The 139985-nt window shown below is 49.0% G+C and overlaps 7 protein-coding genes across 10 annotated transcripts; 3 read left to right on the top strand and 4 right to left on the bottom strand.

Annotated features, from left to right (window-relative positions):
* Positions 1-3330: 3330 nt before the first annotated feature.
* Positions 3331-14750, bottom strand: Prodh2 (proline dehydrogenase 2). The gene is made up of 10 exons (XM_041654639.1): positions 14540-14750; positions 14270-14466; positions 14038-14176; positions 13864-13950; positions 9665-9745; positions 9437-9592; positions 9192-9358; positions 5946-6056; positions 4624-4709; positions 3331-3572 (listed from the first exon to the last, which is right to left on the bottom strand). Exons 1-10 carry the CDS (start codon positions 14711-14713, stop codon positions 3400-3402), a joined length of 1371 nt encoding a protein of 456 aa, XP_041510573.1. The 5' UTR covers positions 14714-14750; the 3' UTR covers positions 3331-3399.
* A 9438-nt stretch (positions 14751-24188) lies between these two features.
* Positions 24189-49034, bottom strand: Nphs1 (NPHS1 adhesion molecule, nephrin). The gene is made up of 29 exons (XM_041654212.1): positions 48935-49034; positions 48636-48851; positions 48439-48561; positions 48110-48238; positions 47596-47677; positions 47116-47219; positions 46030-46157; positions 45770-45941; positions 45468-45625; positions 45122-45266; positions 44910-45034; positions 43257-43443; positions 43021-43150; positions 42701-42873; positions 41504-41644; positions 41278-41418; positions 40631-40752; positions 38563-38734; positions 38326-38482; positions 38085-38236; positions 35018-35129; positions 34759-34940; positions 32827-32883; positions 29470-29589; positions 29327-29351; positions 29162-29250; positions 28477-28557; positions 27925-28040; positions 24189-24320 (listed from the first exon to the last, which is right to left on the bottom strand). Exons 1-29 carry the CDS (start codon positions 49032-49034, stop codon positions 24189-24191), a joined length of 3771 nt encoding a protein of 1256 aa, XP_041510146.1.
* Positions 49035-52192: 3158 nt separating this feature from the next.
* On the top strand, positions 52193-60732 carry Kirrel2 (kirre like nephrin family adhesion molecule 2). 3 transcript variants are annotated; one of them, XM_041654416.1, is made up of 15 exons: positions 52193-52317; positions 52527-52676; positions 53892-54041; positions 54221-54381; positions 54856-55006; positions 55122-55227; positions 55315-55463; positions 55698-55825; positions 55917-56049; positions 56286-56386; positions 56528-56747; positions 58066-58164; positions 58401-58501; positions 59128-59193; positions 60397-60732. In XM_041654416.1, exons 1-15 carry the CDS (start codon positions 52266-52268, stop codon positions 60730-60732), a joined length of 2103 nt encoding a protein of 700 aa, XP_041510350.1. In that variant the 5' UTR covers positions 52193-52265. The 3 variants fall into 3 exon arrangements, with proteins under 3 accessions (XP_041510350.1, XP_041510351.1, XP_041510352.1); XM_041654417.1 differs by having other exon boundaries at positions 58066-58168; positions 58393-58501; XM_041654418.1 differs by lacking the exon at positions 58066-58164 and having other exon boundaries at positions 56528-56744; positions 58392-58501.
* Positions 60733-63007: 2275 nt separating this feature from the next.
* On the top strand, positions 63008-73414 carry Aplp1 (amyloid beta precursor like protein 1). Of its 2 annotated transcripts, none has more exons than XM_041655023.1 (17): positions 63008-63294; positions 64139-64282; positions 65215-65347; positions 65519-65631; positions 65813-65946; positions 66031-66224; positions 66588-66718; positions 67363-67437; positions 68062-68220; positions 68298-68426; positions 69731-69830; positions 71196-71303; positions 72179-72202; positions 72353-72423; positions 72561-72623; positions 72749-72892; positions 73005-73414. In XM_041655023.1, exons 1-17 carry the CDS (start codon positions 63142-63144, stop codon positions 73101-73103), a joined length of 1974 nt encoding a protein of 657 aa, XP_041510957.1. In that variant the 5' UTR covers positions 63008-63141; the 3' UTR covers positions 73104-73414. The 2 variants fall into 2 exon arrangements, with proteins under 2 accessions (XP_041510957.1, XP_041510956.1); XM_041655022.1 differs by having other exon boundaries at positions 72176-72202.
* A 7149-nt stretch (positions 73415-80563) lies between these two features.
* Nfkbid (NFKB inhibitor delta) lies at positions 80564-88138 on the bottom strand. The gene is made up of 12 exons (XM_041654725.1): positions 88029-88138; positions 87124-87224; positions 86901-86961; positions 86148-86362; positions 85231-85418; positions 85025-85130; positions 84776-84922; positions 84611-84662; positions 84365-84513; positions 81722-81838; positions 81378-81542; positions 80564-80650 (listed from the first exon to the last, which is right to left on the bottom strand). Exons 1-12 carry the CDS (start codon positions 88072-88074, stop codon positions 80597-80599), a joined length of 1401 nt encoding a protein of 466 aa, XP_041510659.1. The 5' UTR covers positions 88075-88138; the 3' UTR covers positions 80564-80596.
* Positions 88139-90814: 2676 nt separating this feature from the next.
* Hcst (hematopoietic cell signal transducer) lies at positions 90815-92244 on the top strand. Its single transcript, XM_041653263.1, has 4 exons — positions 90815-90943; positions 91283-91306; positions 91753-91884; positions 92116-92244. Exons 1-4 carry the CDS (start codon positions 90898-90900, stop codon positions 92154-92156), a joined length of 243 nt encoding a protein of 80 aa, XP_041509197.1. The 5' UTR covers positions 90815-90897; the 3' UTR covers positions 92157-92244.
* Positions 92245-92369: 125 nt separating this feature from the next.
* On the bottom strand, positions 92370-97176 carry LOC121450015 (transmembrane immune signaling adaptor TYROBP). Its single transcript, XM_041654673.1, has 5 exons — positions 97050-97176; positions 96558-96584; positions 96267-96407; positions 95548-95591; positions 92370-92598 (listed from the first exon to the last, which is right to left on the bottom strand). The coding sequence occupies exons 1-5, from the start codon at positions 97108-97110 to the stop codon at positions 92533-92535; spliced, it is 339 nt and encodes a 112-aa protein (XP_041510607.1). The 5' UTR covers positions 97111-97176; the 3' UTR covers positions 92370-92532.
* Positions 97177-139985: the final 42809 nt, after the last annotated feature.

Here is a 139985-nt window from a genome sequence, read left to right as displayed (position 1 = left end):
TTATAGATTAAAAGAAATAAAGAAAAATAAGCCACGTAAAAATGGAAAATTCACAGAGAGTCTGGATTATGTACATTGTGTTTTCTTTAAAATTTTTGACTGTGAAGGAGCTAAGTACAGACAGACATTTCATTATATGGACTGCCAAATGGAACCAGAACAAATATCATAAGGGTATTACGATTTCAAAATTTGGGTCTAAGGATATGATGCTTTGGAGCGGGTCTTCTTTTGTTTTCACAGAGGACCAGACCCTGTGGATTGCATCTATCCCAATTTGGTATGATAGACCACGACCTCCCAAAAAGTTCCTGTGAACACCCTCAAAAAATTACTTCACTCAACTGCCAACTGAGACCTGGCACACAGGTTATACCCTAAATGATCTGATTAACAGTGCCCCCATTCAGCAGAAAACAGTTTGGAGAGAAAAAACTGCGCCCATGTTCCCAAAATATTGTTTATAAATGTTCTTTTACATTTAAAGGGGGAAATGACATAGGTATGAATAATTTGCATTGGTATGGATTTTAAGGTCAATTTTGTTATATGTATATGTATTTCTGATATTGATTAAGGTATTGTGATTGTGTAGTTCTTTTAAAATGTAATGTATAATAGGAAATATAGGTTACTAATGGATAATCATCGATGATAGTAAAGTTTGTAGTCATGTTAGTTAGATTTTCTAGATATATAGAAATACATTTCAGTTAGATAGACATTCTTCATTTGTTTCAAAGACCGCAGAATATGGCATTCTAAATGTTTTAATAACTTAGAAATTTTCATGACAATGAGACACTCTGCTCTTGGCAGCACCAATCTACTTCAAGAAGAAGATGGGCATTGAAGAGGATCCTTATGGAGTTTGATAGCCATTTGGGCAAGAAACTGTTCTTGCCTGGACTGTTGCATAAACTGGACAAAGAGAACCCACAGAGAGAGGACTGCTGAACTTGTCTAAAGGTGAGATGATCTTTTGGGGTTCCTGACTCATGAAAGAGTCTGTGAGACATTCTACAGGACACAGCAGATAGTGACTGAACTGTCTTTGGAATTTCCTGCTTGATGAAAATGTCTGCTGGATACTATGGGCCTGAAGGCTAAAGATGGATGCCCCAACGGTACAGAGGAACTTTGGGTGACTGTCCAGGCAGTGAGATGTCTCTGTCATTTCTAGAGTTTTGGACTTCTTGTTTACTTAGGTATTATTATATCCTTCTGGAGTCTTTGATGGAGTTGAAGAATGGATAGTTATAGTTTTCCTTAGTTATGATAAAAGATAAAATAGATATAAATATTGTAACTGTAATTCTTGCTTGATAACTGTTTTGTTATATGTAATTTTGCTATGTTAAAGTTAAAGCCTTCCTTTTTTTGTTTAAACAGAAAAAGGGGAAGTGATGTGGGAGTGTCATATATCAATCTGTTGATTTCATTGGTTAAGCAATAAAGAAACTGCTTGGCCCTCATAGCTTAAAACATAGGTGGGAGGAGTAAACAGAGCAGAATGCTGGGAGAAAGAAGCTGAGTCAGGGAGTCGCCATGATTCTCCCACTCCAGGCAGACGCAGGTTAAGATCATTCCTGGTAAGCCAGCTCGTGGGCTACAGCAGATTATTAGAAATGGGCTAGTCCAGGTGCGAGAGCTAGCCTAGAAGAGGCTAGATAGAAATGGGCCAAGTGGTGTTTAAAAGAATACAGTTTCGGTGTAATTATTTCAGGCATAAGCTAGAGCTAGCCATGTGGGCGGCCGGGTGCCGGTTATGCAGGCCTGCCGCTCTTATTACTACAATTCCTGTTGCCTCTGGCTGGAACACAGATCAAATCCTGAGGCTATACCATTTAGTGCCATGCATCCCTCTGCCCTTAGATTCTCACTCCTTAACCTGTACCATTTCTCTGTGTGTTTTCCTCTTTGTTGTTGGTTTTTTGAGATAAGATTTCTCTGTGTAGCCCTGGCTGTCCTGAGACTTGCTCTGTACCTCGAACTCAGAGATCCACCTGCCTCTGCCTCTCAAGTGCAAGGATTAAAGGTGTGCACCACCACTGTCCTGCTCCTTTCCATCTTTGTAACTTTATTATTATTTACAGTGCTGGAGATGAAATTCAAGCTCTTGTATATGTTAAGCATGTACTGTATCTACCATTGAGCCAAGCTCCAGGCTCTCCCCGGGGAATTCTTGGTAAGAGTCCTCAGTTCTTGTTTTGTTTTTGAGATAGAGTCTCACTATGTAGTCCAGGCTAGTCTTGAAACTATAATATTCCTGCCTGTGCTTCTGTGGTAGTTTGAATGTAATTGGCCCTCACAATCTCATAGGGAGTGGCACTATTAGGAGATGTATAGCATTGTTGGAGGAAGTGTGCCATTGTGGGGGTAGGCTTGGAGGTTTCATATGCTCATAATACCGCCTAGTATTCCTGTTGTCTCAAGATGTAGGACTCTCAGTTCCAGCACCATGTCTGCCTGCATGCCACCATGCTCCCCATCTTGATGATAATAGACCGAACCTCTGAAACTTTAAGTGAGTCACCCCAATTAAATGTTTTATTTATGGGAATTGCTGTGGTCATGGTGTCTCTTCACAACAATAGAAAACCCAACAAAGACAGCTTCCTGGTGCTACCCTTTTTTTGAGACAACATCCCTTGCTGGGACTTGTGTCTCACCAATTGGGCCAGGCTGGCCGACCGATATCTGTTTGTATCAGCCTGTACACACATGAGGCTTGGAGTTTTATATGGCGACTGGAGGTTAAACTCAGGTCCTCATGTCTTTGGGCATCAGACATTTTCCTGACAGAGTCATCTCCCCAGCCTGTCCATTGGTGCTTATTGGCTGAAAGAATGGTCTTCCCCTCCTGGGCACATGGCCTTGGCCCAGCCTTTTGTTAGTGCCTGCTCTTCATCTGTGTTATTTATTGCACATCCTCTGAGATGGAAAGAATTCTTGAATAGAACCCTGACCAAGTTCATTACAGGATAGACGGCCTCAAGTCATTATCACCCTGGGTCATCTAAAGACATACACACACACACACACACACACACACACACTCACACACACACACACACACACACACACACACACATTCTCTCTCCCCTCCTCCTCTTCCTCTTCCTCCTTACTATGTAGCTCTAGATGGCTTGGAACTCACTGTGAAGCCCAGGCTGGCTTGGAACTCATGATTCTCCTGCCCCAGCCTTCCAAAGGTCACCACACAGGACCAAAGACCTCTTGAGTTTCAGACATGCCCCATCTATCTGAGCCACCTCTGTTGGCCGAGGCCAGGATCAGCCCTTCCCCAAGGAGGCAGCTTCAGGGAGATACAGGCAAAGGCAGAGTCTCTGGACCTTTATTGAGCACATGGCCCCTACGGTGCTGATGGAGTAACCCTCAGGCCTTCCTTCCCAGCAGCCTCCGCCACAGTTCTTGGCTGAGCAGTGCTTGTTCCCGGCGGGCACCCTGCAGCACACTCCGGTTTTCCTGGGCTCTCCGGATCAGGTAGGGGATCACCTCCTCCAGGCAGCCATAGGGGATAGACTTATACACCAAATATCCAGCCTGTCCTGTTGGGAAGAGTATTGGCAGAGTGTGGGTTGAGAGAGAGAGTGAGATAGAGAGAGAGACAGAGAGAGGTCCCTGGGCATCGGCAGCAATGCTACTTCCTTTGCTCAGAACATGGCAGACTGGGTGAGTTAGACATAATTCACTACTAAAACACTCTACAGCAAACATTTAAGAGAAACAATTTTCCTCTTGTCCATCCTTCCCTTCCTCATTTCCTTCCTTTCTTTCTGATTGGTTGGTATGAGATTGGCTTTTATTATGTAGTCCAGGCTCAATTCTAATCCCAAATCTGCCTCAGCCTCCTGAGTGCTGGAATTACAGGTTTGTACCACCATCTAGCAAAAAAAAAAACCAAACCAAAACAAAAAAACCCCTCAGTTTATTAAGATAATGCTAAGAGCCAGGCGGTAGTGGCACTCACTTTTAATGCCAGTACTCGGGAGGCAGAGGCAGGCGTATCTCTGTGAGTTTGAGGCCAGTCTGGTCTACAGAGTGAGTTCTAGAACAGCTAGAGATACAGAGAAACTCTGCCTCAAAAAACAACAAAAAAAGATACTTCTAAGAGAGCAAGAAGACTAATTCAATAATTATGAAAGTAAAAACTTACATAGATCTAATCTACATGGGAAGTAGAAAAAGACAAGATCTCCTGAGTAAATTGGGAGCATGGGGACCTTGGGGGAGAGTTGAAGCGGGGAGGGGAGAGGCGGGAAGGGGAGCAGAGAAAAATGTAGAGTTCAATAAAAATCAATAGAAGGAATCCAGTCTAAGGCCTTAGGGAGCAGCAGTCAGGACCCTAAAGTGCAGGCAATATGGCACCATAAACGAGAACCAGCACAGGTCAGGAGAGAAGACACAGGGCATATCCCTGTGAGGGTTCCAAATCCCGGAATACTGATGCGTCCGGGAGGAACTGGAGGGTGGGCCAGCTGCAGGTTCTCTGTGAGAGTGGGGCCAGTTCATGACCGGAAACAGCAGGAGGGCTCCAGGTGAGAGGGAATGAGAGGGTGAGGGTGGGGGTGGAAGGTTGAGGGTGAGCCATTCACATACCTAGTGCCAGGGAGACGTGGTCACACATGCCCAGAAGTTGTCCAAAACAGACCGGCCCATCCAGAGGAATGCCCAGCTCCCACATACTGCAGAAGGGGGTCGTGTTATCAGTCCAGACAGTGGCTACATCTAGAGACCAGCCAGCCACCGGAGCATTCAAATATGGAGGAAGAGCAGTTGGCCAGCTGGATCCACATTCCACACCCACACATTCAACCAGGGATCGGATATGAGGGTGGATCAGGTCTGTGTAAACACCGGCACAGGTTTCCCCCTTAGATTGGTGTAACTATGTATGTAGCGTTTACATTCATTGCTCTAGGTGTTGTGAATAAGCATGACGGTTTCAAGCCTACAGGAGGATGTTCGTGGGTCATATGCAAATATTCAAATACTATGTCATCCGATGTGTGTGACTTGAACATCTGAAAATGTTGGTTTCCATGGAAATTGGTCCTAGGACAAATTTGCACAGATTCTGAGAAATGACTCTAGCCCCAAACCTGATGTCAAATACCACTGCAGGGCTGGCGAAATGGCTCTGTGGTCAAAAGCCCTGACTGCTCTCCCAGAGGACACGACTGGACTCGCAGCACCCACATGGTGACTCAACAACTGTCTACAACTCCAGTTCCAGGGAATCTGGTGCCCCCTTCTGGTCTTTGCAGGCACCAGGCAGGCACATGGGCACACATTACACATGCAGGCAAAATGCCCAAATCCATAACATTTTTAAAAAGTCAAATAAAATTTAACAAAGAGCTCTTGCTTTTGCAGAGAAGCCCAGTTCGGTTACCAATACCCAAGTCAGGCAGCTCACAATGCCTGTAACCCCAGCTCCAGGGAGTCTAGCACTCTCTTTTGGCCTCCCCTGGTACTTACATTCATGGGTGTACACATACACACACACACATATATAAGTCAAATCCATTAATCAATAACAATTCTCATGGGCTCTCATGAGACTTCCACCCATTGAGCCTCAGCTGCTCTCTGGAGTCCCCAGTCCTTCCTATGTCTCAGGAAATAAGGAGCAATGCCTTTCACATCTGAGCCTATGGGACATACACAGGCATAAAAGAGGCTAATTAAAAAAAAAACCTTATTACTGTGTAACCCATTTGGCATCAATTTCTTGATCCTCCTGCCTCCGCCTTCTGAGGACAACAGGTGTGTATCATCATGCCAGGTTGGAATTAAAATCCCCCTATGTACCTCCTCATTGTCCCCCCGACACTACTGCCTTCCCATCACTGTCTTGTAGTCACAGAGAGGGATGGGGCTTCTTAGGCATACTGGTTTCCCCTCCTCCAACCTCCTACCGCTTAGTTGCTTGAAGAACGGATTCTTCATTGTGAGAAGCCACCATGAGGTGGCACAGGGGACCATGCTGGGACACGCGGCGCAGCATCAGCTCCAGACAGCGACTGTAACTGAAGGGGGAAGTTCTGTTCAGCTCTCCAGGGAGTGAGGGCCAAGTGCAATGGACGATGGGACCCCTGCCTCCTTTGGTCTTCAGGCAGGAGCTCCTCAGAACCGTTGCCCTCTCATGTAACCTTTATCAAGCTTCCTTAGTAGAAGTCAGGATGGACGTTGGGGTGAAAAGCAGGACTTTGTTTTGTTCTGACACTCAGGCTCATTATGTCCCGCCTTAGCCTCTCATCAACAGGGATGACGAGCATGGGCTTCTGAAGTGGACGGCTTCTGACCCAATGACTGTCTCAGAGCAAAACCATGTCTCCGCCCAAGATGGCACTACCCAGGATTGGTCTCTATAGCATGGGTGGATTTTTTTCTTAAATAATATTTTTTTTCAGTGTGTATGTGTGTGTGTGTGTGTATTCTAGAGCATACACGTGGAGGTCTCTCCACATGGTCTCCCCCTCTACCACAGAGATCCTAGGAATGGAACTCAGGCCATTAGGCTTGGTGGCAAGCACCTTTATTTACCTCACCAGCCCTGTCTTAACTGGTTGTCTTAATTTTCAATATGACATGATGTGGACATTATGTATAAGAGAAAATTCCTGGCATGTCCGTGATGGCATTGGACATTGTCACAGAAGTTTAACTGGGAAAGAAAGAACCCCTACGCCCCTGCGACACACACTGAATGTGGGTGGCACCATTTTATGTATTGTGGCCCTTGGTTAAAAAACAAAAAAGAGAAAGTAAGAGCCAGGCATGGTGGCACAGGCCTTTAATCCCAGCACTCAGGAGGCAGAGACACAGGTGGATCTCTGTGAGTTTGAGGCCAGCCTGGTCTACAAGAGCTAGTTCCAGACGAGCTAGGACTATCACACAGAGAAACCCTATCTCAAAAAACCAACCAACAAAAGCAAACAAAAAAACAACCAAACAAAACAAACAAATCTTAGAGGGGTTGGTGGAATTGGCGGAGCACTGGCATCCAGTCCTCTCTGCTTCCTGGCATGGACGTGATGTGATCAGCTGCCTCTCACTGTCATGCCGCCCTGATACTATGAACTCTGTCCCCTCAAACATGAGTTAAAACAAGCCCTTCTTTCCTTAACTTGCTACTGTCGGGGATTTTGTCAAGCATCAAGAAGAGTGATGAATACATCTACAGAAGATTCATAATAACCCAGGTGTCCACCAATGGGGAGGCAGCCTTAGGAATGATGATGTGCGGAGGAAAGCTGTAAGCTGGGAGGGGGTTGAGGGTTGGGGTTTTGGGGGTGAAGGAGGACATTGCTGTCTAGGTGGGAAACAACAGTGTTCCAAATCCTGGAGAGGAAGTGACGTGAACACACACACAAGATGTTTGGCACAGACCCCCATGGCTGGTGATGAGCAAGTGAGAGATGACATCCATTGTACAGGCCTGGTGGGGCAGGTCTGTCATTCCAGTTACTTTGGACAATGAGGCAGGAGGATTGCAAGTTCAAAGTCTGCCTGTGCTATACAGTGAGTTCAAGGTCACCCTGGGAACTTAGCAAGTCTGTTTCAAAAACAAAAGTAAAGGAGGGCTGGAGTTTAGTGGTTGAATTCTCCAGTGAGGGACTGAGGGCGTGGGTCAGCGGTAGAGCCCCTACCTAGAATCCCCCAGTGAGGGGCTAGAGTGTGGCTCAGTGGTAGAGCCCCTGCCTAGAATCCCCCAGTGAGGAGCTGGGGGTGTGACTCAGTGGTAGAGCCCCTGCCTAGAATCCCCCAGTGAGAGGCTGGGGTTGTGGCTCAGTGGTAGAGCCCCTGCCTAGAATCCCCCAGTGAGGGGCTGGAGTGTGGCTCAGTGGTAGAGCCCCTGCCTAGAATCCCCTAGTGAGGGATGGGGGCGTGGGCCAGCGGTAGAGCCCCTGCCTAGAATCCCCCAGTGAGGGGCTGGGGGCGTGGCTCAGTGGCAGAGTGACTGTCAGGCTTATGCAACCTGCTTTACCCCCAGAAGAAGAGTTACATACTATTTTAAAATTTTAAGTGTGTGTACGTGTGCTTGTGCATGCACACATGTCTGTGTGTTCATGTGCACAAGTGTACGTGTGTGGGTTGTGACCCAAGGTTGACGCTGGGTGTCTTTCTCAATGGATCTTCACTTTATTTACTAAGACAGGTTCTCACTGGACCCAGGCTCATCAGTTCTGTCTAGTCTAGCTAGCAGCTTGTCCCCTGGGACCCCCTGTCTCTGCTTCTCAAGTCTGGAATGACAGGCAGCCACCACACTGGCTCAGCTTTTCCTATGGGTTCTGGGGATCTGACTGTGCTTTTGAGACAAGCACTTTATCCCCTGCGCTGTCACCCTCCACCTTGTGTTTTGAGACAGGGTCTCTCACTGGGACCTGGGGCTTGCTGATTAGGTTGGACTTGTTGGCCAGTGAGCTCCAGGGATCCTCCTGTCTGTTTTCTCAACACAGAACAAGATACCACATGTGGATTCGTGAGTGTGTGTGTGTGTGTGTGCGCGTGCACGTGTGTGTGTGTGCGCGCGTGTGCGCACTTATGCACGTACATGTTTGCTCCCTATGTATGCACATGTAGAAGGCAGAGATCAATGTTGGGTCTCTTCCTCCAACTCTGTGCATCTTACTGTTGGAGTCAGGGTCTCTCACTGAACCTAGAGATGGATGTTTCAGCTGCCTTGACCCCTAGTGAGCCTAGAGCATCTGCTTGTCTCCAATGTCGGAGCATTGGAGTCACAGCTGTGTACCCTGGCACTCGGTCCTCATGCAACAATCACTTTTTCTGTTGTGCTGGCACTAATGGGAGGTGTAGCCTTGTTGGAGGAAGTGTGTCACTGTGGAGGGAGGCTTTGAGGTCTCAGATGCTCAAGTCACACCCAGTGAGTCAGTCTACTTCCTGTTGCCAGTATATCAACATGTAGCAGCTACCTTTCAGGCATCATGTCTGCCTGCTCACTGCCATGTCCTGTCGTGATGATAATGGACTGTGAACTCTGAACTGTAAGCGAGCTACCACAATGAAATGTTTTCTTTATAAGAGTTGCTGTGGTCACAGCGTCTCTTCCCAGCGATAGGAACCCTATCATTGCCTCCTCAGCCTTGTGACATATTATAGTATTTATTATTTTTCCTATAGCCTCTCAGCCTTGTCCCTACCTTCGACTAGTGGCCTCATAGTCAGGCTGAGTGCAATCTTCCTTCCCCTGGAGTTGCATCATGGCTCTCTCCTTGTCCAGATAGGCACCTCGTACCAACTTCACCCCAAACGCCAGGCCAGCCTTGTGTGCAGCATCAGCATCCTGCTCCAGCCGTTCGTGAGTTTTCTGCAGGATGCACAGGCAGACTCAGGAGGGTCAGGGTGCTGGGTCCCCACCCACAGCCCTTTAGAGCACACTGCCCACCTTCAGATAGGCCTGGTAAGTGTTCCACACCCAGGGCCCGCCTTCCTCTGGTCTGTTCCAGCGCAAGGCCAGGGCAGCCACGAGCAGGGAGAGGGCGGGGTTGATGAAAGTGTACTCCGCGTCCACCAGGAGCCTCATGTGCTGGGCCCGGGCATACTGAAGGGGGAGAGAAAGGTGTCAGGGCCAGCAGTGTCCGCGAGGTGGGGAACCAGGGCACCCACGTGTTACCTGGGCCACTTGATGTAAGCGATTGAGAGAGGCCTGCAGGTGCTGATTCTGTTCGGCGTTGAGGTAGGAGACCTGCAGGTTCTAAGGGGCATTAGGGAAGGGGACAGTGCTCAGGACCACTGGCTCCCTCCAGGACCCAAGTCCCCTCTTTCACAGGTAAAGTATGTGTATGTGTGTGTCTGTCTGTCTGTTTGTGAAGAATTTGTGAGAAATCAGAAAGTGACTCGCAGGGTGTAGTGGCCTGTGCTGCAATCTTGCGATTTGAGAGGCTGAAGAAGCCTGGGCTAGTCTATCCAGTGGGAAAGAAGGAGGGCCAGCGAGATGGTTCAGTGGCTGAGCCACCTGCTGCGAAGCCTGATGACCCGAGTTCAAGTCTCAGGACCCACGTGGCAGAAGGAGACAGCTGACTCCTTGAAAGTGTTTTCTGACCCCTCCACTCCATGCTTTGTCATGTGTGTTTACAGGGGTGCACACACACACACACACACACACCAAACAAAGAAACAAACAAACAAATACATGAAAGCAGTAAAATTTTAAAAGATAATAAAAAAGAAAAGAAAGAGAGAGAGTTTAGAAAGTCAGAGTGAGACCCAGTCTCAAAAAAGACATGGAACTATCTCATAAACCAGGCATGGCAGTGCACACCTGTAATCCTATCAGAAGATGGAGGCAGGAGGATCGGGAGCTAAAGACTATCCTGGGCTACAAAATGAGTGAAAGGCCAGCCTGGGCTATATGAGCCCCAACCTAAAAAATAAATAAGTAAAAAAGAAAAGATCAAACAAAACAAAACTCACCGTCAGACTGACGGGGATTCTGCAGTGATGGGAAGTCCCCATGTATGGAAGGGGATCTGTGTGGTCCTACTGTGTGTGTTTGCTGAAGTTCATCAAGGCTTATCTTTGCCCCCGCAGGATCTCATGTATCCCAGGCTCACCTAAATTTACTGTGTAGTCAAGGAAAACCTCCAGCTTCTGCTCCTTCTCCCTCCACTTCCCAAGTGCTGGTTTGGAGGTGTTTATAGCCAAACTCGCTTTGATTTGTAGTTTTCATTCAACAAAAATCTTTTTAACTCTTAAGACAAATCTAGCTTAAACAATTAGGAAGCTTTAACCCGCGTGTTTCACAGCCTGAAGCACTTGGTGCAGAAGTGAACTGACGTCAGCCACTGAGAAGCATCACAAAGTAAGATGGGTCCATGGGCAGCAGGTGCCATTACCTCCCCCGCCCCAACTCTAGATTCTGTTTCCATGGATTCGGCCCATGGCAGGTCAAAAAATTTCAGAAAAGCCTTGCAGAGCTGGAGACACCATGTCCTGCTTTACCAGAATTCAGTTCCCAGCACTAACGGCAGGAGACGGTGTGCCTCTCTAGCTTCTGGAGAGCTACCGCCCTCTTAGGGCCTCTGAGGGCACTGCCCACATGTGGTGCACACACATGCAATAAAAATAAAGTGATTTATTTAAAAAGAAAAAGCCAGCCAGGCAGTGGTGGTGCACACCTTTAATCCCAGCACCTAGTAGGCAGAGGTAGGGGGAAACTCTGCAAGTTAGAGGCCAGCTTGGTCTACAAAGTGGGGTCCAGGACAGCCAGAACTACACAGAGAAACCCTGTCTTGAAAAACAAAACAAAACAAATAAAAAGAAAGAAAAAGGAAAAGAAAAAAGAAAAAGAAAAAGGAAAACCCTGCACCTACACTGAGCGTAGACAGTCGTATGCTGTCGTTATCCTGAGATGGTTAGAACAGTCAAGCTGAGAGACCAGCATTCCGGGCATGCCTGTGGAGGATTGTCTTGTGTTGCCGTGGGGAGATCCACCCGCAGAGGTGGTGCACGTTCCTTGGTGGGGATCCTGGACTGCACGATGGAGGAATGGAGCTAAGCAGCAAGAAACTAGCACCCGTGGCTCCCTGCTTTCTGATCCTAGATTCCGAGGGACCAATTGCTTCAACCTCCTGCCGCCCCATCTCCCGTGATGACGGACTGCACCACACATTATGAAGCCCAGATCAACCCTCCTCCCTGCAGTTACTTTCACCAGAGTGGTTATTACAGCAGCAGGATAGATGCTTAGATACATCCTCCCCGATGCTGCAGGGCGGCCGTTTGTGCAGTATTTGTGCTGCATGCGGTGACAAGTTGCCCAGAGAGGATTAAAGGGCATGGGAGGATATGCACAGCTTATAGGCAAATAATGCCAGGCCATTTCAAGTGTTGGTATCTAAAGGTGGTTTACTGGGATGGCAGTGTGGCTAAATGTTAAAGGTGCAGGTGTGTGGGCGATCACTGCACAATGAACTTTTTACTTTTTAATCATTTTCCCTGCAGTGCTGAGGATAAACCCAGACCTTGTGAAGACTAGGCAAGCTCTCTATTACATATCCACAGCCCAGCCCCTCACTGGGGGATTCTAGGCAGGGGCTCTACCACTGAGCTATACCCCAGCCCCTCACTGGGGGATTCTAGGCAGGGGCTCTACCACTGAGTTATTCCCCCGACCTCTTACTGGTATATTCTAGGGAAATTCTACCCCCAGGCCTCATCTGTAGTTCTTGTTTACTTTTGTTTGCTTGTTTTTGCACAGGACACCACTCTGTATCCCAGGATGGCTTTACACTGGAGATCTCACTTCAACCTCTGAGTGCTGGGCTTCTAGAAGTGTACAGTTATGCCTTGCTTGTTAACATTTTGTTACAAAAAATTCTCAAACTCATAGAACAATAAAAAAGAGGCCCAGTATAGTGGCAAATGCCTATAATCCCAGCACTGAAAAAGCTGAGGCAGGAGAATTGTGTATTCCGAACAGACTGGGCTACTGTAACCCTAGCAGGCTTTCAGGGATGGAGACCCGGGGATCCTGGGGCTCCTGTCAGCCAGTGTAGCCATTACAGTGAGCTCCAGGTTCAGCGAGAGCCTGCCTGTTAAAACATAAAATGGGACAGGCTGGTGTGCTGGCAAATGCCTTCAATCCCAGCACTTGAGAGGCAGAAGCAGGCTGATCTTTGTGAGATCCACCTTAGCCTGGTCTACATGATGAATTCTAGGACAGCCAGGGCTATGTAAAGAGACCTTGTCTCAAAAAACAAAACAAAACAAAACAAAAAATGGAGAGTGAATAAGGAATGTACCTGTTTCCAGCCTCTGATGTCCACAGGTACATGCGCATGGACAGATGCATGCTCTCTCTCTCTCTCTCACACACACACACACACAGAGAGAGAGAGAGAGGGGGGGGGGGGGAGATACTGGAATAATAAGGAATGGAAGAATGAATGAATGAGTGAGTGAATGAATGAATGAATGATGCAAGGACTTCATCAGGGTCAGGCATGACTGCAAACATCAGTCATCCCAGGACTGGGGAGGCCAAGAAGGAGGATTGCAAGTTCCAGGCCAGGCTGGGTTACATTGTAAGATCCTGCTTCATAAAACAAAGCAAGACAAGGGGAAGAGACCAAGGGCTTAGAGCTGGTGCAGCAAGCACACGCCAGTGTGGCCGCTGTTGACTGCAGCAAGCACACACCAGTGTGGCCGCTGATTGACTAAAACATTTTTTTCTTTAAACCAGATACAATGGTACATGTCTGTATCTCTAGCAAGTTGGGAGGTGGGGGCAGGAAGATCAGGAGTTCAAAGTCTTCCTTGACTGTACAGAGAACTCAAGACCAGCCTGAGATACATAAGACCCTGCCTTAAAAACAAAACCACCACCACCAAAAATACATGTGTAGTTTTTAAGTTATGTGCATGGTGTTTTGCCTGCATGTTTGTATGTGCACTATAGGTATGCCTGGTGTCCGTGGCAGTTGGGATTGAGGGCTGCATCCTCTGGAAGTGGGGTTATGTGTGGTTGTGAGCCACCATGTGGGTGCTCGAAACCTGGGTCCTCTGCAAGAGCAACAAGTGTTCTTAATCGCTGAGCCATCTCTCCACCCTGCGTTTTCAAGACAAGTTTCACTACATAGCCCAGGCTGACCTCAGAGACTTGATCCTCCTGCCTCTGCTTCCCAAGTGCTGGCATTAGAAGTATGCCCTGCCATGCTCAGCAGCTGATCTCCTCCTGCCCTGTTCTCTGCGGAGAAAGTGCTGCTGTCCTGAGCCCCCTCTGGTAAGCCTCTCATCCAAGCCCCTCTCCCATGTGATCCATATTTATCCATGTCAACTATACCCTCAGTGACCGCCACCTCTGTTCCTTACCTTGCCTGAGTCCATAGCTTCTGCCAGTCTCTCAGGGCTCAGCTCCGAGGAGCCTGTTGACTTTTGGATCCAAGTCGATAGCTCCTTCTGAAATGGGGTGGTGGCTGAGGTGGGTGAGGGTAGCCTTGGGTAGCCACACCTGTGTCCCCCTCCCCCATCTCACTTGTCACTTACACAAAGCCGAGGGCTGGTTAGCGCCGTCACCTTCAGCTGCATGAGGCTATTTCTGGCTGGGCCAGAGGTGTCCACGAGAGCTCGTGACAAGTCCACACAGCGCAGCATGGTGCTGAGGTTCCCCTCATACCAGGCCTCACTGCCCGGCCAGTGGAAGTCAGTTTCCAGAGCCTAGGGGTCCCCTTCCTACCCTCATCCCATCCTCCTTTGGCCCTGCCCTCTCTCTGCTCACCTGGTCTTGGCAGTGGAGTCCGGTTCTTCCTCCGTGGGTACTGCCAGCAGAGGCAGGAGTCCTAGCGCCTGCAGCTGCTGGACACAGCCCCTCACCTCCTCTGCTGTCTCCCCGGCCACAAACTGCCCATAGATGGATGCCCGGAGAAGTGCGCCCGAGAGACGGGAGCCCAGGAGTCGCTGAGACCAGGCCTGAAACTGGGTGATAGGGAGTGAGGGCTCAGAGCCAGGTCTGGGCAATTTCAGACCAGTCCTTGTGCCGGCTCCTCACCGCGAGTCCATGGGTAACCAACGGGGGCCAGGCGCACAGGCGAAGCACCAGCAAAGCCCGCGCCAGCTCCGCTGTTTTCTTGAGATGGAAGGCCCCACCATCAAAACGCAGGGGCTGCCAGTCAGCTGTAGAGGGTTTGGAGTGGCAGGAGAGCGGCAGACGTGTCCAGAGCATTGTTAAGTCCCTGGTCACACACCACCCCAGGGGCAGACAGCAGATCTACCAAATGCCCCTTGCCCAGCGAGGGGGCAGTGACTGATTAACTGCGCAAATCTTTAGGATAGCAGGCTCTTGGGGAGGGGGGCAGTTAATAATTAATAGTTAGGGACAGAGGTCAGAATAACAGTGTCAGGACAGGTAACCCCCCAGTGACAGACCCCAATAACCTTCAGCCTGACAGGCCGACAGTTCTCAGGCGCCCAACTTGCACTGCTGAATAAGCGGCTGGACCCAAGAGCAGGGGACTCAAGTTCAAGTCAGTTGGGCTTTGCAGTCTCAGCAGAGCAATCTCGCCTCTTTTGTTGCAATCGGTTCGTCTTCTAGGGAGCAGCAGGGTAGAGTTAATGCACACACTTAAAATGCGCATAGCCCACAGCCCTGTTATCCTTGCTAGACATGTAGTCTACAGAACGTGAGCATGGGCATCAGGAAAAAATGTCCATAAGGACCTTAACCCCAAATGAAAGCAATCCAGATGTCCTCCAAATAGGCTGGATGATAACATCGAGGTGTACACAGAGGGACTCTACGGAAATGAAACAAAAAAGAACTCTTCCTATGCCACCAAGTCTTTATTTAATTAAAATTTTATTTGCTTTTTATTTTATGTATTTGTGTATTTTGCCTGCACGAACTTCTGAGTATCAGATGAATGCAGTGTTCATAATGGCCAGAAGAGGGCATCAGATTCACTGGAACTGGAGCTACAGAAGGTTGTGGATGCCATGCGGGTGCTGAGAGCCTAACTTCAGAGCTCTGCGAGAAGCACTTTTAGCTATCAAGCTTCTAACTATCAGCACATCTCTCCAGCCCTTGTTTGTTTTCTAGATGCTTTTATCTGTCGAGTTTTTAGGTTTGCTCTGCAGAACCCTTTCATCCGATAACATGCCTGCCTGTCTGTGTTCCTGAGTGCAGATACCCACAGAGAGGCCTCCGATCCTTCTAGAGCTGGAGTTACAGGCAATTGACATGAGTTTGGGAACTGAGCTTCGGTCCTCTGGAAAAGCAACCAGGGCTCACAACCTCTGAGCCATCTCTCCAGGCCCATTAGAGTATTAAAACAAACAAAATATAACCTCACTGTATAGCCCAGGCTGGCCCTTTGAACTTACAGCAATTCTCTTGTCTCACCACAGTGTCCCAAGTGTTGGGATTACAGCCATGCAACACCGTGCCCAAGATGGCTTTTTTTTCCATATGTGAACCCTGAGGATTCACAGACTAGAGACTCCTCAAATTCCACTGGGTGCAATTCCTGTGGGACCACAGACACATGGAAACAAATAATGGCCTGGAGGAAGAAGTGTCCTGACATCGTGGCAGCAGCAAGCTGGGGCGGTGCCACACCAACTCCAGTGTGGTCTGTGTGACATGACATATGTCATTATGCCGGACGGGAGCTACGTGTCCCATGGGACTAGGCTTCCTGGAGGTCAATGACAGACAGCCCGGTATTAGCCACCGCTGAGGCATAGACAGGTTTCTCGGTTAGCTGACTATGCGGGATATGAGCTTTGCACAATTTCTTTCATAATAATGATAGTCTATATATCTACAAGACAAGGATCATTCTCTTCAGGAACAGCTCTGACTACAGCAGAACCTTTGTCATACACAGGGTGTATGATGAGCAAGGGAATAGATGGGTTAATGTTGATGGACAAAGATTGTTATATTAAACTCTGAACTTTATGGATAGGCTTGCTAGATCCCAACCCCCATAGTGTCTGCTGCATAAGAAGGTACTAAAAAGTATATTTCAGCAGGTGCAGAGAACTGATTAGGTATATTTGGTCACTAGACGAAGTAAAGGGTTAGGAAGAGGAAGGACCATGATAACGATAATGAGACAGAAACTTTCTATTCATAAGATGAAACCACTTGCCTGAGGTTTACATTCCCAAGGACAAGATTTCCTCTTCTAAGGATGTTTTATGTCTAACACCTGTTCCTGATAATGTGACTAAAAGAAGCTTTCATACTGTGCCACCTGTGGACACATGGCCTTCTGATTTGTTCTTTGTTTGATTACTATAAAATGAAAACATAAATTTAGTAAAAGTACAGCAGATTCCAAGCACTCTCTTGCGTGTTGTGTCTGTCTGTCATTCGCCGAACTTGTGCCTTCCTGTTACCAAGACCCTGCTTCTCCCGCGGTCTGAGTGGCTCCCCTGAGCTGGTCCGTGGCAGGGCGGGGGAGGGGGCCATTGAGAATGAGCCAGGTGTGGCGGCTCCCGCCTCCAATCCCAGCACTGAGAAGGGTGAAGCAGGAGTGTCACCTTGGAACCGTGCCTCAAAAAGGCAAATAAAACCAAAGCAGCAAATGAAATAGGCTGGCGCACAGGCTGCTCTTCCAGAGGACCCGGGTTTGGTTCCCAGAACCCACATGGTAGCTCACAACCATCCACTCCAGGAGATCTGACACCGTTGGATGCACATACAAACATGTGAGAAAAACATTCACATATCAAGAAAATAAATAAACACAATAGAGCCAGTAGGACAGCTTGTTGGGTGAAGGCACTTGCTGACCAGCCTGGAGCCCAATCCTTGGGACCCATAAGGTGGACGGGGAGAACTGACTCCCACAGGTTGCCCTCTGATCGGCACATGGACTCCGTGACATGCGTACGCAGGGACACATTCTCATAAAATAAATAAATAAATAAATGTAATAATTTAAAAGCATAGCTAAGATGAGAGGAAGACGGGGAGAGGCTGGGCTGGGAGCACTAGCTGCCGGGCTGGGAATGTTCGGTGCTGGCCTCACGCGCACAGCACAGTGGGCTGCTTGGGGGCTGGAGGGGGAGGTTTTGGGTTGTTTTGAGACCTAAACTCGTCTGTAACTTACTGTCTAGTCCAGGCTGGTCTGGAACTCACGATCCTTCTGCCTCTGTCTCCCAAAGGCTTAGATTACAGGAGTGTGCCACCATGTGAGTCTCCTGGAAAATTCCTGAATAAAATTTTGTGGGGAGATGAGGGAAGGTTTTTACTAATAACACAAAAGCTGTTAAGGGGGAGGAGCCAGAAGGCCTCTCACTGGTGCTGACTGGGTTTCGCAACGGTCTTTATGGCAATCACTGGGGAAGAAGGAAATACTGGTCACCTTGGGCTGTGGTGCCCCCCCCCCGCCCCCCGCCTGAGCTCTCACCTGCTGTTTTCCAAAGCGAGACCATGCCCTCACCTGCAAAGGTGGGCAGGTTTTGAGTGATGAGCTCTGGACCGAGTGGCTGATGGCTCCAGAAACACGATAACAAGAGCCTGGAGGCTCCATGGAGCGCTCTTGCCAAGTGTGTGCAAGGCCAGGGCTTTGTCCCCAGCTCCGCCCATAAACAAATCAACCCCAAACTCAGAATACGGTCAAAGCTGGAATAATTCATAAATGGCCTCATTGTTGCTGCAAAATGGCTTTTCATCGTTGACTAGCCCATGAACCCCGGAACACTACCGACCTTCTTGCTGTTTCTTCTACAGCTAGTCAAGCTCGGCTCCGCCAACCCCAGCCTTGAGCTTCATTTTGCACATTAAGAAGGTTCCTTCAGCTAATGTACCCCTGGAATCCTGCCTCAACACCGGCGTCGGCCCATTGAACCTTAATAGTGGGACCCAGGGACTGTTTACCTATAGGAGACACCCCTTGACCAGGTTTAGTCTCAGCCCAGATTCAACCCTAATCTCCAGAACTCAATACACAAGGCCCAGATAGATTAGGTCTTTTCAAATGCGCTAGTACCGTCCCCTGGTGGAGATTTAGGGAAACTGCATGAACGTCTGCACTTGCCTTCTCCAGACAACCTCACCCGTGCAAAACCCATTTGATCTATTAGCTACTTGGATATCCCACCCCTGAGCCGTTATTTTAATGCCCAGACATGGAGGCACATTCTTATAATTCAGCACTGCGACTGGGAGGCTGCGACAGGAGGATCGAGAGTTCCAGCTCAGCCTGAGCTACGGAGTGAAGTCCTGTCTCAAAAACAGCAAAGGCAAAAAAAAAAAAACAAAAAACAAAAAACAAAACAAAACAAAAAAAACAGCAAAGGCAGGAGATAAAACTCAGTGGCAAATCTTCTACTGAGCATATGCCAGTCTCAGGCACCATCTAGCAACACAATATAGATTTATTACGATAAAAATTCACACAGGGGCTGGAGAGATGGATGGCTCAGTGGTTAAGAGCACTGCCCACTCTACCAAAGGTCCCGAGTTCAATTCCCAGAAACCACACGGCGGTTCACAACCATATGTAATGAAGTCTGATGCCCTCTTTTGGCCTGCAGACATACATGCAGGCAGAACACTATACATACATAAATACATCTTTTAAAAATACACATAAAATAAAACTTCTATCTTAGCCACTTTAAAAAAAATATCTGTGGGCTGGGCAGTGGTGGTGCATTCCTTTAATCCCAGCACTTGGGAGGCAAAGGCAGGTGGATCTCTGAGTTCGAGCCAGCATGGTCTACAGAGTGAGTTTCAGGATAGCCAGGACTACACAGAGAAATCCAATCTTAAAAAAAAAAAAAAAAAAACAAAACAAAAACAAAAACAAAAAAAAACAAAACAGAAAAAGGTGGAGAGTGGTGAAGAAAGATCCCTGAAGTTGATCTCTGGCCTCCATATGTGTGTTGTGAGCACAAGCACACACACCTGGATGTGCACACACACACACACACACACACATGCGCATGCACACACACACACACACGCACGCACACACACACACACGCACGCACGCACACACACACACACGCACGCACACACACGCATACACACACATCACGTTCCATTATTTACCTCTCCCTTTGCTGACACACTTAGACTGTGCTCACACGCCGAGAAACACTAGTTTGAACACAGACGAGTCTATCTCTCTACAAGTCTCTAGTTTTGACTGCTTTGGTATTGACACCTGAAGAAGCATTGCTAGATCACCATGTAATGGTAGATTCGTTTCTGAGAGACTTCCGTACTGTGCTTCACGGCCCCCAAACCATTTTCCATCCCTTCACCAATTTGCATTTTCTCCACCTTCTTGACAGCTGTGGTTGGTTTCAATTTTCTCTGCTGTTTTATTTTTTCAGGGTTTTGTTTTATTTACTTTATGAAATTATTTCTTTTTATCTTTTGATACTATAATATAATGACATCATTTGTGTGTTTAAAATGTACGTGCATTTGTTTGTATGAAATGTGCATTCAGGCACCTGGGGAGGCCAGCAGAGGGCATCTCAGTCCCTGTGTTAAACGTTTGTGAGAAGACACCCAACACTAATTCTCTTACCTCTACCTCCCGAGTGTGGGATTATAGTTTTGAAGTCCAATTTGTCCCTATCTTTCTTTCTTTCTTCTTTCTTTTCTTTTCTTTCTTTCTTTCTTTCTTTCTTTCTTTTCTTTCCCTTCCTTCCTTTCTTCCTTCTTTCCTTCCTTTGTTTTTCAAGACAGGATTTTTCTGTGTAGCCCTGACTTGTTCTGGAACTCACTCTGTTCAAGGCTCACCTTGAACTCACAGAGATCCACCTGCCTTTGAGTGCTGGGATTAAAGATGTGCATCACCTTTTAAATTTCTAATATTTATTTTGCATGGAGAGAACACATGCGCCTCCGTGCGCAAGTAGATGTAAAACAAAACCTTTGGAAATGGGCTTCTCCTTCCACCGCAAGGGTCCTGGGCTCAGCTCAGGCTGTTGGGCTTCACATCTGTCTTCGTACCAAGGAGTCCTCTCGCTGGGCCTTTTTCTTTTATTACCTATATCCAAGAAGCTGTAGCTAAATTAATACATCATATCCTTTGTTTTCTTCTGTGCTCTTAGCTCTTAAGTTTTGGCCTTTGAGCCATTGTAAATTTGATTTCAAGTTACTTTTAGTATTCCATGTAAAGTCCATTTTGACTCTTCCATAAGTGATATCCAGTTTCCCTGGGGTCAACGGTTGAAGAACCTCTCACCCACATCAAATAGTCTTTGTTCCTTTATCAAAAAGCATCTGGCTAGGGCTGAAGAGATGCTCAGTAGTTTGGAGAACTTCCTGCTCTTCCAGAGGACGGTGATGTGATTCTCAGTCACACATGACAACTCATGACTATCCATAACTCCGGTTCCCAGGGAGCCAGCATCCTCTTTGACCTCTTCAGGACCCAAGCGCGCGCACACACACACACACACACACACACACACACACACACACAGTCTAAGCATTTGTACATTTAAATGAAAGTAAATATTTTAAAAAATATCTGGCCATACATAAAAGGGCTTATGTCTTGGATTTTTTTCTATTCTAGTCCATAACATATTCTGGAATAAAATGGAGGAATGAAATATCATATGTTTCTCCTTGTGCCAGCGCCCACATGTTGATTACTGTTGCTTTGTAGCAGGTTTTGAAGAGAGAAAGCATGGGTCCTGGGCCAGCAAGATGGGCTGGGGGTAGAAGCACTTTGCCAAGGCTGATGGCCTAAGGGGAAGAACCGGCTTTCAAAAGTTGTTCTCAGAGGGTTCCAGAGGGCTCTGCAGTGAAGAGTGCTGGCTGCTCTCCCGGAAGACACAAATTCAGTTCTCAGCACCCACATAGTGGCTCACCACTGTCTGTAATTCCAGTTCCAGGGGCTCTCTTGCCCTCTTTGGGGGACATGGTATACAGACACACAGAAATACAGATACTACACGTATTGCCTCTCAGCCTTTGGGCTAAGGTCAACTGCAGATACTATACATAACTTAAAAATAAAAATAATTCTAAAAACGGAATTGTCTTCTGATTACACCACATCCATCTATCTATCTATCTATCTATCTATCTATCTATCTATCTATCTATCATCTATCTATCTATGGAAAGCATGCCAGGAATGGTAGTACATGTCTTTAATTCCAGCATCGAGAAGGCAGAAGAAGCAAGTGGATCTCTGTGAGTACAAGGCCAGCAAATTCTACAAAAAAATGTATCTGCCTTCCACATAGGTGCATGGTGGCAGATACTCTTGAGTACACAAGCTTGCACACAAGTACACACACACACACACACACAAAGTAAGTAAGTAAATAAATAAATAAATGTGTGACATTTTTTTCCCAAGATGGGACACCTAGAACTGCACAGCCCCCGAGGCCCAGCCACACATCCTGTCTTTGCTTCTATGATGTCATCGTTCATCATGACATCAGCTCCTTAGTTTTGACTTTTTTTCTGCATCATCCACATTCCTCCAGTGTCACCATTTAGGTTTGACCTTACTCAGCCTTTTCTGTCTCTATAAATGTGCCTCTTTTTATTTTGAAAATAAATTGAAGCTACCATACCCTCTAATCCTAAATACATATTAGTGCCTGGTCCTAAGCTTTGCCCATGAATGAAACCGTGAGTGGGCATGCTTTCACGTCTATAGTCTTTTGCTGGAGTCTGTTCCTGTTTGCTGGAGTCTGTTCCTGTTTGCATATCAGTTATACGCATTTCACAGACTGTGAAAATAAAACAAAACAGCCAAGATCTGGCAATAATCTATAACTCTAATTATTATTATTAGCTAATTCAGATTAACTGAACTCAAAATGAACTGGGGTTTTTGTTTTGATTTTGTTAAACTAAGGATTGAATTCAGGGCCTTGTGCATGCCAGGCAAAAGCTCTACCCTTGAGCCACACCCCAGCCCCTCACTGGGGGATTCTAGGTAGGGGCTCTACCACTGAGCCACACCCCAGCCCCTCACTGGGGGATTCTAGGTAGGGTCTCTACCACTGAGCCACACCCCAGCCCCTCACTGGGGGATTCTAGGCAGGGGCTCTACCACTGAGCCACACCCCAGCCCCTCACTGGGGGATTCTAGGCAGGGTCTCTACCACTGAGCCACACCCCAGCCCCTCACTGGGTGATTCTAGGTAGGGGCTCTACCACTGAGCCACACCCCAGCCCCTCACTGGGGGATTCTAGGTAGGGGCTCTACCACTGAGTGTTGTCAGAAGCTGTTTGTTCCTGGTCACTCAGACTCCTGAAATAATCACACAGAAACTATATTATTTAAACCACTGCTTGACCAATCACTTAAGCATATTGCTAGCGAGCTCTTATATCTTAAATCAACCCATTTCTATTAATCTATTTCTATTAACCCATTTCTATTAATTTCTGTGTATTGCCACGTGTCTGTGGCTTTTTGGGTAAAGTTCCATCTAGCATCTGTCTCTGGTGGGGCTACTTCTCCTTGCCTCTACCTTCTTTCTCTAAGCATTCAGTTTATTTTTCCCCACCTAGCTTACCCTTCCCTATCACTGGTCAAAGCAGCTTCTTTATTAACTAATGGCAATAAGACATATTCACAGCATACAGAGGGGAATCCCACATCAACTGAGCTACCTCCACAGCACACCTCTTAATTTTGAGGCTTTTAAAAATGTTGTTTTGAGTCAATGTTTTACTTTGTAGCTTGGAGCTCACTATGTAGTAAGTCTCAACCTTAGAGAGATCCACTTGCCTCTACTTCTAAGTGCTAGAATTCAAGGTGTGGGACACCACACAGGTTGGATTTATTTTATTTCTAATTGTGTGCATATGAATGTATCTATGTGTTGGTATATACACATGAGCGCATTTGCCCATGGAGGTCAGAAGAAGACATCAGAGTCTCTAGAGCTGGAATTGTGATTGCGAGTCACCTGATGTGGGTGCTAGGAGCCAGACTCAGGTCCTGCAGTAAGAGCAGTAGCTGCTGGTAGAGCCCTTAACCCCTGAGCCATCTTTTCAGTCCCTGTGCTTTTAGTGTCCCAGGCTAACTTTGAACTAACTTGTGCTTCTCGTGTCTAGGCCTTCTGAAGAGCTGGAATGACAGCGGTGGGCACTATGCCCAGTCTTGTATGTATATGTATATTGCAGCCAGGGCTGGCTGCAATCTGTAGCACAGAACCTCACACATGCTAATGCATAGGCTCACCCGCTGAGCATGTCCTTAGGCTCTGAATGGGATTTTAATAGGCCTTCCCTACTTCTAAAAGTTTTCCTTTTGAAAAGCATAATGATTCTTTAAATGGCTTCTCATTGTTCAGATGTCGTTTCCAAATGGCTCTGTTCCTTTGGAGAAGTTTCATTCCTATAAAAGGAGCCTTGCTTATCCCAGATGTCAACTTGAACCTTCTTGTCACTCACACATTCCCTCATGTCTTCTCCTGAAAAAGAAACCACATGTTAGCATCATGTGGTGTGGTGCTCATTGAAAGATCAGCAAGAAAGGAATGCACAGGGCCAGTGGAGCAAGACACATCCTGGTTGCAGGAAAGGAACACTCAGGGCCCATGGAGCAAGACATACCCTGGCTGCAGGAAAGGAACACGCAGGGCCCGTGGAACAAGACACATCCTGGCTGCAAGAAAGGAACACGCAGGGCCCGTGGAGCAAGACGTACCATGGCTGCAGGAAATGGGTGTCATGAAGGTTCTCAGACCAGATGTCCCCTCAGCTCAAAGGGTAGAGAATCAGGCTCCACAGCAGCCAAGTCTGCTGCCACCTGGTCATAGATTCCCCTTGGATCTTCATACTTGAGACCAGGCCAGGGAAGGTCATAAGGGTCCTAATGGACAAGAAGTGGTGTCAGAGCCACAGAAAGACATCCTGTGGGACATCACTCTAGCTCTGGAGGACACACATCCCTGTCGAGCTTCCTTCTAAGCCTGAGATTTAGCACACTTGCTTGCCATGCACAAGGCCTTCTGTGCAATCCGCGGTGCTGTTGAAACCAAAACAGAACCAGAGCTATTATAAACAGTCATTGTGGCTCATGCTTGTAATTCTAGTGCCCTAGAGGCTCTTCCTTTGGATCTGAGGAAAGCCTGAGCTACAGAGTAACTTCTAGGCTAGCCAGGGCTACATAACAAGGACCCATTCCACCTCAAAAGTTTTCTACTTGTCCGTGTAAAGGTGGAACTTGAGAAAAGTCAAGGTGGGGTGAGGGCGGATTCTGTTGAAGCTAGGAGATAAGTAGACAGGAGTTTGTGAAAACAGCTCACTGTAATCACTTCTGTGTGTGGGGATCTTCTCTATATTTCTAAGGTTTAAAGCTGGATGTGGTAGCACATGCCTATAATCTTAGCACCCAGGAGTCTGAGGCAGGAGGATTTTTAAGAGCTACCCTGGCCTCCACATAGTGAGACAAAAAGGTCAATGGATAGACAGATAAAACACAGGCAAAACACCCATCTCCAACAACAACACAACAACAAACAACAACACCCAACAATAACAACAACACCCAACAACAACAAACAACAACAACAAGGGTAGCTGAGGGCCGGGTGTGGTGACTCAACCCCGTAATTCCAGTATTTTGAAGGCTGAGGCAGGAGAATTGCTGTTAGTTCAAGGTCAACCTGGGCTACAGAATGAGAAAGACCTTGCCACAATAAATAACAAATAAATAGATAAATAATAAATAACTGACAACAAGAACAACTCTCATGATGTCAGCTGTGGCTTCTGCAGTTTGGTTTGTCTCATGGCTCCCAACACATTTCCCCATCAAAATGGAAGACAGCCTGGTGCGGTGACATTCAACTGTGACCTCAGCACTCTCTGAAGCTGAGGCAGGGAGATTGCCAGTCCAAGGCCAGTCTTCACTATATAGAGAGACTTGGGATTTTTAAAGATGTGTGGAACCGTGGGATGGCTTGGAAAGCAAGGACACTTGCCACCACGCCTGGAAGCCTGTGCTCAAGTCTGCGAACTCGTGTGGCAGAAGGAGAGAACTAATCTCTACAAGCTGCCCTCGGGCCTCCACACACACATATGCACATCACACACACGGGGGAGGTCACATAGGTTGGCCCTTCTTGGAAGTGTGCTTTAAGACTCAGAGAAAATGAACGCTGAGTTTAGCAAACTTGGAGCAGCACTGGCCCTTGAGATAAATATAGTCACCTCATCTGCTTTTGGGTTACCCAGGAGCTACAAATAGGTTGATATTTATAAATTGTTAGGAAGCCATGCTGTGGTAGCATGTTAACCCAGCACTCGGGAGGCAGAAACAGTCAGATCTCTGTAAGTTCGAGGCCAGGCTGGTCTACAGAGGGAGTTTCAGGACAGGCTCCATTGCTACAGAGAAACCCTGTCTCTAAAAGTCAAATGAATAAATAAATAGTTAGAAAAAAAATCAGAGAATGATAGTATTTGTGCAGCATAAAAATTAACTGAAAAAATTAACTAGAATTCACTGGGTGATGGTGACGCATGCCCGCACGCCTTTAATCCCAGCACTCTGGAGACAGAGGCAGGTAGCCTGGTGGGTTCGCATATGTATACGCTGAGACTGCTTCTACCCTGTGACAGCGACGAAATTCTTAAAGGAAGGCCATGAGTCCCTCAAAGCCCCAAATACTCCTTCTCCGGACCCACCAGCGCTTCCCAGGGAACATTAGGTCCAGCACCACGGACAGCGCTTCCGCCGCCCTGTCATTGAAACTGGGATCGTCTAATCTGAGACCTGTGCCTGGGATTGACATTGTCACCAAGAGAGATCCTCGGCCCAGAGTGGTCAGGCTCAGGAAAGAGTCAGGCTTTTTGCTTTGTTTTGATGGTTTTTTTTCCCCTAGTCCTTTTGAGTATTGGAAGACAGGCGGGTACCCTGTACTTAGTTTGAACATCAGTGTGTCTCTCATCTCCCTGGGTGTGAGTGGGTGGTGGGAGGTCGAAGTGCTTGCCTGTGATTGGCACCTGCCAAGCCATCATCCTCACTCCATCCTGAGTTCTCTCTCAGCCCAGGGTATGGAATAGTGTGGACCTGTAAGTCTCTAACCCTGTAGATGAACACCTATCCAGGCTTATCCGGGTAGTATAACACACTAGATGTGATGGCTCCCATGGGTAATGCCAGAACTCGGGAGATGGAAACCGGGCAAGTAGGAGTTCAAAGTCACCTTAAGTTACATAGCAAGTTAAGTCTGGTCTGGGCTATATGAAGTCTTGTCTCAAAACAAAATCTCCAAAACCAATTGATATATTCTATCATGTCTTAGTGCTTGGCTCAGCAACATGTGTGTGTGGCCAAAAGCAGACCAGTGTATGCCTGCACCATGCATTGGGAACTACCTGGAAAAGAGTCATTCTCTTTCTTTGAAGATTTCAAATCTAACAGGAAGGAAAGCTGGCTCTACCGGGAGATGTTTAGGGAGAAATTCTGAGTCTAGTTGTGCCCGAAGACAATTCTAGCATGTAGCTTTTCGGCTGAGTGGATCAAAGACATCCTTCCTCAGACCAGCGAGATGGCGCGGTGGGTGAAGGCACATATCATGAAAGTCTGGTGGTTTTTACAGAATTGTCCTCTGACATTGGCATGCCCATCCATATATATACAAAATGCATGCACGCATGACATTAAAAAAAAAACTAGCTCTTTTTTTTGTTGTTGTTTTTCAAGACAGGGTTTCTCTGTAGCTTTTGAGCCTGCCCTGGAACTAGCTTTTGTAGACCAGGCTGGTCTAGAACTCACAGAGATCTGCCTGCCTCTACCTCCCAAGGGCTGGGATTAAAGGCATGCACCACCACTGTCCGATGGAAAAAAAATTCTTAAAAATGCTTTCTTTCTAGCAACTTAACCAGTGTGGTGGAGATGGCTAACGGTCCAAGGAAACACATCCCTTCCTTCTCCCACAGTGTCAGAACTGTAGACAACAGCTCCCAGTCTCTGTGGCTAGACATGGCCATGTGATCATGTTCCCGCCAATCAGAAGAGAGCAGAGGGGAGGGTGACCATTTCTGGGTCTCTCTGGTGTCTTCTTTCTCTGTCTTCCTCTAGCTGGTTGATTCCCCACCTGTGATAAGCTGACCTAAGCCTGCAGACCCAAGCAATGGGTATTTTAGAAAGTGACAGGAACCCAGGGAGAGAACCCTGGGTTCTAAGTCACTGGGTACAGTGGGACTCCACTTGGGCAGCTGCATAAGACCTCAGCCTTTTCCTTGCAGAAGATAGACTCCCACTATGTGGTCAAGGCTGGCCTTATACTCCTCACCCCACCTTCCTCCTCTCTGGCATGCACCATCATTCCTAGGTCAAGGTGTATCACTTTGGCTCCTCCTACCACTGCATTGAGGCTGGGTCTCTTTGTCACAGCTGTGTATCCTAACTGATATGCACAGTAGGAGGTGGGCTTTCAGCCCAGACAACCTGGTGATAATCTCCTCACCATTTGGACTTCATCATAGAGGGGTCCCCAGATCCCAGCAGGGCCATAGGCTCTCTCCACCTCATCGTAGACGTGTCCAGGGAAAGCTGTGTCTTCATCTTCAATACCTGTGAAGGCTGGAGTCGGCAGACATTAGTATTGGGGGGGGGAGTGTCCCCCTCAAAGGCTCACATGCTGGGGGTTTGAGCCACAGTTAGTGGTGCTAGTCTGGGAGGTTCTTGAAACTCCAGTGGAGGGAATGCCTGGCTGGACAAAGCAGGTCATAGGGATGTGTCCTTGGGGGAGGGCTCTCCTGCCTCTGGTCCCCTTCCTGTCTGGCTCACTCTGCTTCCTGTCCGCCATGAAACGAGCAGCTCTCCTGGGCCACACAAACATATAGCCATGGGTAGAACCCTCTGAAGTGAGGCAATAGAAACCTGGCCTCCTCTGAGGTATTTTGGTCTTAGTAATACAGAAGTAGCTAACAGAGCTTGGAAGGAAAAGATATCAGAGGGCCCAGCTCAGATGTCAGGGTACCTGGAAACAGGGAGTCCTGGTGTGGTCATGACTCACCTTGGTGATAAGACACCTCTTCCAGTGTGGGGGGAAGCTGGGGGCTGAAGTCTCTCATGTAGTGGTAATGTGGTTCCACTTCTGTGCTAACCTGTCACACATACAGATGAACACACATGCACGAACACAAACATGCACATGGCATACACATGAACATGCACACACACGAACACACACAAACATATACATGTGCGTGCACAATGCCCCACAAACAAATACATGAGAACACACATGAACACATACAAATACATGCACTACACACCTGAACACATGCACACACATGTATATACATGAACTTGCACATGTGAACATGCAACATGAACATGCAATGCACAAACACATATACGAGCCACACATGAACATGCATGCACACACACAAACACATGCACACACATGCATGCACACACATGAATACAAGCACGAGCATATATGCACACACAGAGACACATATGCACACATGAACATGCGCGCCCATGCATGCACACACATGAACACACACGAGCACACACATGAGCACACATGAACACAAGACGCCTGAAAACACATGTGCACACATTAACACACGCATGAACACACATGAACACACACATGAACACACAAAACCAGTAAACAAGGTCATTTCCCTTGACTTGCTGGTTCCAGGAGATGACAGTGATTAGCTGAGCTGAGCTGGAGGCTGCCGGGCCACCCTCACTCACCATGGAGCTTCTTGTGTCCCGGTCCCCAGTCCACTGACTCTCCTCATACTCATTCCTAATCCGGTCTTCCTCCGACCTTCCAGGACGAAAGTGTAGGTGAAAATGGGCACTGAGTCTGCCACCCGTCCGCACTCCCGAGCTCTCCCGCTTACCCAGCCTCTGTCTTCTCTGAGATCTCTGAAACAGGAAAAGGGGGCCTCAGAGACTCTGCTCGTGCCCACAGACCTGCCTGGGCAGAGCTGTGCTGTTCCACCCATCGGGTCTCCAGATTGGCAATGGGGAGCCCTCTCCTCACCCTCAGCAAGGCGCCTCAATCTCCACCGCCAGAGGAGTCCCCCAGCACAGGAGGCGCTGGACAGCAGTAGAAGACCACCAGCCGCAAACAGCACGGGCAGCAGGGGCAGTGTCAGGGGTCCTGGGAGTGAAAGATGCCCCTGTGAACCCCAACACCTGGATGCAGGGTTCTGAGAAAGCCAATCCCTGACTGAAGGACCATCAGCGTTAACCTCACTGCACCTGAGTCACCCAGAAGATGGGTGCAGCAGAGCACTTTGGGGTGACAGCACTGTGTAATGGGTTAACTGAGGGAGGGAGCCAGGCCTAGGTGTGGGGGGCACCATGACCCTGGGCTGGGAACACAGAGAATCAGTAGAGGAAGGAGGAAGCTGCCCTGAGCATGGACATTGTTTCTCCCTTAGCTTTTTGTCCACCATGGTGTGAACTGAGCTGTGCCCCATGGTGAACTGACACCGCCAAAACCGTGAGCTGAAGCAAATCCTTCCTTCTCCTGAGTCCTCCTGTCAGGTACTCTGTCAAGCGAGGACAGAAGTAACTCACTGACACCAGCAGAGGTCTCCACGGTCAAAGAAGGCAGGTCCAGGACTCCCGCTCTACCCCATCAAAAATGATCTGCTTGTGATGTGTGGGAGCGTATGCATGAGCGCATGTGCACTGTCCACGTGTGGGAGTGGAGGTCCGTGTTGGGTGTTTGCCTCTACTGCCCTCTGCCTTATTTTTAAAAAATATACACATATATGCATACATATATATACATACACACATACGTGCACATATACACACATATACACATATCATATACATATATACACACCTAGCATATGCATACACACATACACATAACATATACACATATGTATACCCATATATACATATATACATAAGCATATATATGTCATATCAATTTATTTATTTCATATGTTTAAAGGTTTTGCCTGCACATGTGTATGTGCATCATGAGTGTGTTCATGTGCCTGAGGTCAGGAGAAGGCATCAGACTCCCTAGAACTGGAGTAATGGATGATAGTGAGCCACCGTGTGAGTGGTTCTGGAAGAATAGCCAGTGTTCTTACCACAGAGACATCTCTTCAGCTCCTAGTTTAGTTTTTTTTCCATTTATTTATTTATTATATATAGTGTTCTGCTTGCAGGTATGCCTGCACGACAGAAGAGGGCACCAGATCTCATTATAGATGGTTGTGAGCCACCATGTGGTTGCTGGGAATTGAACTCAGAACCTCTGGAAGAGCAGCCAGTGCTCTTAACCTCTGAGCCATCTCTCCAGCACCCCCCCAAGTTAGTTTTTAAGATTTATTTATTTTTGTTTTATGTGGATGAGTATTTTGCCTGTGTGTGTGTACACAATGTGTGTGCAGTGCCCACAGGAGGCCAGAAGAGGGCACTGGATCCCATGGAACTGGAACTATGGATGACTGTGAGCCACCTGATGTGGGACCAGGAACTGAACTTGGATTCTCTACTGTCTCCCTGGCTCCTGTCTTGTTTCTCTGGGACAGCGTCTCACTGAGGCTGAGGGCCACTGCTTTAGCTAAGCTGGCTAGCCAGCAAGCCTTTGGGGTCTGCCTGTCTCTGTTCCCCAGGCCCAGGTTACAGCTGTGTGGCCACGTCAGGATTTCACGCAGCTGCTAGCGGTCTGGACTCAGGTCCCCTGGCCTTCATAGCAGGTGCTTTACCCACCGAGCCATCCCCCAGTCCCTGCACCATTCTTTCCATCCAAAGCAGGGGGCTTCTTCCTCAAGTCGAGCTGTTAGCAGTGGGTCCTTGCTCCAGCAGAGCCCTTCTGTGACAGGAATCCCCCTGCACACTGGTTCATGTTAAGGCATGCCATTTGCCAGTGGGGGAGAGTGGCTAAAGGGCCGGAATTCAAAGCATGAGATAGCAGAGCTTGCCTTTCTTGCTGTTCTTGGAGCCCGTGACTATCTCCATGTGAGTGCTCCAAGGAACAATTACCTCCATTGTCCCAACCATGAGGCAGATGACTGCTACACCTATGAGAATGGATCCATCTGAGATCAGTCACAGTCTAGTGGTCAGCTGACCATAGAGATGATTTAAGCGAGCCCAGGCCAGAACTATCCCAGCAGACTCATAGAACCATGGGAAATAATGTATGTTGCCAAGCACCTCCATGTTTGGGGTAGTATGTTACACAGCTGAAGCTAACTGATACAGCCACCTCACAGAGAGAGCATGGATGTAGCCAGTTCTTTTGGTTGTTGCTATTTGCTTTGGGGGGATGGGAGTGTCTCTCTATGCAGCCCAGACTGGCTTCAAGCTTGTGATCCTCCTGTGAGCCTCTGGAGTGCAGGGATATGGGTGAGGACCAGCTAGCTGATGGCTTTAGAACTAAGATAAGGCTGGGAAGATGGTTCAGGAGTAAGAGCACAAGATTCAAACCCAAAAGCTAGCTATGGTGTGTGTGTGTGTGTGTGTGTGTGTTAGAATATGTGCATGTGTGTGAGTGTGCCTTTAATCCTAGTACTCAGGGAGACAAAGGCAGGCAAATCTCTGTGATTTCAAGGCCAGCCTGGTCTACATAGCGAGTTCCAGGACAGCCAGAAATACGCTGAGAAACCCTGTCTCAGAAAAACAAAAACAAAAGAAAAAAGAAAACAGAACTATCTCTAGATTCACAGACCCTGTCTTAGGGGACCAAGGCAGAGAGTGATAGAGAACTTCCAATGTCTTCCCTGGGCGTCTGCCAGAGGACATTCTCTCTCTCTCTCTCTCTCTCTCTCTCTCTCTCTCTCTCTCTCTCACACACACACACACACACACACACCACATGCAAGTATGCACTTGCGAGCCTATGCACAGACAGCATTAAACTAAATTATGCCAGGCACGAGGGTTCATACTTGTAAATCCAGCGTTGGAAGACTGGGGTAAGATTACTACAAATTCATGGGAAGACCCTGTCTCAAAAACAAAAAGAAACTGGGACTGGGGCTACACTGCAATGTGGTTGCAGGTTGTGCGCAGGCATGGCACTAGGTTTGATCTCAGCGTTGCACAAAAAGAGTTAAACCAGCTTACAAAAGAATAGTAGAGGGGCTGGAGAGATGGCTCAGTGGTTAAGAGCATTGTCTGCTCTTCCAAAGGTCCTGAGTTCAATTCCCGGCAACCACATGGTAGCTCTATAATGAGGTCTGGTGCCCTCTTCTGGCCTGCAGACATACACACAGACAGAGTATTGTATACATAACAAATAAATAAAAAAATATTTAAAAAAAAAAAGAATAGTAGAAAGGGACCTGTGGGGACCTGCAGGGGGTCAGCTAAGTCTTTGGCAGTGATGGGCACTAGGGAGGAGGACGGGGGAGGGAGCACTTGCCTGGAGGCTGCTCTGTGGGTAGCTGGTGGTCTGTGTCTTCAGGAGTCTGGTCCAGGCCTGCGGGTGGAGAGAGATTAAATTAATACCGGGAATCGGATAAGCCCAAAGGATCCTCTGCTTCCTAAACTCTTCAGCTGACTTAAAAGATCATGGGAATGGCATGTGACTTCTTAGGGACATTTTATTTTATTGCTTTTTAAAAAGATTTGTTTTTTATGTGTACCAGTGTTGTGCTTACGTGCATGAGTATGTACCATGTGCATGCCTGGTGCTCATACGGTTGTGAGTCACCATGTGGGTGCTGGAACCAAACCCAGAAGCTCCGCAAGAGTAACAGGTGCTATTAGTGATTGAATCAACTCCCCCGCCCTCTCAGTGAGGTTTTAAAGACAATACACTACAGCAGTCCTGTGCCAATAATCACAGTGAATTATTAATTAGTGTTTTATAGTGAGCAAGTTCCTTTAATGTGAATTACCAATTTGTCGAGTTAATAAAAAAGGGTGCTGGGAGAGGGGGAGATGGCTCAGTGGGTAAAGGCATTTTCACTAAGCCTGATGACCTGAGTTCAGTCCCTGGGCCCCACATGGTGGAAGAAGAGAAGTGACTCCTGCACATTGTTCTCTGACTTTCACAGCCATGTGGTGACATGCTTGCCTGTATACAAAACGCGTGCACATAAATACATAAATATAAAAGCATTTAAAATAGTTTGGATATACTTCTGCATTTATATGTAAGTATGTATGTAGGAACAATAAAGAAAAAGAGGCCATGCATTTGGTTGGAGAGGGGAGAGAAAAGGGGGAAATGATGTAATTATTTAAGATATAATTAATTAAATATGGGACAGTGGGGGAGATGGCTCAGCAGGCAAGCACAATGGCTGATCTTCCAGAGGACCCAGGTTCAGTTCCAGCACCCGCATGGTGGCTCACAACCACCTGTAACTCCAGTTCCAGGAGATCTGTCCCTGGCTGGTATCAGCCACACACAGAATGCACATACATACAAGCAGGCAAAACACGCAGGTGAATAAAAATTTTAAGAATAAATAATGTTTAAAAAGAATGTCTTAAAATAGAAAAAAGTAAATTTGAAAACAAATGTTTTAAAGATATTCGTCTCCGTTGGAGTTCCATGGCAGAGCTATAAATCAGAAAACTGGAGTAGGGAGCTGAACATCGTCTGTGTTTTAGTATTCAAGGATGAAGACTGGAATGTAAGGAGCACATGGCGGGGGGCGGGGGACCAGTAGGAGTGCGGACCCCTTAGAGGAAGACAGAATAGGAGGCACTCCCGTCCAGAGCAAGCTGAAGCAGAGCGGGGCATTTCCTTTACATTTAGGTCATAGTTTTTCATTGTCCAAGAAGCACGTGAGATAGTCACTTCCTTTAATCCTCTCAACCATGAGAGGAACCTACTTCCAGAAACCTGGGCGGAGAGCTCTGGGAGGAAAGCCTGTCTAGCTGGGTTGGTGGCGGTGGTGCACACCCGCAATCCCAGCACTCACAGTTGTCTGCTGAGTATGGTGGTGCACACCTTTACTCCCAGCACTCAGGAGGCAGAGGCAGGAGGATCGCTGTGCATTCTAGGCCAGCCTGGTCTGCATAGTGAATTCTGGGTTAGCCAGAGGTACACAGTTAGACCCTGCCTGAAAAACAAAACAAGAATCTCCCTATTTTCCCATTCCCCAGTCGTTAGAGACCAGTGGCTAAAAGTTGGCCCTAGAGCCCTTCCCTGCCTGAGTTCAAGGCTTTTATCTCCAGCTCTTCCTAGCTGTGTGACCTTGGCCAATTTGCTTAACTGCCCTGGGTCTCCGTTCTTTGATTTGTGAGTAGGGGAAATAACAGTTTCTACTTTGTTATACCATCCCCAAAATTGTCCAAAAACCCACAAAACTCTCCCCTGCTCAGGACTGCCTCTTCCCACCTGGGGTAGTGATGGAGACCTGGATCCCTTTGTCAGTCAATCCACTGTCCCCAAGGGCATTGCTGGCCAACAGCCAGATCCTGTATCGCGTAGAAGGCTTCAGTCCAGTCAGCGTGAAGGTGGTGGCCTGGGGTGGCAGGACATCCATGTAGAGGTATCCTGGAGTCTCGAGGGCCTCATACCTGTGTGGGGGAACAGGTCAGCCAAGCGTCTCTCTCCACTGTCTGGCCTGAGTCTCCTGCCTCGGTGGAGGCCCCACCTGATCTGGAACCGCTGAGGCAGACCCCCGTCAAAGCCAGGCTTCCACTCCAACCCTACTGAGTGAGGGGTTGTGCTCACCACCTTCAGTCCCCAAGGAGGGTCAGGGCGGCCTGGGAGAGAAAGGGGAGATTGTTAGGGGATACAAAAGGAGTCTAGAAGCCTCCTTCCAGAGTCTCACAACCACCTGTAACTCTACAGGTGCCTGGCACACAAGTAGTTCAAAATATACATGTATACACAACACTCACACACATAGAATTAAAATAAATGAACTTAAAAAAATCACCTTGAACACTGAATCCAAAAACCCCAAGTTTTGCTTCCAGCTAAGTGTGTGGGGAGGGCAATCCTCCCCACCACATTTTCTTCCCTCTTTGTTTGTTTGTTTGAGAGAGGGTCTCCCTCTGTAGCCGTGGCTGACTGGAACTCACAGAAATCCACCTGCCTTTGTCTCCCCAGTGCTGGGATTAAAGGTGTGTGCCACCACACCCAGATTCAAACAATTTTTTTTATTATATTCTATTTATTTCTCTCTCTCTCTCTCTCTCTCTCTCTCTCTCTCTCTCTCTCTGTGTGTGTGTGTGTGTGTGTGTGTGTGTGTGTTGTGGAGATCAGAGGACTATTTGTGGGAGTAAGTTCTCTTCTGTCACCATGAGGGCTCCAGGGGTGGAACTTGGGTCACCAGCCTTGATAATAAAAAGCTTTTTCTACTGAGCCATCTCACTGGCCCAGGTGATTTTTAAAATTTTTAAATTTATTTGTGTACTTTTTATGAGTGTTCTGTTTGCATGTACAGCTGCAAGCCAGAAAAGGGCAGCAGATCCCATTGTAGATGACTGTGAGCCACCATGTAGGTGCTGGAGATTGAGCTCAGGTCCTCTGGAAGAGTAGTCAATGCTCTTACCCACTGGGCCATCTCTCCAGCTCCCCAACTGTTTTTTAAATTTTATCTATCTATCTATCTATCTATCTATCTATCTATCTATCTATCTATCTATCTATAGACAAAGGTCTATAGATAGGGTCTCCATAGGTAGTCTAGGTTAGCCTGGAACATTTTGATCCTCTGGCCTTAGCTTCTCGGCTTCTGGGATTATACTGGTTCCACTCATAAATTTGAATTTTATATATGTTTCTGGTTTTTAAACAAGCCATCTTATCCAGTATATATTGCTGATTCACTCCCACTGAAGATGTGGCCAGCTGGAGGCAAACATGTGGCTCTGTTGGCAGGGTGTTTTTTAACATCCATATATGTTGCAGAAGGCCGATCTCTGGGTTTGATCCCCAGCCCTTCCTAAGCCCAGCATGGTGGTGCCCATCTGCAATCCTACTACCCAGAGGTGGAGACAGAAGGACCAGGAATTCAAAGTCCATCTCGGGCACACAGCCAGTGAGGCCGCCATCACTCTCACTTGCTCTTCAGCAAAGGTTAGTCAATGCAAATTAATTCCTCCTTGAGGTATGATATAACCTCTCTCCTCTTCTTTCCATTTAAAGATTTGCTACTTATTTTTATTTTATGTGCATGGGCACTTTGCCTGCGTGTATGTGTGTGCAGCACATGCCTGCAGTTCCTGTAGAGACCTGAAGAGGGCGTTAGATCCCCTAGAACTAGAGTTACAGATGCTGTGAGCCACCCTGTGGATGCTGGGAATTGAACCCCGGGTTCTCTGTAAGAGCAACCAATGCTCTTAACCACTCAGACACCTCTCAAACCACCCACAAACTTCTTGAACTTAAGAACATGACAAGGTATTTTAGCCTTCTTCATGCTAACCATTTTAAATTACAAAAATACCAACAAAATGAAAAACCAAGACAAAACCCACACACAGCCTTAAGTAGGCCACATAAAGAACACACATTGACATCATGACCCCCAGGACCAGAATGTTACTGGTTCACCATCAATAAGAACATGCCATTAAGCCGGGCAGTGGTGGTGCACACCTTTAATTCCACCACTCGGGAGGCAGAGGCAGGCAGATCTCTGTGAGTTCAAGGCCAGCCTGGTCTACAAAAGTGAGTTTCAGAACATCCAGGACTGTTACACGGAGAAACCTGTCTCAAAACAACAACAACAAAACAACAACAACAAAACAACAACAACAAAACAACAACAACGTGCCCACCAAGCCACCCACATTCCATCTCTCTGCACCATGGTTTTTCATGACCACAAAAGAACCATTAGTGTGGGACACCGGATGCACACCTTTAACCCAAGCACATGGGAGGCAGGGGCAGGCGGATCTCTATGAGTCTGAGTATAGCCTGGGCTACATAGTGAGTTCCAGGCCAGCCAAGGCTATATAGTGAGACTCTATCTCAAAAATTAAAAACAAACAAAAAGGACCATAAGTACTGATTTAGAAGTCATGGATACGTTTTAGTGAGTAGAAGAACACACACACACACACACACACTCGGCTTTTGTTCTAACCTCACATCTTTGGTGATGACACCTGAATTACCTTCCCTTCCACACTCTCAAACCACATGCTTCCGATGGAAACTGCCTCCCTCCAGCGGGAGGAACATGTGACAGGGCTTGTCAATCAGTATGGAGCTGAAAGGAATGAGTGAGGTATAAATCTAATATCTACACAGTCATTCGAGGAGAAAGAGCTGTATCCCCATGTTAAGGGGTAGCTCAGCAATAAGGAACTTACCCAAGTTTCTTAAGGCCCTGGATCTTACATCCTGCACCCTCCCTGCCCACAATAAAACAAACCAGCTACACCTGGTGACTCTAAACTGTAATCCCAGCCCTTTGGGAATTAAGTCAGAAGGATTGCTATTTTGAGGCAGGGTTGGCTACATAGCAAACCTGAGGTTATCCTGGGCTACCTGGGTTAACCTGGGTCTGAAGTTAACCTGAGTTATATATCAAGACCTTGTTTCAACAAAGCAAAACTCCATTCTCACGCATGAACACCTTTCAGAGATCAGAAACACTTCCTGGCTCTGCTCAACCAGGAATTTGGCAAAGCGCAGTCCCCAGCACCCCCCCCCCCCCAGCTGCTCCCATCCCAGCATCCCCCCAGCCGCTCCCATCATACTGATGCTAACGAGCTGGATGTTGGTGTGGTCCGAACCGAGGTCATTGGTGGCCGTGCAAGTGAAGAGGGCATAGTCCTGGGCTGCGGACACGTTAGCAATGATCAAGAGGCTGCTGTGGACAACACCCTGGTGGTACCTGTGCTCTGTGTACCTGAAGAGAGGGCCGCAGTTGGACTCAGAAAGGAAAACCAGGGCTGGATGACCAGAGCCGGGGCACGACCTGGCTATCCCCAGGTTCACCTGGGATCTTGGAGATCCAGAGGGACACCGTTTTTGGTCCAGGTGAAGTCGATGTTGGGGACACCTCGGGCCCGGCAGTGGAGGGTCACTGAGCTGGTGCTGTCCCCAGCCGCAGCCACTTTCGTTAGGGGAGTTGGATGATCCACCTGAGGAGCGACTAGGACAATTGAAGGATCAATGTGGGGACTGTGGAAGGGTGAGAGTGGCGGGCCACGGGCAGACCTTGAAGTTACCCACATCTGACAACCAGACGGACCAGCCCTCTTGCCACGGGCGCCACCCCATTGTCCACAATGCACTGGTAAGCACCAGCCTGTGACAGTTTGGCCTGGTGAATCCGCAGACGCCCAGTGGATCCCTTTGACACCATCTCCATGTCATCCAGGCTCAGATCTTCCTCCTCTTCCCCCTAGCATCCCAAGATACAGGAGCTCGTTCCCAGTCTGTCCTCAGAACACCCCCTAAACTGTATCCCATCTGTAGCTTCATTCTCCCAGCTACAATCTCCTTCCACAAAGTCAATGAGGTGATGATGTTTCTTGTCATCCACCCGACCACTAATATAGTCCATCCATTCATCCACCACTTCAGCCAATCATCCATCCGTACATTTGTCTAAACACTCATCATACTTGGAACCAACTGTAGACTTGGGGTGCAGTTTAGTGGGGAAGCATTTGCTTGGCAATGCTCAAAGCACTGGGTTCAGTTTCAAGCAGTAAAAAATAAATTGACTAAGCTGCATGTGGTGGTTTACTCACTCTTGGGAGGAAGAGGCAAGAGAATCCCAAGTTCAGAGCCAAGTTCAGAGCCAAGTTCTAGGACAGCTTAGACTACATATCAAGACCCTCTCTCAAATATATATGTTCTAGAATCGTAGCACGGGTTTGTTGTCCTAGCACTGAAGGCTGGAGGCAGGAAGGTCAGGAGTAATTCAAGCCTCAGCCTCATAGCAAGCTTGAGGCCACCATGGGTTACACCACCAGTGGTTCCCAACCTGGGGGTCAAATGACCCTTTTACAGGGGCCTCACATCATCCTGCATATCAGATATTTACACTAAGATTCATAACAGCAGCAAAATTACAGTGTGAAGTAACAACAACATAATGTTATGACTGGGGGGGTGGTGTTACCACAACATGAGGAGCTGTACTAAAGGGTCGCGGCATTAGGAAGCTAAGAACCTCTGCATGAAACCCCATCTCAAAAACGGGTCTTCGAGATAGCTCGGGGGTAAAGACACCTCAGGCTGACCCTAACGATGTGAATTTGCTTCCTGCGAGCCAGTTATTAGGAGACCACTGATTTTCACACGTTTCTGACCTTCACATGTGTACTACAGCACGTGTTCACTGCACACATACAATAAAAAATTTAAAACAGCAACAACAAAACGAGCAAACAGCAGAACAGAAAACAGAATCCGCCTGCCCACTCGTTTATCTTTCCATCCACTCACCCGCCGGTTCCACAGACCATTTGTTCTCTTCCTTTACAATTTTAAACATTCTTCTTCTCCTTTTTTTTTTCTCTGAGACAGGGTTTCTCTGTGGCTTTGGAGCCTGTCCTGGAACTCGCTCTGTAGCTCAGGCTGGCCTCCGAACTCACAGAGATCTGTCTGCCTCTGCCTCCTGAGTGCTGGGATTAAAGGCGTACGCCACCACTACCCAGTGTAAACATTCTTTATTATTCATTGTGGGTATGTATGCACGATGCATGTGTATGAGCACAGGCACACACGTACAACAGCATGCAAGTGAGTTGCTGTTGAGAGTCAGTTCTCTCCGTCCACCATGGGCTCTGGGGATTGAACTCATGCCACTATGCTTGCACTGCCCACCTCACCTGCCCAGGTCAAGCTATCCACCCCTCAGCTCTCTGCGCATTCGTGACATCTTCCCCTCCTCTGTGTGCACATCATAAGTATGTGCGCCTGCTTACTTGTATATACCTGCCTCGCCATTGATGTCAGTGCAGTTGGCATTCTTCCTGACCCCCCCCCTCGCCTCCTTTCTAATCCTGTCTCAGTTAAGCATGGAGCCACCCATCACCACCCACCCACTTTTGGTTCATCTGTGCACACAGACACACACACACACACACACACACACACACACACACACACACGCCATTCTCTCATTCACCTGACATTCACCAAAACCAGTTCTTTAAAGATACCCTGACCGGTATAGTCACATATGGCTTAGCACGTATGGCATCCCCTCCTAAGGCACTCATAGCCTATAGACTATAGGCTATACCGTCCTAACTCCATGTCCACTCGCCAAAGGTGAGGTACTTACCAGTCTCACCCAGCTGAACATCTCTGGGAGGATAGGGTTCGCATCCACGGTACAGACTATGTCCACAGAACCCCCGACATTCACCTCGGTCGGGTCCCGGAGGGCACGGATGGTGGGAGCGTCTAGTGGGAGACAGGGGCTTGGAGAAGGCATTTAGCCCTGGCAGGTCCTGCTGAGGTGGGGGAAGCCTCCAGGAGGAGCGGGTCTTAGAGGTGTCTGGAATGGTACCGAGGGGTACAGTTCTCAGAGTGATGAGGCTATCCTCCCCCTCATTGTGCCTTTGTGATTATTAGAGTCTGGTGTGTGTGTGTGTGTGTGTGTGTGTGTGTGTGTGTGTGTGTGTGTTGGGGTGGTGGTGTACCAGAACAGTGTTGGGGTGGGGTTCGAGAGAACTTGGTTTCCTGGACGGAGGAACTCCCAAGTAAGTAGACCCCTCTCTCTATGCAGGTTCCACTTCGGGTCTCCCTAGCCGGCAAAGCAACAACTTTGAAAGGGGAGGGCTCTAGGCTGGGTAGCTATCCCTGGTTGTGTGGGCCTTTCACAAGAAGGAGACTACAGGTTGGGCAAGGTCCCTTGAGTGGGCGTGATTTCCACGGTAAGACCGGTTCCTGGAAACCCTCGGTTCCCAGGTTTCTGCGGGGGCTCACAATGCACGTCCAGCTTCAACAGCGTCTCGGCAGTGCCCTCAGAATTCTGGCAGTGTAGCTGATAGACGCCACCATCAGCTCGGGTCACATTCCACAGCTGAAGAGCTCCTCCGGACAGGATGCGATGCCGGGGACCGCCAGCTGGGGAAGGCCGGTGTAAGGAGTGGAGCGTGGAAGGCCCGCCCATCCTCCCGGGTCTGCACCCTTCTCCAGGCCCACACCCCACCTGGGCTGAGGCGGTAGCCTCGGAAGGTCCAATTGAAAGCCTCCGGCGCCGGGTTAGCAGACACCGACACAGGCAGCAGCGCCTGGCCCTGCTCCTCCACGGTCACTACCAGCACTTGCTCCCCCAGGAACTCTGGAGGGTCTTCAGAGGGGGGCCCCAGGAAGTCAAGAGTATTGGTAAAAGGTTAAAGATAGGGTAGTGGCTAGGACTGGAGAGGGTAACTGTTAGAGCTGAGATGCGAGACAGCTCTGGTTAGAAGCCAAAACCTGGTGAGCCGGCTCAGCGGGGAACGGAGCTTACTGACAAACTTGAGGGTCTGAGTTCAATACCCGGGAACCCCATAATGGGAGGTGAGAACCAGCTAGCTTCCTTAACTTCCTCCACTCCTTCACAGTGGCACAGGCATGTGGGAACATACACACAACAATCAAATGTAATTTAAAAAAAAATCCAAGCCGGATGAGGCGGTACATGCCTTCAATTTCAGCATTTGGGAGGCAGAAACAGGCGAATCTCGGTGAGTCCCAGGCCAGCCAGAGTTACACAGTGAGACCCCATCTCGAAAAACAAACAAGCAGGGAGCTGGAGAGATGGCTCAGAGGTTAAGAGCACTGGCTGCTCTCCCAGAGGTCGAGTTCAATTTCCAGCAACCACGTGGTGGCTCACAACCATCTGTACTGAGATCTGGCGCCCTCCTCTGGCGTTCTGGCATACATCGAGGCAGAATGTTGTATACATAATAAATAGATAAATCTTTAAAAAACAAAAAAATAAACCTGGATATTCTAAAAAAAAAACTAGCAAACAAAACCTACCTCTACCACAAAAAAAAAAAAAAGCAAAATATGTGCAGAACCAGACATGGTAGTTCAAGCTCGCAATCCCAACACTCCTGAGGCAGAGGCAGGAGGATTGCCGCGAGTTCATGGCCTTCCTATTCTACATATTGAGTCCCAGGTCAGCAAGGACTACATAGTAAGAAATTTAAATTTTTTTAAATTGACAACTGAAGATCCAGTTTTGCAAAAAGAGCAGATAGGATACAACTGAGGACGGAGAGCATGGATTGGAGCTGGGGCCAGCCTGAGGTCGGCATGAAGGTGGGGGAAGTTAGGACTCTGGGTAGAGGTAAAGGCTCCTTTAGCTGGAGTCTGCAAGGGTGGGGCGGGAGGGGCGGTACCGGGCCTGCGCGCTTACACAGCACGTTGAGGCTGTAGAAGGAGCTCACGGTTTCACGAAGTGCAGCGCTGTGGGCTCGGCAGGTCACCCGGTGACCGTGGTCTCGGGATGACACCCGAAGGAAAACACTCCTGGATGCAGCGGAACCTTTGAACGGAGCGCTCTGGGGCGGGGCAGCCACGTCTTCCAACCTGTGCAAGGTTTGGAAGTCGGGTGAGGACCCGGAAGGGTCAGATGTGTGTTCAAGGCCCTTGACCAGTCATTTAGGGCGCAGTGGGGAGAGGTTGGGAGGGGGAAAGGATGGAACCCGGATGGGGTGGGGCCTCCTGTAAGCTCACCTCTCTCCCTCTTTGTCCCAAGACAAGTTAACTGGGGGATTGCTGCTAATGCTGACGCAGGTCAAGTTCAAGGCGTCACCTGGGCGCAGCGCCGAAGAGTTGGCCAGGATGGTCAGGTTGGTTGGAGGGACTTAATCAATGGGTTAGAGATTCAGAGGTTGAGGAGCCTGGGTACAAGGTTGCGAGTCTATACCGCTCCCTCCGCACCCCCACCCAACCCCGGCCTGTGCGCGTACACTGCACCTCCAGCTGCCTGGAAGCACTGAGCTGACCCGCCTTGCATGAGAACTTCGCTCGGTTGTCCGACGGTTCTATGACCAGCACCAGCTCGCGGGAGAAAGTGCTGCCAGACTTCTCCAGACTTCCCAACTGCACACGCCGGGGCTCCTGGGGCTGCCGAGGCTCGCTCACCGTTCGTGAGTCCTGAGGACCCAAAGAGAGTGGGTGGGTTGCCAGCCCAGACAGGGCCATTGTGTGATAAAGGCGCCTTCAAGAGCGGATACCCCATTACCTTAAAGGAGTGGGAACTGGAATTGAGCACTCTTACTCCTAGACTCTCCTGCCTGCCTTGATTGTTTGGGGACCCTGATCCCTATTGTGCACCCCTCCACCCCGACCTCACCAGCCCATTCCCTGCTGCAGGCTCCACACCCCCAAACCCATTACTGTGATATTTACAGAACACTGTGTGCCAGGAAACTCCCTTGAAATTCCCAGACCAGGCGTAGGAGTCTTTCACTTTTCTTTGCCTCTGTTGTTTTTGCCTTGTTTTACATGAGACAGGATCCCTTGTAGCCAGGGATGACCTCAAAGTGAGTCCTCTAGGTAGTTGAGGGCGACTTTGTACTCCTGATCCTCTTGCCTTCACCTTCCAAAAGCTAGGATTACCAGTGAGCCACCTCGCCATGCAGGTTGTTTATTTTTTATTTTTTTTTTAAATTTCCACTCTTGGGCTGCAGAGATGGCCTTGCAGTTAAGAACGCTGACTGCTCTTCCAGAGGACCTGGGTTCAATTCCCAGCACCCACATGGCAGCTCACAGCTGTCTGTAATTCCAGTTCCTGGGAATCTGACACCCTCTTCTGTCCTCAAGGGTGCCAGGCACGAATGTGGTTTGCAGACAAAAGCGCAGGCAAAATATCCAAAAAAGTAATAAAACATCAAAATTTCTAAAACTTTCCACTCTCCCCCAAAATTTCTCTGACCTTTTCCCTAATTTCCAATATTACCCCTTGGGTCCCCTGCCTCTGTCTCTCTCCTCGCTCTCTCCCTTCCCTTCATTCTTCTTTATTTTTTAATATTAATTTTAATATGAATGAATTTTCTTTAATATGAATGGTACTATAATTGCTTTATATCTAGAATTTTTTATCTTAATCCAAAGTTCCTTCTTTTATCTTGGAATTGTTTTCCGGATTTTCCAGAACTTCCCTGGGTTTCATTAATTCTTATGACATTTGTGTCTTTTCATAATCTCTAGTATTTCCCCTAGATTATGGGTTTCTCCATGTGTTGAGGGGGTGGAGGAGACAAGGGGATGAAAATCTCAAAGCTAGGCAGGGTTGTTGGCACACACCTCTAATATAGGCAGAGGCAGGCAGATCTCTGAGTTTAAGGCCAGTCTGGTCTACAGAGTAAGTTCTAAGCCAGCCACGGCTGGATAACAAGGCCCTGTCTTGAAAAAAAAAAAAAAAACAAAGTTCAAGGCTGGCCTGGACTACTTACCTTGTCTTAGGAAAGAAAATGGATCTAAGATAGACTTAGTAACGTGTGTGTGCTTGCTCTTGCACACACCTGCACACACACTTTCACATCCATACGAACAGATACATGGGGGAAAGGAAGCCAAGAAGGGAGGAAAGAAGGGAGGGACTCTTGCTTGGTACCTACCTTAAACCAGGTGAGGGAGGGGTCTGGATTGCCTCCGATGGCCAAGCACACCAGCCTTACCCGAGTCCCAGTACGAATGTACTGCCCCTCTTGGGGTCCTTCAATCCACAGCTTCTGGGCAGGGTCTAGTGAGAGATGCGGAAAGAGAAGACATTTTTGTCTGAATTGGAGCTTCGGGGTGAGGGTTCTCTGGGCTCTAGGCTAGAGCTCACATTTTACATTCAAGGTGAGTGATTTCTTGAAGGTCTCCTTGCTGAAGGCATCGCTGAAGGCCTCACAGGTGAGGGACAAGCCATTGTCTTCCCTCCGCACCAAGAGTGTCAGATTGGACATGGAGATGTGGCCACCATGCAGGCCCTAGCAGGAGGGAACTTCAGATTTGGGGACTGCAAAGCCTCCAGCCATGGAAACAGAGGCCTGAGTCCACCAGACCCCAGCGGGGGCACATGAGGCAATCCCACCCTCTTCCATCAGACCCAGGAGTTGGACCCTCAGTCTGGGCTCCTCAGGGTCCAGGGCCTCAAGGGATTACCAAACCATCGTCTCCCACAGCCTCACATCCATGACTGTCTCATCCGTGGGTAGCAGCTGCCGTCCACCCAGCCACCATCGCAGCAGGACCCGGGGGCGACTGGACTTCGTAAGGCAGCAGAGGGTCACGTTCTTGTTCTCAGACTGGGATGCAGATCCCAGAATAGTGACAGCACTGGGGGGAACTGAACGACAGATGCATCAACATGAGACTGGGTTCCAGGCTGGGGTCTTCACAAACCAGCTCAGGCAGATGAGGGCAGGGACCAACAGACGTGAAGGCACAGAGGTCGCTCTGGTTATGGGCTGAGGCAGAGAGCTGGACTCACAGGTGACCTGCAGTGTGATGCTTCGCTCCTGGGTCCCTGTAGACACACTGTTGTAGGACAGACAGCTGAGCCGGGCTCCATGGTCTTCAGGTCGCACAGCCATCACTAACACACTGCGGGCCACGGCCTGAGCATGCTCTGTGCCCCAAGCTATGGACACTGGTTTACCATTCTAGACACAGAAGTCAATCTAGTTATCTCAGCACTAGCTCCTGGGCCCTGTCCGCCCCCCCCCCTCCATTGTCAGCCTCCACCCTCACCTTCAGCCACTGCAGGGTAGCAGGTGGATTTCCACCTCGGGCCACGCAGGGCAGCTCCAGGTTCTGCCCTGCCCGTACATGCCCCTCATCCAAGCCTGGCCAGTCAATGACAGGAGGTCCTGGGGGAACTGTGATGTGGGAGTGTCATATATCAATCTGTTGATTTCATTGGTTAAGCAATAAAGAAACTGCTTGGCCCTCATAGGTTAAAACATAGGTGGGAGGAGTAAACAGAGCAGAATGCTGGGAGAAAGAAGCTGAGTCATAGAGTCGCCATGATTCTCCCACTCCAGGCAGACGCAGGTTAAGATCATTCCTGGTAAGCCAGCTCGTGGGCTACATACATTATTAGAAATGGGCTAGTCCAGGTGCGAGAGTTAGCTGAGAAAAGGCTAGATATAATGGGCCAAGTGGTGTTTAAAAGAATACAGTTTCTGTGCAATTATTTCGGGGCATAAGCTAGAGCTAACCACGTGGGCGGCCGGGTGCTGGGGATGCAGCCCGCCGCTCTTATTACAACAGGACTGGGGAGCAGGGACCACTCAGTGGGCCTGGGAGGCCCATCTATTCTCTCTGGGCCCCATAGCTTTCTTTCAGTTTCCTCCCGTGGGTGAGGGAGATGGCTCAGGAGAACCTGACTTCCATTCCTGGAACCTACATGGTAGAAGGAGAGGACTAACTCCTGAGAGATGCTCTCTGACTTCTCCACTTGGCATGCCCATGCACACAGAGACACAATAGCAACAACCACCACCACCATAATAATAAAATAATATAATAAAAATAAAAATCTTAAATTTCTCTCGAATGCCTTCTTTTTGTTTTCAGTGCTGAGTCTGAAATCTGGGTCATTGCACATCTGGGGCTCGGTTCTTCCACTGAGCTGCAATGCCCAGCCCTCACCAACCCAGGCTGGCCTTACCTTCTTTCTGCTTCCTTCCCTAAAAGGCTGGGATTATAGGCACACTGCAACAGCATGGCTTATGATAATGCCTGAAACTTCTGCCATTCTTGAATCCCCCGTGCTCCCAAATCCTGCTAGGATGTCCATCCTCCACGCCCACAACTATCCCTACCTTCACTTACACAGAATATTCATGGTGAAGGAAGCCTTGATGGGAATGTCCAAAGCTGGGCTGGAAACCTCACAGAATAGTAACTGCCCATTATCTGAGCTCTGGGGTGTCACCCTGGCTTGGAAAAATAGAGATTTCTGCAGTCAGTCATCACCTGAAATTTAAGGCCAGGATAAAGAGGAGAGCGTCCCAAACTCCCACACTTGGCCAAGTCTCCATACTGATTTATACTAAGAGCTGGATTCCCCTGGGAGAGATTTGGAGGGCAACAATGAGAATAGGGGTGCCCAAGGTCTTCACCCAAACTAAATATTTTTACTCAACACCTACAAACTGGGGTTACCATCAAGAAGCTTTGAAAGTCAGGGTGAAGAGTCAGGTCCCAGGTATTCCCACAACTCAAGTTTCCAAACTTGCATCATTAGGTTCTGGAACTCAGGTGGGAAAACCTGGAGATCGGGGGACAGGGAGAAAACCCCAGCTTGCACACCTGGCTTCAGCTTCTGCGATGAAGAGCTTCTCCACGGAGCCATCGTTCACATTATAGGAGACGTCCAGTACCGTGTGTCCACCTTGGGGCAACAGAAAGCTGGCTAGAGAGATGCTGGGGTTTTCTCCATGCCCTGGAAGTCCTCAGGATGGATATAGCTCTCCCTTAATATTGGCTCTGGAGGACAAGAAGCTGTAGTGCCTGTTCTGTCCTCCCATACACCCAGGATCCCCTGAACTCTGCGGTTCTTAGGACTGCGACAGGGGCCTTTCTCCTCACCCTGTCCCACCAGGGGTTTCTTATTCCTGCATAGCCATTGGCACCCCTAGCTCACCTGAGTGCTCACACCTTCTCCCTACCCCAGATCAGCCTTGCATTCTCCTGGAAAGCATTCCTTTCTCATCCGTGTTGGCCTCGTTTCCTGGGGTGGTACTCAGGGGTGACATATTTTGGGGGACCCTAGGCAGGAACACCCACTTCCCATTTCAGCGACATTGTGCTGTCCCACACTCACCCTGGATGAAGGTGATGTGTGGGGCTGGTTTGGCATCTCCAGACACACAGGTGACCACATACTCCTGCCCAGCCACCCAGGTAACTGTGCTTCCTGCCTCGGGGGTCAGCTGGAGCACCTTAGGGGGAACTAGAGAGAAAGGGCATGGGGTTAGCCACTACTGAGAGGTGGATGTGATGGTTTTGTGGTTTTGGCCAAGAGTTCAAGAAATGAGACTGTACCCAGGGCCCAAAGTAGAGGGGCTTGGGAGCTTGGACCTCTGGGTCCGAGGAAAGAAGAGGGCTGGAACCCAAGTTGGTGGGTCCCGGAGGGGAGTCTCTCACCCATACCTAGGATGGAGAGAATTACTTTGGGAGACACGAGCTCAGGACCCATCTCTGAACGGCTGACTTGGCATTCATACTCCGCATCGTCACTGAGGTCACAGGTTTCGATACGCAGGTGGAATTCACCTGAAGATAGAGCGCTCGCGGTCAGGGCCCCAGCTTCTGCTAGCGGCTCAAGATCTCAGGCTCTGGTCTCTCACCTTTAGCAGGATCTCCTTCCAGGCTGTACCTCGGGAAGCCTGGGATCCTGGGGTTTGGACCCAGAAGTAACCCATCCTTAGCCCACTGCACCACACTGCCAGGGGCTCTGACTCCACACCGCAGCCTAACTGTGGCCCCTTCCACTGCCGTCAGGTTTTCAGACAGAGTCCAAAAGCCTCGAGAAACCGAGGTGGGGATTGGTGACTGGGCCAGGCCTGGGGACACAAGGGGATTGATAATAAGAGACAGAGGTGGCGCTTGAGGGCTCGTGGGCTACAAGTCCAGCCTTTCTACTCACCTGTGGTCAGCATTCCCATGAGCAGCAAGGGAGTCAAGCTGGAAGTCCTGTGTATTGTGGTCACCCCAGGACCTCTGAGGGCGACTTCCTTAGTGCCCATTGCCAGCCACATGGTTTGATGTCTTGTCTGAGCCTCTCTGTGTGTCCCCCTTCTCTCTCTCTCTCTCTCTCTCTCTCTCTCTCTCTCTCTCTCTCTCTCCTCTCCTCTCCTCTCCTGTCTCTGACTGTCCTAGTCTTTCTTTCTGTCTCCTTTCTGCCCTTAGCTTGCCCTGCCAAAGGTTCTTTCTCTGAATTCCTACCCCAAGCACTCAAAAATGCATGCTTTCTCTTCTTCTCCCCATCACTCTCTGTGTCTCTTTATCTAAGACTATCTCCCTCTCACCCACTCACCCATTCCCACTGGGGGTGGGGGTGGGGGTCCAGCAAGCTCACGAACCCAGAAAGCCAATGCAGTCAGTCACAGCGTGGAGCCATTTCTTGGACCCAGTGTGAGCACATCCTGCTTCTTCCCCTCAAGTTCTTCCTGAGTCTGCCCAGCAGAGCAATGAAATCCCCTGTCAGCACATGCCACGAATATTCTTTGGTGCCTCCCCAGCCCCAGTGACCCCAAGGCCCTGCCTGGGAGAGTGGGTCTGACCAGGGCTCTCTCCCAGCTCGAGTTGGCAGACAGATCTGGGCCTGTGTGGGTGGGTAGGACACCCCCCGTCCAGACCCCCACTGCCACAGCTGTCCCAGACTGTGACAAGTTCCTTCTTTTCCTTGGTGGCATCTTACACTTCTGCTGGTGAACGCACAGGAGTGTGTTTGAAACGGTGAAACTGTGGGAGAGAGGGAAGCCAACTGTGTGTGTGGGTGTGTGTGAGAGCGTGGGTATTCCAGGAGAAGTGAGAGTTGATTTCATCTGTGAACAGTTTTGGAATGTCTGGTACTGGGACAGCCAGTAGGACCAGGTCCACAGACCCCTGTGTGTGTAAACCTGGTGAGCTCAGATACAGTTAGACACAGAGTGGGGGTCTCTGGGAGTTGGAACATCTGAGTCCTGAGACTGTGTGAGAGTCCTTCTGTTCTCAACTTCTCCTTTCTCTCTCCGTGTGTCTCTCTCCAGGCAGGGTGATTTATCTTCTCATGCTTCTCCATCTCTTTGATTTTTTTTCTCCCCTCCTCCTCTTTTCTCCCCCTCCTCTTCTTATTTCTGTCCCTCTTACTGCCCTCCCCCACTGTCACTCCGTAACAGGAACTCAGTATAGTCTGCTCCGCAGTCAGCCCATCTCTGGGCCTTTCCCATGCAGTTTTTTGGCTCTAGACCGGATTCTGACCCTGGAAGTTTTGAACCATATGTTGGCTAGCCTGCCTTCCAAACCCGGGTGCACAGCTGCATTTGCCTAGGATAAGCCCATTCTGCCTGCTTATCTCCTGCAGGAATTGCAACTGTTCCCACCCCCACTCGCCCTACAAACCTCCCGCCCAGCTGCTGCTCCTCCTCCAGGGGGCAGTCCAGGCATCTGGCCTGAGACCCCCGTCTTTCTCTCCCCCACCCCCATTATTGATTCATTACCCTCCTTCCACACTCCCTTCTCTAACCCCCTTAAGACCTCCTGTGAAACGGATTGCTTGTAGACCTAACGGATGGAGGCTCTGCCGTGGGGGCCTTTACCAGATGGTACCGTCGGAGGCCAAGGTGTAGGGCTGTCAGTTGCTGGAACCTTTAATTAGTGCAAACCTACACTCAAACTTGGCTGTTTTCCTTCTCCGAATGCCCTGGGGACTCCAGGCTCTCCATTTTTCCATGCTGGTGGCCCCAGGGTGCCAGGAAGGGAAGCTTTGTCAAGTGTCTGGAAAAACACCTCATCACCTGACTTCCTCCCCAAGACTCAGGAGTCCTGGGCTCAAGCCTGTCCTATTTCAAAACAGAGAATCTGAAGCCGGGAGTTCAGATGCTCCAGAGCTCAGCGCGGGACCTCCCAGGACCTTCTTTTCCAGCCCCCTGCCTCCCCCCACCCTCCCTCTTATACGATCAGCACAGCTGTTAGTTTTCCAGTCCTCCTGGGCCTGTGGGGGTGAGTGAGATTGGTTGTTAAATCCAGTAGCTCTAAGATTTAAGACCAGATATTCCGAACCTGGCCCAACTGCTCCATACTACAGGCTACAAGGGCCACCAGCTTCTCAGCCTGCAGAAATCTGAACCACGCCCTCCCTGGAAATCCAACCCTCTGAGCCCTGAATGTCGCTTAATTCTGATAGCTCCAGGAATGTCAGACCCGGGGTCCCAGCCCCCCTCTCCCAGCTCCTACAGTAGGCTCAGGGTCCCTCCCACCTGCCCTGCCAGCTGCGCAGCGTGGGAACGCCCCAGCTGGGCAGCACGGGAGCTGTCAGGACAAGCTGTGCGGTTCCCAGCCTCCCTGCCTGCCAGAGCCAGGGTACTGCTGCCTCCTAGCCGTCGCCCGGCAACCAGTCGGAGGGGCCTGGGACAGCTAGGCGGAGAGAGGGGATGGGTGGGTACTGCCGAGTTCTGGGAAAGAAGGAACTCGGGGCGGGAAGGGGAGGGCGGGGGCTGGATTCCTACAACTTAGGGTGTGTTAGGCCTTGCAGAGATAACAAGGCAGCAGGGATGTATTTGGAAAAGTGGGGGGCTGAATCCTTCTTTTCTCATGACTTCCAAGTAGTCCTTCAGGACCTGGGTGCCCTCTCCCCGACCCGCAGGCCCGCGGGAGCCTGGGCCCCGCCTCCCCAGGGCGCGAAAACTGGTGAAGTCTCAGGGGTTCCCATTTATAGCTCCGTTTCCACTCAGCTCAGTCCCTCCTGGGTCCGGGCTGAGCAAGTTTCTTCCACTCTCTTCTTTCCTCCTCCTCATGCCCGCCTCCCCTTCAACCTCAGCAGGGCGCAGGTGTCCAACACGAGCAGAGCCCCCTCCTTGGACCCAGGTGTTACAGCTCTCAGACCCCCTGATAACGCAGGGGTGCCCTCCTGCTGCGCGAACCCGGAGCGCCCACAGTCTCGGCAGGCATGCCGCCCGAGTTTCTCAATGGGAAGAGGGCGGGTATCCAAGGGGCGGGGCGAGTAGGATCCCGCCCACCCGCGAGTCTCTCGCACACCCAGGGTGTGCAACCCGCGAGCGGTATAGAGCATCGGAGGCTGCGGATGAGCCAGATTTCGGGGACTCCAGGCCAGACGTAGAATCCTCCAGACTGGAGTGGGGGCGGAGGGAAGTGGGGTACAGAGAGGGGTTCCAGTCCAGCGTGTGAGAGGCGTGCTGTCGAGGAAGAATTTGGAGAGGAATCAGTGCAACCCAAAGTCTACGGGATCTTGGGGTGCACGCACAAACACACACGGGATGCTGGGCCCCGCCCTCCTCGTCCTTCTCTGCAGCTTCAGAGGACTTGCAGGTACCCCCGAAGGGCGCAAAGAGGATTATTTGTCCGTTCCTGCCTTGTTTGGGAAAAATAAACTAAGGACTCCTAGTCCTGGGTGTGAGAGAGAATTCTGGAGGCTAGAGCTTCTAATCAGAGGATGGAGGGCTTTGGACTGGACATCCCGGGCCTTGCATAAGGGAATTCTTGACTTAATCTCAGCTCTTCTGTCCCTCTTCTCCTAGGCCCATTGCCCCATTTTCTGCAACAACCAGAGGACATGGTGGTGCTGCTGGGGGCGGAAGCCCGGCTGCCCTGCGCTCTGGGAGCATACCGGGGGCTCGTGCAGTGGACTAAGGATGGGTTGGCTCTAGGGGGCGAAAGAGACCTTCCAGGTGAGTTAAGGGGTCTAGGCATGGGCTGCATCTGATAGTTTCAACTTTCGAGACTGGTGGGCTCCCAGTGAATATTTGGGAATCGCAAGTTTTAAAACGATTGTTTGGGGGGGGGGATGTAATTCCTTGTGTTTGGAGACTTATTTTTATTCTAAAACATCATATAAAAGCATAAACAGTTTGCCAGTGATTACAGTCATATAGTTAATGAGCAGGCTATTGCGAGCTTCTCAGAGCCCCAGCCCTTTAACGTTCCTCTATGGTGGGCAAAAGGTAGTGTTTTATCTATTTTTTTGGTTATTTGTTTTGTTTTGTTGTTCGAGTTGGGGTCTCCCTCTGCAGCCCAGGCTTGCCTCAAACTCGAAATCCTCCTGCCTCAGTCTTGAGTGCTGAAATTACAAGCTTGCACCACCCACATCTGGCTTAACCTAACTTTGATGGGAATTATTTTCCTGTATTCCTTTCTGACTTCTTTTTAAAAAGATTTATTTATTTATACATACATACATACATACATACATACATACAGTATCCTGCCTGCAGGCCAGAAGAGGGCACCAAATCTCTTTACAGGTGGTTGTGAGCCACCATGTGGTGGCTGGGAATTAAACTCAGGACCTCTGGAAGAATAGTCAGTGCTCTTAACCGCTGAGCCATCTCTCCAACCCTTCCTTTCTGACTTTTTAACTCACAAATTTGTGGTGACTATAAATTGACAGGAGGTTTAGAATCTCTCTGAACCCAGCACTTCTCTCTCTCTCTCTCTCTCCTTTTCTTTTCTTTGACATGTCTCACTGCGTAGTCCTGGCCAGCCTGATTTCCTATATAGAACAGAATAGCCTCGAACTCAGAGAGGTGTGCCTGCCTATGCTGGAATTTAAAGGTGTGCTCCACCATACCTGGCCCCAGCACATGTTTGTTTGGTTGGCTGGTTTTTGGGTTTTCAAGACAGGGCTTCTCTGTGGCTTTGGAACTTGTCCTGGAACTAGCTCTTGTAGACCAGGCTGGCCTCAAACTCACAGAGATCCGGCTGCCTCTGCCTCCCTAGTGCTAGGGTAAAAGGTGTGCGCCACCACTGCCCGGCCTCAGCATGCATGTTTTGATAGTGTTTTAGCATCAAATGTGTGGCTCTTATCTGCTCCCTGGAGTGGGATTGTTGGAGATAAAGACTTGAGACCAGGAGTTCAGAATTTTTTATGGTCTTTCTGTCTTCAGGGTGGTCCCGGTACTGGATATCAGGGAATACAGCCAGTGGCCAGCATGACCTCCACATTAAACCTGTGGAACTGGAAGACGAAGCATCATATGAGTGTCAGGCTTCACAAGCGGGCCTCCGATCACGACCTGCCCAACTGCGTGTGATGGGTGAGGATGGGTGAGGACCCAGCCCATTTGGGCTTTGGGAGCTGGAGGTGGGGAATGGGGCAGTTAGGACTGCTCCTGAGCAGTGGAGTCTAAGAACCCTGGGGGACTGGTGGGTGGAGCTGAGAGGATCAGAGGCTCTACTTCCAGGATGCAATTCTGACCCCAGTTCTGCCATGCAGTCCCCCCAGAAGCCCCCCAGATACTAGGCGGCCCCTCTGTGTCTCTGGTTGCTGGAGTTCCTGGGAATCTGACTTGTCGGAGTCGAGGGGATGCCCAACCTGCCCCTGAACTGCTGTGGTTCAGAGATGGGATCCGGCTGGATGGAGCCACCTTCCACCAGGTTGAGTTTAAATCTCTTTGCCATTCTTTTTTCATTCAGTGAGACTTGGGGTCCACCTTGATCTCAGGCTCATCTAGAGGGCATGGCAGGCATTCAGGGTTGAACTATGATTCAGATCAAGAGCGAGGCTTCCTGGTTCAGTCAGTTGCTAATTACTTCCTCCTGTATATGGCGTTTAACCTCTCTGTCCCTCGTTTTCTTTATCTATACAGGGGGAAAAATAGTAGGGTTACTTTATAGGGTAATATAGAGAATTAAATAAGCATGTGAATGTCTAAAAGTATCCAATATATTGTAAACACTACCTATGTAAGCTATAGATAAAATCATTGTTAGTATGGGGTGTGGTACACACCTATAACACCAGCACTCAGGAGACTGAAGCAGGAGGGTCATGAGTTCAAAGCCAGCCTTGGCTTCAGAGTGAGACCCTGTCCTAAAAAGAAAAAAATGTCATCTATCTATCACCTCCAGACCACGCTGAAGGACAAGACCACTGGGGCAGTGGAAAACACCTTATTCCTGACCCCTTCCAGTCACGAGGATGGAGCCACCTTGATCTGCAGAGCCCGGAGCCAGGTCCTGCCCACAGGGAAGGACACAGCGGTTACATTAATCCTGCAGTGTGAGTGCCGTTGGTCCTGGATAGACCAGGGTGGGCCTGGACTCCTGGGTCTGACACAACAGGAGGAGGATTGGGTGGGGACTGAAAGCCCAGCTCTCCTGCCTTACCCTCACAGATCCCCCCGTGGTGACTCTGTCTGCTGAGCCCCAGACTGTGCAGGAGGGAGAGAAGGCGACTTTCCTGTGTCACGCCACTGCCCACCCTCCTGTCACCGGCTACAGGTGACCAGAAACGCCCCTTGTCTCTAGCAAAGTTCCGGGAGCTTGAGGAGGGGTAGGGCGACATTAATATCGCCACTGTCTCCGCAGGTGGGCGAAAGGGGGATCCCCGGTGCTCGGGGCACGTGGGCCAAGGTTGGAGGTCGTAGCAGACGCTACGTTCTTGACTGAGCCAGTGTCCTGCGAAGTCAGCAACGCGGTGGGAAGCGCCAACCGAAGCACTGCGCTGGAAGTGCTGTGTGAGCAGGGGCGGGGCCGTGGGTGTGGCCGAGGTGGGCGTGGTTGTCTGGAAGGCGGGGCTAGAGCAGGTAGTAGGGCGAGGTTTGGCTGGGGCGGGGGTGGGGGGGTGGGGAAGGGTGGGGTTTGTGGTAGCGGACTCTAAGTGGCGGGTGTTGCCTGGATACCCACACTTGTACCTAGCAGCTGGTCCTGTGTCAGGGGCTCATTCTAACCCATTCCTCTCTCTCCTGCAGATGGACCTATTCTGCCGGCAAAACCGAAGCCCGTGTCCGTGGACGTGGGGAAAGACGCCTCCTTCAGCTGCGCCTGGCGAGGGAACCCACTTCCACGGATTACCTGGACGCGCCTCGGTAGTTCTCAGGTGAAGTTCGATCTGGGGCCTGGGACGTTAGCTGGAAGTGGTCCGGGCTGCCTCCCTGAGTGTTGTCTCTGATACCCCTTCCTTGTGCCAGGTGCTGAGCTCGGGGCCCACGTTGCGTCTTCCATCCGTGGCGTTGGAGGATGCGGGTGACTATGTGTGTAGGGCTGAGCCTCGGCGCTCGGGTTTAGGAGGCGGCACGGCGCTGGCGAGGTTGACGGTGAACGGTGAGAGACCCCGAGGGTCTTGGGGTAGGGGGTGGACCGAGAGGGCGTGTCCCTGAAAAGGAAGTTATAGGCTGAGGAGTAGAGCAGGACCTGTTGAAAGAGAGACACTCTACGGACTGGTATGGCCTGGTTTCTCAGGGGTGAAACCACAGTGACCATGTCTGACCTTACCTCATTCAGAACTGGTTTTGGAGAGGTCGAGACCTCTGCTTCATGGTCTATGGTTTCCATTCCAGCTCCCCCGGTAGTGAAGGCCCTGATTCCTGCGCCTGCCTTCCTGAGGGGCCCTGCTCGACTCCAATGTGTGGTGTTTGCTTCCCCTGCCCCGGACTCCGTGGTAAGGAAAGGAACCCTCACCCCTCTGACACATCAGTCGTGATCCCTGTCCCCCACGTCTGACACTGACATCTCCCACATCCAACAGCCCCTCTCTACTTCCTCAGGCTCCGAGTTGATACCCTTTTCTTTTGTTTTCTAGGTTTGGTCTTGGGACGAGGGCTTCCTGGAGGCAGGTTCACTAGGCAGATTCCTGGTGGAGACCTTCTCAGCCCCTGAAGAGGAGGGAGGACAGGGCCCAGGCCTTATTTCTGTGTTACACATTTCCGGGACCCAGGAATCCGACTTTACCAGGGGTTTTAACTGCAGTGCCAGGAACCGGCTGGGTGAGGGACGAACCCAGGTCCACCTGGGTCGTAGAGGTGAGTTACTGACCCAAAGACCCTGAAACCTGGGGATTCCAAACCCCACAAACACAGCGATTCCCAAGATTGAAGCCACCGAACTATAAGGTCCCCAAATGCAAAGACTCCCCAAATTTCAGCACTATGGCAGTGAGCTGGCTCACCAGGTAAAGGCACTTGCCACCAGGCCTGATGACCCCAGTTCAACGCTCAGAACCCACATGGTGGGAGAGGACCAATACCCAAAAGTTGTTCTCTGACCTCTGTTCCAACACCATGATATGCACTCCCCCACACATATAAATACATACAATAGCATTTGAAATGTAATAAAAATAAGTGGGGGTTGGAGAGGTGGCTCAGCTGTTAAGAGCACTGGTTGTTCTTCCAAAGGACCTGGGTTCAATTCCTAGCACCCACAGGGAGGCTCAGAGCTGTCTGTAACTCCAGTTCCAGGAGACCTGGCACCCTCCCACCAGTGCATATAAAATAATTTAAAAAAAAAGTGGTAAGTTTTTTTTTAAAAAAAAAGTATGTATCTCTTGAATCACAGGACCCCAAATCAATAATTCTCTCAAATACAGAGCTCTAAGTGGGAAGGCCATTCCATACCTGGATGCCACAAATCTGGGAGGTTGAAACAGAAGACTCTCAAGTTCTGAGCAACCCTAAAGTTAGAGTGTTTGTTTGTTTATGGGGGCACACTCCTGCCACAGTGCACATGTGGAAGCCAGAGGACAACTTTGTAGGACTCCGTTCTCTCTTTCCATTTTGTGGGTCCCCAGGATTGAACTCAGGCCCAGGTAGTAAGCACCGTTTCCCACTGGACCATCTTGCCAGCCCTGTTTGTTTATTATATTGGTGTTTTGGTTTTGGAGACAGGGTCTCTGATAGCCCACGCTGAACTTACGGGCTGGGGTTACAGATGCGGCTCACCCAGGGAATTTAAACTCTCAAACTGTGAATCCCCAGGCCCGGAGAGATGGCTTAGAGGTTAAGAGCACTGCTCTTCCAGAGGTCCTGAGTTCAATTCCCAGCAACCGCATGGTGGCTCACAACCATATATAATGAGATCTGGTGCCCTCTTCTGGTGTAGAAGCATACATGCAGACAGAATACTGTATACACAATAAATAAATAAATCTTAAAAAAAAAAAAAACCTCAAAAACCTATGAATGCCCAAATGTCCTCAGACAACCAAATATAGCACACTGTAAATCTTGGGAAATCCCAAACCTGGCAGCCTTTTGAACCAAGGAACCCAAGCCCCGAGCCCATTTCCCGGTTACCCCGTCTTCAGACCAGCCTTCTCAGGAGACCCCAATCTCCTTACAGACCTGCTGCCCACTGTTCGGATTGTGGCTGGAGCAGTCTCTGCAGCCACCGCTCTCTTTATGGTCATCACTGGAGTGATTCTCTGCTGCTGGCGCCAAGGCAAGTATCAGCCTTGGGACCAGGCTCCATTCCGGGCCGCTAAGTTCCCTCCCTAGCCCTGACTCAGTCTCCTCAGGGTCGGTCTTCCCATCTCCTTTCCATCACTTCCTGACCATGGTTCTCCTTGGTTTCCAGCCTTCCTAGCCCATTTTACCCAGTCAGTTCTGTTCCCAAGTCTTGGTCATCACAAAATATGACCTCACTTGTCGCTCACCTCTCACCTTTCTGGGCCTCAGGCTCTTTCTCCAAGCAAAAGAACTTGGTCCGGATCCCAGGAAGCAGTGATGGCTCCAGCTCACGTGGCCCTGAGGAGGAAGCAGGTGGCAGTGAGGAACGGGTAAGATGCAAGTTTCCCTAGATCTGTGCTTCCAGACCAAGATAATCACCTAGTCTAACCCACCCTCAAACTCAAGTATGAGCCTAGACTTTTTGTTATTGTTTGAGACAAGGTTTCTCTATGTAGCCCTGGCTGTCCTAGAACTTGCACTGTAGACGAGGTTGACTTCTTAGAACAAGCAAGGTCTGGATGAGTTGGGGAGAGGAGGAAGAGGCAAAGAGGGAGGGTGGGGTCAGGTTGAGAGACAAGCATGATCAAGCACGGACAAGAGGCCCTAACTGGGGCTAGGACTGTGGCAGGTGGTGGACTGCTTGGCTAGCATCCTCAAGGCGCCGAAGCTTTACATAAACTCCAAATCGGAGCTCCTCCAGTCTGCCTCCTGAATGCTGAGATTAAAAGTGTGTGCCATTATCCCAGCTTGGTCCCAGTCTTAAACATGATAACCCTGGACCCACAGGATCCTCACAAATGCAAATGCTCACTATGTCCCCATAGCCTTCTTTACTGTCTTAAGTCCAGCCTCCAGGCCTCTCCTTCAGCCTGACCTCCAAAGGAAGGCCCTTGGGATCTGGCAGCAGGATAGAGTGATCTTCTGAACACTGCCTCTCATTTTTCCCCTCCCTCAGGGTCCCATTGTGCACCCTGACCACGGTGACTTGATCCTTGATGAGAAGGAGGCTCTGGAGGCAGCGGTGAGTACTGGGGAGGAGCCGACTATTGGTCACTCAGTCTCCACCTCTCCCCAATTGCACGCTTAAAAAAAACTTTCTGGAGACAGGGTGCCACACTGAGCTGGCTTTGCACTCCCAGCAGGCTTTCTCCTTCAGCTTCTGGATGCTGGGGTTACAAACTAGGACTTCAGATCTTGGCACCACACTTGGATGCTTCCCTGCTTCAGTCTCCTTCTTTGGTTTCTGTTACCTTAAGACCTATGTTTCCAAGGTGGTGATGCATGCCTTTAATCCCAGCACTCAGGAGGCAGAGGCTCTGAGTTGAGGGCAGCCTGGTCTACAGAGCGAGTTCCAGGACAGCCAGGGCTACACAGAACCCTGTCTAGAAAAGAAAAAAGAAACAAAAACACCACAAAAAAATCTACTTTTAGCTTCTTCTGGACCAGGTCACCACTCACTCTCTGCAGCCTCTTCTTAGCTTATTTATTATTTCGCTTTGGTCTCCAGGCCTTCTTTCCCCATCAGCCACGTTTCCTGCCTCTCGGTGTCTTTTTGGTTGTTCTCTACCAGCCAGAAGCCTTACTCCCACTAGGTTCCACCCAAACATCACATTTCCCAAAGATGGTCCTGCTTTGAAATCCTACCTTAGGTTAGATGCATCGGTTCCAACCCTGGCTCCCATTCTAAAGCCCTGCTCCCATTCTAAAGCCCCGCTCCCTGACTTTTCTTTGAGGCAGACCCTCGTGTATCTCAGCTAGCTTCAAACTGAGTATGTAGCCAAGAATGATCTTGAGCTCCTGATTATCCTCCCAAGTGCTGTGATTAAAGCATGTGCCACCACACTGAGTTTATGTAGAGCTGGGAATCAAACCAAGGGCCTTGAGCATGCTAGCCAAGCACTCTACCGACTGAACTACATCCCTAATCCAGCTAAAGCCTCTTGTCTATACTTGATCATGCTTTTCTCTTGACCTGAAGCTCACCTTCCCACATTCCCTCCCTCCCTCCCTCTCCCCAACTTCAGTCAGACCTTGCTTGTTCTAGGAAGCTAGCACTTCCCCTGTCTCGGCCATCTTTGTGCCTAGCTCTCTCTGCCTCTGCTGTTCCTACTTTATGCCATCACGCTTCTCTCTAGGTCTGGCTGTAGGTCAGTGTGTCTCTCCACCCACGATCCCTGCCTTCCTATACCCTCACGTTCCTTACCAAGTCTCAACTGCTCCCCAGGATCCAACCAACGGTTACTACAAGGTTCGAGGAGTCAGTGTGAGTCTTAGCCTTGGGGAAGCCCCCGGAGGAGGCCTCTTCTTGCCACCCCCCTCTCCAATTGGATTTCCAGGAACTCCTACTTACTATGACTTCAAGCCACACCTGGACTTAGTACCTCCCTGCAGACTGTACAGAGCGCGGGCCGGTTATCTCACCACACCCCATCCTCGTGCTTTCACAAGCTATATGAAACCCACATCCTTTGGATCCACAGATTTGAGCTCTGGGACTCCCCCGTTCCCCTACGCTACCTTGTCTCCACCCAGCCACCAGCGTCTCCAGACTCACGTGTGAAGACGTCTCTGATTGAAGAGTCTCAAGACTCTTGCCGTCGTGTGCTGTCCAGCGTCCTGAGGAATCAAAACAAGTTGATGACCTACTCCTCCAAAACTGAGCACCAGAGGAGGGAAACAACCGCCAGGATTGTTGATGTGTGGTTGGCTCAGCCAAAGGGGATGCTCCAAGAGGGAGCAATACGACCACTATACCCATTTTTTCTCCTGTGAGAAAGACATTCAAGTTTGAATGAAAGACAGTCAAATTCTTTGCAGAAGGATAAAGACAGGAGGTGATGGGAGTCAGGGCCATGGATGGGAAGCTTTTCTAACTAGTAGATATTTGAAAATGACCATCTGCACCAAAAAATATGGTAGCAAAAATCAAGATGAATGAAATAATCCCCCCACCAATTCCTGGCTTTCCCAGGAAAGGGAGCTTTGGCCAATAAAAGTATAGCCAATAAGGCCGTTCATTCTATGAGAACTCAAAATGACCACTATCTTGATTCCTTCCTTAAAACCATGGAAGAACTGAATCCAAGGACTGGGGATGGGGTGAGAATAAAAGCAACAAAAGGTTGTGTGTGTGTGTGTGTGTGTGTGTGTGTGTGAAGGAGGAGGCATCAGTGTGTGGGTGGGTGGGTAAGTGGGTGAAAAGACTAAGAGCACTGGCTGTTCTTCCAGAGGTTTTGAGTTCTATTCCCAGCAACCACATGGTGGCTCACAACTATCAGTAATAAGATCTGGTGCCTTTTTCTGGCCTGCAGGCATGAATGTAGGCAGAACACTGTGTACATAACAAATAAATCTTTAAAAATAGATAAAGAATAAATAGATAGATAGATAGATGAAGGGGATTCTTGGGCTAGAAATATTTGTGTTTAATTAGAAAAAAAGGCAAACAGGCAAACGTGTTTGTAGAGTATTCTTGAGTTTTACACGAATGAAGAGGTCCTTGACAATTGTCCCATCCTCCTACCCTAGCCTAGGCTGTCATAGGAGTTAACTCCTCAGTCCTTTCTCTGCCTCTTGCTACCTGCTTGCTCCTGTAGGCCGTTTCATTTCTTTTTTTTTATAGATTTATTATTTTTGTCTTACGTGTGTGGGTGATTTGCCTGCATGTATTTCTGTGCACCACATATGTGCCTGCCCCCCCCCCCGGACAGAAGAGGCAATGGGTCCCCTGAAACGAGTTACAGACAGTGTGGGTGCTGGGAATGGAACCCGGGTCTTCTGGAAGAGCAGCCAGTATTTTTAACCATCAAAGCTTCTCTCAACAGAGTTTAGCTCTTGATCTTCCATCCTTAGCCCCTCCTGGGATTATAGGTCTACACCACCATCCCACTGTAGACTCCTTTAATAACATACCCCGGCCTCACCCACAGCCACACAGGTGCACACATAGTTGAAAACAAAAGACGGACAAATGTGGGCAGGTTCCCACAAGATGCACACCTGGAAGTCCACACAGAGCTGGGCTGCCTCAGTCGGCCAGGAAAAGGAGAATTTTCTACACTCACTGGAGAGACAAAATAGTGAGCCCTTCAGGGAGAAGACCCTTGCTGGCCCTTAGAGTGAATGGAAATGAGGCTCCACGGTCCTCAGGTTCTGGGTTGCACCTGACCTGAGTCATCTTTAAAGAACTTTTTTTTTTTTTTTTTTTTTTTAAGATGGAGAATTTCAAGGTCCAGAGACCTGACAGTCAAGGCAGGAAGACTGAATTCCTAGGTCTGAGGATGAAAGGCAAGAGAGACTTGGTTAGAAGGCACCAGGCCTAAGTTACTGCTTTGTCTTTTGAGACTGGGTCTCAGGCAGTGCAGCCTAGGCCCAAACTCCTCTTTTCCTGCCCCCACCTCTCAAGTGCTATGATTACAGGCTTGCTTTCACACTCCGCTTCTATGTTCTAGACTGGGGAAATTTTGGAGGCCTGTATTCCTAGGACCTCAACAGAGGAGTTTATGGAGGGGTGTCCCCCCTACGCCCCTGCCACACACACATCCGATGGATCCTATTGCATCCTTGGAAGAGGACAAAGGTGATGGTGGGTGTCTGCATTTGCCAGAAGAGAAGGCTAAGGGTGAAGTCCTAAGACAGGACTCAAACTCCAAAACTGCTGAGCCCAAGGACTGAGCCTGGCGACTGGGCCTTAACGTCGGGCGTGACACCAGGAATCTCGAGGGGCTAGGGCTTGGCGCAGGCTCCCTCCCGGGGTTCCCAAGCCGCTCAGTGCGCAGAGCCGCCACGCTATTGTCCTGGCCGGGAAGGCGGGGCCGGCGCGGGGCGGGGCTGGCGGCGCCGGCGCAGCCCGGGGGCGGCGGGAGGAGGAGGAGGCGGCGGCGGCGGTGGCTCTGGTAGCTCCTGTCACCGCTGGGGCCGGGCTGGGCCGGGCGGGAGCGCAGGGGACTTGAGGGCGCGAGGCCCGGACATGGGGCCCGCCAGCCCCACCGCTCGCGGCCAGGGTCGCCGCCGGGGCCCGCCGCCGCTGCCGCTGCCGCTGCTGCTGCCACTGTCGCTGCTGCTTCTGCGCGCGCAGCTCGCCGTCGGGAGCCTGGCCGGTGGGAGCCCCAGCGCGGCCGAGGTGAGGCCCGGCCGGGTTCTGGGGATGGGGGGAAGGGGCGGGACCGGGACTCTGGACCTGGACGTGGCGCGACCACCGCAGAAAGCGCTGTCCTTTTAGCCAGGTGGCCTGCTCCGTGAGCTCCGAACTCTAGGTTTTCCATCATCTGACTTCCCTGCCCCCTCCCACCCGCATCGTTGGACCTGACCTGTCTTTCCTAGAGCCCCTGGTCCTAGAAATCCAGCTCACCCCTAGCCGACAAAGCCCCAAGCCCTGCCCACCTGAACGTAGGACCCACCAGGCAGCAGGCGCTTGGATCTTAGAATCTAGGTCCCTTGTATCCCCTGGACCCACACAAGCCCCCTGCCCCCTAAACATCCAGGAGTCCAGTCCTCCACCCACCACTCAATCCGGATATAGCTCCCTAGTTCTTACGGGCCTGATGTGCAGGCCTTCGGGGAAGCCAGGCCCTTTCGTCTTTGCACCCCCTCAATGGGAGCCCGAACTGGAGATGGGGGGAGGTGGGGCCAGAACGTCTAGATTGCCCCCCAACCCACGATTCAAGTTTAACCCCTTCGGGCTCCAGAGCCAAGACGCTGGGGCGGGGGCGGAGCCTGTCTTCTCAGCAACAAGGCCGCGAGAAACCCAAGGGAGGGGGACCGGGTTCACCATAGCAACGGGAGAGCTGGGGCGCTCTCGCCCCACGGGATCTGTTTCCCGGGGAACGGTCCCTCCACCCAGGAGAGATTAGAAGGATGTGGTGCTAGGGGCAGGTGTCCATCTGGGTTTTAGGGAGCAAGGCACCAGATAACCCAGATGCCAACGTTCTCCGGGCCCTCACTGCTCCATCTGCCTCCACTCCCAGGCTCCGGGGTCAGCCCAAGTGGCTGGACTATGTGGGCGTCTAACCCTTCACCGGGACCTGCGCACCGGCCGCTGGGAACCAGACCCACAGCGATCACGACGCTGTCTCCTGGACCCGCAGCGTGTGCTGGAGTACTGCAGACAGGTGGGCGGGACCCATGGGCAGAGGCGTGGTCAGTGGTCAGAGGGTCCAAGCTGGGGCGGGGTCGCCCTTGAGGAAGCCAGACTTGAGAAAGGCCAAGACCAGGGAGGTGGGAGGATCTGGAAAGCCTCGGAAAGTTCGGGGTCTGTGGTCAGCGAGGAGGCGAGCCGGGTCTAGGGCAGGACCTATTTTGAGATACTAGGAGGGGAGAAAGCTGCAAAAATGTCGGCTAATCAAGATCGCCTGAAGAGTGGCAGGGCTTAGAAATCTGTGGAGCTATTTAGAAAAAGTGGGAGTGTGAGTGGGCGTGGCCAAACGAGAGGCTGGGCTTAGATAAAAAGATCTTTAAACCAACAAGATGCGGGAAGCGATGAGCCCAATGAGAGTGGGTTCCAAGGAGGCGTGAAACGAAAAGGCGGGGCTAACTCCATGAGAAGAGTTACTTAGAAGCTAAACAGAAAGGCAGGGCAGGAGAGAGGGCGAGATATTTTAAGAAAGAAACCTGATGGGGGCAGGGTGGCCCTGAGAAGTTGAGCTTCATGACCTGGCCTGGGGACCTTCACCAAAACCATCAGAGAATGGCGAACTTAAGGGACAGCAATAGGGGCATGACCATGCTGTAGACAAGGAAGGAAAGTCCTTATGCGTACTAGAAACTAGAAAAGGGAAGGACCAGTGAGCATAGCAGTCCCAGCTGCTGGAGAGGCTAAGGTTGAAGGAATGCAAATTGAAGGCCTTCTTAGGCTGCAGGATGTTCAAGGCCAGTTTAGGAAGCTTGGTTTCAAAATAGAGAGTAAAATGAGGGCTGGGCATGTAGCTCAGGGATAGAGCACTTGTTTGGTATTCAGGAGTCTCTGAGTTCAAACCCTAGGACTGCAAAAAACGAGAGAGCTGGGGTAGACAGTGGGTTGATCTCCACTTCCTGGTCCGCACAGATGTACCCAGAACTACACATAGCCCGCGTGGAGCAGGCTGCACAGGCCATCCCAATGGAGCGCTGGTGTGGTGGTACCCGCAGCGGCAGATGTGCTCACCCCCACCACGAGGTTGTGCCCTTCCACTGCCTGCGTGAGTCACCTGTTGGGGGATGGGAAGTGAGGTGAAGTGGGAGTCTCTCAGAGATGAGATTCTGAGCTTGACTCAGACCTACATGGAAAGTCTGGGTGTCAGGTAGAGACCTCTGAGCTCTGAGGAGGCCAGGGCTGGGCTGTTAGGATTCTGGTGTCTCCCATTCCGCAGCTGGTGAATTCGTGAGCGAAGCCCTGTTAGTGCCCGAAGGCTGTCGGTTCTTGCACCAGGAACGCATGGACCAGTGTGAGAGCTCAGGCAAGAGGCATCAGGAGGCGCAGGAGGTGAGATCCTGGCTCGCCAATCTAAACCTAGAATTCTAGGCCCTTCCTTCCAGGCCAGGAGTTCCAGCTGGGATGTGGCAATTCCATCCCTTATCCCCTCCTCCTAGAAGCCAGCATCCAGGCTCCCTGTCCACACCCTCCAACCAGGTCATTCTGGCCTCCGGACCTTGTCTTCCTGCAGGCCTGCAGCTCCCAGGGCTTCATCCTGCATGGCTCCGGCATGCTTTTGCCCTGTGGCTCCGATCGGTTCCGAGGTGTGGAGTATGTGTGCTGCCCACCTCCAGCAACTCCCAACCCTTCTGGGACAGCAGCTGGGTGAGTGGCAAGAGCCTCTCTGTACCCTTCCCGGAAGCCTGGGAACCTAGCCGGAGACCTTACTGCCTGAGTCTTCTCTTTCAGTGACCCCTCTACCCGGTCCTGGCCCCTGGGGGGCAGAGCAAAGGGAGGCGAGGATGAGGAAGAGGTGGACTCCTTCCCTCAGCCAGTAGATGATTACTTCGTGGAGCCCCCTCAGGCTGAAGAGGAGGAGGAGGAGGAGGAAGAGAAACGGGTCCCACCTCCCAGCTCCCATACTCCAGTCATGATCAGCAAAGGTGATCTAGTCTCCCCGGCTCTCTTCACCATTTGTGGTTGGGGGGCCTGTGGGGGCATCTCCAGGAGTGACCTGGTGGGAGGGGCACGATGGGAGATGGAAGAGATGTCAGTGGCTTTGGATATGGTAAAGGTGGATTAGCCCATGAAGAATGAAGAGGGAGTGGCCCGCAAAGGGGCGGTTGGAGGAGAAGGGGGTCGTTCCATTTTTGGCAATGCTTTGAAGAAGATGGTGTGATAGGTTCCAGAATCTTGCCAGCGTAGGTCAGGCCTAAACTGGATGCGTGCTGGTCTCTGGTACATCCTGGGAAATGTGCTTCTCCGGGAGGAAAAATGACTTGCCCGCCTGATCCTTTGTCTTGCAGTGACGCCCACCCCAAGGCCCACTGATGGTGTGGATGTTTACTTTGGCATGCCTGGGGATATCAGCGAGCATGAGGGTTTCCTGAGGGCCAAGATGGACCTGGAGGAGCGAAGGATGCGCCAGATTAATGAGGTGACACTACCAGGACACCCAGGGTCACCACGGGACTCCACAAACATGGGGAGATTCTTTTCTTTCTTTTTCTTCTTCTTCCTTTTTTTCCTGTTTTTAATTATTATTGATTGAAACAGGGTTTCTCTATTTAGCCCTGTCTGTCCTGGAACTTACTCTGTAAACCAGGCTGGCCTTGAACTCACAGAGATTCCAAGTTCTGGGATTAAAGGCGTGGGAAATTCTATCTTGACACTGCCTTGAAAGAGTGCCCAAGCATCTGTCTACCAGAGCCCTCAACACCTCTCTCTAAGATGACACTGGATTCCCGACCGCCTAGCAGATGGTTGAAGTGCCACCAGACACTATAGAAACTCTGGTCTGTGGCACAACCTGGGAGTTGGTTGAGCATAATGGCTTGTGCCTTAATCCTGACACTTGAGAGGCTGGGGCAAGAGAATGAGAAGTTCAAGGCCAACCTCTAATGAAACAGAGTTTGAGACCAGCCTGGAAAAAAAAAAAATCCTCTGGCTATTCCTTCTTGGGAATCCAAAGTCCAGTGGCCCTAGGTGATTTCATCCTCCTGAGCCTTGGAGATGGGTGGGGACTCCCTGTGAGGACCAAGGTAGCTCCTGGGATCCTGAAGCCCCCCTACTCACCCCCAGGTGATGCGAGAGTGGGCCATGGCTGACAACCAGTCGAAGAACTTGCCAAAAGCCGACAGGCAGGCCCTGAACGAGGTAGGACGCCCTTTGCTGAGTTTCGCTCAGGCCTCTATCCACTTCTGGGGGCCGCTGCATCCATTTCAACCCCCTCCTACTCACCCTGGCCCCGCCGGTCCAGCCCCTATATTTGTGGCTGCCTGGGATTCAATCCGTGCCTGATGCGTGCCGCTGAGCAAGCACTGCCCTCTGCTGGCTGACTTTGGAGCCTGCTGAAGTAACAGCCTGTCCTCTCATTTTTTCCTCAGTCCCTGCCTAGCAAAGCCGGTTTGCTAACTCTTGGCCTCATGCTCCTGCCTCTGTTGCTGTCTTTGTCTTTGTACAACCCTACCTATGTATAGACTCCTCTAGATCAGCCTCCAGACCCGGGCCTCACCCGTCGGCGTTGTGGAGGCTCAACCTGTTTTTTGCTTTAGAGCTGCCTAAAACTTGCTTATACCTTAAGTTGGCCAGTTTTTATCTTTCAGATTGTTCACACCTAATCTTACAGCCGACACCCTCAAACCAGGTCCCAGTAGGCCAGCCCTACCCCAACTCCATTGGACCTCCTTCCTTGCTGTCAGGAAGGAGACCCACTGAAGCCCACTCTGCTTGCCCTAGACTCTCACACACCCCCTTTCCTGCTTCTGTACCCCTCGCTAGCACTTCCAGTCCATTCTGCAGACCCTGGAGGAACAAGTGTCCGGTGAGCGACAGCGCCTAGTGGAGACCCACGCCACCAGAGTCGTCGCTCTGATTAACGACCAGCGGCGAGCTGCCCTGGAAGGTTTCCTGGCAGCGTTACAGGGCGATCCGCCTCAGGTATGGAGGTAGCAGTGGGGGCAAAGAGGAGAGGAAGTCTTAGGATCAGTCGAGACAGTCTTGGTTCCCTCCCGCAGGCTGAGCGAGTTCTGGCAGCCCTGAGGCGCTACCTGCGGGCCGAGCAGAAGGAGCAGAGGCACACCCTGAGGCACTACCAGCACGTGGCCGCTGTGGACCCCGAGAAAGCTCAGCAGATGCGCTTTCAGGTATAAGCATGCTTCCGGGCCCAGACGCCCTACAAGCCCAGACTCCTCTCTCAGACTCCTCTCTCTCTCAAAAAAAAATGTTTTGTGGATGAGGGTTTTGCTAGCGTGTGTGTCTGTTCATCACTTCGTACCTGGTCCCTGGGGAGGCCAGAAGAGGGTGTTGAGGCTCCTGGAGCTGGCATTACAGACAGTTGTGAGCCCCATGCAGGTGGAGGGAGTTAAACCTGAGTCCTCTAGAAGAGCAGCGGTGCCTTAGCTGCTGAGCTGTATCCCCAGGCCCCAGATTCTCCCCTTGACCCTTGCTCTCAGTTTAGATCCCTTCCGTCCGCCTGGAACTGCCCTTTCAGGTTCCCAAACCTTTCCAGTCCCTTCATTCCTATTCCTTAAATCCCATATTTTTGATGGTGGAACACTGCCCCTAACAATACACACACACACACACACACACACACACACACACACACATTCATGCTGTGCTTTTGACTCTCTTCTTGTCCCCAGGATTCCCACTTCCTGTCCTTTGGAATCCTCTGTCCTGTCTCTTGGATTCCTTCTTCCTACCCCTAGGACTTTATTTCCTTTCCCAGAATCCTTTTCCTTGAGCCTGGAGTTTGTCCTTTAGCATTCAGCCTTCCTCCCCTGCCCTACCTGTTTTCCCTACAGCCCCTACTATATACCCTGAGATTCTAATTCTGCTCTCTTGAACATTCTCTTCTGGTGCACAGGTCCTCTCCTCTGTGCTCTGGAATGTTCAGCTCTTACCCTGAGCCTGTTCTCTATACCAGTTCCTGTTCTCACAACAGTCTGCAATCCGTTCCTCTAGTCCTGCTTTCTCCCTCTGACCCACGTATCTACTTTCTTCATCTGTACCATATCTCTCTTTCTTTCTTTTGTTTTGTTTTTTGTTTGTTTGATTGCTTGCTTGTCTGTCTGTTTTGGAGCGAAGGTCTCACTATGTAGTCCAGGCTGTCTGGCCTGGAGCTCACTATGGCCTCGGACCCTCCGTCTCCCACGCACTGCTATCAAAGAGGCCTGTGCCACAACACCCAGCTCTAGATCCTGTTTTTCTAATCCTGCCCTCATCTTGTCTCTGGTACCCTGCTTTTCCTGGGGCCACCCTTTTTCTAAGCCTTCAACTTCTGGTCTTATACATAGCTCTTCCTTCTCTTTGGACCCTCCTCTCCTTCCTCAGTTTTCCCCGTGGCTGCATGTCTGACCCTTGTGTCCCACTTCCTGCCTATTCTCCATGTTCTGTTTCTTTGGATCCTATTTCCTCACCCTCCCTCCACACTTACTCCCCACAGGTCCAGACCCACCTTCAGGTGATTGAAGAGCGGATGAACCAGAGCCTGGGGCTGCTTGACCAGAACCCTCCCCTGGCTCAGGAACTGCGGCCCCAGATCCGTGAGTGCCCATTGCTTTTGTTGAGAGTTTCAGTTCTCTGAGGGCAAACCTTGACTCCCAACCCTCAATCTCTCATTCTTCATGTAAATCTTTCCAGAACTTGGCGGTTCTAATGAAGAACCATCTTCCTTTGAACTTAATTTGATTATTTTCCTCTGGTCTTTTGGTGGTAAGGCTACTAGTCAATTGTACAGTTTGATTTTTGTTATTTTTTTTTTTTTTGAGACAGGGTCTTACTTTGTAGCCCTGACTGATCTGAAACTCACTTTGTAGATCAGGTTGGCCTTGAACATTGAGCAGTCCTCTTGCCTCTGCCTACCAAGTGCTGGGGTTACAGGCTTGTGCCCCCACACCTGGCTAGGTTTTTGGTTTTGGGTTTTTTTTTTTTTTTAGTATAATATTGGGATGGAACCCAGCTAGGCAAATGCTCTCCCATAACTCAGATCCAGATCACCAGCTTTTGGCCTTTTTGTTTGTTGTTTGTTTTTTGGAGAAGTGTTTCTCTGTGTAGTCTTTCATGACTGTCCTGAAGCTAGCTCCATAGATCAGACTGGCCTCAAACTCACAGAGATCCACCTGCCACTGCCTCCTGAGTGCTGGGATTAAAGGTGTGCACCCCCATCAGCTAGTGGCTTTTTTTTTTTTAACTAGTGGCTTTTTAAGACAAGGTTTTGCTCTGTAACTGAGGCTGGCCTAGAATTCACCGTGTAGCCCAGGGCTCATATTCTCAGTCCTCCTGCCTCTGTTTCTCCAATGTTGGGATACAGGCATGCATTGGCCATACCCACCTCAAAAACTGGATAGTTCCCAGTGTGATGGCACACACCTTTAATCCCAGCACTTGAGGCAGAGGCAGGCAAATCTCTGAGTCTGAGACTAGCCTGATCTACAGAGCCAGTTCTAGGACAGCCAGAATACACAACCAACTAACTAATTGGATAATACTTAGGATGGAACCCAGGGCCTTTTATATACCAGGCATGTGCACCACTTCGCTACTCCCCTGGATTATTGAGTCAATATTCTATTGTTGAACAAGTCACAAGTCAAATCCAGATTCACAAGAGCAAAAGGACCAGAGAGTATTTCCCTGCACAGCCCTCAGTTTGCCGTGACTTCCTTCTGGATGTCCCAGGCCTAAATTCCCTGATATTTAAAGAGGTGGGGTATTGCAAATTTAGCCTCCATCTTTCCTGCTGGGGGCACATCTTCCCAGCTCCCCATCTTGCAGGTCACCCTTAGGGTTGTTGGCCTGGAGCCGTCTCTGTTGTCTCCCCTACCTCCCCCGCCCATTCCACTACGCCCTGCGCCTGTGCACTGTAGTGTCTTACTCTCACCTTGGCCGTCTCTCCGCGTGTCCCTCAGAGGAGCTTCTCCACTCTGAACACCTGGGGCCCAGTGAACTGGAAGCCTCTGTGCCCGGGAGCAGCAGTGAGGACAAGGGTGGGCTTCAGCCTGCGGAATCCAAGGATGGTGAGTGAGCCTGAATATAGAACACCCACTTTTGGGAGTCAAGCCTCATTTCCTTTGCAGTGTTGGAGTCCTTGGCCTGAAGGAAGGAGCTGGTGAGGAACCCAGGGCTCTGTGTGTGTGTGCTAAGCAAGAGTTCTTCCACTCAGGGCTGACCCCAGCCAGACAGTCTGGGGCTGGAAAGATGGCGCAGTGGTTAAGAGCACCATGAGGTGACTCACAAGCATATTTAGTGGGATCTGATGCCCTCATCTGGTGTAGAGGTGTACATGCAGATAGAACACTCATATACATAAATCAATAAATCTTTAAAAAAACAAACAAGCCAGAGCCAGAGGCAGGCGGATCTCTGAGTTCGAAGCCAGCTTGATCTACAAGAGCTAGTTCCAGGACAGGCTCCAAAGCTACAGAGAAAAACCCTGTCTCGAAAACCAACCAACCAAACAAACAAACAGAAAAGACAGTCTAAGTTGCCTGGGCAGGCCTTGGACTTCTGATCCTACCACTTCAGCTCAGATTATAGGTCATGAGGCCCCACTCAGTTCTTGATTGATACAGGGTCTCACTTTGTAGCTCAGGCTGACCTAGACCTCACTGTTTAGCCTAAGCTGGCCTCAAATTCATGGTCTTGTCTTAGCTTTGCAAGCGCTGGAGTTGCAGAAGTGTGCACCATCAGACCCAGCATGCAACCTTCTTTCTAATTCTCCAAGGTCTGGGGTGTCTGTGCCACATGATGGCAGGAAGGAGTAAGGAGGGATAGCTGGGGCTGCAGGGCCTCTGTGGGGTTCTTGGTCCTGGGGGTGGGGTTCTCTACTCTTTCTCTCATGGCCTCCTCTCTTGACTGTTTCTCCCATCTTCTTGTCCCCTTCTGCCAGCAGACACCCCAGTGACCCTTCCAAAAGGTAAGTGTCACACGGCAGACACCCCAGCCCTAAATCCCACTGAACCCTAAGCCAGGAAGGGAAAGGCCTGCTGGGGTGGAGTGTGGTGCCCTTCTGACCCCTCTGGAGGTGTCTGACCCTCGAGAGTGAGAGGTGACTTGTGCTCGATAGGGTCCACAGAGCAAGACTCTTCCTCCTCTGGCAAAGAGAAGTTGTCCCCCCTGGAGCAGTATGAGCAAAAGGTGAGTGGGTCTCGGGCTCCAAAGACAATAAGGGAAGGTTCTGAAAGCTCGCTGGGGACGTGGACTCAGTGTACCTTAGGGTACCTCTGGGCCTTGGGGCCATAAATCAGGGTCGGTGACGTCTCCTGCTCCCCCAGGTGAACGCATCTGTCCCAAGGGGTTTTCCCTTCCACGCATCAGATATCCAGCGGGATGAACTGGTAAGAGGACGCTAACCTTGGGGGAGAGGTCAGAGGTCAGTGTCCAGGCTGTGGCCTTCAGTGCTGCCCTGGATCCTGGTGGGCCTTGATGATGACGCTCTTGGTCTCAACGCCTCTCCCCATAGGCACCAGCTGGGACTGGAGTGTCCCGAGAGGCTGTGTCGGGTCTGCTGATCATGGGAGCTGGAGGGGGCTCCCTCATTGTTCTATCCTTGCTGCTTCTGCGCAAGAAGAAACCCTATGGGACTATCAGCCATGGAGTGGTGGAGGTGAGCAGTGCAGACATCGCGGTGGGGGTAGGAGTAAGCAGTGAACTCGCTCCCGCCCGCAGCGTCCCCTCCCTGCCCCTGTACCCTGAGCCCTCCCTTGGTCCTGTTGCAGGTGGACCCCATGTTGGCCCTGGAGGAGCAGCAACTCCGGGAACTTCAGCGGCATGGCTATGAGAACCCCACCTACCGCTTCCTGGAGGAACGACCCTGACCCCGCCCCAGCAGCCTTCAGCTGAGCCCAGACCGCTCCTCTTCCTGGCCCTCAGTCCCAACTCCCAGCCTCCGGTGGGGGAGGGAGATCTTGACAAATTCATTCTTATTTCCCCTTCCCAGTTCCAAATTCCACCCCCTTAGGAATTCCCAGCTGCTGCCCTAAAAGGGACCGCCTCACCTTAATTTATTTTATCTTAATTTATTGCTCCTTAAGGTGACCACCACCTGCGTCCCAGTGTATGTCGCTCCCTGGAATTCACCGTCCCAAGTTTCTTTACTAACATCCCAATAAAGTCGTCTTCCCCACCACCAGCCGTCCCGCGTTTCTATTGGAGAATCGTTGTTCATCTTTTTCAGCCCAGGCTTCTTTAAACTGGGTGAAGGGTGGGTGTGGTGGCGCACAATTTAGGAGGTGGAGGGAGGCGGATAGATTTCCGTGAGAGTTCCAGGACTCCCTGGAATACATAGAGAGGCTCTGTCTCAGACAAAACCAAACCAAAACCAAACCAAATAAACCTAGTTGAGGGTGCTTTAAATCTGGGTGGGGCCTGTGGGAAGATTACCGCGTAGGGGGGCGGGACTCAGAGGCCTTGGCTGGGTTTTTCCCACGCCTGCCAGGGAGCTTTCCGTGGTGCTGAATGTGTCGCCACTCCAAGTTCAGAGTCGTCAGGGTGGACCATCCGCCTCGCCCCTCCCCCTTCCCTCTTCCTCTTGCTTTTTTTTCCTCTGTAAACTTTAAAAAAAGAATGTTGGGGCGGGGCGGGGAATACGTGCCACGCTGTGTGAGTGGTGGTGAGAGATAACGTGCAGGAATTGCCTTCCACGTGTGGATCCTGGGGACACAACTCAGGTCTTGGGGTTGGAGGCAAGCACCTCCCTCCCCGCCGCGGCCCCCCCCCCCCAGCCGTAAGCCAGCCTATATGGGTTAGGCTTGCCTCGAACTCACAGAGATCCACTTGCCTCTTCCTCCTAAGAGGATATCCCAAGGAGTAGCCGTGCATGCTCGTCATGTACTCTGCCACGAAGCCACACTCCCAGCCCCTGGCAATCCCACACCAGTGTCCCAAAGATAGATATTTAACACCAGCAGCGCGTGCTGAGCTCTCACACCCAGCTTGTGACTTGTTAGGATTAGCCCTCGCCAATGCTGTTACCTGTGTCAAGACAGCTGTTAGGAGGCGTCCAGGACTATATGTGGAGGTATTTTAACAGTACCTGATACTTAGCAAGTTGTTGTTCAGTGACTTTTAAAACATTAGGAAGAGAATGGGGCTATAGCTCAGCCTCTCAATGCTTACTCATGCATCGAAGCCCAGAGTTCAACCCTCATTGCTGTATAAAGTGGATATGGCAGAACCTGCCTGTAATCCCAGCACTCAGGAGGCAAAGGATCACAAGTCCAAGGTTAGTGGGTGACAGTGAGAAAAGGTGCTTGCTGCTAAGCCTGATGACCAGAGTTCTATCCCCTCAGAACTACATGGTAGAGAGAGAATCACTCTCACAAACTGGCTTCTAACACCCCCACTCCCTCTACATGCTCACACACAAATAAGCAAATACATACATAAATAAATGTAACAGTAAGGTGAAGTTCAGGATGGTGCACGCCTTTGACCCCAGCCCTCAGGAAGCAGAGGCAACAGGAACTCTGTGAGTTCAAGGTCAGCCTGGTCTACAGAGAAAAGTCCAGAACAGCCAGGGCTACACAGAGTCTTTCTCAAACAGAGAGAGAGAGAGAGAGAGAGAGAGAGAGAGAGAGAGAGAGAGAGATCAAAGGCAACCTCAGCTACATAGCAACTTCCAGGCCAATTGAGAGTACATGAAACCTCAGATAAAATATTTATTTATTTTTATTTTATTTGTATGAGTCTTTGCCTGCATGTTTGTACAGGAACCACATTTATGCCTGGTGCTGCAGAGGCCAGAAAACGGCACTGGATCACTGGGAACTGGGGTTACAGATGGTCAGGAGCCACCATGTGGGAGCTGGGAGCCAGACACAGCTCCTTTGCAAGAACAGCCAGTACTCTTAATCACTGAGCCAGTTCTTTAATTCCAATAAAAATTTTCTTTAAATTCAGCATCATTCTCTACTACATAATGAGTTTGATAATAACCTGCACTTCAAGAAACCCTATCTCAAAACACATTAAAAAACCCAAACAACCCAAACCATGTTTTAGAAACAAATACTCGTGGTACTCACCCTGTGCTGGGCTTCAATTTTAAAAGTAAATAAGTAAACAAACAAACATATAAACATGCATGGCCAAATTCCAGGCTTTTCTCTTGGACTAGATAAATTTCCCTTTCTAACACAATTGCCCAGCAGGGGGCAGTCATGCACCAAATGCTAACTTAGCGACGCCCACTTTTCTGACAGATGGTTTGGGGAGGGAATACCTATTTCTAACTCTCCCAAAGGCCTCATGAGCAAGTAGAGTCTCTTCATAAAATATCCATGTCAATACAGGCCTTGTATATTAAATAGACACAAGTTAAGTGTAAAGGGAGTCCCTCAGATAATGTGAGTTACATACCACACCACGGCGCATTAGGGACTTGGTTTGTATCATCGTCCTATAGTGGTCACATCTTTCTTAAGCCCAGGGGAGGCAGGCACATATTCCCCACTAATGCAAAGAGGAGAAAAAACTCACTACCACACATGATGTAATAAAATTCACATTCTAAGCCCAGTGTGGTGGCGCACACCTTTGATCCCAGCACTTGGGAGGCAGAACTAGGGTGAACTCTGTGAATTCAAGGCCAGCCTGGTCTACATAGCAAGTTCCAGGCCAGCCCAGGATACCTAGTGAGACTCTGTCTCTAATTAATGAACTAACTAATTAATTTTAAATTCAAATGGCAATGTTTGATTTTTTTTTTCATGTGTGCATGTGAAGTTGGAGGGGTCAGTTCTCTCCTTCCCTGCTGTGGGTCCTGGGTGTGGAACTCAAAGTCAACAGACAGCAAGCCCCTTTACTGGCTGAGCCATCTCACCAGCCCTGCTTATGACTTTTTTTTTTTTTGACAGGGACTCACTGTGTAGACTAGACTGGCCTCAAACTCACAGAGATCTGCCTGCCCATTTCCTGAGTGCCGGAATCAAAGGCACGTGACACCATGCTGGACCTCTGTTTATTAATTTTAAAATACTGTTATTAGGGGCTGGAGAGATGACTCAGCTGTTAAGAGCACTTCTTGTCCTTCTAGAAGACTCAAGTCTGGTTCTCAACACCCATGTTAGGAAACTCACAGCCACCTGTAACTTCAGCTCCAGGGGATCTGATGCCCTCTTCTGGCCTCCATAGGCACCCATACTCTCTCACACACATATATTTCAAAACATTAAATTCTGAACAATAGTGTCTTAGGGTTTCTATTGCTGTGAAGACACACCATGACCACAGCAAATCTTATAAGAGAAAAACGTTTAATCATTTTTCTTACAGTTTCAGAGGTTCAGTCCATTATCAACATGGTGGGAGCATGGCGGTGTGCAGGCAGACATTAGCTGAGAGTCCTAAATCTTGCAGGCAACAGGAAGTTGACTGAGACACTGGGCCATATCCTGAGCACAAGAAACCTTAAAGCCCGCCCCTATAGTGACACACTTCCTCCAACAAGGCCACACCCACTCCAACAAAGCCACACCTCCTAATAGTACCACTCCCTAAGAGATTATGGCGGCCAATTACATTAAAACTACCACAAATACCATCAAATATTAAAATAACTGCCACTTTTGATGCTTTGTACCCCTGAAACAGCCTTCTTCTTAAACTGAAGAATTCTTTTTTGAAACAGGGTCCTTAAACTGTATCATGCGATCAATTGTACAAGGAATTCCCAATTGCAGGTAAGTTCTTATGTGAAGTATAACACATTCATTTGAATTTTTCATGGGCCAGCCACAATACCACCACATGCAGGAACACACACTGGCGTGAGGCAGCTGTCTGGGAGACAACATTTGGCCCTGGGAACTCTGCCTCCCAGTTTTTTTTCTATTTCCTTGAACTCCCGATTCTCCTGCCTCAGTCTGGAGCTGGGATGACAGGAGCATACCACCACACCTGATTTGGTCATGTGACTTTGGTCAAAGGGATATCAGCAAGTCTGATGCAGCAGGAATGATTCCTTTCAAGATGCTGCAATCTCTTGGAGCCCTTACTGTGCTGGCTACTTTTAAGAGAGAGGAGGGAACTTCAACTGAGAAAACATCTCCATAAGATTGGGTTGTAGGCAAGCCTGTAGAACATTTTCTTAGTGATTGATGGGGGAGGGTGGAGCCCATGGTGGGTGGTGCCATCGCTGGGCACCATAAGAAAGCAGGCTGAGCAAGCTGTAAAGAGTAAGCCAGTAAGCATCACTCCTCCCTTGCTTGAGTTCCTGTCCTGACTTCCTTCTGTGATGAACAGGGACGTGGAAGTGAAAGCCAAATGAACCCTTTTCCTTCCTATGTTGCTTTTGGTCATGCATGGCATTTCATCACAGCAATAGAGACCCTAGGAACTCACTGTAGAGACCCCCCTGTCCTCATGGACTACATGAACAGATTCTTGGCTCACTTGGTTCAAGTACAGATTCTTGCCAGTACTCAGCTGAGTTATCATACCTGTGACTGATTCAGTATTTGGGTTCCAGCATAAGCTCCCAGCTGACCTCAGCCATCAGAGTGACCAAAGCAAGATACTTCCAGGGGAGCCCAGTCCAGGCTTCCAGCAGAGCCACAGGCAGTGGTGAGGTAAGCATTCGAAGCCCCCTGCTGGGTTGCACTGGCCCTAAGATGCACTAATGTGGTGTAGTACTTATTTCTCTTCTGTGGCCTGTGAGAAACAACTAAGGGAAGTGTTTGGCTCACGGTTTCAGAGGATTTGGTGCACAAATCCACTGTGACTCACAGCTGTCAAGGGACTAGGAGCACATGACAGAAAAGCTTCTTCGTGACTAGCAGGGAGCTGGGAGAGGCATAGGAAGAGGCCCCAGGAGCCTGTCTCCAAAGACCTAATTTGTCCAACTAGACTCCGCCTGACCTTTGACCATCTCCCAGTAATATCATATACTGGGAATCAATCAAAGGGCGTGCCTTTCCCTCCCTCAGGACCCTCACCACCTCATCTCTGGACATGCCCTCTCAGACACACCCAGAGATGTGCTCCATCTCCTAAATGCTTCCTAATCCAGAACGAACTATTGCACATAGTTTGTGGCTCAAGACATTCCGAGGCGAGAGACTCTGGTGGGCAAAGGGCTATCTGGAGCGGGGACTCTGGGTAACTCAGTGGGGTAGACCGACCAATGGCTACAGGGAGAATCTGAGGAGGGTTGGCAGAGGTCCTGTCTTGCTTTGAGTTTCTTTGGACAGATGCCGAGAATGCCTAAATGGCAAAGAAAACAGGTGGGGGGCTGGCACAACCGTTTACAGCTAGGGAAGGCCAGGGAAGAAAGGCTGTATTACCAAGTGCCTTGGGAGTCAGAGCTTCAGTCTGCTGAGGGCTTCAGGGAGCCTGAGCAACCATGCACTTCAGACTTTTAATGCGACAATGTGGGGCCTGGGGCATTTTACATATCACCTCCTGACTTCTTAGGTTAGAGCAGGAAGTGGGTATGATATTGACTTCCTTCCTTCCTTCTTCCTTTTCTCCCCCCCCCCGCCCCCCGGTTTTTCGAGACAGGTTTTCTCTCTAGTTTTAGAGCCTGTCTTGGTACTAGCTCTTGTAGTCCAGGCTGGCCTCGAACTCACAAAGATCTGCCTGCCTCTGCCTCCCGAGTGCTGGGATTAAAGGTGTGTGCCACCACCGCCTGGTTTCTCTCCCTCCTTTTAATTTTAAAATTAAAAAAGATGGTGCTGGAGAGATGGCTCAGGAGTGAAGAGCACAGGCTGCACTTCCAGTGGACCTGGGTTCAGTTCCCAGCACCCACATGACAGCTCACAACTGTAACTCCAGTTCCAGGGAATCTGACACCTTCACACCAATGCACATAAAATAAATATTAAAATTAAATTTAAAAAGAAATTGAGATTTTTTTCTTTATAGTCCAGACTCAACTCAAACTTGAATGGTGGAATTACATGACTATGCCATCACCCCCAAATTTTTTGCTTGGCTGTTTTTAGACAAGGCCTCATTATGTGTTTTTAGCTGTTCTAAAACTGGCTAGGAGCTGGGCGGTGGTGGCGCACGCCTTTAATCCCAGCACTCGGGACGCAGAGGCAGGTGGATCTCTGTGAGTTCGAGACCAGCCTGGTTTACAAGAGCTAGTTCCAGGACAGGAACCAAAAAGCTACGGAGAAACCCTGTCTCGAAAATCAAAAAGAAAAAAGAAAAACTGGCTAGGCAGCCGAGGGTGGCCTTGAACTCAGAGATCTGCCTGCCTTTGCTTCCTATGCCACCATGCCTGCCAATAGAAGGGATTAGTCTGCCAATGAAGCACACCCCAGCCCTCCTGGTGGGTTCCAGGCAGGGGCTCTACCACTAAGCCACAATGCCAGTCCCTCACTAGGGGATTCTAAGAAAGGACACTGGAGCTGAGCCACCCCCCAGCCTGGGAAGCTCCAGCTTCCAAGTCTTCTCACAGCCTTTGTTGCTGTCTTGTTTGAGACCAGGTCTCAGTATGCAGCTCTGGCTGTCCTCACTATGTAGACCAGGCTGGTCTTGAACTCACAGAGACCCGTTTGCCTCTGCTTCTCCTGTGCTGGGATTAAAGGTGTGCACCACAACACTCAGCTTGTCTTCTCCTCATGTTTTACACAGAGGGCTGGGCACCAGCTGCCTGCAAATGTCAGTAGCAGGAAGGAACAGCCATCTCAAAACCAGACTCTAATATCTTCATCAGACATTAGATCTGATGATACCTTGATCCTGGACTCCCCAGCCTTTACCCCACCCAAATGCGGCCCCCTTCCTGCACCCACCACACAGCTTGAGGCCAGATCGAGTTTTATTGGGAGCTACAATGACACACAGATCAAGGGGAACAGTTCACTGGGCAGGCTGGGGGCTGGGCACTGAGTGATAAATGACAATGCAGCCAGGACTTGGGGCACACTAATCTCAGGGGGACTTCTGACATCTCAGGGGTGCGGGTCCAGGAAAGTAGTCCTGATGGGATGGTCCTAGAATGCCTCAAACCCCACGAGGCTCCACTGGAACTTCTAGGGGTGTAAGATGGAGTCCATGGAGGTGGTACTGTCTGATCCAAGTAGGAGAGAGGTAAGATTTCTAGGGTGTTTCACAGAAACAGACAAGTGGGCTCGATTTCACAGAAATCATCCAGATAGCCCCTTGTAGGGGAGAAGGATCACATGACCCCAAATATTGGGGACTGCTCACCTCTCCCAGTGCCACTTTGGGGTTTTAATGTAAGACCCTAATGGCAGGATAGTCCACATATATTATCACAAATTTGCGACATGAGCATACGCTGACTGTCCCACGGGACGGTGGGGACTGGAAAAATCAGTCCAGGTTCTGGATTTCAGTCCTAAGAGGACAAGCCTGGGGGTGCCGCACGGCTCCTCTTCAACAGCTGCCGGAGCTAGGAACAGAAGAGGCCGAGTGAGGTATGTGGGAGGCTGGGGTTACATACGGGAAGCTGAGGGGTGCCTAGGGCAGGGTTAGTGACAAGGAGAAACTGAGCAGGGTCAATCGGGTTGGAAGGTCACTGGTCATGTGTGGTCCATGCCTGTCATCCCACTACTTGGGGTGGCTGAGGCAGGAGAAGTGGGAGTCAGGAGTCATCCTGGGCTATACACTGAAACCCATGTGGGGTTTAGGGTGAACCTGGTAGACAGAAGTCAGAAAGATTTTGCTAGATGGGGTTCCCATCTTGGTCTCAGTATTGCTTAGGAGTGAAAGGGCAGAGGCAAGGGTCAGAAATTACATCTAAGGTCAGGATCCAGGGTTGGGGACAGCAATGCAGAGGTCTCACTGGGGACCAAAGGCCACAGTCTCAGCTCAAGATTCAGGGTTGAGAGTACAAAGGAAGCCAGAAGGAGGCGCCACACTGAAGGAGGGGGAGACTTAAGGTCAGAGGTCACTGTTTGTTTTTTTTTTTTTTTTGAGACTGTATAGTCCAGGCTAGCTCAAATTCTCACTGTTCCTGCCTTAGTCTTCCAAGAGTTGGGATTATAAGAGGACAGCACTCGACAAAGGTCACTCTTAGTGAAGAATGGAGAGGGACCAAGGTCACCCTCTGAGACCAAATCAGTGTTGGGTGCAGTTGGGGGACCCCCAATTAGCTCAGAAGTCAGGCCAGCACTTACCCCCTCAGGGCCCGGCCCAGGTCGCAACAAGTGAACGGGTTGCTCATTTTCCAGGTTGCGCAGTGTGGGGTCTGCTCCAGCAGCCAGCAAATGCCTCACGATGGCCTCCTGGGGTGGTCCAGGGGGCAGGGCCGCTGCCATGTGGAGGGCTGTGTTCCCATGGGCCTGGAACCGCAAAGGGGGGGCCTGGATCTCCGGATCCCGCCACATCCATAGCTCCCACCACCCTGCATAGCCACCCTCCACCCACCCTCCACATTGTCAGTCACAGCTCACAGGACTCAATTCTGCCCCCTGTGACTGAATCTCAAACCACCCACTGCACACCTCAGCCTATGTCCTACCTTCATGTTGACAAAGGCCCGCAGGTCCCCCCTTGGCAGCCCCAGGAGCAACTGAACCAGGGTAGGGTTGGCAGCCTGTACAGCCAAGTGCAGAATGGTCTTGTTGCTCTTGATCTCCTAAGAAGAGAAGAACTGTAGAAGTCAGGCCGGTCTTCCATCTACAGCCCCCATCCCTGCCCCAAGGAGTGCCTTACACAGTTGTATGTGTTGTGTACTATGTAAGACCATGGTTAAGGGAGGCCATTTGTAACATATGTGTCCTGTGTATATATGTCACATTCAATACGACAATTTTCTAGTCGGCCAACTTTCTGAGCTAGGAGTTATCCTGGCCACCTGACATCCTGTTGTGCTGCAGGACAAGGGTCTTTTATCCTGTCACTTGTATTATTTTAATAAAATGCTGATTGGCCAGTAGTCAGGCAGGAAGTACAGGTGGGGGTGACAAGAACAGGAGAATTCTGGGGAGAGGAAAGAGTCAGTCTGTGTAGTCACCCAGAGCCAGAGGAAGCAATGTGACTGCCTCGCTGAGAAAGGTACCAAGCCATATGGCTAACACAGACAGGAATTATGGGCTAATGTAAGTTATAAGAGTTAATAAGAAGCTTGAGTTACGAGGCCAACCAGTTTATGATTAATGTAGACCTCTGTGTGTCTCTTTGGGATGGAATGGCTGTGGGTCTGGGCTCTGTCAACACTATTGTACACACTAAAATGCACCGCCTCGTATGGACTGCACTGTATCGTAAGTACTGCCAGCAAACCTACATACAGCGAAACACTGGGCTTCCTACTTTCAGAGCACTGGTTCTCAACCTTCCTAATACTGCGACCTTTAACACAGTTCCACATTGTGATGACTGTCCCAATCAGAAGACTTTTTTCTTTTTATTTTATTTATTTATTTATTTTGGTTTTTCGAGACAGGGTTTCTCTGTGGCTTGGAGCCTGTCCTGGAACTAGCTCTGTAGACCAGGCTGGTCTCGAACTCACAGAGATCCGCCTGCCTCTGCCTCCCGAGTGCTGGGATTAAAGGCATGCACCACCACCATCTCCCGGCAGAAGACTTTTTTCATTGCTACTTCATAACTGTAATTTTGCTACTGCTATGAATCATAACGTAAACATCTGACATGCGGAATATCTGACATAAACCTCCGAAGGGGTTGAGACCTCTAGGTTGAGAATTGCTGTTTTAGAGGGAGACGTTTTCTATAATGAAACTTCACTACAAGCTTTAAAGGAGCTTAGGGTCTCCAGCCTTTATGCCCTCTACTGGAACATTCTAGGCAAATGCTCTACCACTGAGCCACATCCCAGCCCCTCACTGGGGATTCTAGACAGGGGCTCTACCACTGAGCCACACCCCAGCCCCTCACTGGGAATTCTAGGCAGGAGCTCTACCACTGAGCCACACCCCAACCCCTCATTGGGGGATTCTAGGCAGGGGCTCTACCACTGTAATAAGCATGAGGAAGCTCTAGGTTCCACTCTCAGCATCAAAAGAAAAAAAATAGAGGAAGGAAAAACAGTTACGGAAATAATTACAGGCTCGTATTTGCTTAAAAACAGCATAGCAGAGGGACTGGCTCCGGTGACCCAGCCAATCAGTCTGCACTTGGGAGGTGGAGGCAGAAGATGCTGAGTATGAGGTCAGTCTGGGATACACAAAGATACTGTGCCTTAAGTAAGAATAATAAAATAAATAATAATATAGGTTTGTGGAGAGCTTGCCTAGCCTGCATGAGACCCTGGGTAAAAGCCACACTGCCAGCAAAAACTTCAAACTAGAAGGAATGCGGGCGAGGACGGGACGGTGGCCGCGGCTGCGACGGCTGAGCCCTGATGGAGCGCTGGCTCACAGGGCACCGGACAACAGCCTCTGCACATCATCCATGTTCACATCTGCTTATTAAATACAGGGAAAGGGGTGGTGAGCTGGACAGTAGCCACAGTACCACCTCCATCCCTTGCTCAAAACCCTTGGCTGGAGAGATGGCTCAGTGGGTAAGAGCATTGCCTGCTCTTCCAAAGGTCCTGAGTTCAATTCCCAGCAACCACATGGTGGCTCACAAGCATCTGTAAAGAGGTCTGGTGCCCTCTTCTGGCCGGCAGACATACACACAGACAGAATATTGTATGCATAATAAATAAATATTTAAACAAAAAACAAACAAACAAACAAAAAAACCCTTGAACTAGAAACCGAATGTTTAAAATGAGACGATATTGAATTCCTTCAGCCTTCCTTTGAAGACACCACTACCACAGGACAGGGAGGGTTAAATATATAATTAGGAGCTGAGTTCTAAGGTCAGATCCACCCCCCCCCCAACTTGATTCTAAGTCCTTTTCTAGTACAGAAGCTGTAGGACATCTGAACCCTCGGGCCTCCGATTTCTCATCAGTAAAATATAGAAAACAGGAGTGCATGCCTAAAGGAGTGGGGACAAAGGGAGGCAAAAGACTGATCAGGTCACTTCGTGCTTGAGAAATCTAAGCTAAGGTCACTAATATCCACATGAACGAGGGCCTCAGAGAAGTGGGGGAACATATTCGGGGTTACACAGGAAGACGAGGCCAAGTCAGCGTGTGTGTTAGTGCCCTGCACATGTCTGCCCATCCCCCACCACCCAAGCTCACCTGGCTGGTATGACTGGCACCCATCTGCAGCAACATCTGCACACAAGCCAGTCTGTCTCGGGCTTGGGGACTCAGCATCCTCGGACAGACGCTAGGTAGGGGCATAGCAGCGTTGAGAGCCAGGGTGGCCGTGTGGAGAGGGGTGAGGCCTGTGAAACAGAACAGTGAGGGAGCTGCACCTGGGCATCCACCCTGACCAGTCCCCCTGCCTGCCAGCCACACCAGCCCTGGCCACGACCAGCTCACCTTCGAAGTCTCTGGCTTCCAGGTCCACTGGAATGCCCGATTTAAACACGGCCTGGAAGGAGAAGAGGAAGAGAGCTGTGGAAGGGTCCCCAAAACCTGGTCCTGGAAACCGGATCTGGATAACTAGCCCACCCCAGACATCCGGGATCTGCCAGCTGACCATACCGAAAGGACTCCTGGGAGCCCATAGGTGGCAGCCACATGCAAGACAGAACGGCCTTGATGGTCAGTAGCATTCACCTCCGCTCCCAGGCTCAGCAGGTCCTCCACAATCAGGGGCTGGTTGGCAGCAGCTGCCACCAGGAGCGGCGTCTGTAAGTCACAATCAAATCAGCCTGGACTCCCAGAGTCCTCCCCTCTGAAAGTCAGGTGCCCTCTTCCGCAGGTGGAGAAGTCTGGACTCCTGGCCCTTACCTTGCCTTTATGCTCACGAATATCCAGCTGTCGGTACATCTGTAACACCTCTGCCGCAGCATACGCTGCCCAGCGCAGTCCCCGAGCAGCAAACAGGTGCAAGAGCCTGTGGACAGGTGGGGGTGGGGGCAGTGTTGAGAACAGTCCCCCCCATCCCTGCAGGCAAGCCAGGAGTCTGCAGGTCATCCTGTCCCCCTAATACTTACGTGTCTCCTTCCTCATCCTGGGCCAGCAGCTGCTGTGGCCCCAAAGCCAGTATGTGAGCTCGGGCTGTCTCCAGGGAGGGTCCAGTGGATGGAGGCAACTGTGGGGATCCTGGGGGGACGCTAGAGACTCTCCAGGGTCCTACCTGTGACAGGGAAGGTTCTGGATACAGCCGGGTATCCAGAGAGTCCTGGGGAATTGGGGGGGGGGGGTCAGTCAGCTGAGAATCCTCATCACACAACACACAGCCCCTGGTCAAATGGGTGAGACCAGGGGCCTACATTTGCCAGTTGACTTTGAACCTTGGGACTTCACGTTTGCAACAATGAAGAAGGAATCTTTTTTTTTTTCTTCAATTCTCTTACCCCAGCAGTCTGACTGCTGAGATCATGAGCATGTACTGCAAAGACTAGCTTGTTTTCCTTTCTGCTTTGCTATACAGCCTAGACTGACTTCTAACTCATAACTAGTCAGCCCAAAATGGTGAGCCTCTTGCTTCTGGCCCCCAGGTGCGGAGACTACAAGCATAAGCAGTACACCCGGCTGGGGATGGAATCTTAACCAGTCCCTGAGATCAGAGAATACTGCATGGATGTAACCAAGCTTCTCCACTGCCCATCCCTGCCCCACGGAGAACCCATGGCCGCATACACGCATGCACGCACACACGCACACTAGGAGAGAGCTTGACCACAGAGTAATACTCCCAATGTTCTTTGTCTTTCACTTCTTATTTAGAGATGAGGTCTTACTAAGGCGCCTAGGGCAACCTTGAACTCATTCTGCAGCCCAGGCAGGTCTTGCCTTCTTCCTGCCTCTGCCTCCCGAGTAGCTGGGATGACAGGCCTACACCACTAGGCTTGGCACAACTGAGACCTTTTCAGGGGGCCCTTAAGTGTCTGTCCCCTCTATAGTTTACCTCCATCCCCAGAGGAAATGGGCCTGAGCGCCCCGGGTCTGACGGTGGGTAGAAGTCAGGAGTCAGGAAGCCTTCGGCAACAGAGTACGGGCAAGAGCTGTCTGTGTAGGCAGCATGGGTGCTAGGGTCCCAGTCTAGAAAGCCTGAAGGAGGAGGAGCCAGGTTGCCAGGTCCTGAATCCACAGTCTCTTCGAAGGTCGGGAAGTGAGTATGGCCTGGAAGTGAGAGGATGGGCAGGGACCAACCTGTTATCAGAGACTGGGAGACACGGCCAGGGACGGTGAACCTGGACTGTCCCAAGACTGTGAGCTAGGACTTTGGAGACACTGAGGAGTTGGGCCCTCCAGTCCTGGGAAATCAACAAGTTGGTCCAAAGCAACTGGGATCTGGACTCCTGGAATCACAAAACTCTGGGTCCTTAAGGACTATACACACAGACTGCTGCGCTACTGAAAACCAATGTGAAATTGCAGGGGTTTCTGTTTTGTTTTCTTTTTGGAGACGTGTCTTAGATAGTTCTAGGTGCCTAGAACTCACTAGTAAACATTATGACCTCAAACCCAACGGCAATCCTCCCTGCTCAACTTCTGGACTACTAGGAATACAGGTTGTGCTACTATGGCAGGCTGTCCATCAGAATTTCCCCTGTGTCTCAACCATAATGAGGGCTGGACTCCTCGGTCCCCAAAGTTCTAAGAGCTGAAGTGTCTAAGTGTCTAAGAGAAGTTGGGGTTGGGAATTTTCTGTTCTTACCTGCCTCTGCCTCCTTCACAGATGGGGTCAGTGGCTGGGCCAGGGGAGGGGAGAAGTGTCCCTACAGTGTACAGAAAATACAAACATGAGTAAATTTATATATCTGGAATTTAAGGTCTGTTTCCTGCCTGTAGAACATCAGAGTTAGGACTACAGCTCCCATATCCCCGAGCGCACATGGCTTCATGTGTGGTCCTATAGAGGAGGACTTGCAGAGACTCACCGGTACCCCACCAGCCTCAGGTTGCTGCTGACGGCGCCTCTGTTCTTCCAAGAGCTTCTTCACCGTCTGGGTTGGACAGTGGCTGCGCTCAGTCCGACTCACTGTGTGGGGGAAGACAGACGGAAGTCATCAGGAATGTTTAAGTCACACAAATGTACCCTTAGCGGCAGCGGTGGGCGGAGAAGAGTAGATGTGGGCGCCCTTCTTTCCCTCCCGCGTGGAAAAACTGGCACATTGATGCCGCCGGAGAACAACAAAGCCAATAGAAGCTGTTGAGGGCAGGGCCCGCCTCCGCCACTTCCTTCCTTTTACTCCACGCTTTCCACCAGCGTAGTGGAAACTGAGGAAGTGGGGAGGCTAGCACTCCTCTGAAGCATCTGTTTCCTCCTCGTCCCACTCCTCTGAAGCATCGCCACATCCGTAAAAAATCCCAACCTAGGGTAGCGGATCCTGAGGCTTGGATTGGAGGGTTGGGGGTCCTGCTAATCTCTACTTCCTGAAAAAGCTCATACGGGTTCCTAATGTCTCTGTTTTAAATTAGGAGTGACGGTACTCCCGCAATCCCAGCATTCTCGAGGTGGTAGCAGGAGCATCAGGTGCTCAAGGCCAGTCTCATCTACATACTAAGTTAGGGGTCAGCCTGAGCTATCTGAGACCCTGTCTCAAAATAACAACAAATTATTTTTCTGTTCTAGTATCTGACGTGTGGGGTTGGGGGCGTGGCTCCGTGGGTTAGGTATCGGCCTAGGGTCCTCAGCACGGAAGAAGGGAGCTGCTACTCTGGGGACCACCACTCTTGTCTCATCCTCTCTGCCAGGATCTACGAAATCAACAGCCACTAGCTCCTCAGGAACCCAGGGATCTGGAGTGGCAAATTCCCGCCCCCAGAAGTTGCGGGGACCCACCATCCCGCAGATGGCCATGCATCCCATAGATGCGGCATCCACTCATCCAGAACTCAGGAGTTCGGATCCTCAGTCTCCTTCTTGGGGACCTGGAAGTCCGGTTTCCACGACCCCAGAGAAAATCCCCCAGCTCAGGTTTCCGAGTTTAGACTCCGGCGCGAGAAGGGTTAAGCCTCCGATCGACTCGGAAACCTTCGAGACAGGACGCCACGCGCTGACGTCACCGCGCTCACGCAAGGGAATCTTCCACCTCCCAGTTCCGCTCCAGACTCGCGCTGCAGGTGTCCCGCTCGGAGGCGGGGCGCTCAGCGAAGCGCTGCGCCCGTGGAATCCCCGCTCACGGGGAATTCCTGTCCAGCCCGGGCACCCTGCACCGGCCGTGCTCTGGGAAATCCCAGGGCGGGGCAGGTCCCGTCCAGAATGGAACCCTCAGGTCCAGTGCCGGACCTTCGGAACCCAAATCTGCAACCATAACAGTACCTCAACGTTGCAGTGCCACCCCCTCCTTGGAGGAAAACTCCGGGTCCCTTCGTCCTCTTACAGGACCCCAGGATCAGGCCTCCCAGCCCTTGCATCCCAACCTCCAAGATTCCAGATCACTCTCTTAATTTCCAACACTCCCAAGACTCAGGAGTCCAGAATCTTCAGCCAGCTCCCTTAAACATTGAGAACAACCCTACTCTCAGGACCCAGTTCAAGGTTCCAGTCAACCCTCAAGCGCTCAGAAAGTCGCGTGCCTCGCTTTACCCCATTCTTACCTCGCGGATTCTTGGGTCCAGATTGCGGGCCCCCAGGGCCGCGACCTCGGCGCTGCGCCAGCCTCGCTGCTTCTCCCGCGGAGCCGCCGCCGGGTCCCCGATCTAAAGCCAGGATCCCCGCGAGTTTTTAAATTGGGGTTTTGACCACGCCCAGTTCAAGGAGGACCCCGCCCACAGTCCTTGGGAGTCCCCGATTTACCGCTAGAGCGAACTTATTCTCTGAATGGGAGGGGCTGACCTTGAAGGGTCTGATCACCTTGTCTCCTGGGAAGGAGGATGTTAGGGGTCCTGCCTCCAGGATAAAGGGGACATTGGGTGCCCGGAGTTTCTAGTCTGTGGCCAAGGGGACGCTGGAGGCCTTGACTTGGCTGTCCATAGGCAGGGCAGTGCTGTTGGGTCCTGGGGGAGAGTCCGGACCCCATGGTCTCCTGGAGAAGTCCTCAGGCAAGGGTCCTTTAGGCGGCTTAAATCTCTACCTCTTTGCACGTGGCCTTTCCCTTCCTTAGAGTCAACTTTCATTTATGACTCCCCACCCTTGCCCTTGGTTTCAGTTTTGATTTGTGGGGGGGGGGGTGTACAGAGAGGTAAAGGTTCCTGTAACCCAAGCTGGCCTAGAACTCTAGGTGACTGAAGAAAATCTTGAACTCGGCTTGACCCTCTTGCTCTCATCTCCCAAATGTCAGATTACAGATAGAGGCTACCACATCCAACTACCAATATTTGAGTGTTTTTGTTTTGTTTTGTTTTGAGACAGAATCTCATTATGTAGCTCTAGTTGTTTCGAAACTCTGAAGACCACGCTGGCCTTGAACTCACAGAGATCTGCCTGCTTCTGTCTCCCAAATGCTAGGATTAAAAGGTGTGAGCCACTATATATGGCTCTAATATTTGCTTTTAAAAAAATTGGTGTGTGTGTGTATATATGTGTGTGCACGTGTGTGTATGTGTGTGTGTGTGTGTGTGTGAGAGAGCTCCCTGGAGGTCAAAGAACACATATACTCTGAAGTCTGCTGTAGAAATGCTTCTTTGTTCTATGGATTCTGGGGCTCTAACATAGGTCAAGTACCTTCATCTGCTGAACCATCTCCCTAGGATCTTCCTATATAGCCATGGCTAGCCTGGCACTTGCTAAATCAGCCAGGATGGCCTTGAACTCAGAGCCATCTTCCCCCACGGTCTCCCCAGTGCTGAAATTACAGGCTTGGACCATCCTGCCAAGCTCGTTTATTCATCTTAAAAACTGTTAGCATAGAGGAGACACTTTGCTGGGCGCTTGGGATAGAGAGCTGTGAACCAAACAGGAATTCCCAGCCCACCAAGGGACTGACATTCTCAGTTCCCACTTGGTGACCTTCCTTGACACTTAACTGTACTGTTAAATGTCTCTCCTGATTTCAACATTCTGCCCAGCCTTGGGTCTCTCCCTCCCGCAGCTTCCTTAGCAGATTGCTGGTTCCCTCTCTCTCTTCTGGTAGTGCGTGTGTGTATGTGTGTGCGTGATGCATATATGTGCATATGTGTATATGTGCGTGTGTGTATGAGTGTGTATATATGTTTACACTTCTTTAATGAGCTCACACAGTCTGAGGGCTTTAAATGCTGTTTTTTAGCCATCAGCCTTCTCAGATTTACATGTCAGGACCCAACTGTGGACATTCACATCTCCAGAAAGCTCAATCAGGATTTCCAGCTCAGTGTGCCCACAAACAGGCAACCCTCTCTCCCTCCTAAACCAGCTCTTCCAAAACTTCTGTCACCCTCTCTCCATCTTTCTAATCTACTCAGGTTAGAAGCTACAGTCACCCTGGTCCCTTTCTAACACACACCCTCTCCAGCCCCAAATGTTATTGGTTTTGCTTCCAAAATATTTCCAGAATCTCACTCATGCCCACACTATGGTCCACCAGAAGCTTCTCTGGGTGGTCTGACTCCCCCAAATTTGTTACCCAAAGGAAGTCTTAAGGACACACATGTACCCACACACAGGAAGTAGGTAGTATAGTCACCAGCAGTGTGACATCCGTTCTAGCTACCTCTCTTTCTCCTCTACTGTTCTGAGGACTTCTCTGGACCACAGTCTTTGGCCAGATCCCTTCAGGCCCCAGTCCACCATGACCCCTCCAGGCTACCTCCTCGTGTTCCTGCTTCTGCTCCAAGGTGAAGCCAGCAGTTGGGGATTGAGGGGACAGAAAGGCTGCCATTTGATGTTGGGGTGCAGAGAGCAAGCCCTTCTCCTTGTGCCCTTTTCTTTCTTGAGAGCCACTGGTCTCAAGGTCTGGGTCCTTGAGGGTGGGGGTGGGGTTCTGGAGCTGTGCGCTCCTCTCCTCGCTGGGTGACTTCTAGTTCCCTTTTCTGGTCACTGTCTGTGCTCCAGGAAAGCCCCATTTCCCGTTTACCTCTCCAATGTGGAGCTCAGGTCCTTAGAATCCCACCCGCCCTGCGACCGTGTTGGGGACTTCTCCCCCCACCCCTATCCACCTTCTCTGTCTTCCACAGTGGCTGCAAGTCAGACGCCAGCAGGTGAGGAATGAACTTCAGCAGCCGCCTCCAATCCTGAAGTCTGATCCGCAGCACTCCCCTGTCTAGCGACATTTCCCAATCCCAGCCCTTTCCTGTCCATCTCGACTCTTTACCACACAATTGAAGTGATGGGAACAGAGACTCTTCTTAACAGATTCCTGGTGTGCCCAGGGTACAGCCCTCGGGGTTCTGTGACTTCCCAGCCCCTCTAAGCTCCCTCTCTCATTTCACTCCCTAATCCCAAAGAATCTGGAATCTTCTCTCTCTCTCTCTCTCTCTCTCTCTCTCTCTCTCTCTCTCTCTCTCTCTCTCTCTCGGGATCTTGCTGGGAGGAGCAAGGCTGGGGGGAGGGGGGGACGGACCGACGACGACGACGGGACAACAGGACTCTCTGTGGGCAAAGAGAAAGGTCTCAGCTGCCTGCAGGTCTGGGCTCTAACCCGCAGGTTCCTGCTCCGGATGTGGGCCTCTGTCCCTGCCGCTCCTGGCAGGCCTGGTGGCTGCAGATGCGGTCTTGTCCCTCCTGATCGTGGGGGTGGTGTTTGTATGTATGCGCCAACACAACAGGCCTGCCCACGGTGAGCAAACTCTGGGGTGGGGCCTGGAGAGTAGGTAGCAGTCCCCAGGGAAGAAGGGGGTCCCACAAAGGCAGTCCCCGGGGAAGCCCTGGAGGAGGTGCTTGGGAAACCCTGGGGGAGGTATCTGGGGAACCCCTGAGGAAGCCCCTGGTGCAGGGGGTCTCCCAGGAAGGTGATGTGGGAAGAGTGGTGGGTGGTCATGCTTCATGCTCCCTCTACCCCACCCACTAGACGACGGCAGAGTCTACATCAACATGCCTGGCAGAGGCTGACCTCTGCGACTTCTGACCCGCCCCGTCCTGGATCACGTGGGGGTACCTGGGAACACACTCCTTCCAGAATGGAATAAAGCTTTCAAATACCTCTAGTCTTGTTCTTCCCAACGTCTGACTTTTTCCCAGGGAGCTGTTTCCTGATTTAATACCATTCTCGGGGCCCCACTGTTACCCAACGCCCCACTACAACATAGCAGAACTCAGTCGTGGTTTTTTATTTGGGGACAGAAGTGGGGAGAGGCCAGACATCTCATGGGGGGTGGCACTGTGTGGATCTGCATCCCAGCAGTCCTGCTCACAGGGAGGGCTTGTTGAGCAGGCATCAGGAATGACTGGATCCAGGCATCAGGTTGCTGACCAGCATAGGGTGGGCTCATTTGTAATACTGCCTCTGTGTGTTAAGGTCACTGTAGACATCTGGCCTTTGGCCCTGAAGCTCCTAAAAAGACAGAAGCCATCATTGGAGTGGTCTTCGCAAGCAAAAAAAAAAAAAAAAAATCTAACCTCCTAATGACCTTCGAGGTCCCTGGCAGCTTCTTTAAACTTAAGATCATGAAAGAGATCCCAATTTTATTTAAATGTGCCCTGCGTTCCCCTTGCTTCCCTGCCCCAACATCAGGGCCTTTCCGTGTGCAGTTCCCTCTACCTGGAGCACCAACTCCCTAGATCTTCAACTCCTCCTTGTCTGTCTTTCTTGGACATTTCTTGGTTTCTTCATCTTTAGTCTCTTTCCCAACCCCACCATTTTCATATTGGCCTGCTTTATTCTCTCCATAATGTTCTCCCAAAATGATTTTGTTAATTGCTTCAAATCAGTCTCTCCAATTAGGATGCTGGGCGGACCCATGTAGGTCTCAACCAATCCACCGAAGGCTAAATAAATCAGGCTGACACTTTGCCCTAAAATTTCCTGACTCTCAGGGACTGGACAGTCTTCGCAGTCTTCTGGGCCTTCAGGGGTCAAACTCAAGGATTTCTGTTTGTTTGTTTTGCTTGTCTTTCTGACACAGGGTTTCTCTTTGTAGCCCTGGCCGACCTAGAACTCACTGTAGACCAGGCTGGCTTCGAACTCAGAGATCCTTCTGCCTCTGCCTCCAGGGTGCTGAAATTAAAGGTGTGCACCACCCACACCAGGCACCGAACTTGAGATTCTTACACTCTGCAAAGAAAACTTTCTCCAGCAGGGAGGTGAATGGGCCAAAGTGGCTGCAGGCAGGGAGGTAGAGAGCCTTGTCTATGGCTCCAAGGACAGACTCTCTGGTGCCAGGACCAGTCTGGGTGTGTGTTTCTCTCAAGAAGGAGTTTTCTGCCCCTCACTTCTATCCCAGAGGCCAGGAAGGAGTCTTGAGGCTGGTGGGACGGCTCAGTGGGTAAATCACGTGCTGTGAACCCTGACAACCAGTTAGAGTTCTGAGACCCACAAGGTGGAAAGAGAGAACGGACTCGCACGGGCTGTCTTCTGTTGTCCACATGGCTGCCAAAGCAGATGCACCCTACCACCCCCAAACACCCACAAATAAGATAAATAAATACTAAAATGAATGTGATTTTAAAAATAGGAAAAGACTTGATGTCCTCCTATGGCCTTCCTACACACACACCACACATACATACACAACATACACATCACACACCACACACACACTATACATATGCTATACATACAAACCACACACAACCACCACACACACACCACACATACACACACACACACCACACACCACACACACATTACACATATGCTACACATACACACCACACACATACACACACACCACACACTACACATATGCTACACACACACACCACACACACATTACACATATGCTACACATACACACCACACACATACACACACACACCACACACTACACATATGCTACACATACACACACACACACCACACACACACTACACATATGCTACACATACACACCACACACACACACCACACCACACACACACTACACATATGCTACACATACACACCACACACAACCACCACACACATACACACACACCACACACCACACACACACTACACATATGCTACACATACACACCACACACATACACACACACACACCACACACACACTACACATACACACCACACACAACCACCACACACATGCACACACACCCCACACCACACACACACTACACATATGCTACACATACACACCACACACAACCACCACACACATAAACACACACACACACACACGAGTCTTGACAGGGAGGGAGCGGACATGACTGATGACATTATGGAATTTAGGAGTGAGTTCAATGACAGCCTGTACTGTCCCTACCTTACACATATGACTTTGACTTATTTTACTTTGAATTAATTGTTTTTTATTTACTGGATTGAATCCAGGGCCTCGTACATGCTAGATGAGCATAGATGGAGCCACATTCCCGTCTTACTCCACTTTGAGTTTATTTTTCTTTTTTAAAAGACAAGACAGGGTTTCATGCTGCATCCCTGGCTGGTCTGGAACTCTCTAGGTAGACCAGGCTGGCCTCAAACTCACAAGGATCCATCTGCCTCTGTTTCCCCAATGCCAGCATTAAAGGCATGAGCCACTGTGCCTGGCTCTGGTTTATATGTTTGAGATATTATATACAAACTAGACTGACCCTGAATTCACAGTCTTCCTGCCAAGCTTCCGAAATCCTGGGACAGTGTGCTAATTGTCGTTAATGTTTATTTTGGCGCTGGGTATTAAATAAAGGTCTTTGCAAACGCTAGGCAAGTGCTGTATCACACCATGCCATATGAGCCCCTAGGCTCACCCCTTTTTTTGAGACAGAGTCTCTTTCTGTGGCCCAGGCTAACCTCAAACTTTCTCAGTAGCCCAGGTTGACCTCAAACTTCCCATCGTCTTGCCCCCCAAGTTCTGGGATCACTGTGCTTTTTGTGTGGAGTTTTCTGAGCCACCAACTTTGGCCAGCTGCTCAAAGGAATGGACGATGCCCACACCACGCTTCTGCAACGCCAGAACTCTGGTGGAGCTCCTCTCTTTAGCAAGACCACACTTAGACTAACTTCTTTGCCTCACCAAGGGCTTCTCCCAGTCTGACTGAGGGCCAGGCTTTCCGCAGATCAGTGTCAGCCTAACAAAGACAGAGCTCCTCTATCTGCCCCCACACATCTGAGGCTGAGCAAAAAGGTCAGGGTTGATCTCTGACTGTGTTGGACAGATGCCTCCTTTGATTTCAAGATTGGAGGAGTTGCTAATGGAGGTACCTTAAGGTGCTGGGAAGGGTAGTGTGTGTGTGTGTGTGTGTGTGTGTGTGCACGCGCACGCACGCACACACACACATACACAGGCAGGACTAGGAGCAGGCAAGAGTGAAGGCAGAGAAAGATCTGATGTTCTTACCTGATAAGGTGACTCCGTCTCAGCAATGCGCTGTTTCCGGGTCCCTGCAGAGGGATACAGAGTGTAACAGGATGTAAAGATGGACTAAGCTGTAAATTGGGACTATTTTGTTGTGTTGTTCAGTTGTTTGGTTGGTTGACTGGTTGGTTTGGTTTTCCAAAACAAGATTTCTTTGTATAGCTCTCGCAGTTCACTCTAGACCAGGCTGGCCTCGAACTTACAGAGATCCACCTGCTTCTGTCTCCCAAGTGCTGGCATTAAAGGAATGTGACACCACTGTCCCTGTTTTGGTGTTTTAAAACCAGCTCTTCGGGCAACTTGAGAGATGGTTCAGCAATTAAAAACAGGCACTGCTCTTGCAGAGGACCCAAGTTCAATTCCCAGCACCCACACTGGGTGGCTGGATCACTTGTCACTCTAGTTCCAGGGCATCTGGTGCCACCTTCTGGCCTTGGAAGACTGCAGTGTGTGTGTGTACGTGTGTGTGTGTGTGTGTGTGTGTGTGTGTGTGTGTGTGTGTGAAGGTGTAACTCAGTTGGTAGGAAGTACTTGCAGTACAAATGGGAGGCCCTGTCTGGGTCCTCAGCATTAAGGGAAGAAACAACAACCAGCAATCACAAGGCAGCCCTCCCATCCTTAGCCCCCAGCCCTTTAGATATCCATGACCTTTGAAACTTCCCACACTCCCCAGTTTCCAGCAGGCCAGCACCCCCACTCACCCTCTGCAGTGCCCCGGCCGCGGCCTCGGGGGATCAGGCGGCCCAGAGAGTATACAGCCAGAGCAATGAGCAAGGTGAGCACCAAGTCACCCAGCACAATCCCAGCCAGCACGCCCGGGCTCACGGAAGAGCAGCTGCACTCTGGGAAGGTGACACAGAGGGATGAGAAGGGGTGACATAGGTGGACAGTCAGGGACTGGGTGTTAGCAGAGAGAGGGTTAGAAGAAGGAAAAGGGGGTGACAAGAAGTCTTTGAAAGGAAGGGAAAAAGATTCAGGGTGTCATGGCTTACCACTCTGGGCCTGGACGGGACTTAATCCTAAAGAGGAAAAATTAGGTAAACTGAGGGAGGTAGAGGCAGGAGAATGAGAAGGTTAAGGTTACCCTCAACTACATAGCAAGTAAAGCTAGCCTGAGCTATATGAGATTCTGTACCCAAACGGAAGATGTAACTCGTGGCCCATCAGACAGTGGATGGAGAAGCTGGAGATGCAGGAGAGGACAAGTGTCCCAGCTCCCAGGCGGTGGGGCAGAGGCGACTGGCCAGTGTGTAGGATCCATGTCAGTTTGTCTGGTTGAGATATCCCCTCCTACTGCTTCTGCCAGGTTCCAAATCTTGGGGCCTCCAGCTCAGGGAGAGACCCACAGGCACTAGAGGAACCTTCTTCTTCCTCCCAGCCCTCCCCTTTGGTTGTCCTGTCCTGTTCCTTCCTGCTCTCTGCCCAGCCCTGGCCCCAACCTGAGCTAAAGACGCAGCAGACAGCTGCGGAAGCCCCCGACTCACCTCCCACGGTCAGAAAGACAGGAAGGAACAGAAGGTGACGGGAGGGCTCCAGGGCCCCCATGGTGGCCAGATGTGCACTGGACACCACAGTCCAGGGGCTGGTGGTGTCACGTCCAACCAAGTGAAGGAGGAAGTCTGAGGTGGGTGGTGGCAGCGGGAGGAGGGGACAGCAGCGGGGAGGAGGGACACATAGAAAGAATGCGGCCGGCCAAGGGGCTGGGCCACAGACCTGATGGGCTGGACAAGAAGGACAAGGGATATTCACGACAGTCCCTGGTCTTCAGCTTCAGACAGAGGGCAAATGTTATAACAGGAGGGACAATGAGTGACAATGACTGAAAGCAGCTCAGCCTCTTCTGGCTGGGCAACCTTGAAAAGTCACTTAGCCTCTCTGGGTCTCGATTTTTTTCATCCACAAGCTTGAGAGTAAAATTGTACCTTTTTTTGCAAGGTTGTTTGCTAAGTGACATTCCGAGAGCAGGGTCCAACCCTTCCCAGTCCTGTAAGCATCAGCTACAACGATTATTTGATAATCAAATCCCTAATATGGCCACTGGCTATTAAGAGAAAGCATGGGCAGGAGCGCTGTTGATGGTACTCTGAGCCCACAGTATTCTCCTGTGATAAATAATGCCTTTCTCCCATTTTACAAAGAGGGACAGCCACACAGGAAAGCACAGATAGAGGACCCAAGACCTGAAAATGGCCATTTCAGAGGAGGAAGATAGATGAAAGGCAGAGAGAAAACAACAACAAAGCGAAGGGGGTGAGAATTCTTGCCACAGATGTGCACGCCACAGAGACAGAACTAGGGCTTGAGGTGAGGCAGGTGGTGGCCCTGTGGTGACCACTGGGCCTGGCTGGGCTGAGAGGGGAAGCAGCTGGGAGCCAGGAAGGAGGGGACTCACGGGGGCGCAGGGGGAGGCAGGGGCTATTTTAGTCCTAGTGGGAGCCTAAACTGGAACTTGTGAAGGAGGAACCTGAAGCTGGAGCCCCTGGGCACCAGCCAGATGCATAAAGCCCCTCCCCCACCCTCATGTCACACTCTGTGGCACCCGCGTGCAGGAGGAAGGGGAAGCTGGATGGTGGTCATGGGACAGATGCCGATGCCACTGTGGGAGGGGAGGACTCTTGAGTTGGGTGGGGTGGGAGGGGGTCTCTGATAATCATGGCCACTACTGCCCAGGCCAGGCGGAATCCAAACGTTTCTTCCTAAGGTCTAGAGCTAGAATGGCAGAAAGAGGCCTCTTAATATGAGGGTGAGCTGAGTGAAGGACAGCTGGAGACCTGAGTGGTGCTGTGGGCAGTGAGGACCCCGACTTGGGGGCTGGGGGGGGTCAAGGCTTCCCCTGAGCAGGACGTGGGGACTTGACCCAGAGAAGGATGCAAGGTCAGCTTCTCCCGAGGGCTCTGTGAGATCACTAGAACTGTGTCTGACACATTGTGGGTACTCAGGGTGGTGTTAGCATGTCCAGAGCTGAGCTATGGTCTATCCTTCCTAAGTCTTTCTCTCATTCCCCAGCTTTCCAGCAGGAGACTCTGACCCCTCCTCCCACCCCAGCCACGCCTGTCCTGTCCCCAGAACGCACGCAATGGAACAGCCAAGATACCAGGGCACCATCCAAACCAGAGCATGTGTAGTCATGGGCTTTGACTGAGGTCCTGGTGTCCTCTTTAGTTGTTAGGATATGGGAAGTTCTTGGGGTCCCAAGGGAGAGATGTTGGTGAACATTTGTGGGATATGAGCTGACAGGCTGAGGTGTGTGTGTGTGTGATGTGTGTGTGTATTGTGTGGTGTGTGTGTGTGTGTGTATGTGTGGGTGTGTGCATGTGGGTGGGTGTGGCCGGAGGACAAACTCGGGTGTCATTATGCAGGACTGTCTACCTCTTTTCTTTTACTAGTCTGAAAATCCCTAGTAGGCCAGGCTGCACCCCCAGGATTCCTCGGGTCTCTGCCTCCCTGTGTTTGCAGGCCCAAAACTGTGAGCCTATTTGCACCTTGTCTGAAAATCTGAGAGTTTTAGCTTGCTCAAAGTTGTTGACAAGTGTGGTTCCACAGCCTGACCTAGGGTGCGGTTACTTATTGTTTTGGACATTAAAATGGCCCCTGCAGGTAGATCCACTCCACCCTGGCCAATGGTCAGGAAATGGCCTAGTGTGGGTTCACGGCCTAGGCAACAGAATGCTAATGACTTGATATCTCAAAGTAGTGAAGCAAATAACGGTTCTGGTTGTCCTTTGTATCATGTTAAAGTGGTCTTTTGTCTTCTTCCCCCCTTTCATATAAAAGCACATGAAAAATAAACGCAGGTGAATTCAGCATTCGGTATTCGCCGAGTTGCCCTGGCGTTACTATCCTATGTCTTAGTGATTCTTTCTTATCTCTGTTCCTCTTCCTTAACATTTTTCTAATCCTCATGCCCCTACCCTGGTAAGTGGTATATTTGTCGAAGTTGGTCCCAGACAGTTGTGGGATTACAAACACAGCATAAGCCAAGATGCCCAGCCTTTTATGTAGGTCCTAGGACCAAACCTAGGTCCTTCAGCACTTCGCCAACTGAGCCTCTTTCCCAGATCCAAAGCCAGACAGGTCATCCACTGAACAAAAGACCGCTCGATCATCCATCATCTTCCTTCTTCCCAGATCCAAAGACAGACAGGTCATCCACTGACAGCTCGATCATCCATCATCTTCCTTCTTCACTTTCAGGTTGATTTTATTTTCATGGATGCGCGTATAGCACATACGTGTGTGGTGTCCTCAGGAGAGTGAAGGAGATCCCTGCACAGGAGTCACAGGCGGTTATGAGCTCTCATGTGAGAACAAAGATCACAACAGGACTTGACCACTGAGTCATTTCTATCGCCTGCCTGTCAGCCACACCCTGCAGCTCCGGACAGCCCAGACTCTGTATCTCAGTTGGCCTTGAGCCCACAATCTTCACGCTTAGCATCCCGTACGCCAGTGCTAAGTCTGAACCAGCCATGACCAGCTCAGACCACTGTGCAGATGCAGGCCACAGAGAGCAGGCCTGTGCTGGTCCCTAGGTCAGATGGTGGGCTGGGTTCTAATTCTGGGTGAAGGAAGGGGAGGTGGTGCAAGCCATGGTCTGATGGGCTCTGAGCTGTGATGGTGCCAGGGTGCAGGAAGCTGGGCTGAGGTTTGTACAATGGCCCAACTTCCCTAACAGTAGACCAGAGCTGCAGAATGTAAAAGCCAACTTTCCCAGGCAGTTTGTCAGGTCTGTGGCTGCCGCCGCGCTGTCCATCCGTCCTTTGGGCACCCTGTGAGGCTTCTGAGAAACAGACCAATGGGCTCATACTGTAGCTCTGTGGTAAAATGCTCAATAACCATGCCCAACTGAAGGAAAAAAATCAAATAGCCTGATTTTCTTTATCTTTTGTTTGATTGTTTGTTTTTGAGACAGGGTTTCTCTGTGTAGCTTTGGAGTCTGCCCTAGTACTCACTCACTCTGTAGACCAGACTGGCCTCAAATTCATGTCTCTGCCTCCTGCCTCTGCTTCTGCCTCTGAGTGCTGGGATTAAGGGCGTGCACCACCGCTGCCTGGCTTGATTTTCTTTTTCCTGTATCCCATGCTGGCCTTGAACTTCTGTAGTCAAGGATGATTTCCCACCCTTCGACTTCCACCTCTGGAATGCTGAAATCACAGGCATGAACCCCTCTGCCTACTTGTTTGTTTTGGTTTGTTGGTCAGTATCTCAACCTACAGAGCCCAAGATTACCTCAAACATGGCATAATCTTCCCGAAACCTCTCCTTCCCAAGAGCGGTAATTGCAGGAGCATGCTACCAGACCTGCCTTTACCTGAGTGGCCCGAAGTTTTGAATAGACACTTCACAAAGGAGAGGCAACTAATGGCCAGTCAGCAGGGGTGAAGACACATTAGCCATCATTAGTCACTAGGGAAACACAAGCGAGACGCAGTGACACGCCACCACACAGCCTCCAGAACCGCTGACCCACTGAGTGGCGACAGAGATGTGGAACTCCAAGTCTCAGCTGGCAGGAGACTGAAAGGGAGCTAACAATTGGCAAAATGGCTTGGGAGGTTTTCATAAAGCTGAGTATTTACCTCCCAGTGATTCTGAAATTCCACTACTGTTTACCCAGAAGAAATGAAATCACAGGTTCATATGAAGGTGTGTGGAGCCGAGTGGATGCTGTGGTGAGCGACTGTAACTTGAGTCCTGAGGAAGCAAAGGCAGGGGCATTGCCAGTTTGACCCCATAGTGTGGGCTACACGGGGAGATTTTGCCTTAAAAAAAAATATGTTTTTGAGTGTTAGCGAAATGGAAACTGTAAGCACCAAAGACACTAGTAATGAGAAGCCATGGGTTGGGATGTAGCTCTGTTGGCTAAAAGGTTGCCTAGCAATTATCAAGCCTTGTGTCTGAGCCCCAGCACTATTAACTGGATGAGGTGGAGCGTAGCTCTGACTTCAAAGGCAGGAGGATCAGGAGTTCAAGGCCACCCTCAGCTACTTTGCAAATTTTAGGTCGGCAATGAAACCCTGTCTCAAAACAAACAACCACAAATCCAAAAATGCTGTCAAGCAGCTGGAGAGATGGCTCAGCAGTTAAGAGTTATACTGCTTTTGCAGAGAACCCAGGTTTTGTTCCTAGCTCCTGTCTACATCAGACGGCTCACAACCGCAGACAGCTCCAGCTACAAGGATCTGATGCCATCTTCTGGCTTCCATGAGAGCCTGCATTCCCATGCAATACACACAGATGTGCATACACATACACAATTAGAACATAAACGTAAACCTTACAAATAAAAAATCTTGTTGGAGAACTAGAAACCATAAAAAGCAATTCTAGAAACAAAAAGTACAATTACCAAAATTAAAATTCAAAGGATATATTTAACAGAAATGAATGCTCTAAAAAAAAGGCTAGTCTAAAATTCAGTAGAGACAAAAAAAATATGGAAAATACATGGGATAGAAGAGCATGTCTAGTTTGCCTCACCGTAGTCCCAGAAGAATGGGGTAGCTGCAATAGTCAACAGACCATAATCAGGTTACAGCAAGACTGCCAGGCCGCAGTACCAGCTGTGGGCTACCCTCCATGAGTTCTTCACCGTGGAAGGCTCTGAGCCCCGCCCCCAAACAATACAGGCCTTTGCCAACCAGAACCGTGTGGTGAGACCCAATTGCTGAAGACACCACACATGGGGGTTGCAGGACATAGAGAAACCAAGTTAGAACTGAGCTGGAAACTTCCTCCTGCTGGTCAGCTTTTATAGCACCAGAAAGGGTCTCAGTGTCTTTCTCAGCTGTGGGACCAGTGTGTTACACTGTAGGTTGTCAGACAAGCTGTGCCTACAGGAGCAGCAGTGGCGTGACCATTCTGTGCGTAACCAAACCCTTTCTGATTGGATTTGGTGCCCGCTCCACAGACAGGAGCTCACTTTGAAAAGCCTATTCAAAATCAGGGGAAGCCATGGACTGTAGTTAAGTAAAGTACTGTTGTTGTTTTGGTGGTGTTGTTTGTTGTTGGCTCGGTGTGCTCACCAAATTGCCTTCTAAATCACCATGTTTATGTCTGTAAATTGGGGGTCACAGTAGCTTTTTTTTTTTTTTTTTTTTTTTTTTTTTTTTTTTTTGTAGTGAGCTATAGTTTACCAAAGAGATGTAACTGATCGAAGTTCTGAGAACCAGTTGACTGGTGAACAGTCAGCCTAAAGGGGATCTCTGTGTCAGCACATCTAAGCCCAAAGAACATTACTGAAGAGGGGGTGGAAGGAAAGTGAAAGCCTGGGGAAGTGTTTGGAACACCTTTAATCCCAGCAGTTGGGAGTCAGAGGCAGGTGGATCTCTGTGAGTTCAAAGACAACCTAATCTAAAGAGTAAATTCTAGGACAACCAAAGATACACAAGAGAAACCCTGTCTCAAAAATCCAAAAAGTAAAAATAAAAATAAAAGAAATAGAGTTTAAAATAAAGCCATGTAAATATGGGAAACACACAGAGAATCTGGATACTGTGTTTTTAGGTTCTCTCTGAATAGTTTGAATGCTGAGGAAGGAGCAACAGCTGCTGAAAGATATTTGTTTATAAATGCTGATGCATCAGTCTAAAATAGGTACTTTGAAAATACTTTGACTTCAAAATTGAAGTCAAAAGAAGTGTTACTTTGGAGAAGAGGTTTGCTTTTGTTTCCACAGGAAATGAGAGGCTGTGGATTCATTGGGGTTAAGAAAAATCAGGTTTGATCAAGGAAGATCCCCTGAGAAATCTCCGCTAGGAGGAATGGCTCAGGTGTCTGAGTTCTACATCCAGAACAGTTCAAAGACTGCAGTTCACAGGATACTCTAGTTACAACTTGATCATAATCTAAATTTTCTTAAGGTCCCCATAAGATTATCAGCACCCCCAATCAGCAGGAAGTATCCTGAAAAACTATGCCCACATTCCCAAAAAATGGACTATGGATGTTTGCCTTTGTTTAGAATGTTGGTTACAAGTTGTTATGGATAATGATCAGGAGAAAAACTAAACCAAGGATATTAGATTCAGAGCTCTTGTTTAAAAAAAGGGGAGGGAGTGCTGTGGGACAATGGTCTTTTATCCTGCCACTTGTATTATTTTTAATAAAATGCTGATTGGCCAGTAGCCAGGCAGGAAGTACAGGGGCAACCAGGCAGGAAGTAGAGGTGGGGCAATGAGAATTCTGGAAAGAGGGAAGTTTAAGTCTGCAGTTGTGACCCAGACGCAGAGGAAGCAAGATGTAACTGCTTTGCCAAATAAGGTACTGAGCCATCTGGCTAACACAGACAAGTATTATAGGCTAATATAAGTTATAAGAGTTAATAAGAAGCCTGAGATACTAAGCCTATCAGTTTATAATTAATGTAGACCTCTGTGTGATTTCTTTGGGATTTAATGACTGCAGAAACCAGGCAGGACAGAAAAACCTCAGTCAACACCACGCCCTGCTAATATAAATCTTAAAAATTAAACTAAAATGGAAGGACTAGCTGGGAAGAAGAAAGTTCATCAGGATTAGGAGGAGCCAAGAAAGAAGGGGGTGAATATGACCAAATATACACACATGAAATCAACATGGAACCCATTATCTAAGGTAATTAATGCAACTAATAAAACTTATTTTTTTTAATTTTTTATGTGTATAGGCATCTTGTCTGCACATATGTCTGTGCATCTGTGCATGCCTAGTGCACACAGTGGGATAAAGAAGGTGTTGAGTTCACTGGAACAAGAGTTAGAGACATTTATGAGCTGCATGTGGGTACTGGGGTTGAACCAAGGACCTTTGAAAGAGCAGCCAGTGCCCTTAACCACTGAGCCATCTCTCCAATCCCTAAAATTTTTATTTAAATTGTCTTTAATTACATGTGTGTGTAACTGTATATTGGCTTGCACACTTGAATGCAGTGTTTTCAGAGACCAGAAGATCACCTAGAGCTGGACATAGAGGCAGTTGTGAGCTGCCAGACCTCCCAACATGGATGCTAGGAACTGAACCTGGGTCCTCTGGGAGAAGTAAGTGGGTTCTTTTTTTTTTATTATTTTAAAATTTTCTTATTCTTTTTTTTTATTTTTTTTTATTGAGAAAAGGAGAAAAAAAAACAAGTTTCCGCCTCCTCCCAGCCTCCCATTTCCCTCCCCCTCCTCCCACCCTTCTCCCCCTCCCCCCACTCCTTTCCCCCTCCCTCTCCAGTCCAAAGAGTAGTCAGGGTTTTCTGCCCTGTGGTAAGTCCTAGGTCCCCCCCCCTCCGTCCATATCTAGGAAGGTGAACATCCAAACTGGCTAGGCTCCCACCAAGCCAGCACATTAAGCAGGATCAAAACCCCGTGCCATTGTCCTTTGCGTCTCATCAGCCCTCATTGTTCGCCATGTTCAGAGAGTCCAGTTTTATCCCATGCTTTTTCAGTCACAGTCCAGCTGGCCTTGGTGAGCTCCCAATAGATCAGCTCCACTGTCTCAGTGGGTGGGTGCACCCCTCGTGGTCCCGACTTCTTTGCTCATGTTCTCCCTCCTTCTGCTCCTCATTGGGACCTTGGGAGCTCAGTCCAGTGCTCCAGTGTGGGTCTCTGTCTCTATCTCCATCCATCACCAGATGAAGGTTCTATGGTGATATGCAAGATATTCGTCAGTATTAATGTAGGATAGGGTCACTTCAGGTTCCCTATCCTCAGCTGCCCAAGGAACTAACTGGGGACATTGCCTTGGGCTCCTGGGAGCCACTCTAGGTTCAAGTCTCTTGCCAACCCTACAGTGGCTCCCTTAACTAAGAATTGTGGTTCCGTGCTCCCCTGTCCAACCTTCCTTTATCCCAATCCTCCTGTTTCTTTATGGCCAAACCAACTCTCCAGTCCTGTAATAAAGACTTTAAAAAAAAAATAAGCTTGGTTCAATATAGGAAAGTCAGTTAATGTAAATGAGCAGCCTATCAGCATAACGAGGGAAGTCATATGCTAATTAGAAGATGCAAAGTGTGAGGGCATGGTGTGAATGCAACATCTACTTAAGATTAACATTCTCGGTAAACAGGCTGAGGGTGTATCTCACTCATAGATGGCTGGCCTAGCATGTACAAAGTCTAGTCCCAGCACCTCACAAAGCTGAGTATAACAGTACATGCCTATAACCCCAGCAGTCCAGAGACAGAAATGGGAGGACCATTGTAAAGTCCTTCTTGCTACATAGTGAGTTCAAGTCCATCCCAGGATACTTGAGATCCTGTTTCAAAAACACTAACAACAAAAGAATTGTGAACCTCTTGATTTGATGACTAGCATTCTGAGGTCTATAGCTTACACTACTGTGTAAATATTGAAGCATTTAATAGCTCGATCCTAACCGCTTTTCTTCTGAGGTTGAGTGGTGCAGGAAAATTGTCTGTATTCTGTCAATCATGTTTTAAATAAACGCTGATTGGCCAGGCAGGAAGTATAGGTGGGAAAACCAGACAGGAAGTAGAAATGATGCAATAGAACAGAAGAATTCTGGGAAGAAGGAAGCTGATTCCTCCCACTCCTGCCCAGACCACTGAAGCAGCAGGATGTGATCTGCCCCACTGAAAAAGGTACTGAGCTACATGGTTAACATAGATCAAAATAATGGGTTAATATAAGCTACAAGAGCTAATAAGTAGCCTGACCTAATGGGCCAATCAGCTTTATAACTTATAGAGATCTCTGTGTGATTTTCTTTGGGGCTTGCCAGCTGTGGGGTATTGGGCAGGACAGAAACCCCAACAAGCCCGCCCCCTTCATGTTACAATTGGGCATGAGAAAGACTATTTGTTGGTTTTATCCTGAACACATTAAGGTTACCATGAAGCAAGGTGAAAGTGGGAGCTGAAGAGATGGCTCAGTGGTTAAGAGCACTGGCTGCTCTTGCAGAGAACCTTGGTTTGATTCCCAGTACCCATGTGTCAGCACACAACCATGTGTGGTTTCAGTCCCAGGGGCCCGATGCCCTCTTCTGGCTCCCACAGGCACTGCATGCACATGGTGCATGGACAGATATGCAGGCAAACACCCCACACACATAAAATAAAAATAGACAAGAAGGCCAATGTGTCCAGTGCCATTATTCAGAGTTGATAAAGTCTATGTTATAGAAGAATTTACAAGACTCAGTAGACTAACTTCTTAAAATTCATAACAGAGTTTAAGTAGGTTAATGAGTTTCAAAAATCGATATACAAAAACCAATTTTATTGCTATGTACTGACCACATACCAGACAAGAGCAGAGAAAAATAACCATCTATATCATCATAGATGGTCAAATATCTAGTTATAAATCTAATAAACTAAATGAAAAGCCTGTACAAAGAAGCTTTTTAAATTAAAAAACCTAAATAAATAGTGTGCTATATCATTTTATTGGGTTAATGTTAGTTTCAATCCATGTATTTGGTGTCTTTATGATCCAAATGGAATGTTCTGTTCTTTTTCTCTTGGGAACTTATATTTTACATGGAAATATAGACTCAAGTACAGCAAAGATGCTCCAGAAGAACAGGTAGGGTCTCAGTCCACCTGATACCAAAACCTTTAGGAGGCTTGAGAAGATGGTGCCTTGGGCAGAGAGCATAGCATATAAGCATGAGGGCCAGAGTTCAGATCCCTAACCTGTAAGCAGAGGTTTCTCTCCCACCCGCCAGTTTCTGAATAACCACTCAGAGGCTTAATATTAATTATAAATGTTTAACCAATTACTCAGGCTTATTAGTAGCTAGCTCTTACATTTAAATTAACCCATGTCTATTAATCTGTGTATTGCCACATGGTGGTGGCATTACCTCATTTCCAGATGCCTTGTTTCCTAGGCGGCTGGCTGGTATCTCCCAGACACCACCCTTCGCCTGTATATCTGCTTGAATTTCCCACCTGGCTCTATCCTGCCTTGCCATAGGCCGAAGCAGCTTTATTTATCAACCAATGAGAACAACACATATTCATAGCATACAGGAAACCAAAGCACTAGCCCATGTAAAGCCAGATGAGGTAATGTGCTTCTGTAATTCTAGCTCTCCTATGGAGGTGTGGAAGACAGAGACAGGAGAGTCCCCGGAAGTTTGTAGACTGGAAAGCAGGGGGCTGGAGAGATGGCTGAGTCCATGCACTGCTCTTGTAGAGTTCAGTTACCAGAGTTCAGTTCCCAGAACCCACATCAGTGGCTCACAACCGTCTGTAATTCTGGCTCCCGAGGATCCCACGTCTTTGGCCTCCACCAGCACCAGCCCTCTCATGCCCACGCCCACACATTAAACATAAAGTATGTTTTTGTTTTAGTGCTTAAGGTAGAAGGCAAGGACTGACACTTAATGTTACCATCCGACTTTCCCATATGTGCTGTGGCGTGTGCGTGCCTGGGGCACTTACATACATGAACACACACACGAAAGAACCTGATATAAAGCTATGGGAATTAACATGGCTTTTGGTGAACAGAGCAAAGTCTAGAAATATCTTTATTTATATGTGACCTCCTCACTGAAGGGAAAGGTAGTCTTCTCAGTAAACAAGCTAAGCTAGTTTGGGCAAATGGTTACAAATGACACTAGGGCTGGGGAGATGGCTCAGTAGGTAAAGGTGGTTGCTGCCAAGTCTGCTGAGCTGGACTCGAGTTCAAGCCCAGGATCCAGTGGGAGGGGAGAACCAGCTGCTCTAAGTTGTCCTCTGACGTCCACACATGTGTGGGCATATTGTACCCAATACATATATTCATTACGGGTAGATTATGGACCTATAATTGAAGAGGGAAAAATAAGGTTAGCTTAGAATAAATTAACAAACAGTTCTGAATCAAGCCCCCCACCCTAAATACTGGATATAATCATTTGATGCGTTGACTAGGTAGCATTGGGAACTTATAGCTGGGCGGAGTGATGCCTGCCATTAACCCCAGCAAAGTGGATTCTGAGGCCAGCTTGGGCTACAAAGCAGGTTGCAGGGGCTATACAGATCCTGTCTCAAAAAAATGGAGAATCTATATTTATCAAAAGATTCTACATGCATGTGTCTGTGTGTTCATATATGTAAGTGCCCCAGGCATGCACATGCCACAGCATGGATGTGACAGTCAGGAGATAAAGGCACTTGTTGCTAATCCTGAAAATCCGGGTTCAAGTTCCAAGACTTGGACGAAGAGAACCAACTCCAGTTGTTCTCTGGCTTCCATATGTGTTGTTGGGGCATTTGCACACCCATGAGCACTCACATGTATGCTAATACCCCCACAATAAATAAATAAATGTAATTTTAAAAATTCCTGTGCCAGTGCAGCCTGGAGGCCAAGACTGGTGGGGGGTGCTGGGATTGAGACATGGAGACTTCTTTTCAGGTGGAAAAAACAGCAACTTTTATTTTGCCCAGCTAAAGCCTTTTATATCTCGACTACTTCTGTGAAAAACCACTGGCCAGAAAGAACACAAACATCCTTGTCAATTACAGACCACAAGGAAGTTCTGCTGTCAGTCAAGGGGAGTGAGGGCAGCTGGATCACAACAAAATATGATTTCTATGCTGGCCTGGTGTGGGAGGTTCTTCTGTCTATGTGTTGCTTTTGTTGGTTAATGAATAAAGGAACTGCTTTGGGCCTATAGCAGAGCTATAGGAGAACAGAGCTAGGTGGGGAAAACTAAACAGAATGCTGGGAGGAAGAAGGCAGAGTCAGGGAGACGCCATGGAGCCATAACTGGAGATAGACTTGCTGAAACTTTGCTGCTAGGCCACGACCTTGTGGTGATGCACAGATTAATAGATATAGGTTATATTAACATGTAAGCGTTAGCAAATAAGAAACTAAGGTTAATGGGCCAATCAGTGATTTAAATAACATAGTTTCTGTGTGATTATTTCAGGAGTCTGAGCAGCTGGGAAACGAATAAGTGGCCTCCTATAACACTGTGTGGCAAGCAGAATAAACACCCTTGCACTCTTTACCACAGTCTGGATTTATCTCACAAAGATAATGTTGGATGAAAGAAGAAACTATACAAAAAGTTCACACAGGCCCGGCAGTGGTGGCGCACGCCTTTAATCCCAGCACTCGGGAGGCAGAGGCAGGCGGATCTCTGGGAGTTCGAGGCCAGCCTGGTCTACAAGAGCTAGTTCCAGGACAGGAACCCAAAGCTACGGAGAAACCCTGTCTCGAAAATAATAATAATTAAAAAAAAGTTCACACAGTGTGGTTCCTATTTACACAATATTTGGGGTTAAGGGTGGAGCTCCGTGGAAGAACACTGACTTGGACCTGGCTTCTATCTCCAGCACTGAAAAAACAACTGGAGAATTTAAAAATAGCTCAAATTAGACTATGGTTTTTAGGAAGTACATTTGAGAGTAAAAATTTTAAGGAAAGAGAGAGAGCTCACATCTGGGCTTTAGTAGCTATCTGACGGCCATCAGAACCAGATGTAGTAGCAAATGTTTGCAATCCTAGCCACCAAGAGACTGAGGCAGGAAGACTCCATGATCCAAAGCAAGCCTGACCTACACATCAACACCCTGACTTTAAAAAAGCCCAGTATGGTGGTTGCACACCTTGACCCTAGCACTGGGGAGGAAGAGGCAGATAGTGAGTTCCAGGACAGCCAAGACTACACAGCCAGCCAACCAACCAACCAGCCTAACAAAAACCAGACCAAAAAAAAAAAAAAAAAAAAGAATTTTCTAGCTGGGCATGGTGGCACTTTCTTTAAACCCAAGTGCTCCTTTAGCATGCACAAGGCAGAGGCAGGTGGATCTCATGAGTTAGAGACCAGTCTGATCTACAAAGTGGGTTCCAGGACAGCCAAAGCTACATAGAAAGACCTTGTCTCTTGGGGCTGGAGGGATGGCTCAAAGTTTAAGAGCACTGGCTGCTCCTCCAGAGGACCCGGGTTCCTTTCCCAGCAACCATGTGGCAGCTCACAACTGTCTGTAACTCCAGTTCCAGAGGATCTGATAACCTCACACAAACATACATGTAGGCAAAACACCAAACAGTGCTCATAAAATAAAAATAAATTATTTAAAAAAGAAGACCCTGTCTCAGACAAACAAACAAATAGAGAATTTTCTAGAATACATTGATGACCTCTTCCTTCATGTAGAGTCAGACGCCTGAGTATTTAGAGACAGGGTCTCACTCTGTAGCCCTGGCCTCGAACTCACTCTGTAGCCCTGGCTGACCTCAAACTAACAGAGATCCTTCTGCCTCTCTCTCCCCAGTGCTGGGATTAAAGCATGCACTATCACACCTGACTAAAATTTTTTATATTTAATTTATATTATAAATATATAAATCATATTTATAGAAATATTATAAAATCTGTATATTTAATCTCCCCTGCTTTTGCCACAGTGAGTGAAGATTCAAGGACCTAATAATGTGTGCCCATTATTTGAAAAATACACCAACATACAAAGAAAGAAGTCTCCTGCCAGGCAGGGACTATATGCCTTAATGTTTCATTAAATTTCTCTCCACTTTGGTTGTTTGGTTTTGTTTTTGGAGGTGGCCTCTCATTGTATAGAGCCCAGAATGGCTTCACTGTCTGACTCAAGTCTCCCTGGTACGTGCCAGGTGTGCACTGCCGTGCCCAGCATCACTCAGACAAACTGTAGTAACCTAGAAGTCCAGCTTGCTCCCCTTTGGCTGCTCCCCTGTGAGCTGACCTCTCTACTATCCATTGGTCCTTTGTCCTGCAGAGTAACAGGAGAGGCAACCGTTCAGTCCTCGGGGCAGAATACATTAAGGCTAAGATTTCATTTCTCAATTCATCTGTGTTTAGCAAGAACTGGGCCTATTTTCTTGATCCAATTCCTACTGCCTGCAATGCACATGTGGTGGGAGCCATCCTGCACCAGACAGGCCAGGGCACTCACCTCAGGATGGGGGCACCAAAGAGGGAAGCAGACGCCTCAACTATCGGCCATGCAGCTTTCCAAAACCTCAGGAGATGCCTGGAACCTGGAACAGTATTAAACTCTACAGTTTATCCCCCCTCCAGTCCCCTACCCCCCGACTTGTGTGTGTGACTTGTGTGGAGGTCAGAGGACAACCTGAGAGAGGCAGTTCTTTCCTTCCGCCATGTGGTCCCTGGGGACTCAACTCTGGTCTTCTGGCTCGGCAACAAGTGCCACTGAGCCAGCCATCCACGAACCCTATAGATACCATGACCTTCCCCACACATAGAAATCTGTAATAAGGTTTAAATCAGGCACTGAGAGATATGATAAAATACAACTGTTTTCCAATATATTGAATGAGCTCTCCTCTCAGAAAGGACCCCTAGGGCTGGCTGCGGCTCAGCTGGTAGAGTGCTTGACCAGCACGCACCACAGAAATGGGCTGCAGTGGTACAAGCCTAGAGTCCCAGCACTCCTGAGGCAGAGGCAGGAAGATCAGAAATTCAAGGTCATTCTCTTTAGTGTGGGCAGTTCGAGGCTAGCCTGGGCAACAGAAAATCTGTCAAGAAAGAAAGGGAGGAAGGGAGGGAGAAAGAGAGAGAGAATGAGAGAGAAAGGTAAGGGGAAGAAAGAAAAGAAGGGAGGAGAATCCAACGTATAAACACCTCTCTTCTTGGTTTTCAGCAGTGTGTTCCCATATAAGGGCCAAGAGAGAAAGAACTCATTCTCTCATGCCTTCCAATGCACCTGGACTACATTTCCCATCTGTCTCCTTACACACACACACATACACACACACACACCTGGACTACATTTCCCATCTGTCTCCTTACACACACACCTACACACACCTACACACACACACCTGGACTACATTTCCCATCTGTTTCTGTCTTTTTTTTTTTTTAAATCAACCTGACCCATGGTTAAGTCATCTGAGAAAACCTGAGATGTCAAACCTCAGATGTCCCCAGAAGTCTGGCCTTCGAGCAAGCCTGAGGGGCATTTTCTTGATTATCAATTGTGTGTGAATGATGCAGTCTCTGGGCAGGTGGTCCCGGGTGTATAACAAAGCAGGCTGAGAAAGCCATAGATGGAGCCAGCCAGTAAGCAGCCTTCCTCCATGGCCTCTGCTTCAGTTCCTGCCTCCAGGTTCCTGCCTTGAGTTCCTGCCATTCTTCCCTCGGTGAGGAAGCATGACCCAGGAGTTGTAAGATGAACTAAAGTCTTCCTCACACAGGCTGCCTTTGGTCATGGTGTTTGTCAGAGCCATAGACATACTATGACACTACCCTCCCTAGAGATCTCGTGGACACATGGTTTCTTGCCCAATAGCATATGAGAATATGCACAGCTTGGACCACCAGGCCTGGCCCTAAAGTCCTTGCCCACCAGGACCTCAACTCTTTAACACCCATTGAGTGGACAAAATGATAAGCAGGGAAGGGAATGGGAGAGAGCCTGAGTTCTTACCCCCTCTAAGGAGCAGACTCCCATACTGCTCCATGGCAGGACTAAAGAGTAGATTACTTCGATTAACGATAGCCACTCATGGGGCTAGAGAAATGGCTCAGTGGGCTGGAGAGCTTGCAGCTCTTCCAGAGTTCCGTCACCAGTACTGGCGTTGGGTTGGGTGACTCACAACAGCCTGTAATGCCATCTCGGGAGGGGGATAGGACCTGATGCTCTCCTCTTGTCTCTGTAGGCACTACACACATGCACACGCACATGCACGTGCACACACACATGCACATACACACGCACGCACGCATGCACACGCACAGAGAAAGAGAAACACACACACCAATGGCTACTTACTTACTTTACCTTATGTGCTCCTGGCTCTGATTGCCTGAGCAACAGCGACTTCAGTTTCTGCCCCTTCCCTGCCTTCTCACCTTTTGCCATCACGGAGAACAGCACCACCCAGTAAAGGGCAGAGTCTACTTCCTTGGAATCGGAGTAGACATGACGCTTGCCTGTAACTGCCAACTGACGCGGTCTTCCTGACCAAGGAAAGCCAGAAACACAATGCCTAAAGCATTCTTTCTTATACAGTCATCACGGACTCTCGAGCATAAACGAAAGTCCCTGCCACAGACCGCTCTTTAAACCTCACTAGAGGGGCTAGAGAGATGGCTCAGAGGTTAAGAGCATTGCCTGCTCTTCCAAAGGTCCTGAGTTCAATTCCCAGCAACCACATGGTGGCTCACAACCATCTGTAATGGGATCTGGTGCCCTCTTCTGACCTGCAGTCATACACACAGATAGAATATTGTATGCATAATAAATAAATAAATATTTTAAAAAAAATAAACCTCACTAGAGCCAGCTGTGGTCATGTTCTGCTTACCAAAGCGTTCTTTTCTCTCATCGAAGGCTGGTAAGCTGAGCGCCTATTACTAGTCTGTAATGGTCTGGATTCTCAGCTCCCTGACATTTGGGGTGACCTAGGGGTGACACATTTGGGTGTGTCTGTGAATGTATGGGGACACGCGGGAAGAGAGAATCTTACTGGAGGAACTGCTTCCATCAGATTGACTGTAGGCAAGCCTGTGGGACATTTTCTTGATTAATATTTGATGTGGGTGGGTGGGTGGCGCCACCCTTGGGCAGGAGGTCCTGGTTATCTAAGAAAGGCAGCCGAATGTGAGCCAAGAACAAGCCAGGATGCAACTTCCCTCCATCGTTTCTGCCTTGACTTTCCCTGTACAGGGACCAGGATGCTAAGCCAAATAACCTGTTCCTCCTTTGCTTGCTTTTGGCCATGGTATTTATCTCAGCAGCAGAAAACAAGGAGGACTGTCCCTATGGTCAAGAGCACACAGCAGCAGGCAATCCGCTAAAAAGGGGTTCTAAAAAGAAGCAATGTGTCCCTGCTCGTTTCCTCTTTTTTCCTAAACCTGTTGCTGTTACTGCCATCAGACTCCAGCTTCATCCGCTTCCAATCCAGACTCAGAGCCACTGGCGCCCCAGGAGCTCCAAGCCTTCAGTTCTGGATTGGGACTGCTAAATCCGCTGGCTCCATGGACTGAGCAGCTGCAGGATTCTTGCCTCTCTCTCACGGAAATGGCCACTGCTGAAGTGCTCAGGCCTTTATAATATATACTATATATTATCTGTATAATATATGTGGAAACATTCCCTGGGTTCTGTTCTGCCTACAAGGTTGTCTTTTAAATATTATTTTGAAATGATACATGAACATCCTTGGAGTGAGGTTTCTCCCTATGTGGGGATTGCCGCCAGAGACTGGCTTCCAGGAAACACAATCGAGCGACAAATGCATATGTTTTCAGTCTCTGTCATCAGATTCCTTGATTCTTCCCTGGAACAGTCTACTCTGTTCACACCCCAGGCCCAGGAGCAGGACCCCACCCCACCCTACCCCCACTCCCGAGCATCTCTGGGCTGTGGGAGCCACATCGCCAGTGGCTCACAAAGATGGCCTCAGTGTCTGTGCGACCGTCACTCAAACATCACTGGGGTAAACTTGGCTTTGAACTTTCTTCAGTCCACGTCAGTGCTTCTCGGCCTTCCTCATGCTTTGGTGACCCCCAAACCATAAAATTAGTTCATTGCCACTTCATAACCGTAAGTTTGCTAGCGTTATGGATCATAATGTAAATAAATGACATACAGGCTACCTGATATGTGACCCCCATGAACGGGTCATTTGATCACCAAAGAGGTCGTGACCCACAGGTTGAGAACCACTGGTCTATGCGCTGTCAAAGCAAGCACTATTGCGCATGGGGAAATTATTTATATTTCTCTTGTGGATTCTCTTCCCCTACATTTGTCCATTTTTCTTTTGGGTTAGTGGATTTAATTAATTTCACTGCAATTTATTAATATCCTTGTTACCTTTAGGGTGTTAACCATTTTTCCTATCTTGCTGCAAATCTTTATTTTATTATTATTTTGACTTTATCTTGTTAAGCATGTTCCTTTTGGACATACGGACATCAGCTCTACAAAATTCAACACATCTGTCTTTTCCCTAGCAATTCATTCTTGCACTTCGAAGCACAGAGAGTCTTTCTGTACCCAGAGGTTATTAAATATTCATCTCGTCTTCTACACTTTTATTGTATAATAGTAAGCCCACATTTTACTCAAGTCCATTTGGAATTTATTTTCATTTATCATGTTAAGATGAAGCTCCAAATTGATATTGTTCTTCCAAACGGCTCAGGCATAAATCCAGCTGGTATGACATTGCATTCTGCTGTGTGATATTATCAAGACTGGCTATTCCCACGCTAAGGCTGCACTTTAAATTATGTCAGCTCCATCTCGTTTAAGATGAGGTATTTTTGCTTTTTAAATTTATGTATTTTTATGGTATGTGTCTGAGTATGTATGTAAGCGTACCTTATGTGTGCAGTGCTCAAAGAGGCCAGGAGAGGGCATCAGAGCCGCTGGAACTGGAGCTAGACAATTGCAAACAGCCAAACGGGTGCTGAGAACTGAACCTGGGTCTTCTCTAAAGGCAAACAGTTCTCTTAGCCAATAAGCCATCTCTCCAACCCCTCAATGAAGTCTTGGTATGTTGCCCATGTGTCTAGCTGAGTGCCATGATTTTACTGTCTCATCGCCTGTGTGTGGGCACAGCACTGAGAGCCTCCGTGGCTGGTAGAATCCAGATACATATCTGGTGAAAGAAGGAGTGGAGGGATGGACAGATGAACGAATGGATGGCTCAGCAAGTAAACAGAGGACTATAGCATCTTAGCCCTGATCTGGGTGATGATCATTTATGTCAAGAAACACAGTCATCTCCGTCCTCTGTGAAGTAGATGAAAATGAAACAGTTGGCTCACCCTGTGTTGGATGACCTTTGACACAGACCCAAACACTAAAACCCAGTGGCTTAAGCAGAATCCATGGGTCGGTGAGGTGGTTCAGTAGGTAAAGGTATTTGTACCAAATTTAAATATTAAAAAGAAAGCAGCAGCCATGCTCTTTAGGGGCCTGGAGGTGTGCCCAGCATGCATGAAGCCCCAGGTGCAAGCAAGCCCTTGACCAACCAACCCTTCCCCAGCCCTCAGCTCGGCTCTAAAAATGAGAACAGTCGTCAACGGAAGACACATATGGAAGGCTCAAGAGACGGCTCATAACATTTGCTATTATTGCAGAGGACCAGATTCAGTTCCCAGCACATGCAAGGTGGCTCACAATACCTATGACTCCAGTTCCAAAGGACTTAATGCCCTCTTTTGGTCTCCATAGGTAGTTCCATAGGCAGCAAGCACATGTATGTGCACAGACACACATACAGGCTAGACACTCATAGAAATTAAAAATAATAACATTTTTTGTTTTGTTTTTCGAGACAGGGTTTCTCTGTAGCTTTGGAGCCTGTCCTGGAACTAGCTCTGTAGGCCAGATTGGCCTCGAACTCAGAATCCACCTGCCTCTGCCTCCCAAGTGCTGGGATTAAAGGTGAGCCCAGTTAAAAATGACAACATTTTTAAAAAGGAAGACATAGACAAAATATATGAACAGAGACTACTTATACAGTGTGAGAAAGTATAATAGAGTGGGAACAGAGCTGGGGATTATAGCCGTAAAATTAGTAAACAGTCATCAAAACTCTGAGAATGGGACTGAGGGTGTGGTTCAGTGGTAGAGCCCCTGCCTAGAATCCCCCAGTGAGGGGCTGGGGTGTGGCTCAGTGGTAGAGCCCCTGCCTAGAATCCCCAGTGAGAGGTTGGGGTTGTGGCTCAGTGGTAGAGCCCCTGCCTAGAATCCCCCAGTGAGGGGCTGGGGTGTGGCTCAGTGGTAGAGCCCCTGCCTAGAATCCCCCAGTGAGGGGCTGGGGTGTGGCTCAGTGGTAGAGTCCCTGCCTAGAATCCCCCAGTGAGGGGCTGGGGTGTGAGGCTGGTGAAAACACTTGCTTATCATGTATAAGGCCCTGGATTTGATCCCAGTAGGTGGAGTTTTTCTGTGTCCCAGCCGTCAATCCCAAATAACCACAAGAGACTTAATCTTAATTATAATGTTCAACTAAAAGCTTAGGCTTGTCTTCAGCCAGCTCTTTCAACCTAAGTTAACCCATTTCTATTAACCCGTGTTCGCCCCAAGGGTTTTTTACTTCATCTATGAACTTCCTTGGTTGCTTCTTCCACATCCGGCTGTGACTCTCAAGACTCTGCCCTTCTTCTTCCCAGCATCCTCTGTGTCTTGCTGTCCTGCCTATACCTCCTGCCTAGCTATGGGCCAGTCAGCTCTTTTATCAAACCAATCAGAAGGCACCTTGGCAAAGACATATCTTCACAGTGTACAGAAAGATGATTCCACATTTCCTTCTTTTTGTCTAATTAAAAAAGATTTTTAAACTGGGCAGTGGTGGTACATGCCTTTAATTTCAGCACTCGGGAGGCAGAGACAGGTGGATATCTGTGAGTTCAAGGCCAGCCTGATCTACAAGAGCTAGTTTCAGGACAGGGTCCAAAGCTACAGAGAAACCTTGTCTCAAACCCCCCCCCCCAAAAAAAAAGAAAGAAAGAAAAAGAAAAAGATTTTATCTTTTAAGTTCCTCTGTAACATTGGGACATCCATCTTTGGCCTACAGGTCTAATATATCTGACAGACTTTTCTGAGAAGCAGGAAATTTTGAGGGATTCTCCTGCTTTGTCTTGGCAAAAGCCTTAGATTATTAAACTCTGTAAATGCCATATTCTATAGTCTTTGAAATGTTTGAAGACCATCTCTCTATCTAAATATAACTGTTTAACCTTGAAAACATACCTAATATGACTACAAGTTTGCTTATTATAGATGACTAACTACTAACATATATATATATATATATATATATATATATTTTTTTTTTTTTTTTTTTGGTTTTTCGAGACAGGGTTTCTCTGTAGCTTTGGTGCCTGTCCGGAACTAGCTCTTGTAGACCAGGCTGGCCTTGAACTCCCAGAGATCCGCCTGCCTCTGCCTCCCGAGTGCTGGGATTAAAGGCGTGTGCCACCACTGCCCGGCTCTAACTTATATTTTTAATTATACATTATATTTTTAAATGAGTTGCATAAACACAATACCCCAAACAAGAGCAGAGACACATAAATAGTAAAACAAAATTAAATTTGTATCAATAAACCAAAATCCGTTCCTTCCAATGATAGATTTAGGAAGCGTCATCCTGGTGAGTTCACAGCTGTCCCTCAGAAGGAAGCAGAGAGACACCACGTGATGTTGGAGGCTATTCAGAAAAGGCCGCAGCACCGCTGCCTGGGCCTTTGGGGACATCTGCTTGGGAGGGGCGTCCCAAGCAGTCCCCCCATGCTGAAGTGGCCATGGGTACTTAGACATGTGAATGAGCCACCTGGAGCCTCAACACAGTGCTGCTGGCATTCGACTCCAAACCAAGAGGCGACTGTGAAAAGCCTTTTGAACCTCCAGTGGTGCGTGGAATGAGTGTGGTCATAAATGTTGGCCAACCCAGCGCTCAGGAGGTGGATGCAGGAGAATCAGAATTCTGTTCATTGCCCTCTTTGGCTACATCTCAAGTTTGTGACCAGCCTGGATTACATGATAGATGGTCTCAAAAAAAAAAAAAAATAGGGGAGGGGGCTGGAGATGGCTCAGTGACTAAGAGAACTTACTGCTCTTTCAAAGGACCAGAGCCCACAATTCCAGGAGATTAGATGCCCACTTCTGACCTATGTGTATACTGCACACATGCGGTGGACTTACATACAGGCAAAGCACTCATACACATAAACATAAATAAGATCTTTTAAAGATAAAGATGAAACCTTTTTTAAATTAGAGGAAAATAATAGCAGGTCTCAAGTTGTTACTTTGGGAGGGGGTATAAACTGCTTTGTGGCCACAGGCAACCGCAGACTGGGATTGCAAACGTGATTTAATTCTAAAGGGAGAGGATATAGGATGTAAATCAGGGACCTGGTGAGGGTCAGCAGATGGGGCCAGACTGCTGTCAATCAGGGACCTGGTGTGGATCAGCAGATGGGGCCAGACTGCTGTCAATCAGGGACCTGGTGTGGATCAGCAGATGGGGCCAGACTGCTGTCAATCAGGGACCTGGTGAGGGTCAGCAGATGGGGCCAGACTGCTGGTTCATTAGGGAATGGTGCTGGACCCCTCTGGGCTGCGTCCACCTGAGACCTGTTCCTCAGCACCTCTTAACACCAGCTCCTGCATCTCAGGCTACCGCTTACCTCCTCCCCTGGGAAACAGAGGAGGAGGAGGAGGGAGGAAGTGAGAGGCCACAGCGATCCTCCCTGTTTCTCTGTGTTGGGGCCTCCACACACTTCCTCTCCAGCCTCTTGTGACATCTCTTCTCTTTGTTCCTCCAGCCTCAGTGGTGGCAATTTCCTGTGACTGCTCATTTCCGATTACTTCACGGGCTCCTGCTTGGCCCGGAGGAAATGGTAATATTTCTCCCTTAAACACTGGAAGGTTCGAATGCAAAGGGACCTTCCGCATTGTCCTTGTCATCTGTCTGCCTCAAGGCAGAGCATAAATCCTCCTTTACCAGAGACAATTTGTTCTCAACTCACAACCAGGCACCAGGGATCTGCAAGCGAACCTGGCCTCACTAAATTCCCTGCACATGTTTCCACTGCACTGTCTACAGTCATCACGCTTTGCCCTTGCTCTAAGATTCACTCCTCTTTGTCTAAAAAGTATAAAGGCATCTTGCTATGGTAGATTTCTTTGGATTTCACTCTCTGGGGGAAAGCTCCATGTGAATATAAATTTGATTAAATTTTCATCTTGTAGCTGGTGTGGTGGTGCTCTCTGGCCATCCTACTGCTGAGGAGCTGAGGCCAAAGGTTCAAGAGTTCAAGGCTACCCTCAGCTACAAAGGGAGCTTGGGGCCAACCTGAGCTATATGAGACTCTGACTAAAAATCAAATCAAATAAGCCAGGTGTGGGGGCACATGTCATTAATCCTGGCACTCAGGAGGAAGAGGCAGGAGGATCTCTGTGAGTTCAAGGCCAGCCTGATCTACAAAAGGAGTTCCAGAACAGCCCGGACTACACAGAGAAACCCTTAAAAAATCACCAAATAATAATAATAATAAAACAAGTGAACCGCATGGGTGCGCCTGTGTGACCAACAGCAGGGAGAGCTGAGCTCCAGCGAGCAAACAAAGGCAGCCTGCCAGCCAGCCCTGTAAAGATCAGTGAGAAGTGGGCAGCTCGGATTCCCAGTGTCCACGCTGAAAGCCGGTGTGGCACGGGTGCCTGTAGCCCCAGCCCTCAGGAGACAGAGACAGGCAGAACCCATGGGCTTCTGTCAGCCTGTCTACCCCAAACAGCAAGCTCCTGGCTTAGTGAAAGACCCTGCCTAAAAGGAAGGTAAAGAGACTGGAGAGACAGCTCAGCAGTTAAGGACACTAGCTGCTTTTTCCAGAGGACATGGGTTCAATCCCCAGAACCCACATGGTGGCTCATAGTGGTCTGTAACCCCAGCTCTAGGGAATCTGAGGGTGCCATGCATGTTCATGTTAAATTAAAAAAATAAAGAAAGAAAGGAGAGGAGGGGAGGGGAGGGGAGGGGAGGGGAGGGGAGAGGAGAGGAAAGGAAGACTGCTCCTAGTGGTGGAGGAGAAAGTTTATTACAGATAAAAGGGAGAGCACAGGGGGCTGGAGAGATGGCTCAGCGGTTAAGAGCATTGCCTGCTCTTCCAAAGGTCCTGAGTTCAATTCCCAGCAACCTCATGGTGACTCACAACCATCTGTAATGAGATCTGGTGCCCTCTTCTGGCCTGCAGACATACACACAGACAGAATATTGTATACATAGTAAATAAATAAATGTTTTTTTTTTTAAAAAAGGGGAAGAGCACAGCCAGAAGCAGACATCTGGGGAAATCCAGAGTGGTCATGACCTGAACCCTGTGAGTGAGGAACCAGGGAGGCAGGAGTGAGGAAGGGGGTGGGGGATGGGGAGGTGGGGGTGGTGACCAGGTACATCAGTCAGGAAGTCCGAAGAGAAGGAGTAACCAAAATGTCTGGATTATCTAGGGAAGGGCAGCTGGGAAAAGGCAGTCCAGCCAGCCCCTGGCCTGGCGAAGTTTAGGGTAGGGGATGGGGTGTGCCAGCCATACCTGTAACAGGTAGGGACTGAGGGATGCTGGGAGACTCTGACAGCCAGGTCTACTTTGATTGTTAAAAAGGCATCTTGGTCGTTTGTCCAGGGCTTGTGACTCAGCATCCCAGCCTTTGGTTGCTAATAAATGAATGATAAAGGGTGAGGTGACCTTTTCTATCACTACTTCCTGCTGACATTGGGGTGTCATAGGGGGGTGAGGCGACCTTTTCTATCACTACTTCCTGCTGGCATTGGGGTGTCATAGCAGGGAACCCAAAAGGCTAGAGGTGGTGGTCAAGTCTGGAAGAGCAGGCTCTGTGGGACCGTGTGGGGCTAGAGCGTGGGAAGCATTGGAGCCCCAGGTGAGGCTGGACCACCTGGGGCTAGCCACTGTGAAGCTGTCCTGGATGCAGACAAAAGGGGGCCGCCTGGAGCCTGCTGGGGCAGTCTGTATTCAACACAAAATCTGCTGGAGGGAGAGAAGTAAAGCTAAGGACTTTAGGGGAAATTTTTATTCAGGGTATACATTTGAAACTTCTAGGCCCACAGTGCTGGGGAGTTGGGGGAGAGGAGTCCCAAGACCAAGGAAACCCTCAGGAACAGTACTTATCTGGAGTCCAGTTGGCCTGTGAGAGGTGGATCCAGATCAATTCCCTGAAGCTTGCAAGAATTTTTTTGTTAAGTTTATAAAGAGACAAAAGTTTTAGACATGTTAGCATTGCCAGTGTTTGTAATCTGTACTGAAATCCACATTGAGAAAAAGGCAGCGGACTCATGCCTTTTAGACATAGGAAAAGCTGGGGACCCCAAAAGGATACTGGGTTAAAAGTATGAACACGTCTCCAGAGGAAATATAGACTGGACAGTGATGTTTTTAACACGACGAGAAGCAATTTTTAAATCTATACTTAGAAGACAACCAAAGGAACTTGGAAATTTTTGTGGCTGTGAGCCAGTGTGGTAAACCAGGTGCTTCACCAGAACCAGAGTAGAAAATAATCAGAGCTTGGCTGGCTGTTAAAATTCTCCACTTTGAAGTCTTAATATAACAAGGAAATCTAAAACAGTTCCCTTTTTTTACATACCTTAAAACACATCCCTAGGCCTCCAGGACTTAAGAGACCTCATAGCTCTATGAAAGTGAGGCTTGGGGCTTGATTTTTATATTTAAGGAGAACTGAGGGGGCAGCAGAAGCCTTGAGGGAGGAGCTAGTAAACTCGCTGCTGTTAAACCAACAAAGTTATCATTAGCTTAGTTGTCAATGCCGTCAGACATCTGAGAAGGAGAAATTTCACCAGAGCACACAGGAAGTAGATGTAAACTGAGCAGCTCCTGAATCTGTTAAAAATGATGGAGACTTAGCAGCTACCTGACATCACCCTAGGTTCCTCCGTGGTTATCTGGATTTCACTGGGGGCAGAGGTCCCAGACAAGGTTCAGTCTTTGGCCACAAGGCACAGAAGGTGCAATGGACTTTCCCTGTGGGGGAAACTTGGAGGGCTTGTCTACCTTGTCTAGGCAAAGCGGACAATCAGCTCCCCAGTGTGCTGTTGCTCACAGTTGGGACAGGGTCCTGATGGCGGCCGAGATGGATTTCCACCCAGTGGTGGACTTTGCCCCCCACACACAGCAAGCTCCAGGTGGAGGTCTACGCCCCTCATCTCTGGAGATCTCAGGGGTGCTGGGGTGCTGCCTCCCTGTTGCAGGAAGATTTTTCTCTCTTTTCCCGCTCCTCCTTCCCATTAAACATCTTAAATGCTATATTCAACAGATTCTGTCTGTTTTTAGTTACTTATTTTAGGCTTAACTTTGAAAATGTACAGGAGGCAACATAGGGCTTATTTCTGTAGTTAAATACATTAGTACTTAGCATGATTACAAGTACAGCTCTGAACACATTAAAGAATCTGATCATTTATAAGGTGGCAGATCATTAATTTGCATTTATTAATTATCCCTAACAGTTTACAATAAGTTAGTAGTTTTTATAAGATCAGGACTTTACATTTTATCCCAGTTAGGTGTAGTCTTAAAAAAAACAACGATCTTTGAATTGAAGCTCTTTTAGTATCAAAATATGATTTTCGATCAGAGTGACCATTATAGGGTTTTTAAAATTTATTTAACTTTATTTTATGTGCATTGGCATCAGATCCCCTGGAACTGGAATTAAAGACAGTTGTGAGCTGCCATGTGGATGCTGAGATTGAACCCGGTCCTCTGGAAGAGCAGCCAGTGCTCTGAACCACTGGGTTATCTTTCCAACCTCCCCACAGGGTTTTTTTTTTTTGTATGACTTAGTTTATCCAAATGGTTATAGCTTCACAAAGTAAGCAAAGACAAAGAAACTAGACAAAAATTACTGTGAACCTAAATAGACCTTGGAAATTTATAAACATTGATTATTATCCAATATACCTTACTTATCAAATGTATGTTACAATGTGTCTAAATTTTTTAGAATCTTGATGTTTAACAGTTAGCAAAGACTTAAATAGTTAGATATACATCTTAAGTCAGCTTTTTTAAACTTTAAGTAGACCTTTATAACAAATTTTTATCATCATACAGAAATCCATTCCAAAAAGTATTTTGGAGACCTGATGTTGCTTCCTTAGTCTACAAAGAGATGCAGTGATAAACTAAAGGCTCATAGGACCGAGGAGTTGTATAGCTGCTGCTCCATGCCACGGGGTCATTTTAAGACGGCAAAACCACTTGGCATGTACTCTTTAACTTTAGCCAAGATGGCTGCCAGGCGTGTGGTTGCTTCCATCTTGATGAGGTCATCACCCAGGATGGAGAAGAGCACACAGCTGCTGTTTGAAAGCATGTTTCCCTAGCAGATCTGTTTTTTAAACAAGAGTCGAATCCAAGCTACATATACAGTACATCCTAAACCAGCATTGAGTCACATATGCAGTATGTTGGAGTCGATTAAAATTACCTATGTATAGGTTTTAACTATAAACCTTTTGTTTATGATTTAGATCTAATTTTACAGATTCTTTAACCACACCCAAAGAATTTACAAGTCCTGAGATTAAAGACTGTTTACACAATAGCCATAAAAGATGTCTACAGAACAGAGCCCAGAGAAATCATAGAAAGAAAAGATTTAAGAGTGGGAAGTTGTGTAACTTTAGAGATAAGAGGCTTTGGGGTCATTTGCTTCTGCGAGAATTTGGAACTTGAGTGTGTCATCTTTGGCCGAGGCCATACTGAGGCCAAGCCGTTTGCAGTAAGACAGTGAGGCTTTGTGAAAATCTCTGAGAAAGGAATTGAGTCCTAGGAGAAAAGGAGGAAGGGTTGGGAAGAGAACTCCACCATAGGGGGGTTTAGGCAGTTAAGAAAGGACAAGGAGAAACCAGCAGGAACGAGGGAGGGCTCTAACGTCACAGGAGCCATGAGGGAGTAGAGGGGGTATTGTGGTCACAAACATCGTGGTCACAAGAATTTCAATCCAGGTGTCCCCAAGCAGACTAAGAGACTTGTCATAGAGAAATGTCCCAAATCACAGAGGGGAGGTATAGCAGGTCTTTTCTTTTAAGCCACCAACCACCCCCAAATCATGACATGGGACTTATTATTAGTTATGATGCTCGATCTCAGCTTGCGCTGTTTCTGGCTGGCTTTTCCTTTAACTTAAACTAATCTGTTTCTCTTCATCTACGTTTTGCCTTGGGGCTTTTCACCTTTTTCTATATGTGTCTCTGTGTCTATTTCTGCTCTGTGTCTGCTTGTTGGTGTCACTCTCTCTCCCCCATCCACTCCTCCTTCTTCCTCTCAGTCTTCTCAAGCCTAGCTTTCTCCTCCTATTTATTCTTTCTACCCGCCAACCCCACCTAGCCCTCTTCTGCCTAGCTATTGGCTGTTCAGCTTTTCATTAGACCAATCAGGTGCCTTGGGCCCACAAGGTGAAACAAATGCAACCCATCTTTACATAGTTAAACAAGTGCAGCATAAATCAGTGTAATACATCTTTACATCGTTAACAAAGGCAGCATAAACAAATGTAACCCATCTTAATATAGCTAAATATTTGGCAGCATGAACAAATGTAACCCATCTTTACATAGTCAAATAGTCTGCCACAGACAGCTGTCTCTATGTGATAGGGGCCTCGAAGAGCAAGAGGGACCTTCCTGGCACACTGGTGTGGCTTCCACAGCAGGCGTAGACAAAGCAAGGAGCTCCATAGTGACACTTACCCAGAAGAAGGGGAGAGATGAGTGTTTAGAGCAGACAGAGGAGAAAACAGCTAGAGACGTGCAAGGGTCTCAGTGAATAGGATTGCCCACGTGCTGGGGCCCAGGCGAGTGTAAACTTGACTCCAGGAGTGAGAGAGAAGACACTTACCAAGTACATCAGGAGAGAGGGGGAGTTAGATAAAATGAAGGAGCTGAAGAGTGGACTCTAGAATAGAATTTGAGGGGGTGGGGTGCCAAAAGCCAGCCGAAGCAAATGATACATGCGTACCTTAGGAGAGTCAGCTCAGCAGCGCCGTTCGGAGCAGCCAAGATCCTTGGGAGGGGGCTCATTTATGCCACTCCGACAGTTTCAGCACCAGATAAATGAAAAAGGAAATAGAAGAAGAAATGCCGTGGAGGAGAAGGTTCATTGTAGATAAAAGGGAAATCATAGCCAGAGGCAGACACACATCTGGAAGAGTCCAGACTGGTCGTGACCCCGAGTCAGGCAAGGAGGCGGGGAGGGGAACCAGGTGCAACAACCAGGAGGCCCAAAAGAGAACAGGGTAACCAAAATGGTTGGATTACATAGGGAAGGGCATCCAACCCCCGGGCTGGAGAACTTTAGAGTAGAGGGTGGGGGTATGCCCCCACAGATACCCTCACAGGAAAGGACTGAGGGTTGCTGGGACCTTGTGTCCAGATCTGCTTTGATCCGTGTTAATAGGCACCTCAGTCGTTTGTCCCAGGGTTTGAGATTTAACAGTGGTAAACACACATACATTTGGGGAAAACACCCATACAGGTACAATAAATAAATACATAAAATGTTCAAAATTATTTTTAAAAAATAAGGTAAAGAAGTGACTGAGGAAAACACCTGATGGACACATGGCCTCCGCACTTGTACACTAGTTAGCATCACACACGCGCGTGCACACACACACGCACGCACGCTCGCACACACAGGTAGTGTGTGTATGGGGGGTGGGTGTTCTCAGAATAATAAATGGCCATCACAAGACCTTGCGGTCCCCAAGCCGAGGCTGTATGAAGAACACAGAGAAGGTTTATAGCTAGGATGAAAAGCAAGGGAAACAAAGGAGAGCTGCTACGAGGGTGGAAAGGGCCAGTTATTCACAGCAAAGGGGTTGAAGAGCACCTCCTCAGCATAACCAGGGAGAGGGTTTGCAATAAGAATGGTTTGGAAAGCATATTTTTTAAAAAGATTCTATTTATTTTTTTATTTATTATGTATACAGTGTTCTGGCACTAGAACTCAGTACAGTGCCAAACTCGGGACCTCTGAAGTAGCAATCAGTGCTCTTAACCTCTGAGTCATCTCTCCAGCGCTGGGAAACATATTAAAATGCAGACTGCTGGGTCCCACCCCCAGGGATGCTGGCTCAATAGGTTAGGGATATACCTTTCCAACCAGGTGTCTGGTGATGCTGGTCCAGCAGTCTTTCCCATGAAAACCACTGGCCTGGAACAACATCTTCTGACGGTAACAGGAGAGCTACACACATGTTATATTATGTATGTGCACATGTATTATTGGTTTATTGTGAAACTGCCTTATTTTGTAACCCAGGCTGGCCTCAAACTCCTTATCTTCCTGTCTCTACCGTAGAAGTGCTGAGCTCCAGTGCCTACCGATTCATGTGATCGGGAAGTCTCTGGTGACAGATAACAGCAAACAATGGGGGTCTGTAGAAGGAAAGGCTACACTAAACGGCTCCTTAGATGAACTTTATGAGGAAGAGCCTCCTGCCCAGAGCAGACATGCTGGGCCTGAAAGTAGGAGAGCACTGAGAGACATCACAGTCATGTAGCACGCGACAAGCATCCTGAGGAGAGAGAACCTTCAGTTCCAGAGTTCAGAGGGAGGTTCCAACTCTTGTAGGTTTTCAGAAGGGGTGGGCAAGCTCCACACTGCATCACCCAGCCTGGCCTAGCTTACATACTGGAAGTAACAAGGCACTGATAAAAGTTGTAACTCAAGATTGGCTGGAGCTTGCTCCCCACCACAGGAGGAAGTGAAACCATAGGGCCTCAGCATGCTTTATTGACTCCTTCCCAGAGATCTGAAGGGTTACCTGGCCTGATTTCTGAGAAAGAGAGAGAGAGAGAGAGAGAGAGAGAGAGAGAGAGAGCGCACCAGGGGGTCTCTGATCTAATATCTAAAAACCACAAGAAAAAGTATAAAGGAGTAGAAGAGACAGGGGGCAGTGAGATCGCTGAGCAAGTGAGAGCTATCTTACTGCCAAGGCTGGCACCTGATGTCGATGTCCAGGACACACAAGGTGAAAAAGAGAGTGGACTCCTGCAGTGGCACCTGGCTACACATGCACACGCACGCGCACATATATACACGCACACATACATCACACACACACCGCACACACAAGACACCTACGTGCACATATATACACGCACACATACATCACACACACACCGCACACACAAGACACACACGTGCAAATATATACACATGCACACACATATCCAAACCCACGCGCACACACACACACTTTTTTAAAGTATAAGAGAAACAGATGACATTAGTTTAAGTTAAATGTCTTACTTGTATTTGATTACTTAATCATTCACAAGCCAAGGCCCACACAGTGCCTTGTACCCATAATCACAGCACTTGGGAGAGAGAGGCAGGAGCGTCAGGAGTTCAAGGTTCTCTTTGGCTGCATAAGGAATCTGAAGCCAGTCTGTGCTACAAGAGCCCTGTCCCTAGTATTTTATTATTAACATATCAAGATGCTATTGGTTCAATGTTTATCTACATTTTAAGTGATTAAGGTATTAATCACTTAAAAAAAAGTCTTTAAGATCCTGGGCATAAAATGGATGGAAATAGAAAACACTATCCTGAGTGAGGTAAGCCAGACCCAAAAAGAGGAACATGGGATGTACTCACTCATATTTGGTTTCTAGCCATAAATAAAGGACGTTGAGCCTATAATTTTTGATCCTAGAGAAGCTAAATAAGAAGGAGAACCCAAAGAAAAACATATAAGCATCCTCCTGAATATTAACCTTCATCAGGTGATGAAAGGAGACAGAGACAGAGACCCACATTGGAGCACCGGACAGAAATCTCAAGGCAAGGTCCAAATCAGGAGCAGAAGGAGAGAGAGCACGAGCAAGGAACTCAGGACCGTGAGGGGTGCACCCACACACTGAGACAATGGGGATGTTTTATCGGGAACTCACCAAGGCCAGCTGGCCTGGGTCTGAAAAAGCCTGGGATAAAACCTAACTCGCTGAACATAGTGGACAATGAGGACTACTGAGAACTCAAGAACAATGGCAATGGGTTTTTGATCCTACTGCACGTACTGGCTTTGTGGGAGCCTAGGCAGTTTGGATGCTCACCTTACTAGACCTGGATGGAGGTGGGTGGTCCTTGGACTTCCCACAGGGCAGGGAACCCTGATTGCTCTTCGGGCTGACGAGGGAGGGGGACTTGATTGGGGGAGGGGGAGGGAAATGGGAGGCGGTGACGGGGAGAAGGCAGAAATCTCAAATAAATAAATAAATAAATAAATAAATAAATAAATAAGATCCTGGGCATATTTTGTCCTGGCAGAACATCTCAATGAGGACTAATCAGCCAATGGTCATCAGTATGTGATGTGAGGCAGGAAAGACAGACAGGGAAACTGAGGCAGGATAGACAGGGAAACCTGTGGAAACATGGGAAAAAATATGAGCGGCTCGCCCTGGAGTCTGGTTGAAGCCTCTTGCCAGCTGAAGGGCACAAGTTCACCACAGCTACCATTTGCGGTGAAAGTTCCAACTGAAGATAATATTCCTTTCTGTGGTAAAACAGCAGCGGCCCAGGCTTCAGGCCTGAATGCATGTGACCTTGGGTAGGAGTCTCCTGAACAATGCTATTTAGCTTGTTTACAGTGAAGACATCCTACCTTCCTGCATCCCTGATGTAGAGAGTTTTACCTTACCAGATATTCCTGTCAGATGCTCCTGGAGAGTCACCCTAAGAACCCCTTAAAGATAACAGCTTCAACAGTCACCAAAGTCCTGGATGCGACGTCTTAAAGTGAGAAGTGAGAGTCTTCTTTGATAAGTCCACATTCATGCCACCAGCTAGTCTCACTTCCTTCTTCAATACCTCTCTCTCTCTCTCTCTCTCTCTCTCTCTCTCTCTCTTTCTCTCTCTCTCTCTCTCACACACACACACACACACACACACACACACACACACACACACTTTTCAAAGAAGGGTTTCTCTGTGTAGCCCTGGCTGTCCTGAAACTCACTCTATAAACCAGGCCTTGAACTCACAGAGATTCACCTACCTCTGACTCCCAAGTGCTGGGATTAAAGGCATGCACCACCACAGCCCAGCCTCTCTTTCTCTTAACCTCTATTTTAAAATACTTTTTAAAATATTTAAATAAACTGCAACTCTACTTTATACTGTCTTATTCTGAAATTCTTTTCTTTTTTTAGATATTTATTTGTTTGTTTGTTTTTATTATGTATACAATGTTCTGCCTCCATGTATGCCTACAGGCCAGAAGAGGGCACCAGATCTCATTACAGATGGTTGTGAGCCACCATGTGGTTGCTGGGAATTGAACTCAGGACCTCGAAGAGCAACCAGTGCTCTTAACCTTTGAGCTATCTCTCCAGCCCCTGGAATTCTTTTCAGTGCCAAAGTCAAGGATTTAATTTACCTGAGTCAAACTCCTTAAAAGTTTAAGGGAACTCCTGAGGCTGCTTTGAGGGACAGTGTGGGTCTCCATCTCTACCTCCCATCACACTGTGGAAAACATCCAGTAGGTCTAGGATCAGCCGTTATCACAGGACCAGTGAGTCGAAGATGGAAACTCACTCCTTTCTGGAGTCACAAGGATGGATGCTGTATGTGAAGACAGCCCAATGAGAAAAGTGTTTGCCATGCAAGGGCAAGGATCTGAGTTCAAATCCCCAGAACCTGTACAAAGCTGAGTGTGGTAGTGTATGTTTGTAATCTCATATGAGCCTATGAAGAAAAGGCAGACAGACACAGGAAAAACCCTGTGAACTCTTAGGCTTGGTTTACTCATCAGCAAGCAAACAAACCGGAGAAAGCTCATCTCGGACTAGGTGGAACACCAATTCCCAAGGTTATCTTCTGGCCTCCACATGTTGGACCATGGCCCATGTGCATACATACATGCATGCACACACGGAAATGTTCATCTGTAAAACAGAAGCGAAAGACAGACAGGAAGCGTGAAGTATTCCCTATCTAAGGTTTGGCTGTGCTTTTATAACAACCAGGTTGACAAGATTCAAAATCAACATCAGCTATTAACATTACAGAAGAGGGGGCAGGCTGTGGTAGTGGCACACTCCTTTAATCCCAGCACTCAGGAAGCAGAGGCAGACGGATCTCTGTGAGTTCAAGGCCAGCCTGGTCTACAGATCGAGTTCCAGGACAGCCAAGGGTACACAGAGAAACCCTGTCTCGAAAAGCAAAACAAGTTACAGAAAAGACAGTGAGACAATATATTTGAAATAATAGAAGCTCTCATCTATAAAGTACACTTACCCAACAGAGACAATGACTCTGACCCAGTCTTTTGATCTACCGGTTTGCTAGTACAGGGGGCAACCAAGTATATTAAAAGACACCAAGAGCTGGTACAGTGGTCAAAGCGCTTGTTTCCTAAGTATGAGAACAGTTTGGATCCCAGGACCAGTGAGATGACAGCCCGAAATGGCAGCTACCTTTGATTTCATAGCTCGGAAGGTACAGACCAGGGGTAGAAAGACATTTTGTTTGTTTGTCTGTTTGTTTTTTGAGACAGGGTTTCTCTGTAGCTTTTTTTGGAGCCTATCCTAGAACTTGCTCTGTAGACCAGTCTGGTATCAAACTCACAGAGATCTATCTGCCTCTGCTTCCCAAGTGCTGGGATTAAAGGCCAGAGCCACCACTGCCAGGCCTCGAATGACTTTCTTTATCAGCAAGCTCTGGGCTCTGGGCTCTGGGCTCTGGACCCTGCCTCAGTGAGTAAGGTAGACAGTGATCAAGGGAGACCCAAGTCAGTCTCAGGCCTCCACATGCACGCATACATACATCTGCCCACAAACATGTGAACACACACAAACAAGAGGAAAGGGAAAGGACCACTAAGAAATGTGACCAATCAAGTCAGACTCAGATGAATGAGAGGGAGGGGACAGGGTTATAGAGTAAGACTTAAAGAAACTCCCAACAAATGTGATGTACAGACTAGAACAGACTGAGAATTGGTAGTTTATAAAACAATCAGAGAAATTTAGAGACGATTTTAATATTGCATACTATGAAATAAAATTTGTTGGTTTTAGATGTGCTCTAGTTTGTTTTTTTTTTTTAAGAAGCTGGTATTTTAGAGATACGTATTTATAGATGAAATTATAGGCTGTCTGGGACTGGCTTTAAACTAATTGGGTGGGGGAGGAGGAATAAATAAAACAAGATTGGCCATATGTTGATAATAATTGAAGCTGGGAGATGGGTACTTGGAGGATCGTTATATAATTCTATTTTTGTGTATAGCTAAACATTACCATAATAGGGTTTTTAAATGGGGAGGCACGGTTGGAAAGAAAAAGAAAAGGAAGGAAGGGTTTGGGGTTTTGGGTTTTTTGGGAGATCTGAGAGTCACGAGCAGGCTCCAGAACTAACAAGGGATAGTCTGGACCCAGGACAGTGAAGTGTGGCTAAGCCGGCTATTTGGTATTTACAATGGTGCAACGTGTTGGTCTCCTTTGCTTGCTCCAGTAAGGAATGCCTTAGCCTAGCCTCTCCGAACTAATCTGCAGCTCCTAAGCCAGAATTCAGGTTCCTAATTCTACAGCTAAGACCCAGTGGGATCACACCCTCTGGGGCAAGGTGATCAGTACATACTTCCCAGGAAACAGCCTCACTGTGAGGTTAAGGAGGCAACCACTTAAGGGTCGAAGACGGAGCAAGGTGAGGCAGAGGTTGCTGCGATGCCTTCTGGGAAATGTAGTTCTGTTTCCACGGTTGATTCAGCGCTTAACTCGCAAGCAAGACTACCAGTCCCACAATGCGCCGCGCTCACGGGAGTCCCGTGGTGCGTTGCTGCCTCCAGGTGGCAACTAGCAGTTAGGAGGGAGTTCGAAAATTCCCCAAGAGCTGTACCGGGCGGGGCGGGGGCAGTGTTGGGAAGGCTGAGAGTCGCCCTGGAACCCCTGGGAAACCGGTCCAGAGGATGAGGCTGCAAAACCTGAGCCAAGAAGGGGTTGTAGTAATGAAATTGGAAGACAGCCCGCTATGAGGATTAAATGAAATCAGGACAGCAACCGTTGGCTGTATGGTTGGGTATTACATAATAAGCACTTCTTATGTGGCGAAGAACTGCTTCGGAGCTTTACACGTATTAGCTAATTTAATCCTCTCAACGGCCATCTGAGCTGTTATCAAACCCTTTCACAGGAGTGAAACCGAGGCCTAAGAAGAGGCCAGAGTCATTCAGCTGGTCTGTGACAGAGCTGGGATTTGAACCCAAGTTGTCAGACTTCAAAGTCTGTAGCCTTTTGACTATGAATATCTTACTACCCTTTAAAAATAGAATTGTGCTTTGGCAGGGGTGGTGCATGCCTTTAATCCCAGCACTCAGGAGGCAGAGGCAGGCAGATCTCTAGTTTGAGGCCAGCCTGGTCTACAGAGTGAATTCCAGGACAGCCAGGACTGATAAACAGAGAAACCCTGTCTCAAAAAAACAAAAATACATACAATTTGTGTGTTATATGATGTGTGTGTGTCCAGGGTCCCCCTGTATCAGCTCTGCTAGAATTGGAATATAGGCCTATCTTTCACGAGTGTGGTAGAGATCCGAACTCGGGTCCCCATGTTTGCACAGCTAGTACGTTAACCCCTGAGCCAGACCCTCTTAAAATTATCTTGAGGTTGTCATTAACATGAGCTGGCTCCAGATGGCCATTAGCTTACGGATTATTGATGCTGTTTCTTTCTAAATATGGGACTTAACCCCATCCCAAAGACAAAGTTTACAACCACCCTTGGTTTTAATTATCACTGGGATCTCCACCGGTTCTATTCATACAGATCGGATGTCTGACTAGCGTTCAGTCAGCAGTGGTTTGGGTCAGAAGTCGGAGTCACTGCGACTTCATAAGCACACAGACCTGCAGGCAGAAGGGTTCTTACCTAGAAGCCAACTCCCTTTTGGTCTGGTTGGTTTTCTCCCTGCATCATACCCATGAAGCCCGTCACCACCATCACCAGGAGGGCCCTTCCCTTCACCTCTATTACTCCCGGCAGAATGTGTGCGGAGTGTGGTCCACACTTACCATCATGTCTCAGAGTTGCCCTAAAGACGTGAATGGTTAGTCTCCATCATCAACGTGACTGGGTTTGGAAACCCCTAGGAGATAGGTGAAGCACACTTCTGAGTGTTTTCAGAGAGGAGTAACTGAGGATGAAGGCCTATTCTGAAGTGGGAGCTCAAAGGGAATAAAGGGGGCAAAGGAGAAGCCGTGGTTCCATCATTCCCTGCTTCCCGGCCACCTTCAGCATGAGCTATTCAGCTCTGTGGCATCCTCGGTCATAGTGAACTGGACCCTCTGAAACCAAGAGCCAAAACAAGCAATCCTCTCCTCAAACTCTCTCTGTCCCGTATTTTGTCATAATACTAGAAAACTGTAACTAACACACGTAGAAATCAAGTCTGGTTCACTTTGTCCTCGAGCTTGTGGTCACGCGCTCCAAAGACAGGGAGATAGTCAGGGTGGAAGCGGAGACTTCTCCCTGGAATTGGACTTGATATAGCGAACATAAAGAGAGTTCCCAGCCCGCTGGGGCCTGGGGTCTGAGGATGGTTAGTGATCGCTCACACTCTGCCTGTAGACCTGTGGCTTCGGGGCAGCTGGGAGCAGACTCGGCTCCATTTGTATCTCAGATGACTATGTGACCAGTTCTCTACAAATAAATACAGATCGGAGGACAACAGATGCCTTCTGGACAAGCTGAAGAAACCGGCGAATCTCCATCCTGTCCTCTCATACTTGCCAGGCGGCAGACAATGATTCTTAACCCCCAGAAATAACAAGGTGACGATATGAATGAGCCTGGAGCGTGAGTCACCAAGTGGAGGCTGCCTAGAACACCTGTACAGAACAAAACATTGGTCTTATGAGATGACTCCACAGGCCGAGCAAGCCTGATGACCTGAGTTCAAACCCTGGAGCCTGCATAGCAGAAGATAGGTCGGCCGAGGATGTAGACGGTTGGTAAAAGAAATACCTAGCTTGGACAAGATCTTGGGTTCCATCTCCAATACCACCAAAAGAAAAGTGAAATGTAAGCCAGGTGGTGGCATAGGTCTTTAATCCCAGCACTTGGAAGGCAGAAGCAGCTGGATCTCTGTGAGTTCTGGAGCAGCCAGAGATACATAATGAGACCCCAAAGGTAGAAGACACAACTGCACAGCGTTGTTCTCTGACCTCTTATACAGGCACCAGAGCTTGTGTGCCCCGCCATGTGCCCACACATACAATAAATAAAGTTTTAAAAACAATAAAAGAGCCAGGAGGTGGTGGCACACACCTTTAATCCTAGCACTTGGGAGGCAGAGGCAGGTGGATCTCTGTGAGTTCGAGACCAGCCTGGTCTACAAGAGCTAGTTCCAGGACAGGCTCCAAAGCTACAGAGAAACCCTGTCTCGAAAAACCAAAAAAACAAAACAAACAACCAAACAAAAAGAAAGAAACACACTATTGTATGACATCACTGAAATCCAGGAAACTGTGTGTTACAGCAGCTAGCATTACACTAATATACTGACCCTTCCCCTTTGGGCCTCTGGTATCTAGAAAGCTTGAGTAGCAGTCACTGTGTGAAATAAGGCTCAGATCCCCCGGGGTGATAGCCAGCTTTTCACGCAATAGGTCTCTGTCCATGAGTGTGTGCTTAGTAGTAAAAAGGTGACTGGGTACTTCCCTCCGCCACGTGCTTGGGCTCCGTCCCTCTTACCAGCTGGAGGCCATAGCAGAACCCAATGACTTCTGCCCTGTGAAGCGGAACCTCAAGCACAGGCTGCTGCCTCCCTGAAGGAGATGGCACTTGCCTGGAACTCCTCGGTCTGATTTAGGGTGTCAGTATTGGGGTGAGGAAAGTAAGTGCACCTTCCTCCTCTCTCTCTCTTTTTTTAAAGCAATGGTTTTTTAAGATTTATTTATTTATTACATATACAGTGTTCTGCTTGCATGTATACTTGCAGGCCAGAAGAGGGCACCAGATCTCATTACAGATGGTTGTGAGCCACCATGTGGTTGCTGGGAATTCAGGACCTCTGGAACAGCAGCCAGTGCTCTTAACCTCTGAGCCATCTCTCCACACCCCCCCCCCCTCTCTTTTGACCCCACTGTGAAGCAGCATCTTCAGGCCTGATCTTCTAAATAAATCTCTAGCCCTCATTCCGGACTCGTGTGCTGATTACAAAGCTGAGTTAATTCCAGTGGGGCCCACCCGCTGGTTTTTGGGTGGGCAGGTACCAGTTGAGGGATAGAGGATGCTCGCTACCTCCTCTTTCCCCTGAGAACCAAACTCAGAAGGAGTCGAAATCCCATTGTAAATTAGTGTCCTTTTTTGACAGATTGACGGACATCATTCGTTTATTACATATGCACATGCGTGCACTGTGTGTGCACGCATGTGCATGTGTGTGTGAATGAACATAATGAACATATGCACCTGTGTACTCATCCATGTGAGTACTTAGGGTCTGTTATTGTTGCTGTTAAGATTTAGTTGTTGTTGTTGTTGGTGGTGGTGGTGGTGTGTGTGTGTGTGTGTGTGTACTACATGGGTGCAGTGCCTGAGGAGGCCAGAAGAGGGCGTTAGCTCTCTTCAACTTGCAGATACAGGTGTCTGTAAGTTACTCATTGTAAGTGCTGGTAACTGAACCCCAGTCCTCTAGAAGTGCAGCAAGCATTTTTAACCATTGCACCAACCCCCTTTTTGTTTTTTAAGACAAGGGCTCATGTAGCCTAGACTGGTCTCAAACTGATTATTTCAAAGAGGACCTTAAGCCTGATCTTCCTGCCTCTACTTCCCCAGCACTGAGATTAAGACATGCACCACCATATCTAGTCATACGCAGTACTAGAAACGGAACTCCAGGACTTCCCTGCTAGGCAAGCCCTCTCCCTACCAGCTGAGCTACATCTCCAGCCCTTGTGTTTTGTTTCCTGAGACAAGATCTCCTGCAGCCAGACTGGCTTTGAACTTATTGTTCAAGCCTGGGTCACCTTGAACTCTTGATCCTTCTGCCTCTACCTCCCACGTTCTGAGGTTACCAGAGTGTGCTACCACCGCTGTCCCTTGTGGAGTAGATGCAGATGGGGCGGGGCGGGGGGGGGGGGGAAGAGTCTTCACGTGGAGTGTTGTTCCTACACATGACCTCTCATGGACTTTAGATGTGGCTGTGAGCTTCAGGGGTTCATGTCCGAATGTGCACCCATGTGTGTCCCCATGTCTGAATGTATGTATGCCAGCGCATGTATGTTCCAACAGCCACACTGTATGGGCATGTATTCTGGTCTTGCCCTGGGCATGCCTGTGCATACGGGGGCAATTTCTGTGTGCACTGGACTGTGCTTGGATCCGAGCAGTCTCCTTCCCCCCAAGGCCTCCTCAGCTCTCTGCAGTTTAACCTCATTCTTTCTGCTGTTTCGCTGCTTCTGGCCTCCTCTCCAGATGTTGCAATTAAGCAAATGCAGCAATTAAGCAGAGTCCCCCAAACAGCCATCCCACCAGGATCCCCCTCCAGGAGCTAATGAGGGGTTACAGCACGTGCAGACCCACGTGGTCTGATGCAGGCTCTCGGGGACCCCCCCCCCCCCAGGCTGTGATGGCATGGAGACACAAACACAGCAGAGGGAGTGCCCTCCTCGCTCGGACTTCTCTGGGTCTTGGTACACTGGTCCCTGGTTCCAGAAAGGCCCCAGGTTCGGGGTCCTTCAAGGACCTGGGCTCGGCTTATGGGACCCTCTGCCCATCTGCTTCCCTAGTCACAGTCTGGGCCCCTCTGACCTGGGCTTTGTCACCACAGGTCTCATTCTTTTGCCCTTGCTTTCCCTGGCACAGCCCTGTCCACTGTGACCTACGTGGGCTTCCTCATCGTAGGCTCAGTCCTTCCTAAGCCAGGCGATTCCCATCCCTGACCACTCAGGGCTGTCTGAAAATGCAGCTTCTTCCTTTGGGGGGATTAGTTCATTAAAGGCAGGACCTGGGCTGTCCAGGGCACTGCTTTATTGCAGTGTGGCATTAGTTAGCTTTCTCTCTAGTGACCCAGCACTTGAAAAAGGCAACTTGAGAGTGGAAATATCACGGCCTAGGGAAACGGCTCAGCAGTTCAGACTGCCAAGTGCTAGAAGGAAGAAGACAAGACACCATCTACATTAACAGACCCCAATGACCTACTTGCTCCGCTCAGGTCCCCTGTCCCAGCTTCACCACTTTCCAGTTGTCAACTCAACTGTTTGGTGTTCCTAACTGTTAGGCAGCTCCCAAATGCCTGAAACTCCAGCTCCAGGGGATTCAGCATCTATTTCTGGCCTCTACAGGTCACACACATGCAAACACACTTGCAAATTCATGTGTGCACCAGCGCAAGCGTGCAACCCTCCCCCCAATAAATAAATAATAAAATCAACATGCGGCAGATATGGCTCAGCCATTTCAGGCACTGGCTGCTCTTGCAGAGGATCTGAGTTCTGTTCCCAGCACCCATGTGACAGCGTACAGCCATCTGGAACTAGTTCCAGGGGCTCTAAAGAAATCAAGTGGTGTGTATGCACACGTGCAGGGCAGAGGAAAGACTTGTACTCATAAAATAAAAATAAATGCATCTTTTAATATGAGATAAACTCAGAGGAAAGACTTCATTTCATTTGGCTCGTGGTCTTGAAGAGCACAGAATTCTGGCTCCATGGGTTGCAGCAGAAGATCGTGGTGAAAGGAATACTGACGGGAATCGCATGACAGTAGACAGGAAACTTCAGCACTACCACAAGACAGAAGAAGGCGAGACACAGCCCCATGACAGGTTCCCAGGGACCTCCCCCCTCCTGTCAGGCCCCGCCTCTCACAGCTCCGCCTCTCTCTAATCATCTGCTCAAATGTTGAATCCATTAGTGGGTTGGCCCACTCATTAATCCGGACCATCATCAATGAGCTAACCTAATCTCTTTGTTTGTTCTTTAAGATTTGCTTGTTTATTATGTATACACCAGATCTCATTACAGAGATTTGTGAGCCACCACGTGGTTGCTGAGAATTGAACTCAAGACCCTGGAATTGTAGTCAGTGCTCTTAACCTCTGAGCCATCTCTCCAGCCCTCCTAACCTAATCTCTTAGTGGCTCTCTTTAAGACAGGGCCTCCAGGGTGGCCTGGGGGTCACTGTGTTGCTCAGACTTACCTTGAACTTTCAGCAATCCTCCTGCCTCAGGCTCTCAAGTGCTAGAATTAGAGATGCTAGCCACCATAGCTAGCTACATTTCTTTATTTTATCTTATTTTTTTTGTCCCCTTCTTCTTCCTTTTCCTCCTCTTCTTCCTCTAGCTCTGTCTGTCCTAGAACTTGACAAGTAGACCAGGTTGGACTTGAACTCAAAGCGATCCTCCTGGGATCCAAGTACTGGGATTAAAGGTGTGCGGCACCACCGCCTGGCTTATTTACTTTCTTGAGTCAGGATTTATGAGGTTCAGTGGTCTTCCTGCCTTGGTTTCCTGAGGGCTGGGATTGCAGGTCTGTGCCCTTACACCTGGCTCTTAGGAAATTTTCTTTTAAAGTTTTGTTTATTTTTATTTTTACAAATATCTTGTCTTGGCTGTGTGGTGGTGGCGCATGCCTTTAATCCCAGCACTCGGGAGGCAGAGGCAGGCAGATCTCTGTGAGTTCAAGGCCAGCCTGATCTACAAGTGCTAGTTCCAGGATAGGCACCTTGTCTCAAAAAAAAGCAAAACAAAAAACAAAAAAACAAATATCTTGTCTCTATGTGTTTACGTGTTTTGCTGGACACCATGTGCATGTCCTGTCTGCAGAGACTGGATGAAGACATCAGATCTCTTGCAACTGTAGTTGCAGAGGTCTCTGAGCTGCCACGTGGGTGCGGGGATTCAAACCTGGGTCCTCCAGAAGGGCACCCAATGCTCTTAACTGCTGAGCCATCTCTCCAGCCCCTTATCTTTTATTTTT

Source organism: Microtus oregoni, unplaced genomic scaffold, assembly GCF_018167655.1.
Source record: "Microtus oregoni isolate MIOR12 unplaced genomic scaffold, Mior012 000006F_ref0000085, whole genome shotgun sequence".
NCBI classification, from domain to species: Eukaryota; Metazoa; Chordata; class Mammalia; order Rodentia; family Cricetidae; genus Microtus; species Microtus oregoni.
Note: the sequence above shows the minus strand (reverse complement) of the source record. Positions and strands in the feature narration are given on the sequence as shown.

Coding starts and splice junctions, on each gene's coding strand:
- Prodh2 (XM_041654639.1), bottom strand. CDS start 14,713: ATGCTCTGGACACGTCTGCCGCTCTCCTGCCACTCCAAACCCTCTACA. Junction 14,177..14,269: donor GACTCCACTGCCAAGACCAG/GTGAGCAGAGAG, acceptor CTGGCCGGGCAG/TGAGGCCTGGTATGAGGGGA. Junction 6,057..9,191: donor TATGAGGCCACTAGTCGAAG/GTAGGGACAAGG, acceptor TTCCCCCTTCAG/TTACAGTCGCTGTCTGGAGC.
- Nphs1 (XM_041654212.1), bottom strand. CDS start 49,034: ATGGGCACTAAGGAAGTCGCCCTCAGAGGTCCTGGGGTGACCACAATA. Junction 46,158..47,115: donor CTTCACCATGAATATTCTGT/GTAAGTGAAGGT, acceptor CCCACATCACAG/TTCCCCCAGGACCTCCTGTC. Junction 38,237..38,325: donor CTGGATCTCCAAGATCCCAG/GTGAACCTGGGG, acceptor CCCTCTCTTCAG/GTACACAGAGCACAGGTACC.
- Kirrel2 (XM_041654417.1), top strand. CDS start 52,266: ATGCTGGGCCCCGCCCTCCTCGTCCTTCTCTGCAGCTTCAGAGGACTT. Junction 54,382..54,855: donor ATGGAGCCACCTTCCACCAG/GTTGAGTTTAAA, acceptor TATCACCTCCAG/ACCACGCTGAAGGACAAGAC. Junction 56,050..56,285: donor GGCGAGGTTGACGGTGAACG/GTGAGAGACCCC, acceptor TTTCCATTCCAG/CTCCCCCGGTAGTGAAGGCC.
- Aplp1 (XM_041655022.1), top strand. CDS start 63,142: ATGGGGCCCGCCAGCCCCACCGCTCGCGGCCAGGGTCGCCGCCGGGGC. Junction 68,427..69,730: donor CTCAGCAGATGCGCTTTCAG/GTATAAGCATGC, acceptor TACTCCCCACAG/GTCCAGACCCACCTTCAGGT. Junction 69,831..71,195: donor GGAACTGCGGCCCCAGATCC/GTGAGTGCCCAT, acceptor CGTGTCCCTCAG/AGGAGCTTCTCCACTCTGAA.
- Nfkbid (XM_041654725.1), bottom strand. CDS start 88,074: ATGAGTGGATGCCGCATCTATGGGATGCATGGCCATCTGCGGGATG. Junction 81,839..84,364: donor GTGCCAGTCATACCAGCCAG/GTGAGCTTGGGT, acceptor TTCTCTTCTTAG/GAGATCAAGAGCAACAAGAC. Junction 81,543..81,721: donor GGGCCTTTGTCAACATGAAG/GTAGGACATAGG, acceptor TTGCGGTTCCAG/GCCCATGGGAACACAGCCCT.
- Hcst (XM_041653263.1), top strand. CDS start 90,898: ATGACCCCTCCAGGCTACCTCCTCGTGTTCCTGCTTCTGCTCCAAG. Junction 90,944..91,282: donor GTTCCTGCTTCTGCTCCAAG/GTGAAGCCAGCA, acceptor TGTCTTCCACAG/TGGCTGCAAGTCAGACGCCA. Junction 91,885..92,115: donor ACACAACAGGCCTGCCCACG/GTGAGCAAACTC, acceptor CCCACCCACTAG/ACGACGGCAGAGTCTACATC.
- LOC121450015 (XM_041654673.1), bottom strand. CDS start 97,110: ATGGGGGCCCTGGAGCCCTCCCGTCACCTTCTGTTCCTTCCTGTCTTT. Junction 96,585..97,049: donor TGTCTTTCTGACCGTGGGAG/GTGAGTCGGGGG, acceptor TTTCCTCTTTAG/GATTAAGTCCCGTCCAGGCC. Junction 95,592..96,266: donor CGGCCGGGGCACTGCAGAGG/GTGAGTGGGGGT, acceptor ATCCCTCTGCAG/GGACCCGGAAACAGCGCATT.